The 109,174-nt window shown below is 45.0% G+C and overlaps 2 protein-coding genes across 3 annotated transcripts; one reads left to right on the forward strand and one right to left on the reverse strand.

Annotated features, from left to right (window-relative positions):
- The first annotated feature begins 560 nt into the window (after window positions 1–560).
- Window positions 561–46,353, forward strand: COLGALT2 (collagen beta(1-O)galactosyltransferase 2). Of its 2 annotated transcripts, none has more exons than XM_053985087.1 (12): window positions 561–772; window positions 28,867–28,977; window positions 30,808–30,925; window positions 32,099–32,233; window positions 34,863–35,067; window positions 39,293–39,412; window positions 39,881–39,957; window positions 41,304–41,410; window positions 42,582–42,714; window positions 43,554–43,681; window positions 44,180–44,386; window positions 44,765–46,353. In XM_053985087.1, exons 2-12 carry the CDS (start codon window positions 28,964–28,966, stop codon window positions 45,030–45,032), a joined length of 1,512 nt encoding a protein of 503 aa, XP_053841062.1. In that variant the 5' UTR covers window positions 561–772; window positions 28,867–28,963; the 3' UTR covers window positions 45,033–46,353. The 2 variants fall into 2 exon arrangements, with proteins under 2 accessions (XP_053841062.1, XP_053841064.1); XM_053985089.1 differs by having other exon boundaries at window positions 28,872–28,977.
- Window positions 46,354–47,666: 1,313 nt separating this feature from the next.
- On the reverse strand, window positions 47,667–101,034 carry RGL1 (ral guanine nucleotide dissociation stimulator like 1). The gene is made up of 18 exons (XM_053985086.1): window positions 100,936–101,034; window positions 100,074–100,184; window positions 81,644–81,852; window positions 76,139–76,216; window positions 66,295–66,479; window positions 63,026–63,150; window positions 62,187–62,402; window positions 58,923–59,026; window positions 57,764–57,848; window positions 55,854–55,943; window positions 54,601–54,687; window positions 54,344–54,376; window positions 53,535–53,656; window positions 53,096–53,185; window positions 51,686–51,869; window positions 50,664–51,029; window positions 49,504–49,618; window positions 47,667–48,982 (listed from the first exon to the last, which is right to left on the reverse strand). The coding sequence occupies exons 1-18, from the start codon at window positions 100,960–100,962 to the stop codon at window positions 48,885–48,887; spliced, it is 2,325 nt and encodes a 774-aa protein (XP_053841061.1). The 5' UTR covers window positions 100,963–101,034; the 3' UTR covers window positions 47,667–48,884.
- Window positions 101,035–109,174: the final 8,140 nt, after the last annotated feature.

The raw sequence follows: 109,174 nt of genomic DNA on the forward strand, positions 1-109,174 counted from the left end.
GAGCTGGAACAGCGCATCCCTCCTGCAGCGTGGGAGGGGTGTGGGGTGTGCGGCTGCTTCGTACGGACATCCCGCAGATCTTGCCAAAAACTTCCTGATATAAAAGCTCAAAGCTACTCTAATTCCCCACCTGTGTGAGAAGGATGAGGGCGAGATCTTCACGTAAGCCTGAAACAAAGGGACATCTCAGCGCTAGCAGCAACACTCCTAAAGCCTCTTTAAAGCCCCAAACTTTGGCGGAGAAATGCGGGGTTTGCAGCTTTCACCGCGGCGCTGAGCAGCTGCGCTGACCGCAGCCTGCCGGGGGTCGGGGGTTGGGGCGGGCGGCACCTGGAGCGGCGGCGGCAGCGCGGGCTGCGGCGGGGCCGGGGGGCGGCGAGCGGGGCTCGCAGGGCGGGCGGCGGCGCCGCTCGGCTCCTCCTTCCCTTCTCCCTCCCCCGTCCTCTCGCTGCCCCGCCTCCTCCCGCGTTCCCTGCGCTGGAGCCCGCTCTGCCTGCCGGCGGCTCCGCGGCTGCCCCTCGCCCATCATGGCTGCGAGCGCGCCGCTGCTGCTGCTGCTGCTGCCGCCGCTGCTGCGCGGCTGCGGGGCCGCCCCCGAGCCGCCCGAGCCGCCCGAGCCGCCGGGGCCCGAGCAGCCCGCGCTGCCCGAGTCGGCGCTGCTGCAGCCCACCGTGCTGCTCGCCATCATCGCCCGCAACGCCGCGCACACGCTGCCGCACGTCCTGGGCTGCATCGAGAGGCTCAGCTACCCCAAGAGCCGCATCGCGCTCTGGTAAGGGCCGGGGGCGGCGCGGGGAGAGGCGGCTCTGCGGGACCGGGGAGAGCGCTGCTCTCCGGGACGGGCAGCGCCCGCGGCCGCCCCAGGAGCCGGGACTGTGCTGCGGCGGCCGCGGAGAGCTCGCCCCCCGCTCCGCGGTCCCCCCGCGTGTGGGGAGCGCGGTGGCTCTGCCGGGAGCCGCAGGGAGATGAGTTATCCCAGCAAAGCTGGCCTGGAGCCTGGGAACATTCACCGCCGGAGCATGTGTCCAAATCCACAGGCACGGAGAACTCCGGCGGGGAGCGTGGGGCCGGCTCCCGGCTGGTAAATCCCGGGCTTTGTGGGAGCTGGTGGGGATGTTCCAGGGCTGGAGAGCGGGCGGGCTGGGTAGGTGCTGGTGGGCATTGAAAGGAGCATTGTTGCCAGGCTGGAGGCTGGAAGATGGATTAAAAGATGTATTCAGAAATCGCAGCATGGGGGCAGCTGCGGCGGTCAAACAGGGGTCGGGATGGAGGAATTAGAGCAGTTTGGGAACTGGTCAATCTGCCCTTGCGAGGAGACAAAGGAAAAAAATAATCTTTCAACCTGACATAAGTGTTGAGTGGAACAGGATTGCTTGGAAGAACCCCAAACAGAGTTTTTTTTTCCTCTGTAGAGCCTGATCCAAAGTTCGCTGAAGTCTATGGTGAGACTCCTGTTAAGTTAGAAACTCAGTAAAGTTTCGTTTTACTTTGAAGGGGCTGGGGAGGACCTGCCCCCCAGTCACATCACTGAAATGTCATTAAACAGATGTTTCTGTGTACTTCAGTAACATGGCTGTAATTTGTCTCCAAGTACAGGGCTCTGCAGAATGTCAGTGGATGGATCTTCTTTTTTTTTTTTTTTTTTTTTTTTTCCCTTCTTTTCGTGTTGCAGGTGTACAGAGCAAGTTGTGCTATCAGGCCAAATTCGGGGTGCCACACAAGTGTGTGGAATCACAAGCTGGTGTGTGGCAGTGGGTAAATTCACGTTCCTCACTGTGTAGATATGTGACTCCTCATTCATTTGTATCAGCAGGAATTTTGCCAGTTGAGATTTCGTCATAGCAGATGTGTATAAAAAAAGATATTATCAGACCCCACATGGCCTGTGATTCAGCTGAGCTTGGTGTTTATAAGAACATGTGGGAGCTGTAAGTGCAGTTCTGGTCACCAAAGCAGAGCACATCTCAAAATGCCTCTTGCTGTACAAGTGCAAAGTAAGTTTTGTGGGGAGAGTTTTAAGTCCTGCAGATAACTGGTTTGCTCAACAACTTTTTTCAGTACATTACTTGCATTATCCTCACTAGACTTAAGGTCTCTGCAATATTGTGAAAGTATTTGTGGGGACTTACTTTAACATAACTTAAAATACGGTAAGGTTCTTATAAGAAATCACTCCCTTTTTAAGAGGATTGCGCACAGACAGAAGGCATGGCTAAGCTAGAAAATCTGCTGATGAAAATGTCAAGATCTATAAAATGAGAATGGCTAAAAATTTCACAGCCTCTGGAAGAGGAGTTCTGAGGATGCTCTGAGTTGCCACAGAGAGTGAGAAGTGCCTGTGGGGTGGCAATGGTTCCTTGGAGAGGTTTAGTTGCTCCTCAATAAGACTTGAGCTTTTCCAGAGCTGGGAATGTTCAGGACACAAAGTACCCACTCAGAGCAAGCTCACATATGATATCTGTGAAGTCTCTTGAGAACAAGTGAAACCATTCAGTCCATTTCTGGAAGCATCTTGTGTTTCAGACAGAGTCCTTTCAACAGATGAATTCCAAGATTTACCTGTGTCCCTGTGTCACTGGGATAGCTTGGGGAGGAGGGCAGGGGAGTAGTGTTTGTCATGGACTTGCATTCTTCCATTGCCACTTGTATCCTACTTATATCCTAAGCATTTTCTTAAGTAAGTCAGCATTTTAAAATGCCCAACCATAGATCTTGAGAATGAAAACTAAAACCATAAATCATCTCTCAAGCTCCCATATGCTCTCTCTGCATAGCTGGAGGGCTGAAATTGAGCAGTGGATTTCTCTGACGGATTTCTAGGGGGAAAGCTTTATGAGTGACAGTGAAGATGGGTTAAGAGATAATGAATTTGAAGCAGGCATTGAATTTGCTTTGTGTAGTCTGTATCAATTAATCTCAAGCTTTGTTACCCTAATAGTGAGCAAAAGATGTGTGCCGGGCTGCTTTGTGTTCCCTTCTTACCTTTGGTCTTAATTATGACTTAATTCTGAAAGTGACTGTGAGCAGCTTGGAGGGACTTGCTGGCTCCTAATGAGCCGAGCAGGCCATTTGGTCTGGGGCCAGCTGGCACGGAGGAGCCGTGGCCCTGCAGTTAAACCCTTCCTTCCCTTCTTGCCGATTCCCTCCCGAGAATCAGGAAATGCACCCGAGCTGCCTCCTGGGCCGGTCCTGGCCTGCGTTAACCCCGGCTGTCCTTGCCTGGACAGCAGGCCAGGTCACCCCGGGACTGTGCTGGTGGCTTCACGCTGGGGATTTCTGGGGGACAGCTCAGGTTTCTGTCCTGGCCCTGCTGAGCTTCCCGGGATGGACTCGGCCATCGGCGGCCTGGGAGCCTTTGGAGCCAGCGCAGTGGGAATGGCAGTCTCCCCTCTTTGGCCACCGAACCCCGTCTGCGTCCCATGTCACCACGGAGGTGCAGTGCTGAAGGGAACAGCTGTCCCTTCTTGTGCAGGAGGAAGGGTCACAGCTGTCCCCTCCGAGCACCCAAATACCCAGTGCTGTGAGAAACGGGCTGGGGCCCACAACAGGAGAGAGCCTAAAAAAAAACCCTGGCTGTTGGACCCAAGTCCAGCTTTTTTATTGCCACAAAGGTTCTTCTGACGTACTGCTCGTGTGGCTGAGCTTCTCCCAGAGCTCCCTGTACTCCCAGCACTGGGAAACTTGCAGGGAAAGTGTGCAGCACTGTTTGCGCTGGGCTTGGAGAACTGCAAAGGGAGGGAAAGAGATCTTTATCTTGGACAAAAATGACCCAGAAGTTACACAGTCAGCGTGCCCCAGCCCTCTTTTTTTAGTGGGCGAGGCTGTGGGGTTTTGTTTTGAGCTTTATCAGTGCTGACTGTTCATTTGAGATTGGTCAGTTACGGGTACGGACTGTTTGCCTGTTAGGAAGGTTCATGTTGGCTGCCTAAAAGTGTGTGTATTCAGCAGTTTATCACATTGCCTTACACCTTCCTTAGTCTCAGATTAAGTGATGGTATAGCAAAGAAAGTTGCCTGTAATTTAATCTTTTGCTTTGTCCTAGTGGGTCATCTGCTCTCTCCTCTCAGTAACCTGGGGATGGAATGCCTGCATAAGTGGGTTGCTGCTTGGGAGCAGTAATTAGGTCCTTTTGTGCTTGAAAATCTGCTTTGGGGATCAGAGTATGCTTATATTTCAGAAATGATAATGTGAACAATAGTGAGACAGGTGGAAAGCTGGAATAAATCCCAGCTGAGAGATGAGTGGATGTACTGTAACACAGCTCCAGTGAGGGAATAGTTTCAACTTAAAAGAACTGGTTGAAGCTAAGAATAGAAGCTGATGAGATCAGTGTAATAATTGTATTTCATAATTATGTATTATTAGACTGGAACTAGCTGATGATATCTGAGCGTTTTCTTATTCTTTAGTGGTTTACTTTTCAAATGTGAAAAAATTCCACATAGAGGGCAAACTCCAGTGAGATGCAGGGATCATTTAAAACTTTAATGGCTGTTATTACTCTCAGGGAAGTGCTGGCTTTCAAACACCCTGTGTTTTCTGTCCCTGTCTCCATTTGAGCAGTGAGGTCACTTTAATCTTCATGGTCATTATTAGTCATTTAGGAATGCTGACATTCCAGTCTGCTGGCTTTGCCTCTCCTTCTTCTGTCCACTGGTGTTTTGCATCCATTTCAGGTGTGCCCACCTGTGCTGTGACTTCCATGTGGCATTATTAAAACATAGGTTTTACAAATTAACCGACTTTTCACTTGGCTCATCATTTAAATTTTAGTGGGTTTAGTTTCCCGTTTGTATTTGTAGATACTTTAAATTTATGATGTAGTTTTAATAACAGTCATAGACTAAGAGGGGGCAAGAGTGAGATGGGATTTGCACAGCTTTGGAATTGCCGTTCAGGTGACGTTCCTGTTGTGGAAGATGTTGCAGACAGCCTTTCTGCCAGAGAACTTGCATTTAGATGACTGCATCAACAGAAAGAATAGGAGTAATTCTTCCAGTTTCTAGCTGGGGAAATAGGGGCAGAAGGGTAAAGTAACCTACACGAGATTGTTGAATTTATCAAGACTGGAGATAGAAGAATCAAGAAATGTCAGTTGTGAATACTTTCTTGCTAAGGTCATTTTTACACCAACGTGCAGAAAAATTACATAAAAATGGAAAACGAGGGAAGGCTAAAGAACTGTTCCCATCCCAATATCCATAATCACTTTTTTTTATTTTTTTTTATTTTTTTTTTTGGTCCTTTGGGTTTCTCTCCCTCATCTCAGTCTTGGGAAACTGAAGCAAATGGCATAATGAAATTACTCAGTAGAAACATTTAAAGGGAAGTCAAAAATTGCTGCTGTGCCTTGCTGAGGTCTGCGTGGCAAGACACAAACCACTCTTCAGCTAAAAACTCTGCAATTCTGCAGAGAAGCCATAAAAGAGGCGTGAGCTGTGTGATGGTGGCAATGTGCAGGGTAGCAGGAGTTTGTTTTTCCCTGCTGTGGTCATAAATTGACAGATTCTGATACTTTTTTGATGACATTAAAGACCATCTTGTCCCACACTTTGTATTGGGGTCTATGAGACAGCTGTGTGAATATTGCCATAAAAGAAAAAAGGCAAAAATAATTCGTTATCACAATAAAATGAATAAATAACCCTCCAGAGGTACAGGGATAATACCATAAAACTGATGTCTTAAAATGTCTAGAAGTTCTGTGACACTAGTGAGCATAGTACATTGTGTGTGTTTGTTTAATAATTTTTTATATCTGAATTCTGGTCTATATCTCTGGAAATACAAGAATTTATTTTGTCTGCCATCTTTTGGCACCCACCTTTTGAGACAGGGATCTACCCTGTTATCTGTGTGTCTGTCCCTCGTGTCAGAGGCTGCCTGGTGCCTTGTAGTGCAGGTTGTGGGTTTGGAGACTGGAATCCAATAAAATAATCTATTGTCCAAAAGAAGCAGCGGGACAGAGTTCAGCAGCAGAGGCTGTTGCTTATGATAAGCCTTTGGATATTTTCAAAGGTCAGGAACATACAATTTTCAAGCTTTTTTGGTCTCTTTTCATATGTGCAAAGTAGGGATGAAAAGACCTCAAGGAGTCATCTAGTTCATTCCTGCCCAGGGCAGGATCCCACTTCAGCCCTTACTTGTCTTTCCCTCAGGGCTGGGATTCCTCATCCAGTCCAGGCTGCCCAGGCTGTGCACTGCACACCAGCTATTTCAGCTCCTAATTTCTGGTGAATCTGGGAGTAGGGATCAGTTAGGTCTGATCCATGGGGAACTTGCCCAGTTCCTGCTGTCATCTTCATTGCTGGGGGACTGTTATAGGGACAAAGCCTTCCCCAGTGCTTCTCCAGCTGAGCTCATGCATGGATCTCCTGGGATGGTTAGTGCTGGAATGCACCTCCAAAGGCTGGCTGCTCCCAAAGCCAGCTCTGGTGAAGGCAGAGCACTGTTGCAGTTCAGGTTTTTAATGTCTCCAGGGATGGAGGCTCTACAATCCCTGGGCAGCCTGTCACTGTCAAGGACTGTCTTGGAAATTCATGTGGGCTGAGGGTGGCAGACCTTTGGGATAAAGTGGTTCCAACCACTTTTTCTCCTTTTTCTTTCCTATTTTCTGTTAAATGGAACATGTCATCTTTTCAGAAAGCTGCCTGGTCACTGCCCATCAGATTCCTGAGGAAGGGACCCCAGGTGTCTGAATGCAGCTGGAGAGGGGTCAGTCCCTGGGAGGTTTGGCAGGGCCCTTCCTGAGGAGACCAAAACAGGGATTTGTGCAGATGGAAGGGCTTTTTTGATCTCTTACATAAATTATCACATACCTGCACTTATTTATCTGAGTCCCCTGGGACTAAAAGTCTTCATGCACTGGGTCAAGATTCTCTAAGAACAGATCTGTGATGCACATGGTATGCAGAACATTGCCCAGCACTGCTGCCATGTCTCCTCCCAGGAGGCTCATCTGGGCTACAGGGTTGAGAGAGGACCAATGTGGGGTGCTGTCTGTCAGAACCTGGAATTTCCTTCCTGTGGGATGATGTCTCAGACTTGGTATTATTGCAGTCTATATCTGTGCATCTCATTTCCTTTATTCTGGTCAAGCATTGTGCATGTTGATGGTGCTTATGGCCAAGGGTGGATTACAGCTAAATGGGACCCACATGCACCAAAATTTCAGGGTAAAGAAAGATAGGAATAAAAAAAAAATTGGTGTTTTCTGTGAAGTGGATTTTTTGCCCTCTTCTGTAGAATGCTCAGCTCCTTCATACAGCATGTGGCACTGATAATAAATTCATCAACTAAGAAAAGCACGATTCTTTTTTCCTTTTTTTGTGTACCATATGCCTCATACAGTGCCTGAATACAGATTTTAAGCATGAAATGATTAGTTTTGGTTGTGTGTGCAGGCACATGCATTTGTCTGTATATTTATATCTGGTGTCCTTGGGCCAGAGCACTTTTGTTGCTGTAAAATGATGCCAGTTTTCTTTCTGGAAAAGTTGACAGGGAGACTAATAACAAGATGTTGATTTTAAACTTCTTCCATGGATCTGGTATAAACTTTCAAATGGAGTTCAGTCATTAAAGTTTTATGTGAACCACTTAGGTTGTGGTAAAGTTTTGCAACATAACACATTGTTCCTTGTCTTGACATGATGTGGCACTGCTAAAAAAAGGCTAAATTTTGTACTAGACACTGAATTCACTGTAGAGGACTGAAATTATACTAATGGCCTATAAAGCAGAATTTCTTATATTTCTTTGGGAGAAGTGGTTTCTTATTTGAGGTAGCTGTTAGACATTTTGGGAAGTGAAACCTTACTCAGAAGTGAAGGCTGCTTTCATTATGACCAACAATTTAAGTAGTCAGTGGTTTTTTTTCCCCTTTCTAACATATAACTAACTGTAGAATCAGGTAAAACTGAGCATGAAAGCTGATAGTGTTGTTTTGGGAATATGCCTTCACCAAAGTGTCTGTCCTTGCTCTTTTGCCAGGGATTTATTAAAACATAAAAGTTGATGAGATCTTTGTATCATCTGTGGTGCCTGAGTGGCTGTAATACATGGAAAAAATAGATTTCCAGCTATTTACCTTTCATTCTGTTTGGATGGACTGATATGAATGACATAGAACACCTGTTATAAAGATAAGCAGATCTTGAGCTGGAGCAGGATTTTGAGGCTGTCCCCCTGGAGCTCATGAATTCATGCTGAAGCAGATGATAGTGGGAGTCCATGTGGCACTACAGTGCCATGGTAGGGCTCATTTAAGCTTTTTCATATTAGTTTTGTAAGGCTTCAGCTCCAAAAGGGAATTGTTTGTTGGTGGTTTTTTTTTGTTGTTGTTGTTGTGTTTTTTGGGGTTTTTTTGTGTTTTTTTTTTTTTTCTTTTTTTTTCTTTTTTAAAGATTTGTTTTCCTGTAAGGAAGAAAAATATTATTTATAATTATGCTTTTTTTCTCCTTTCCTCACACAGAATACAGGCTTCCCTTGATTCTAAAAGGATTGTTTGCTTAGTTTTGCACTTTGATCTCTCTGCAGAGGGAAGGTTATATGCGGCTGCAGCCTGGTTTGAATTTTGCCCAGTGGCAACAGTGAGGTTGTATTACCTGTGAAGGGTTAGTTTATATCCTGAAGCTGATAGCAGGTGCTTATCTCTTCAGTAGCAGGTCAGAACCTTCAGTTAGCAGCTCAACATCTGCTCTTAAAATGGGTGCTGTGTTGTGCCTGTGGGGCTAGAATGAGAATTTAAGGTTGTTATTTCCTCAGTACTTTCAGTCGTTTTTGTAAGGTACTTGGGAAAATTCAAGGTTGGTTGGATGGGGCTCTGAGCAACCTGGTCTGGTTGAAGATGCTCTCTTCATTGCAGAGGTTGGACTGGGTGACATTTAAAGGATCCTTCTCACCCAAACCATTTCAGGATTGGAGGAAAAGGCTGTTTTCCAGCATTTCTCCTTTGAACTGCTTATTGTGACAAGGAAGGTAAATATTAAAACTCTGACAAATGCAAGCCCTTTTTGTTGATTGGTTGATTTTTTCCTCTGGTTTTTAGCTCAGACATGTGAATTATTCCCTACCAGACTTCAACCAAATGAACTTAAGTCCTATAGCTGGACTGCTGTATCATTGAATAACCAAAAGCCTGCTTCAGGCAAGTCATAAAAAGATGTGAGCTAGGATGTGTGATTTTGGACAGAAGAAGCTGCGAGAGATCTGTTCTGTCCCCACAGTTTATGTCTAGGGGCCAAAGAGGAACATGACCTGTAAAGCTTTGCAGCAAGACTCTTCTCTCTCCATTAATCACCAGCACTCCCCAGTTCATGTGAGGAAGCAGGCATGTTAGATCCTCTTTTCATCAAAAAGAGAACCAGAAAAACAAAGTGTGCGAGTGAGATTGAAACGTGTTTCCGTTGTGCTGCAGGAGCAGAGCAGGTGCTGAGCTCTGGGCTTGGCTGCACTGCTCCAGGGAGCAGTTTTGCCTTTTCTTTGGGGTGTCCCAGAGTGTGTCCTTGGCCACTGCACCTTAATGCTCAATGAACTTTGTGGTTCACTGAGCATTAATGAATTATTATATATATATATAATTAATTCCAATGCTGGAAAACAGCCTTTTCCTTCATTTTAACCTTGTGGTTCATTGAGGATGTGCTTTTACTCTTGCAAATTCTTCTTCTTAAATGAAGACAACAAATACATTCCTGTAGTCTAACCAGAACTTGTAATTAACACCTTAACTCATAAAGACAATGACAAAAATATTTACAGTTCAGTGAAAAGCACAGCAGTTACATGCAAAAGTCACTACACGAGACTAACAAAAATCCTAATTTGAAAAAAGACTTTGAAATATATGTCAGTGTAAGAATTGCATGATTAGGGTGAAGATTTATGTTTTCATTTTGGAAAAACAGTAAAAGGCAAGTTCTTTCTCTTTTCTGTAAACTGAAGGATTAAAAAGAGTTCTAGTGTCTTCAGGAACTGCTGGCCTGCATTTTATTTCTCCTTAATTCTTGGCTACAATTGGCTAGAATTACCAGTGGGAGAAACAGCTGGAATAGCTTTCAGATTTGGAAATCTAAATATTCAAGGATCTGTTTTACTGATGGGTTGTACAGGCTTAAGAAGTCAGGAGGAGAAGTGGTGTCAGTAGGGAGCAAGGTTGGATAATGTCTGCGTTATGGACAGGATCCCTTGCTGCCCGAGGGATTAAAGTGAAGTTAGGTCTTGGGAGTGGGAAGACTTTGAGAGCTCCGGTTACTTTGCAGATCCTACAGATGGAGGAAAGAGCTGATGATAGTGGAGTGCCTGTTACGACCTTGTGATGCCCCTGGATTGAACTGGGGTTCCTTAGAGGGTTGTGGTGAGGAGAAAGATTTGGAGATGTTAATTTTCTGGTGGATTCTGTGTGCTGGCAGAGTTGGGAAGCAGATTGGTGTTGACTTGGCTGGATGGCATTTTTCTCTCAGCATGTGCAGAGGGATTTCTGGAAGTCCTTGAGCTAGAGTTCCATACTTTTAGTGCCTGGAACTCCATAGCTTCTCTAGGTTGGCTTGGCTCCCAACTCCTTCAGCACTTTCAGACGGGAGTGGGATGTTGTTAGAGGTGAATAATTTCTGTTCACTTTTGCTACACAGCTTAGGTGAGGTTTGGGACTGGGAGTTCCAAGCTGCTGTAAACTGAGATATGACAGGTTATTCAGGCCCAGGAGGTTTAGAAAAGCCAGCTGCTGGTAGGGACTGCGTGTGCTCTGTGCCATTTGTATCTGGTTTAGCACAACCAGTTCCTGCAACAACAGAGCAGTAGCCCAGTACTGTGCTCATTTTTCCCAGTCTTACTCCCTTAGCACTACTTGACTCACTCCCATAAATCAGTCTCTGGTTGCTGCTGGTGTTTGCTCCAGATGATATGTGCTCCTTCAGTACGAAGCTCTGGATGGAGTTTCCATTTATTTGTCTCTGAGATGGGCTCCATGGTTTTGGAGGAGCCTACCCAGATTCTTCTAAATTGGTTGGTAGAGAATAATAATTGCATTTGGGTCTTTTGCCTCCTCAAATATTTTCTTCTTCCGGCTCTGGCTGTCAGAGACTATGGTTGCACTCATTTTTCAAAACACCAGTCTGAAATAGGTTCAGTGTGTGTGACTGGAATATGAAAATGTCACTGGTGCTAAATACTGTCTCTTAATTTATGTTTTCTTTTAAATTCTTTTTTTTTTTACTTGAAACAGGATTTAAATGGCAATTATCATATGTAATTTTAAATGGATATTAAGTTACTGTGTTTGTGGTACGTGTTTTATTGCTCCTAACATACACTCACTCCCCCTCCTCCCTTTATTTCTCACACAAACAAGTTATTGCTTCCACAAAAACTCTTGTCAATGAGATGTTTTTTCAGACTAGTGAGCTCATGGCCGTCTGCTGGCAGAACTCTGCTCTGACTTAATACAAGCGAAGGCTGCTGCCAGGATTTTTTGGCTAATACCTGAGCCTTGAAGGAAGCTCTGTTTCACAGAGCAAGAATGGAGCTGCTGTCAGTGGTGCTTCCAGCCTACAAACTTCCCATCTGGATTTTTGGATGAGCCAGTCTTTGTATATGTGGTGCAGATTTAAGGGGGGAGGAGTATGTGTTCAGGAATATGCTAGGCTGGGCCCAAGCAGGAGTTTCTTTTCTACACTCACCAATTCATTGTGCAGTGATGTTGGCTGATTCTGCCTGTGGAGAGCTTCAGTCACCTCCAGGTTTGCTCTGTTGCTGTTGCAAGGTGCAGAACTTGTTGTTGCTCGTGGAGCACAACAAGAATGCCACGTGACAGCCAGAATAAAGTCAGTGTCCCACAGAGATCTGCTGAGGAGAGATGTGCCTCAGGTCTTTTACTCCTCCAGTAGAGTGAGATCTCCAAGGAGAAGTGATGGTGTGTTACATCTCCCAGCAGTAATTGCCCAGCTGGCAAAGCTGAGCAGGCTCCCGTAGCTCCTGCAGATGTGTGGCTTGCTGGGTACTACAAGGACACCTTTGGGATAACCCCGAGGTTAAGGAAAACATCTGGTTCTAATAGTTGGGACACATAGCTGGACCAAACCTCCAGCCTTTCCTCAGGAGAATGTATTTATTCCAGGTCTACTGACCCAACAAAGGTTTATTTCTTCCAGTTCTGTGCTGGCATAGAAGTTAAGAATTTAACTTGGAAGAAACCAAAATAAAGAGCCCAAACCCCTAGATTTCAGCTAATTAGGTCTTGTATTGGGTTACACGATCTGAAGAGGTTCATGAAACTCTTTAAAACAAGAGTTCTACCCAACTGCGGCCACTGATAAACTGGCAGACGTTTAAGAGCAGAATGATTTCTCAAAGGAGAAGAACCAGCCTCTCCGTTTCTCCATGAACTATTTTTATTTCATGTATTTAAGAAATCCCTCTAGTGGTCTGGTACTTCTATGATATATCAGCTGTTCCCTTGCAAGCTGATGCTGCACATCAGTTGCTGCTGTTGTATGGATTTGAGATGGAGCTATTGAGGGATTATTTGAAAGGCTTTAGAAGAAGGATCTGAGATTGTTTCAGATGAATATAATTTTTTTTTTAAAGTACTGGGGTTTTGGTTTTTTGGCTTTTTTTTGTTTGTTTGGGTTGGGGTATGGTGGAGTACTATGGGTTTTTGGTTTGGGTTGTTTTTTGGGTTTTTTTTGTGAGTTTTTTGCTTTGATTTTTTGTTTGTTTGTTTTTGTTTGTTTGTTTTTGTTTTTGTTTTGAGTCAAGCAGGTGATGCTAAATCTTTGAATTCCATATAGGGCCATTAGCTGATGCTTTGTCTGCACTGTGCAGTAGATCATATTAAATGATCTATTGAACACCTTTGAACATAACTCCCAATAAAATTAATAGCTTCAGCAAATAAAGCAAGCCATTAAGGTTTCAATTTATCTGCTGATACATCACATCTCTGTGTAAACCCCAAAGTCTTCAAAGACAGTCATGTTATTTTGTATGTGGGTGCATGTTTTGTAGTATGTAAGAAGTTGTGGCATATGATCTGCTATTCCCTGTGAAGTGCTGGGATTGGGGTTAGGATGGTGTTTACCCCTGGCAAAGGGAGAGTTTGGGACTGGATTCCTGCACGCTCAGCAGAGGAACTGTGGGTTCCTTGAAGCTGGACATTCTCTGCTCTTTCATTCCTCCCACAGCAATGTTTTGTGCTGAGGTATTGCAAAAATTCAGCTTTCCAGCCTTGGAAATTGCCTCAGAGCCCCAGGGAGCTGAAATGTCCAGGCCTGGGAATGCTGCTGGACAAGTGCTGTGATGCATGTGAGGGCTCCTGGGCTGACATGTCCCTGACATGTCCCTGTGCCCTGGGGGAACAGACAAGTCCAACACCTGCAGGTGTGCTGGGGTTGGAACGCACTTTATCTGTGCACTTCATCCCCTGGGATGGAGCTAGCTAAGATGGGAATCTTTCTCATTGGAAAACAGCTTGGTTAGGAACCACGCTCTGCAGAATAAAGGCACATGTGCATTTTCAAGGGCTTCCAGTTTCCTAGGAATTTCCTTGCAACTGGCTACTGAAAGACCTAAGTGCCCATTTCCTCTCTTTATTGACATCCAGGCAGTGATGGGAGAAAAAACTACCTATGCTCAAACTGTGCATTTGTGGTCAGGATGAAACCTTTAAGAGGTGAATTGTGCGTTTGCATTCTTCTCCACACCATAGTTGCCGATGCAGCCTTCAGTGCTTGGCTCTCCCAGAGGTTTGCCTGTCTTCAGTGGGTGCTCCCTGGGATTTGTCCCTCTCCAGTGCTTGCTCCCTGAAATCCACACAAAGAGAACAGACCAGCAGAAGGGAGAATTGTGATCTTGTGTCGTGCAGAGGAAGCAATCCCATCCACCAAGTGTCCCTCTGTTTTCATGACCAGATTTCCTTAGCTGGGGCTTACAAGATTAGAGACTTCACTGCTTTTCTTTGTCTTCTCTTTAGCATTAAGTCAGCCACCAGCACAGCACCAGTTTCCCATCACTTTGAGTCCAGTCAGTCTTTTCCAAGGGAGAATGTGTTCTGAGCCTGGCAGCTGTAGTATGTCCCGTGTGCTGACCCCACAGCAGCCATGTGTGCAGCACATGTGTGTCCATAGGAGAAGCCCTGTGTCCCTGAGTGAAGCCTGAGATCACTAACTGAAGAGATTCAGATCCAGAAATTTTAGCTAGCCCAAAGTATTTGGAATTTAAAGTAGAAATACTTTGCTTTTAATTTTTTTTCCTTCTCTCCAATACTAGTACTTCACTGCTTTAAAACTCTAAACCCTAAAAATCAGGAACCCCATATCCAAAAACCAGAGTGGGTTTTTTTCAGTGCTGGAGGCAAAATATTTGGATGAGACGAGAGATTTTTGTCTGTGAGTTTGTGAGAGTTTCTTAAAAGCAACACAGAGGAAAAGCTGTTCTTGATATTGGCCACAAATTTATCACTAGTCTGGCAAGTACTCTGTGAATGCACTAATAAGTAAACTGCTCTACAAAAGCTGAATATCTGTAGTTTATTTCAGTGTGTATTTTGGAAGGAATGTTAGGTTATTTTATCATTCCCAGCCCTGACACCCACTCCTTTTTTGTGACTTGTGAAAATCTTTTAGGTTTTGTTTCTCTCTCTGTAAAGTGAAGCTATAGTGCTGCCTCAGTGCAAGGTTGAGAGCCTTGCTGTGGGTTTTGGGGGCCTCTGGGCATGGCCTCTGACCCCTGTGATTCACATCACCTCATTCCCAGAGATACATTGCAGATGAGCACACTTAGCCATTCAAACCAACAACACTATAAAATCTATCAGGCAAAACTTCAGAAGATTTTGATAGATAAATTCGTTATTTCATCCTAGCAGAGTGGTGTTTGTTGTGTTTTCCCTTTCCCCTTATTTGGAATTCTGTCAGCATATGAGGTTGTCAGCTTTTCAGCTGTTTCTTCATTGGAAATGGGATGGACAAAATTACATCCAGGAAAACTCTCTATTTCATCTCTAAAGGTTGAATATATTTTTCCCTGCTTGGCTGCAGTAGTTGTTTTTCTATTCTCTTAATTACATATAAAACATTTTCAGCCATTTGCCAGCAAATATGATGTAATCTATTTATTTTCAAGCAGTGAACCATTCCATGCAATTCAGAGAACCTCTGAATTTTCCAGGGTAACTGGCTACTTGAGGAAAATTAGGCCAAAATTATGAAGTCTCGAGTTCCATGCTGGCTTCAGCAAAGTCTAACTCTAAAATAACTCACTGATGACTGTAAGTGTTAGTTTAGTGTTGGTGAAAGCAAAGTTTGGCATAAATTCCTTTATGCCAACGGAAGCCTGTGCCAGGAAGAGAGTAATGAAACCTGCTGTGTTTGTGTGCTGTGAATTTGCAGTGGAGCAGGGGAAATGTCTGGTCTGATGTTGTTAAATACTCTGTACTGTAGGTGTGTCCTGTAGGTTCACAGGGATGATGTTTTGGTTGGGTTATTAAACTGCTGATTCTGAGAGGGAAGAGCTGGTCAGATCTCCAGTGTTGACACTTCAGTTTTGCTTTTTTGTTGCTGATTCCTTGATCCCAGGATATGGGAGGTTAAATGAGTTTTGTATTTCTGTCTGGGTTACTTTTCATGGGTCTTCTCTGAAGCTCTGATGATCCTTGAAAAGACAAAAATCTGATATTCCTGGGTCTGTGACTAACTCGGATGTTTTATCCTCTGGCTGTGCCACTTTGTGGAGTGTGAGTGGAACAAACTTCACTCTGGGCATCACCCTGGCTGGTGCCTCGCACAACCTCTGTGTGCTTGGGTGGTGGGGGGCACCATGCTTCGTGTAGGTGGTGAAGAGGAGGGTCTGCAAATTCCTTGGAAGATGGACACAGAGGGAAGGTCAGGCCCCAAACATCAAACTCAGTTTGACAGTGCAGTGAAGATACGATGGGGTGAGGAGCCTGAACTTCCTGGAGGCGATGAAGTGCTTGGAAATTGAGTCTGAATTAATTAAGTCCTTGAAGGGGGCATGAGTAAGTCCCTAAAGCCTGGGTGGTGAGTGCAGTGTTATGCAAGATCACAGAAAGTGACTGTAGAGCTCATCCAGTCCCACCCCCTGCCACAGACGGGGACACTTTCCACTAGCCCAGGTTTCTCCAAGGCCTCTCCAGCCTGGCCTTGGACACTTCCAGGGATCCAGGGGCAGCCACAGCTTCTCTGGGCACTCTGTGCCAGGGCCTGCCCACCCTCACAGGGAACAATTCCTTCCCAATATCCCATCTAACCCTGCCCTGTGGCAGTGGGAAGCCATTCCCTGTGTCCTGTTGCTCCAGGCCCTTGTCCCGAGTTGTTCCCCAGCTCTTCTGCAGGTGTGCTCCATTACATTGACAGCCCTGCTCCCAAAGTGTCTCCTCCTGTGGTTATCCTGTGGATTGGGAAGCCTCTTCCCTGCTGTAGAGGTGAAAGCTCTGCGGCTATTTGCCATTTTATCATTCAGAGGCAGTGACAAACCAGTTGGAACCATGCTGAGCATTTGATTTATTTATTTTTACTTTTCTTGCAGTACCTTTTCTGTACAGTTCTTTTTAATATTAATGCAAACTGAAAAGTTGGTGCATGTGCCTTGACTTGAAGACAGATTGTCCTGACCTGCACTCATAATCTCCTTTCATTTCCTGACCATATGGGCAGCAGCAGCATCCTGGGATATGTGTTTTGTGGACAATATTAGCTTCTTTCAGGCGGCTTCCACCAGCAGCAGCACTTTGAACATCTTTGGATGAACTTGGAGAGAGTGTGGGTGGAGTTCATGCCTCTATTTCCAGGAGCATCTGCTATATGGCTAACTTTTGCTGCTGTGTTTTGAAGTTTCTTTACCTGTTTTTGATACTGTGGGCCAGTATTGAAAAGTGGTTTTAAAGCAGAAATTCTTCTCCTTTGCTGGAGAGAGGTGATAGCCCTGTGAATTCTTGAAAGGCCAGGTTGGATGGGGCTTGGAGCAAGCTGGGCTCTAGTGGAAGGTGTCCTTCCACAGAATGGAATTGCAGAATGCCTTGAGTTGGAAGAGACCCATAAGGGTCATGGAATCCCACTCCTTGCTCCTCACAGCGTTACCTAAAACTAAACTGTGTGTCAAAGACCTTCCCTGAGAACCTCCTTGAACTCAGGGTTGGTGACATGACTTCCTGGGGAGCCTGTTCCAGTGACACCCCCTCTCAGTGAACTTTTTTCTGATAGTCCAAGCTGACCTTCCCCTGGTGCAGCTTCACTCTATTTTCTTATGACCTATCACTGGTCACTAGAGAAAGGAGTCTCCATCCCTGGAAACATTCAAAAGCCATCTAGACATGATTCTGGGCAGCCTGGTCTTGGTGGCCCTGCTAGAGGAAGGGGGGCACGATGACCTCCAGAGGTTCTTTTGGTGTTTCTTGTCTTGTGGTGCTGAATTACCAGCCCAGAGGGTCATGTTAGAAAGCTCCTGTGCAGCAGTGGGGTTGGCTGCCCCTTGGGACAGCCCCAGGGCTTGGAAGAGGAGGCTCCAGCAGCAGGAGGAGGGCCAGCCTGCCTGCAGGCCTGCTGTGATCTAGGGCAGTGCCTGGGTCCCTTGTGAGATACAAGATGTAAAACATGGCAGCTCTTCTACTCATGAAGAATTTGCTACAGATCCATGGTTGACTTTTCTTGCTGTACCTCCTGACTGTATTTTGAAAGCAGATTCTGTGCTAAAGTTTTTCATCCCAAAGGTAACTGGCTTGCTTGTACAGAGGCTGTAGAAGAAGCAGTCAAGAAATTTAGTTCTGTTTCTATTCCTCTGTGTCTGTACTACATGTTATAAACACCTGGGATTTTATCATCCTTATGTTGCCCAGTTTTCCTGCAAGCAGCCAGTAATTCACAGCCGGCTGGGGAGAGCAGGAGTGTTTATGATGTGCCTGTGCCAGCCTTGGCCCTGTTATCTCGCTCTGTAAGAATGAACTGAAGTTATTCTTAGTGTCTAAAGCTCCATGAGTTTCTGGGTGCACAGACAGCTCATTGTGCTGCCTGCTGAGACAGTGCTGGGGATCACACAGTGAGGTTTTAGCGGGCGGTCTTGGTCCTGGGGAGGATTTTGGCTCTGACCCTTCCAGCAGCACTGAAAGGGGAATGGTATTCCATCGGCTGAGCGTAAACCCAACGTGTTTTTCCTGTGCAGCATAGCAAACTTTGACTTGGGTATGATAGATTTTTTTTTTATTACTTTTCACAAGCAAACTAGAAATAGTTCACAGACATCTGCTGATCACAGTTTGAAAACTACTGTTCTCAAGCTACCCTGAGGTTGAATTCCTTTGGAAAAAGTCTCGCTGACTTTGTCTGCTTCTGTAATCACAGAATCACAGAAGGGTTTGGGTTGACCTTTAAGCCCATCCAATCCCACCCCCTGCCATGGGCAGGGACACTTTCCACTGTCCCAGGTTGCTCCAAGCCCCATCCAGTCTGGCCTTGGACACTTTCAGGGATGGGGCAGCCACAGCTCTGGGCAACATTGGTAAGTAAGATAGCTGGTACAACAGACCATGAGGGTAATCAGCTCTAGGGGCAGGGATAGAATTACCCTCACTTACTGGGCTTGGGTTGGTCTGTGTTCTGTATTATCTGTTCCTGGTGGGAGCACTGCAGATCCTTTGGGTGGAAAGAGTTTCCCTGCATAAGCAGTGGAAAAAAAAAAAAACCTGAAATTGTTGTAAATGCTTTTGCCTGTGCAAGGCAAGCCTGGAGCTCTCTCTCGGGGTCCAAACCTTTAAATTTGGCATGGCTCCCTGTGTGAAAGCAGAGCAGAAAGAGCTGTTGGATTGACAACAGCCGTGTGCGTGCTGACGGCAGCGCTGGGATTTCTCCACGTGTCTGTAACAATCCGTTCATCTGGCGCATGCTCCTGCTGCAGCCCTCTCCGTGCCCAGACAGTGAGCCCTTTCATGGAGAAATGCAGAGTCATATTTCTGAGTGCAAATTAGCCAGGGGACTGTTAGTAGTGTGGGCTTGGCCAAGCTCATTTCTGTGAGCAGCTCTGGCGCTGGAGCAGGGGAGGTGTGGGCAGACACCCCGTGTGTGCCCTGCCAGCAGACGGGGGAGCCCAGGGCTGGCACCCTGCTCTCTTGGGGGCAGCTTACACACAGGGCCAAGCAAGAGTCCTTCGGCCAAATATCCTCCAATCTGACTTGCTGTCTCTAGCAATTAGACTTTTCCATAGGGTGGTGCATCAGGAATATGATGCTTCGCACTGGGCTCATTGTCCTGCGTGTCCCAGGAGTGCTCAGGAACTGTCCCAGCCTGCTGGGAGTTGCTGGGATGTTCCTGGGATGCATTGCTGGTATTGCACTGGGTGACTTTGTGGTGAGGCTGCTGCACTAGGGCAGTCCTGAGCTTGGGAGCCTGTCTGAGTCCAGACTTTCTTCCTGCCTCTAACACCCCTTTTTCAGGCCTTTGTGAGCAAGGGCAGATTGTTGTTCTGGTGGAATGGACGTGTACCGGTGGGGCACATGTGAGCCTCCACTTTCTCTGACTGTACAGCTCACAAGGGGCAGGGGAGGAGCAAGTTATGATCTCTTCACTCTCTGTGACCAGTGGCAGGAGTTGGGGAAATGGCTGGGGCTGGACCAGGGCAGGGAGTGGCTGGAGCTCAGGGAAAGGTTCTTCCCCAGAGGGTGCTGGGCACTGCCCAGGCTCCCCAGGGAATGGGCACGGCCCCGAGGCTGCCAGAGCTCCAGGAGGGTTTGGACAACGCTCCCAGGGATGCACAGGGTGGGATTGTTGGGGTGTCTGGGCAGGGAAAAGGTTGGACTGGATGATCCTGAGGGTCCCTTCAAACTCAGCACATTCTGTGTTGATCAAAGGAGCCTTCTCAGAGGTGGCACAGAAAAGCACGAGGTGCCACAGTCTGCTCTGCAGGTCTGGTCTGGACTCCTGCAACGTGACTGCAAAGCCTGCAAAGGTGGCATTTTTCAAGCTGTCATTTAGTGAGTGTATCCCTGGATGCACACATCCAGCCCTGCTGAGCTGGAAGGTGTCTTCCAGCTTTTGTGCCACATTTTTTCAGGAATCATCACGCATACACCGAATGCTTTGCTGTCGAGGTTTTCTTCAGGATGTCTCTGTGCACCTGAGTATGCAGGCGGGTAGCAGCCTGCTGGAGACAGCTCTGGAGGGCTTGCTGCTCTTGTGCTGTTGACAGTCCTTTTCAGCCTGCAGCAACAACAAAGGGATTCCTGGTCCACTGGAGAGGCACAGAGTGTGGATGGAGATCAGCCCTGAGTTCAGAGCTGACCTCAAACAGACCTATTGGGGTGGCAATCCTGTTGCAGGGTCTGCACAGGGGGATTGTTGAAAGCTTTCTAAAAGAATTGTAAATTACTGAGTGAAGGGCTTCCCTCAGCCCTTCTGGTGACCTGGAGGCTGTGAGCTGTGTTCTGAAGAGAGCTGCAGGGGAAGAAAATCTGTGTTTCAGTGACCTTTGCATCAAGCTGTGGATAAAGTTTGAAAGTTCCAGGGAGTGAATGTGAAAATATGGAGTAGTGTTGGTCTTCATTAACTGTTTAACTTTGAGCATCTCCTACCCTTCTAAACATAGCCATTTTTCTCCAGAGGCAAAATCCTTTTGGATAGCCAAGCATCCTTTGCCACTTCGTTTGTAAAAAGAGCGGTTTATGGCCTATTCTTACATTTCTCTACTCCAAATGCTTTTGGACCTCTTCTCCAAATGCTAAATTTGGGGTTAATCTCAGAGAACACTGTTGCTAGCACTCATTTAGCTCTTCTTCTTGTTCTCTTATTCTGTTATTTTAGGTTTGTGATGGCCTCAAAAAAAAGCTGTGTGACAACTTTTGTGAAGAATGGCTTTATTGTTGCCTATCAGCAAAATGAAAGGGTCAGTTAGTGTGTAAAGCTCTCCAGTACAAAACATCCTGCCAGTTTCCAGATCACAGAGCAGATTCTCAATTGGTAAAAGTTGTTGTCCTTTGGTCCAGAATTAGTTTCGGATTTGGGTCTGTGTTTCCCTCCCTGCTGGGTGTCAGGTGGTCCATGGTGTGAGTGTTCTCACCAGGGGTGAGGCAGGCTCTGGGACCTTGGCACTGCTCTATCTGCAGGCTTGGTGCAGAGGCCAGAGCTTTTCAGGTGTTTCTGTTTTGGAAGAGCCTTGGCAATGTGTTACAGGCTCATATTCAGTGTGACCATTGAAAAATCAGAGGTGCTGAGCACCTAAATATGAAACCCATCCATTTTTTTGTTAGCAGACACAAGAATATTTCTAAATCCCAGTGTTCCTTCCCAGTGGCTTACACACTTGCATTAATCTCGAACAGCTGCATCAGCTTTTGTCTGAGTTAGTTGCTGGGATTAAGCTATCCTTTCAGAAATTACACAACTGTTGCAATTAATTCCTCCTTTGAACAATTGATTTCAGAGGCCAGTCACCACCCTGATCCTGCATGTATGGGATTTCCTGGGCTTCCTTCAGGGGCCTTGTTGCCTTGAAGCCAAGTCTTCTTGGAAATACTCACAAGATGCAGCTGGCTTTTTCTTTCTTAAAAGCTTAGCAGCTTTAAAGCATGGGGTGAGCATGGGGAGAACTAAAGACAGAGAGAGGACTTGGGATTGAAGCAGCAGGAACCTCTTTTGCATTGCAAGAGAATTCCCATTGCATGGATGCCAGGGAGCAGTTGACTTCTGGCATGAGGGAGCCATAAGGCTCGATTTAGATTAGATACAAGGAAGAAGTTTTTCACAATGAGGGTGGTGAGGCCCTGGCACAGGGTGCCCAGAGAAGCTGTGGCTGCCCCACCCTGGCAGTGTCCAAGGCCTGGCTGGACAGGGCTTTGAGCACCTTGGGATCATGGAAGGTGTCCCTGCCCATCACAGGAGGCAGAATGGGATGGGCTTTAAGGTCCCTTCCAACCCAAATCATTCTGGGATTCCATGATTCTATTGTGGGGAGTGAGGGGCAGGAAAGTGAGTGATTTCTTGAGGTAGCATGGAAAGAGCACAGATCCTGGTGTGTACAGAAGTCTGTACACACATACATCTGTGAGTCATTCACTTGGACTTGGAAGACCACTGAAGGTTTTAAAATCAGTGCTGCTGCCAGCAAAATCCATTATCCACAGCTGCTGAAGGGCACGGGGAAAGAGTTAGAGGGGAGCCCTGTGTGCTGCATTCCTGTGCTGTGAGGTCCTGTTCTTGTACAGCTGCCCAGCCTGGGGAGCAGCGCTGCTCCTGTTGCTGGTTCCACGCTCCCACGCAGCTCCCTGCCACCCATCTGGGCCCAGGTGGCCTGGGGACCAAGTTAAAATAAAAAAATAAAAGAAGGTATTTCCAAAAGTCTGTCCTTAATTAAGGAAACCCTGGAACAAATGCCAAGTCCCTACAAAGCCAAAAAGTCTTATACATACGTTAGAATTTTGGCAACTTATTTAAATGCTTAAGCAGTTCTTTGAACTTGGGCTGAATGTTCAGGCCCTGTTTATGAAGTGTGTGAGCATAATTGTGCTAAAATAAGCGATTTAGATGGTTTGGATCTATCCAGAGTCTCTGGACTACATTGTTAGTGTGTTATCCCTGAGCCCATGGGTACCTGGGAGATCTGAGATACCCAGTTTCAAATTCACAGATGTGAGGTAGGGCTGGCAGACTTGAAAATCATCTATTACCTGAGTCTCATCTCTGCTGGATGAGCAGGAGCCGTATCTGCCTGTCTCTGGGGGAGTGTTTGGAAGGATACAGGGAGCCCTGCTTGGTTTGCTGCTTTTTTGAGATGGTCCTGGGCAGGAGAACACAGAATAGTTGACAGTAACTCCATTTAAAATCATACAATAGACTAATCACATGTTTTAGGTTAGAAGGGACCTTAAAGCTCATCCCACCCCCGTCATGGCAGAGACACCTTCCACTAGACCAGGCTGCTCCAAGCCCCATCCAGCCTGATCTTGGACATTTCCAGGGACTTAATCTATGGTAAAAACAGACATTTTCACAGCTGAAATTAAATGTCTCTTACTGTGCTTCAGAAGTGTTTTGCTTCTGTCTTGTTTTGAGTTTTTTTCCTTCCTCTTTAGAATCCATCCCTTCTCTTCCAGTCTCTTCTAGTGCACTGCTCCTGGTCAAGGTAATTCATCCCTGGCTCACGGTGGAAATTGCCACTTCAGTGAGGGGGTTATATTCTGACTTGGTTTTCTAAGCCTGGCAGCTTTCAGAAAAAAAGAGCAGGGAGAAATGACTCGTCTGTTACTTTATTTACCACTTGTTTTGGGAAAACTAAATCCAAATTTATGTTTGACTCATATTAGGGCTCTGTGGCTGGACTCTGCTTTTTCAGTTATTTTTGGCCGGGCTGATCTCACACCCAGCATGAGCAGGGCAGCCTGGGTGACAGGAGCTCAGCTCCACTCAGACCAGGAGCTCTTGGGGCTGCCTCAAGGGACTGAAAGCCAAAGGCTTTTATGCAGGATCTAAATTCAGAGGTTAAAACTCCCATCCTGTGCTCTGTTCATTGTGTGTTGTGGCAGAAAGCAAGGGGCTGCTGGAGTAAATTATTAATAGTGGCAGGGGCTGGATGAAGTGGTGTGGATTTTTCCAATGCTCTGGGGTCCGAAATCCCTGGAGTGTCCCCAGAGCACTGGGGGAACCCCTCATGCAGTGCCTGTTGCTGCTGGCTCAGCTCAGAAGGTGCTCAGGAAGATGCTGAGTCCTGCTCTGAGGGCTGAGCTTTGTCCTAGAATATTTGAGCACCTCTGTTAGCACAAGTTGTGGAACGGAGCACACAGAAATGTGCTTCCTCCATCACTTTGGTGTGAGCTGTAACCTCTCTCTAAATGTTTTATTGCTGCTCAGCTCTCAGGAAAAGGGCCAAGGGGAGGTACTGGTGTTTTGTCCCCAGTTTCTGTGTTACAGTTGTTAGGAATGATCTCCTAACAGGCTTTCCATTGACTTTGGGCTCTGCTTTGGAGGAGACCCTGTGGGTTTAGGGCACATGGTCATCCTATGGCTCTTGCTTCAGTGGAACTCCATATGGGACCACATCCCATAGCAGGCCTCGTGGGTGAATTGAACCCCTGGCTGCAGGCAGAGAGGAACCAAGGGAGAAGTTAAAGTGGATATCCCTGGGCCTTCCTGGAATTTGGTTGCATTTGGAACTTAGTTCTGCAAGCAGCAGGAGCCCTGGAAAACCAAGTGCATCCTCCTCCTGTGAACCATTTTCAGTGCAACCCCAGCATCAGCAGCCTCCTGACCACTGTCATCCTCTGTGTGTTCTCAGCAGGGCTGTGGGAAGGGCCCACTGGAACCTACCTGCGCAGATTTGGCTCTCACAGCCATAAAGGGTGAGCCCAAAACTCCCCTCAAGCCCAGCAGTCTTCAAAACACTGACAGAAAGGGAAAGGAAGAAGGAGCAAAAGCTCCTTACAGCTTTTGGTTTTGAAAGCTGTCTGCCTGCAGCCAGTCCTCACTCAGCTCTGCACTGCTTAAAAGTGAAGCCCTGACCCCTGTTTGAAGCTGTCCTTCCCACCCTGTTTGCTGAAGGGAGAAGGTGGAAATGTTAAATTCAGTAGGAAAATTACTGCATGGCCCTGGCTGTGCAGTTTGCCTCAGCTTGTGTCTCAGCATAACCCCATACTCTGACAAGCCAGCAGCACACAGGATGCATTTTGTCCTCTAGTATTTTTCCTATACAGATGGTGAAGGTGAAAATCTTCTCCTCTGACCCAGTGCCTGAGGTAATTGAACTAAATAGCCTGGAAGAACAGGCCAGAGTGTGAAGAAGTGAAAAAGGGGGGATTGTTATTTTCAATTCCCTTTTTGGGGAGGAAAAGAGGAGAACAACCATCAAAGCCTAAATTAACTCCCGCTCACAAACATAATTTGAGGAGACATTATCAAGCTAAAAATATGAGCAGTTTGTAAAAGGAGCTGTTTTCTGCATGTGCTGCTACTCACATTACTTAATTAAAACAGAGGTGCTTAACATGGTGCTTTGATTTTCCACTGTGCATGATCCATGAGTTTTTTTGGGAGGGGGTACTTTGCTGAGCATGAACAATGAGGGCTTGTGTCCATGGTACAAGTCCTGGTTAAAGCCAAAGTAAATATTGAAGTGGTCGTAGTTCTGTCGACATAAGCCCCTGTATGAACATTCTCACTCAAACTTTTCAAAAATGTAACTTCTGTTTATTGGAAATGGGTTTAAATCTGAGTGGAAAAAGCTGCCATGTTACTGGAATAGAGGTGTGTTCTGGTCTATTTATTAAAATTTCTTTTCTGAAAAGAGTGGGACGAATCAGAGTTCTTTTCTTCCAATTTTTTCCTAGTTGTGTTGCACAGGCTTTAGGTTGTAAATCTTGTAGGAGACCTTTTTTTCTTTAATTAAATCCTAGATATATTTAATCAGCTCTCGAAAATGGTGTTGCTGATTCACTCAGAAAAGAGGATTTGAACCTGGTGCCAGCTCAACAACATTGCTGATAGACTCCCACACAGATAATAGTGCTGTGCTTACCAACTTGCTTTCAGAAAATAAACCCAAAAATCCAGGCACTGCCTTAGTCTAAGGGCCATGTGGACAAGCCATGCTCCTGGTGAGCTGAGTGGAGCTGGGTTATGGTGATCCACTCTCTTCATCCTGTCAGGCGCAGATCACGGACCAGTAAGGATAAGAGGATGGAGTAAAAACACTTTTCCAGGACAGACAAGTGGGCAGAGGTGATAGCATCTCTTGTGTGACGTGTTCTCACCACTAAACTGAAGTCTTAGCTGTGGACTTGGCTTCTTGAAATGCTACAGAGTGCTACAGAAGAAGTGTTTATAACATGGAGTGTCCTGATGTGCCTCTCGGGGCATGAGGAGCTCTTGCTCCCAGTGAGAAGTCCTGCTCACATTTTAATTAGCTTGTTTTTCTTGTGCAGGGGTTGCCATTAAAAAAAAGAAAAAAAAAAGAGGGAAAAATAAAGTATGTGCCTGTTTTTCCACACTGTGCTATTGCAAACACCAGAGCTGCTATTTTTTTTCGAGGGGAAAGGTGGACTGGTTCAGGTACTACAAAAAGAGTCAGTGCTGATACTGTTTGATCTTAAATTAATTATTCTGTAACAAATAGTGATAATTGCTTTTGTAATGGCTTGGGTTGTTTTGGGAGGAGGTTGGTTTGGTTTGGATCTTTTTTTGTTGGGTTTTTTGAGCTCAAAACTGGAAGAGCAAAGGTTTGCCAAACTGCTAGTCATAGGGCGTGTTTCATCCAGGGTGGAACAGACTTTATTGCCTTTGAGGACTTTTGGGCTTAGAAATGCTGCTGAGTGGATAGTCCTGGAGAGAGCTGTCCCTCCTTTGTGCCAGAGCCTTGGCTGATCCATGCCTTTGAGAGGTCTAGTGGGATGTGGATTTACCTGCCATGTATTTACCTGGATTTACCTTCCTTCCATGTGGATTTACCTTCCGTGACAGCCCGGGCACTAAAGTCATAGAACCAAGGAATGGTTTGGGTTGGAAAATGCCATTTTCTTCCAGCAGATTCCTTGTGGGTGGATCTAGAGATCCCTTCAGCTCCCATTTGTTCATCTTGCCTCTGGCTGGAGGATGTTGGCTGATAGTGTCATCCAGGGTGAATTCTGTCGAGGGCCTGCTGCCCTACCAGGAGCAGGATGGAGTACTCCAGGTGTGATTGGAAGAGCATCCTTCATACCCCTTGTTGTGCTTACAGAGGGAGAGGTCTTCCTCTAACTCTGCCAGTCGCTGTCATTCAACTTCAGGGTTTCTTCTGCTAGTCAGAGATTTGGGCTTTGTGTAGCAACTCTGAGGAAACAGCTTTCCATCATGGTAATCCTTTTCTCTGAAGCTGGATGACTCTATGATTTCATGTTGTCATGGAAATTTGTATTTCATTTGAGAGCTTTGGGTTTCTATTGCACAGCCCTGCAAGCAGCTCCCCATCTGAAACATTTTGGGCTTGTGTGTGCACAAAGTTGAATGGAGAAGGATCTCCAGGCTGAGATGGGAGCAGCCAGCATAAAACTGAGATTAGATTGACATGTATGCAGCTGGAGCTTCCCCTTTCCCTGCCCAGACTGCAGCAAATCCCTTCACATGTCCCCACTGATACTACGTGAGGTTAGAAGGACTGGGGTGAGGCTTGCTGAGGCAAAGAGGCACATGGACCTGACTCTTTGAGAGCTGTGTTCTTACTTTAAAGGGTTTCCATGGTCCTTAAGGCTGGTCTGGACCTGGAAAAGAGGATGTTGTGGGATGAGCTGCAACATTCCCCAGGGTGGCCACTGTCCTCTTGGCCTTGTCTGTGTGATGTCCAGTTGCATTGTGGCCTCAGTGACACCTTCTTGGTGCCCCTGCAGCTCCAGTGATGACCATGAACATGAAGCCATTGCCCCAGGTCTCTGGTATTTTAGGAATTCTGGAGCTGTTTGCTGACTGTGCAGCTGGAACGTGGGAGGAAAGCAGAGTGAGACCTGTGAAACGCCTCGGTGGCTGTGAGAGCCCAAGGAGGTGTGTGAAAATGGGCTCCAGGGGATGAGCTTCATCCATAAAACACATGGAGCAAGTTGGACTTGCACCAAGTTGGCACTGAGACTTCTCTAGTCCAGTTTGAACATCATTGCAAAGTAGATCTGCAGTGCAGCATGAGCCAGGGTCTTGGACCAAAGCAAACCCTGAAGCCATGACTACGTCCAGCCTTGCTCTGTCACAGGAGAGCAGTTAATGACACAGGAGCCAGCCTCTTACACTTGCTGAACTTTCACTATCTGTTGTTTCAGCAGACATGAATAAATATTCAACAAATAAGCCTCCTGGCCTTAAGTGATTGTGGTGTTATGACTATAAATAAACTGAAAATCCAAGTTCTCAGTTCTTTTTTACTTTAAAGCAGGCTAGACCCCATGGGAATGGTATGTTCCTCTTGCACAAAGTGAAAAGGGTTCATGTCCTGGTTTTCATCTGTAGGGTCATATGGTGACTTGGAATGGAGGTATTTTCCTGAAATAGCTTTGGAGTAGCTGTAGGGTTTGGGATGTGGCTCCTTTCTGCATGTCCTCCCCTGGCTACAGGGAGCTCTGGCTTTGAGTAAGGTGGAGAATGTTCTGGGAAGTGCCTTTGGGTCTGTGGAGCTGGAGGATAAAACAAGAAATGTGTAGCAGTTGAGGGGAGCTTCCAGCAACCTCCCTCAGTGATGTTTCACACTGGCTTTGCTGTCTGCACCAAACCTTGTGGGACTTTATACTCCCAGAGGAATATGAAGGGATTATGAATTCCCAGTGGAGCTTGCTGAGCTGTGCCCTGCCACAGGACTGTGCTTTCCTGCCCATTCCAGCTAGGAAAAATGAGCAGCCCTTTCAGTGGCAGGAGTTTGTGGTGGGATCTGACACAGCCCCACGCTGGGGGTGCAAAGCCCTGGTCCCAGGGAAGGCAGCTGGGGAGGAGCAGCTGGGATGGGACTTGGCTCACTCATCCTGTGAAGCCTTGAGCATCCCAGGCAGAGAGCAGTGTGTGGCCCCTGTGGGAGCATTTCCGTGGGATTGCTCTCAGGGATGTGAATCTGTACTCCTGTTCCCAGTCTGTTTAGCTCAACCTTGAGGGAAAAAAGCCATTCTTCAGCGAGCTCTGTGTCCCTCCCCTCCACTAAAGGTACATTTTAGTCATTTGTTTCAGTTATTACATGGTTCTTTTGTCAGCCCACAGGCTTTGTGCCCTTCCCCTTTCCACAGTGATGGTCTCAGTTGCCAGCTGGGATTAAACCTCGACTGTGACTTGTCTTTTTTGGTGGCTGGACTGGACAGAGGGCCCCATGGTAAAGCAGGGCTTTGGGCAAAGTCACAAACCTCGTGCTAACGTGCTTCCTTTGCTCTTGCTTTGCCAGGGCAGCCACTGACCACAACATTGACAACACCACAGCAATCCTCAGGGAGTGGCTGAAGAACGTGCAGCACCTGTACCATGATGTGGAGTGGAGGCCCATGGAGGAACCCCCGTGAGTACCTGGGAGGGCTCTTGGCTGCACAGCCCAAATTCCTGAGGTTTTCTGTTTCCAATCCAGGAGTTGGTACTAAATGTGCAAGCGTTAAAATGTGGATTATTTACTTTCTGGAGTCTGTCCCATTAAAATTGTATTCTTAGGGAAAAAGGTGAGGTAAGGTTTCTGTAGCAAGGTCTCTGACTTCAGTGAAGCACCTCATGCAGAATTTTGTGGAAGAAACTATTTTCCATTCAGTTATTTAGCATCTGTCACTGCTCTCTTTGTACAGTAAACAAATTACATCAAGAGCTACAGGGAATAAAAATTTTCATTCTTTATTTGCAAGGAAGCAGAGAAATTATAGCCCATTCCATAGTATCTGTGAAAGCTCTGACACATCAAATATTCAGTAAGTGCTGAGCCAGAGAACTAGATTTAATTGCACATATTATGCCTTTACATGATTTGCAGGACCGTTGCTTTGAAAAATGGTGTGTTGGGTTTTTATTACTTTAATTTTTATTTATTTTTAAGATCAGCTGTTCCTGGGTTTGTTCTGCTTTCTTCCATCAAGGAAAATTACATAAGTTTCCCCTTCCTTTAGGCTTGATTTTATATTCGAGTTCCTCACTGCAGTGATGGGGAGTTTGTGGTACAAACCCCCAGGGAGTGCTGGTTTTATTGACATTTTTAATCCTTTCATTTGATTTGAGTTTCCTTCATCCTGCCAAGCTTTGCTTAAGTACTGCAAAAAGCTTTTGAAATTCTTAGCTCCTTCCCTGACTTATGCTGGCACTGTTTCAAAGTCCTGGATTTTTATTCCTCATTGGGATCTGCCCCTGAGTTCCCTTCCATCTTTGTTAAAAAGCCATTGCTTTTGGAGCTGATCCTGAAGGCAGAGCCGTGCATGTGACTTTGCTGCCGTGCTGGGGCTTGTGGGGCCGGGTATTGGGGGATTTAGGGGCTGCTCCTGGGATGTGTTAGCAGTTCCTAATAATGCCCAGAGCCCCAGGGGAGGCCAGGCTGCCTTCATCTTCACATCCCAGCCCTGCTGGTTCTGCTGGGCCGAGGGGAGCAGGATTTGCAGCCTGGCAGAGGGCAGATGAGTTTGTACCCCAGGTCAGGCAGGGTCAGGGAGCTGCAGGTGGGTTTGGAGGGTCCCCTCTCCACTGCCACAGCAGCTCCTGCGCTGGGTGGTGTGCTCAGAAAACTGCACTGCTTTTTCTCTGGGGCCTTCTGTGCTCATGCCAGCACAGAACTTGGAATTATTATTCTCCTTTAAAACCTCTCTAATGCTGTTTTGCTTTCATAATGAAGCATCTTTCCCTCTCCCTTCCCTCCTCTTTCCCTCTTATTTCTTTCTTCTTTCCTTCCTTCTTCTTTCCTTCCTTCTTCTTTCCTTCCTTCTTCTTTCCTTCCTTCTTCTTTCCTTCTTCTTCTTCTTTCCTTCCTTCTTTCCTTCCTTCTTCTTTCCTTCCTTCTTCTTTCCTTCCTTCTTCTTTCCTTCTTCTTCTTCTTTCCTTCCTTCTTTCCTTCCTTCTTCTTTCCTTCCTTCTTCTTTCCTTCCTTCTTCTTTCCTTCCTTCTTCTTTCCTTCCTTCTTCTTTCCTTCCTTCTTCTTTCCTTCTTCTTCTTTACTTCCTTCTTTCTTTCCTTCTTTCCTTCTTTCTTTCTTTCTTCTTTCCTTCCTTCCTTCCTTCTTCTTTCCTTCCTTCTTCCTTCTTCCTTCTTTCCGTCTTCTTTCCATCTTCTTCCCGTCTTCTTTCCTTTTTCTTTTTTTTTCTTTTTTTTTTCAGTGTAATAAAGCCCAGACATGGATTACAGTCACTTTTTATTTCTTTCCTAGGTCTTACCCAGAAGAAATTGGGCCAAAGCATTGGCCAAGCTCTCGATTCACTCATGTGATGAAGCTGCGACAGGCTGCCCTGCGCACTGCTCGGGAGAAGTGGTCAGACTATATCCTGGTAAGCATGAGGTTTGATTTATTCCCTGGCCTCAGGCAAAAGCTTACCAGGTGCTCACTTGGGTACTGGGGGCTGTCAAAAAGTTTTCTCTCCAACTTAAGACAAGTTGAGATGTCATGGGTCATTTCTTGGTCTGGTGAGCCAGAGACTTTGCAGTGAAGGAGGCGAGTCCTGGCTTAGTTTGGAGCTTTCTCCACAGGCATCAGGACTGAACACAGTCCTGGTGGTGAAAGATACCTGCAAGGGTCCCCCAGATTGAACCCCCACCTGGTGAAGTGGGAAGATGCTGACTTTGGTCACTCTGGGGGTGGTGTTCCCAAAGCCTCCAAGCAGGGTGAGGTGTGAGGGCAGTTGAGTTGTTCTTGATGCTTTTCACAGAATGAACTCATCCTGAATTTCCAGTGATGTTATTTTCCCTGGCAGCTCCCTGGTCCCTGTGCTGGCATGAGGTTGTATGGAGTCAGGGAAGCTCTCTGCCCATCTCTTTGCTGTGCCCAGGAGCAGCTGCCCCCAGGTTTCCCTGTGACAGCCCTGTGCCCTAGGGAGTCGAACCCACCAGCTCACTGCTTTTAGGGTGGTTTTTTTTCTGACTCATGGAATAATAAAGTTGTTAAGGCTGGAGAAGGCCTGAGATCTCTGAGTCTGGTTGTTGACCTGCCATGTTCACCATTAAGCCGCATTCCCAGGTGCCAGAAGCACACATTTTTCAAACACTTCCAGGAATGGTGACTCCACCCCTGCCCTGGACAGCCTATCTCAGTGCCTGGCCATTCTTTTAGAAAGAAATTTTGCTAATACCCAATCTAAACTTCCCATGGTGCAGAGCCCAACCCCCCTGGCTGTCCCCTCATGCCAGGAAGTTGTGCAGAGCCAGAAGGTCCCCCCTGAGCCTCCTTTTCTCCAGGCTGAGCCCCTTTCCAGCTCCCTCAGCCACTCCTGGGGCTCCAGCCCCTTCCCCAGCTCTGTTCCCTTCCCTGGACATGCTCCAGCCCCTCATTGTGAAGAGCCAGAGGTGCCCTGGCAGTGGCAGCACAGGGGACGGGCACTGCCCTGGGCCTGTGGCCACACCAGGGCTGCTCATGTGCCTCTGGCTGCCTCATTCCCAAGGAAGTATCAGGGCAATCATATTGTTTCATCTGTTAACAGGTTTTTTTTCCCCTCTTCCTTCTCTAGTTTACTGATGCAGATAATTTACTGACCAACCCAGAGACCCTGAACCTGCTGATAGCAGAAAACAAGACCCTGGTGGCACCGATGCTCGAGTCCCGCTCCCTCTACTCCAACTTCTGGTGTGGCATCACTCCCCAGGCAGGTGACCTCCTGAAGGGTGCTGGGGGGCTGTGTGAGTGGTGTCCTCCCGGGGCTCCTGCCCCTGTCTCTGGAGCAGCAGGCATCCTTCCTGTTCTCTGGGCTTTCCCATCTGCTGCTGTAGCCTTCTTCTGAACAGAAGCTGCTGTAGCTCTGAGGTGGTGTTAACATGTGGTATGATCCCACACAAACCATCCTGATAAACAGATCAGAATTTTTTTTAAGGTGGTTCTGTGTTTCTGTAATGGCCTTAAAACCCTTGATGCATAATTTTAGGCCAGTTTTTTTGTATAGTGATGCTATTCCAAGAGAAATTTGCTTTTCTTTCCACAGATCTCCATTGTGTCTAAGTTATCTTTCTCATCTATGAACAAGATTTTTGAAGTGAGGCAACATCCTTTGCCTTGTAGGGAGTGTGTGTGCTGAAGTATGCATGTAACAAGTACTGGTGCTGAGCCTAAAATTAGAGTTTCATGTTACCTTTCCAATGTTACCTTTTCATGTTGCTTCTGATCCACATAACAACTGCACTGGGTCAGAGCACAGGTTCATCTGCAGATGTCTAGGGAATAGTATAAGGATAGGGCAAAAAAGTGAGTGTTACTTCCCCAAAATACTTTTCTTTCCTCTGGCAATCCCCTTCCAGGTTTTTGAGGAATATATTTGTCTTTAAAGCTCCCAGTGATTTTTTTTTTTTTTAATTCTACAGAAATCCCTGTCTGAATCTATTTTTTGGCACCTACACCATCTTCTGGCAAGGAGTTCCACAGTTCAGACTGAGTAATTGGATAAAAAATAGCAGGAAAAGGTCCCGAACTTTACAAATTCTTGGGAAGTAAATAGCAAGATAAGAAAGGGGGTGTGACAAGGTGTGTTTACTTGGTTCACTTGGGTTTGTTTGCTTTGTTTGAAAATGGAGATAAAAACTTCATAGCAAAGGTATTGATTGTGCTTTAAGTTTTTAAGGCTAAGTCAGCCAGGTTTTCCACTGGGGTGCATCAGCCCTGCTTCCCAGGCTGAAGTGGATCTCTGCCCATGTGCACCAGCCCCAGCCCTACCTCTCCAGCAGGAAGTTTCCACCATTACCAGCACTAACTGAGAAAAGGGGAGAGGAACACCAGCAAAGGCATCTTGCAAAATTTGGTAAAAAAAAAAAACAAAAAACAAAAAAAACAACCCTGCTGGAGTGAACAGGAAAGTTCTGCCTTTATTTTTCTTTTTCTCTTGTTTCTGCATGCAGTTCCAGGGTTTCGTGTGCTCAGCCTTGCTCTCCCAGGGGACTTGGGGAGGGAATCACAGCTGGAGCACATCCTGAAACACAGCCTCCCCCCAGCCCAGAGCCACAGTGAGCCAAGCCCAGCCCCAGACAGGCTGACATTTATCTGTCACGGAGCAAACTTTGGGAGAGGCAGCAGGGTGGGGGAGTTGGAGCCCTCCTTGCCTACACTTGATTTATGAGCAGGGGACAGGCCCAAAAACCCAGGGTGAGCCACTGGAGGAGGAAAGATGAGTGTCCAGCATCTTCACTTGTGGGCATTCTCAGGTGTCTGTTAAAGGGTGGGTGTGTTAACCCTTCCTTTGGTGGGAATGCCAGTCACATCTCTTCCCACCTGCTCCTTCCTGTGGCAGTCAGGATGGCTGTGTTTGGGATATCCCATCCTCACAGTATGGTCACAGTGTACCCAAACGGCAGAGGGAGGTGGCAGATCCATAACCAGGCACATTGCACCACGCTCTGGCCCCACACAGCCCAGGGCAGAGCAGTTCTGCTGGCTTTTGCTCAGCCAGTGCCTGAATGCTCATGGAAAATAGAACATAAATGGAGCTTTAACTTTTTTTAGTGACTCATTGTTTCTGTAAAGCCCAGAATCTGCTCTGGATTCAACCATCCAGAAGTCAATTTGATGCTCTAGCGTTTTCTTCCTGGAGGAATTCAGTGTATTTATTTCCACATGAGCCACACACTGTGGGTGTTGCACCCAGAGTGCTGGAAGTCTGGCAGAGCTCCTGGGTACAGGGAATTACCCAGGAGCTGACTGAAATGCCTCCCTGCACAGAGTCAGGAGTGAGTATCAAACCTGCTTGCCCCAGGATGGAGGAAGCAGGGATTCTTACACAGCTGATGGAGACTGAGATGTTGCCTTCACTGCAGTGACAACAAATGATTCTTTTTAAAGATATGGATAGGATAGAATTTATGGATAGAATTAATGTGCAGATCCTGCTCTCTGAGATACTAAATGGACTTGGTGCTTGTTGAACATGGAGGATGTCATGGATGCTCAGCAGCTTCCAGGATCAGGCTGGAGAGTCTAAGCACAAAAAGGGTTTTGAAGAACCAGGAGAAAGTAGTCTGTGGTTTGAAGCTCCATTGCAGGGGAATTTTGCAATGGAAAAGTTGGGCTCCCCAGGAGCTCCTATAAAGTACGGGAGAAGGTCAATCTAACTTTTGGGATGAAGACTGTTTCTAAATACTTGGCTAAGCCATTTCCAAATGGGAGCCACTGAAAAAGCTGAGAGTTGAGCCCTGGTGAACCTCTGCTGGAGAGCTCAGAGTGTGAGCTTTTGCTAAGGAACAGCTTTGAAACAGGAATCTCTTGTGACAACAGCCCCCTCTTTGTGGTTTCAGGGCTACTACAAGAGGACCTTGGAGTATCCCCTGATTCGGGAATGGAAGAGGATGGGCTGTTTTGCTGTCCCCATGATCCATTCCACGTTCCTCATTGACCTGAGGAAGGAGGCCTCTGCCAAGCTGGCGTTCTACCCCCCACACCAGGACTACACCTGGAGTTTCGATGATATCATGGTCTTTGCCTTCTCCAGTCGCCAAGCAGGTGTGTCCAGGGCCTCTGCTGGGGAGGGCTCACTCCTAGAGACACACAGACTTCCACTGCCCATTCACAGCCCAAAAGTTCTGGGTGGACTTCCATGTGGAGTTCAGACCCTGCTCCCTTTCCTCTCTGGGATCCGGTCAGGGATAACCAGCAGCAAGTGACTGGAAAGGCAGTTTTGGATTGCTGCTTGTTTCAGAGGATGTGGGGGCTGTTCTTGGGATGGGGCAATATTTCAGGGACAAAACGTGTGATTCCACCCTTGGTTTGTGTCACAGCAGGTGAACATAGGTGGGTGCTGGGAGAGTGGAAGGTGGTCTGGGGGTTAGGTATCTAAAGTTACCACTTCCAAAAGATCCATGAGGAAAGGGGTGAGGACAAGAGACTCTTAAACCACAGGATCCTAGAACAGTTCAGGTTAGGAGGCACCTTACAGCTCACCTCATTCCACACCCTGCCATAGGCACAGGCACCTTCCACTAGACCAGGTTGCTCCAAGCCTTATCCAGCCTGGCCTTGGGTACTTCCAGAGAGAGGAAATCTCTGGCTATTGATGTTTTAAGAGAGCTCCAGATGTTGCTGAGACATCGCTGTCTCTTAAGTGCCTTGTGCTGCTGCTGTCCATGCTTGTGGTGAGGATGTTTAGTCCCATTTATTTCTGGAGAGTGGCTCTTGGGAGTGTCCTGTCTCCAGCAGAGTCCAGGCTGCCAGACCTGTGTGTAGCAGTGTCAGAGCTGAAGGGGGCTCCCAGGACTGTAATGACCATCTGTGTTGTTCTTTGCCTGCTGTGTTGAAAAGTTTGGGGCATTATAAGGAAAAAGGGATTGGTGAAACCTCAGCAGCACCCATAAGTGCCTTTTGTTCAGAAGTGAGTGGGTTGGTGACTTGGTGGGGTGAATTATCAAGGAAAAGTTGTTCATGAATCCTCTGAATGATGTGCAGTTGGTGCTCCCTGTCCTCTGCAGAAGATGTAAGGTTAAGGAGAGCTGGAAGGGCTGCTCTTGGGAACGGGCAGGCAGGGAGAAAGCCAAGGGAAGAAGGGTTGCTGTTGTTCTGCAGGCTGAGCCTCCCTTCCCACTGATCCCAGAGCAGCACAGCAGCCACCAGCTGCCTGTAGCTTCCCTTTTAGTGGTGGCTCTGGTTGGCAGGTCTTGACAGCACCAAAAATGATGTTGTTGTCTTGGCAGACTGAGCAGGGCGTTCTCAAAATCAGCTGCGAGAGGATGAGGAGTGTCAGATAAGATGAATGATGGAGGAGAGGCAGCAAGAGCTGAAATTGGAACCCTTGGGAGGCAGAGGTGAGAAGTGAATTGCAGAGCAGCTTCAGGATCCTGACTTCCAGAGTCAGGACATGAGTGCAGAACCACAGAGTGAGACCCCCAAGGCCATTCAGTCCAGTGTTTCCCCAGCACTGCCACATCCCTGAACTTGGGGAACCCTGAACCATGTCCCCAAGTGCCATGTCTTGGCTCCAGAGGAGAGTTGAGGTTTAAGTTGGGAGAGCAAAGCAGGCTACTTGAAATCTACCCCTCCACTTCTTCCCTCTGACAGCTGTCCCAGAAGTGCAGCCTCCAGCCCATGTGCATTAGCTGCAGCTGCTTCAGAAATATTTCAGGGATTCAAACCCATCATTTTTTCCTTCTGTCCTAGAACACTATTTTTTTCCAGGACTGACCCATGACATGAAAGATTTTGCTCCAGCTGTCTGGCTTGCTGATCTACTCAGATTGTTGACTTGTGTCTTGAGCTCAGTTTTGTCACCCAGGATAAAAGGATAACATCCAAGTTCAGAAATGCAAAAAATGTGTGAGCTTCAGGGGAAACTTCTTTTTGGAGTAATTTCACTTACTTTCCCTTAAGTCAGAAATGATACTGGCTTTTGTCCAGGCCAAAAGCTATGCTTAACAAACCATCCATGTCCAACAGGGAATCTGCTGCTGGAAGCAGCTGTTCTGTGATGCTCCAAAGAGCATCCCACCTCTGAGAGAGAACGTGGCCTGTGTGGGAGTCCTGAATCTGAGCAGAACTCAGAGTGGGTGTGTTATTGCCAGCACTGGACTCTGCAGAGCCCCTTGCACTCACAGGAGAGCTTTTAGCCAGCCAGGTCAGCCTGGAGAAAAGGAGGCTCGGGTGAGAACTTAGAGCCCCTTCCAGTGCCTAAAGGGGCTCCAGGAGAGCTGGAGAGGGACTTGGGACAAGGGATGGAGGGACAGGACACAGGGAATGGCTTCCACTGCCACAGGGCAGAGTTAGAGCGGATATTGGGAAGGAATCCTTCCCTGTGAGGGTGGGCAGGCCCTGGCACAGGGTGCCCAGAGAAGCTGTGGCTGCCCCTGGATCCCTGGAAGTGTCTGAGGACAGGTTGGATGGTGCTTGGAGCAACCTGGGCTAGTGGAAGGTGTCCCTGCCCATGGCAGGGGTGGAAGACGGGCTTTAAGGTCCCTTCCAACCCAAACCATTCCATCATTCCATGATCTCCTGAGCTGCCTTTCACCCTGGGTCTCTGCAGCCCTTGAGCCAGCCAGCAGGAAGGTCTGGTCACAGGGAAGTGTGGACAATGTTGGTTCCTTAACTATAGCTGTGGTTTTAGGATATGACTGTAAATCCTGGACACTGCCTTTTAAGCCCATTAAGAATAATAATACAAATACCTGTAGTTTTTCTATCCCTTGTAGCAATCATTTAACTTTATTATAAAAACAGAGCTGGAGAGTGAGTCCCCCTCCCTATTCTACAGAAGCTTTACCATTTTCAAGTACATTTTATGCCAAACAGAGCAGGAACACTGGTGTGAATCTGTGCAGATTAAATATGTTCAAGGCAGCGGAAGATAAGAACAGAGATCAGTGAGGCAGATAAGATTAGTTGATAAGATCAGTGCCAAATCCATTAATGTCTGCAGGTAGTAGTTTTTTATTCTGCTATTTACCTAAATTGCAGCTGACAGCTGAATGTGTTTTGGCAAGTAGCATAGCCAGCAATTTACTTGTAGAACTTAAAATGAGAGAAACACCAGAGTCATTAGTGCCAACAGTTCCACTCTGCTAAAAATACCATGGATTAGGGGCACTAATAGATGAAAGCATCAGCACACCAGGTAGTGTCTGCTTTTCATTTATTTCCTCGAGGGAGGGGGCTGGTTAAGCTTGTTTCATTTTAAAAAAAACAAAAGACAAAGAAAGACAAAGGCAGGTTTTGGCCGGTTGCTTGGGTTCTAGCAGCTTTGATTTGAGTTAATAAAGGATCTTACCAGAACTCAATGAAAAACAACGGAAATACTTCCTTGGCTTCTCTGGATGTGGCTTTTGAGCGTGTTGCCTGATGTGAAAGGCAGAGTTACAGCCAGTGGTGAGCAAATCCTTGTCATCCCAGAGGGAAAAGCCTTCTGCTGATGCTGGGATGTTCCCACTGGGTGAGTCTGTGCCCTGCAAATGCATCTTCTCCAAGGACAGGCTTTGCACCTTCTCTCTGTTTCCCACCTTCAACAAGCAGTTGCAAAAGCTTTTGAGTGGAAGGGTGTTAATATTATCACATCTGTTCCCCTCACTGGTGTCTCACTCTGGGATTTTCCTTTAATCTTCAGGGCACAGTAAAAGTTAGCTCTGGAGAGGAAAGGACTGTGTTTGGTGGTGACTTGGCATTTCAAAGGTTGTTGTCATATGTATTCCTCAAAGTCCTTTGCCAGCACAGGTGAAAATGTATCACCTTAATTTCCTAGCCAAAGCAAAAGGAAGCAGTGATAAAGAATAGAATGGGTTGAGTTAGAAAAGACTTTAAAGATCATCTCGTTTCAGGGACACCTTCCACAAGCCCAGGTTGCTCCAAGCCTCATTCATCCTGGCCTTGGACATTCCAGGGATCCAGGGGCAGCCACAGCTTCTCTGGGCACCCTGTGCCAGGGCTCAGCACCTTCACAGGGAACAGTTCCTTCCCAATATTCAGTCTAAACCCAGTCTATTTCAGTGGGAAGCCATTCCCCTGTCAGCCCAGGCCCTTGAAGGGTTAGTTAGGCAGCCAGTAGGGATTGGTTTTATGAGAGAGGCCACTTGCTGCCAGCCAGGCAAAACAGAAAGTGGAACTGGAATGACTTTGATTTGTTTGCTTATGAAGCAGAACTTCTTGGGACTGAGGTCCTGGCACAAGTGTGTTTGTGGCTGTGTAGCCACAGAGCAGTGCAATGCCCTGGTAGCAGGCCTGATTGCAGTTTCTGCTTTTCTGTGATCCCCAGGAGTTCAGATGTTCGTCTGCAACCGTGAGCACTACGGCTTCCTGCCCATGCCCCTGAAGCCACAGCAGTCGCTGCAGGAGGAAGCTGAGAATTTTGTGCACACCCTGATCGAGGCCATGAGTGAGTAGCTGTGCCTTTGCCATGATGGACCCCCCAAGTTATTGCCTGCAGAGCTCTCCTGCCAGCAGCCCAGCTCTCATTCTCTTGGAAGTCTGCATCCCAACCTGTCTGCTCTAATCTTGTTTTGATACACAGTTTTCAAATTTTTCCACCACTTTTCTACCTAGGACTGTAATTGCTTTATGGCCAGGTCAACCCCATCCGCAAAATCCCTCAACTTCCTCAGATCAAATGCATCTTTCATGTGGAAAAGGGTGCTGCGTGTCCATGTTTTCTTCCTGATGTCTGTGTGGCACATGGCTGCTGGCTCTGGCTTTGCCGTGTGATGCTTCTGCTGTTCCCATGCTGCAGGGGCTGTTCAGCCCAGCTCCCGGGGAGCCCAGCCCGTGAGGGAGACACCTTCAGACACATCATGTCCACTGCAGGGTGTGCACGAGGGTGACGTTCGGGCTCTCTCCTCTCTTTCAGTCGATCGCCCTCCCGTGGAGCCCTCTCAGTACATCTCTGTCCCTCCGAAGCACCCTGACAAGATGGGGTTTGATGAAGTAAGGAGCCTGTTCTGCTGGTATTGTCTTGTCTTCTCACTCAGTCACCTAATCCTTAACGTCCCTTCCAACTTAAACCATGCCAGGATTCTGTTTTAATCCAGCCAGGAAGAGAAGGCAGAAGTGAGGCTGAAAAACAAGTTAACTCCCCTGTTCTTGAGCTGTTTGCTCTACATATGACTCTGCAGAGCAGCTTGGCCTCCCTTCCATCTGTGACAGAAATTGGGCCTTTGGTAAAGCTCTCCAGTGGCAGGAGGGAAGGATTTCTCTCACCTGAGAGAGACACTGGAGAGCTGACAGCAGGTGGGGGATCCAGGCTCACAGCTGGGTTCTGGCCCACCTTGGATACCCCCAGGGATGCAAACCATGCCTGGAGAGAAGACTGGAGAGGCTCTGATTGCCTGGTGTCTGTGTTATTCCCAGAGCCAGCAGCCCCTGTGTGTGCAGCTGCCAGGCTGGCTCTGGGACCGAGGGAGTTGTGGGGATCAGGGGAGCCTTTGTCTTCCTGGTGTGCTCTGCTCCGTCTGTTTGTGGGGCTCCTGAAGCTGAACCTGACCCAGCTGTGTCTGTGTTTAAGGCACAGCTGGTCCAGGTTTTCTCCAAATTGTCCTTTGTGGCTGTGCTTTATTTATCCAGTTTATTATTCTTTCGTTTGTACTGAGCTGAAATTCATTCCCCTTCTTACTGGGATGAGGATTTGCTCCATGGGCTACAAGGCTGTGCTTGTACCAGCCTGCCTGGGACTGAAAAATATCCCTGAGCCCCTGAGGGTTACCTGCAGTGAGGGCTTCAGTCCTCAGCCATCCACCAGTCTTCTCGAGGCTTTGGATAGAGCCCTGCCCAGACATCTCTGTTCTCAGCCTTGGCTCTCTGCTCTGGCAGGGATCACAGTGGATTTGCAGTGCCTGAAAGGATCACAAAAATCCTTTCTTTACCATGGCCTTGTACTTGGATGGTGGCCCTGCTGCTAATCCTAAATCCAGGCAGTGGCAGTGTTCCTCTAGGATTGATGCTGCAGATGGTCATGTTACTCTGTTTGATATAAACCTAAACATCCTCTGTCTTTGGAAATTACAGACTTGGCTCTAACTGGTCTCTCCTCACTTTTCTTCATCCTGAAAGAGCAAGTTTCCTCTGTGAAAAGTAGTTGTTAGAGAAAAAGCCTCTACACTTCTAACTCAAAACCAAGTTCAGCTTTTTGACAAATTCTAGACAACTTGGAACACACGTGGTATTTTCACAAGACCTGCTTTTCCAGTGGGGCTGCTGGAGAGGGGTGGATCAGGAATTCCCTTCTCCCTCCCAGGTGGGAGTCTGATATCCTGATGTCTTTCTCTTCCTCCCAGATTTTCATGATCAACCTGAAGCGTCGCAAGGACCGGCGGGATCGGATGCTGCGGACGCTCTACGAGCAGGAGATTGCAGTGAAGGTAGTGGAGGCTGTGGATGGAAAGTGAGTTTTGGTTGGGCTTGAGGGTGTTTTCAGAGGGGGATGTGCTTTACTGCTTCACAGCATCTCCTTGGATGCCCTGACCTACTTCCAGCAGGGCAGGGTTGGCTGTGTGGGGAGCTGAGCACCACTTGGATCTCCCTGCCCGTCTGTCTGGGGCAGTTCTGCTCTGTTTCTTTCCTCCTTTGCAATTAGTCAATCTCTGTGAGAGAACCAGGGTGCTGGGGTTCAGACTAGGGTCCAAATCACATTAAAATCACAGGTTTCTGTGAATGGAGCAGTTAACTCCTGGGAATATTGTTCATCCTAGTGCTACACAGCTGTGGTGCTGCAGTGTTAACCCTGCCACAGCCTTTTCCATGCTTACTCCAAGGTCTGGAGCATAAGTCTGTTGAGGAGCAGCTGGGGGTGCTCAGCCTGGAGAAAAGGAGGCTTGGAGGGACCTTCTGGCTCTGCACAACTCCCTGACAGGAGGGGGCAGCCAGGGAGGGGTCGGGGAACAAGGGAGAGGACGAGGAAATAGCCTCAAGCTGTGCAGGGAGTGTTCAGGCTGGAGAACTGGGAGAAATGTCTTCATGCCAAGGGTGGTCAGGCGTGGCACAGGCTGCCCAGGGCAGTGGGGCAGTGGTGGAGGCCCCATCCCTGGGAAAACTGCTGGGTTCATGCTTGGATTTGACAATATTAGAGGGCTTTTCCAGTCTTAATAATTCTATGATTCTAAGGTATGTTAAGACCTTTTTATAATGAGAAATCAAGGTAGAAATTTTGAGTCTGTAAGTTGCAAAAAGGCCTCAAGGAGACAGGAGCCCATGTACCATCTAGTGGTCTTGGAGACTTGGGATCCTGTCAAGGCCTCAGAAAATGAATCAAAGCCAAGCACCCGGCAAGTGGATGGTCCCACAGGAAGTTTTTGGCAGAGTTAAAGATAATTGATGGTCCCATGAGAAGTCTTTGGCAGAGTTAAGGATAGAATTTGTCAGCTTGATTTAGAGATATAAATCAAGAAGTTAATTTTCCTCGGTGTTTTTGAGCAAAACAAGTGTAGGAATTTCTCAAGATGTGGCTTTTTCCTGAACATTAGCAGCATTCCCCATGCTGTGCCTGTGTCTGGCTTGAATTTTTTTTTTTTTTTTTTTTTTTTTTGCACTGGTGATAAATACTCCGTGTTTCCCAGAGCACTGAACACGAGTCAGCTCAAAGCTCTGAGCATCGAAATGCTGCCAGGATACCGGGACCCCTATTCCTCCAGACCCCTGACCAGAGGAGAGATCGGCTGCTTCCTGAGCCATTACTACATCTGGAAGGAGGTGAGGATTTTGGGGCGCCTTGAGGCTCCTGCAGGAAGGTGCTGTGTCCTGGTGCACAGCCAGTCCTGGTGCAGAGCACTGGATCCAGCCCAGCTTTCTGGAAGCGTAGGAGAGAAGTGATTTCCTTGGATTGCAGGGGTTTTCTTGAATGCAATGTTCACCTCTCACACCTCCCCTTTCCTTTTCCAGTACATAAAGGGGCTCCAAGAGAGCTGGAGAGGCACTTGGGACAAAGGATGGAGGGACAGGACAAGGGAGAATGGCTTCCCACTGCCAGAGGGCAGGGGTAGATGGGATATTGGGAAGAAGTTCTTCCCTATGAGGGTGCTGAGGCCGTGGCACAGGTTGTCCAGAGAAGCTGTGGCCTGCCCCATCTGTGGAAGTGTCCAAGGCCAGGCTGGATGGGGCTTGGAGCAACCTGGGCTAGTCCCTACCCATGACAGGTATGGAAGGAGATGAGCTTTAAGATCCCTTCCAACCCAAACCATTCCATGATTCTGTGATTCATTTGCCCTCAGCTCCAAGTGATTTTTATCAGAACATTTTCATGACTCTTTCTGCAGTCCATTCAATATCCTGCTTGGGGCAAACTTGCTTAGAAGAAAGGCAAGAACGTTTTGAAAATCAAAATGGGGTTAAAGAAACACTCCTGTTTTTTTCCCTGTAATTCTCCATCTGAGCAGGAGCAAGTTCCAGTGGCTTGGCATATCATGTCACAGAGTGGTTCTCCAGCTCCCTGTCTGTGTGGTCTGGGAGGCAGTGCCGGGTCAGGGTGGCCCCAGTGACAGCAGGGCACCCCTGGAGGTCACTGTGCTCACGTTGGAGCCCTCGTGTTTCAGGTGGTGAGCAGGGGCCTGGAGAAGACACTCGTCATTGAGGACGACGTGCGCTTCGAGCACCAGTTCAAGAGGAAGCTCATGAAGCTGATGGACGACATCGAGCAAGCCCAGTTAGACTGGGAGCTGATGTAAGTTCGTGCTCCTCTGGGAGGTCCTGGGCACATGGGGAGGTCGGCAGCACTGCTGGGCGTGGCAGAGGTGCAGGTTGATGCTGCAGTGCAGGGGATGGTGGCACAGTCTTCTTGGTAGCTCTTCCCACCATGACACATCGGCCCTTTGGGGCAGCTGTTGCCAGGAGGCCCCGTGGGCACCATCCCTGCCCACGGCATGGACAATGCTGTTTGACCTCAGCTGTGCTGGAGATGCTGACAGAGGAACCAGCACAGCTCAGTCCTGAGCCTCAGACTGTGTCATCTTAGCTCCCTTAGGAAGCCTTTCACAGCTGTCCCACCCACTGGGTTAAGACTTGGATGTCTGGTAGTGGTGCAGGATAGAAATCTGTGAGCTGGGTCAGGGATTGCTTCTGGGATTGGTCCTTTGCTCTGGCCTGGCTGACACAAATAGTCTGGTCCTAATTGCTATGGATTCACTTTGATTCCCACCTCCTTGATCTTCTCACCCTGAAGCTACATTGGCCGGAAAAGGATGCAGGTGCAGGAGCCCGAGAGAGCCGTTCCCAATGTCCGGAACCTGGTGGAAGCTGATTACTCCTACTGGACCCTGGGCTACGCCATCTCCTTCCACGGGGCTCAGAAGCTCATCGGGGCTGAGCCCTTCAGCAAGATGCTGCCTGTGGATGAATTCCTGCCCATCATGTACAACAAGCACCCTGTGTAAGTCCCTCTGTTGCTCAGGGAGATATGGGCTGGGTCTCGCTGACTGATCTTAAACCAGATCTTGTTGGTAGCCGGGTTGGTGGGGACTCCTTGTGGTGCTTGGTTTTGTCCTCCCGGCACAGGTCAAAGGAGGTGACAGAGGGGAATGCCTGGGCAGGGCTGGTGGGCTGCTTGTCTGAGGCACGTGTCTGTCTCTGGGAGCAGGCTTTGGTTGTACAGGGGTGTGTGTGGTTGTAAGGACGTGGTTCTGGCTGTACCCCAGCACCTACCCCCACTCCCAGACCAGTCTGCTCCCTGGACTGGCCCTGTCTCCCAGGGACACGCTTGGCACCAGTGAAGGTTCTCTGTTGCTGACGGTGTTTCTCTCCTCCATAGCACAAAGTACATGGAGTACTACGAGTCCAGAGACTTGAAGGCCTTCTCAGCAGAGCCCCTCCTGGTTTACCCCACGCACTACACGGGGCAGCCGGGCTACCTCAGCGACACGGAGACCTCCACCATCTGGGACAACGAGACCGTGTCAACGGACTGGGACAGAACACACTCCTGGAAGTCCCGGCAGCAGGGCAAGATCCACAGCGACGCCCAGAACAAGGATGCCCTGCCCTCCCTGGACACGCCGTCATCCAGGGATGAGCTATGACTGCCCACCTCCCCGGGACTCTGTTGACAGCTGAACCTGCCTCACACTTTAGCTTTTCACCCTTGAAAGTTGTAGAGCAGCTCTTCATGTGGTCTCCTTCCCACCACTCCCAAGGGCCGTGCGCGGGATTGGGCCGGACACCTGCCCAGGCCGCCGAGGACAGGGTGGGACACCAAGGAGGAAGAAGAAGAAGCGTTCCAGATCCAAGCAAAAGCCCTGGCAAGCTTTTGTTAGAAGAAACCAGCCTGGAATTACGTCGTTCCACAGTTCCTCGTGTAGAACACTGTATTTATAAAGATTAATATATAGAGGTGTACAAATGTCAATGCCTTTCGGGATGGCTGTACCTGGGCTGCTCCCTTACTGTTACTCCTTGTAGGTCTGTAGGCTTTTACCACCCTGTTTGCTGAGCATCTGGGGGATTTGGGTTTGTTTTCCAAAGGGATCCCTATCAGAATCAAGATGTTTCCCCAAAATGTTCAATGCAGGAGAGCAGTGCTCCTCTGTCTTGTCTTCTCCCCATCACACTCCTGTACAAAACCAGTGCTGGCTTCCCATCAGCTCATTTTTAATCTTGCTGCATCCCATCTAAACAGGCCTCTGGATCCAGAATGGATGTCTTGGAATGTCTGAAGTCATGGAAGCCATGCAAGTGGAGGTAGCTGGATTTATTTGTCTCTGCACTGCCTGAAGGGAATGCAGGCAGAGTTGGTCTATGTCGCATCCTGCTTCACCCCTGCTTTCAACTTAGCCCTTCAGGAAAACAAAACCCCACAACCTATTGGCAGGCCTGTTTATTCAGGCCATAAAAGCAAGTGTAGGAGTTTTGGGAACTTAAAATGTAAGAAGTTAGGTTACAAACTCTCCTTCTAAAACCAAAAGAACCTACAGCAACGTTACTCTCAACAGCCCGATAGAATTGTGTGTTGCAGGACGGAAAGGCGACTTGCCTGGATATTTTTTCATGTGAGGAGCGAACTTTTCTGTGTTTTGGATGAGTTCTGATGTTTTTGCTGTTGGCTTACATGCCAGCAGGATATGGTGTTTATTTTTTTTTAAAAAAACCTTTCTCAGAGGCCAGGTGATCATGGACTATACTGGCACAGACCCTGAGCTTCTGGGCAGTGGGAGAATTCCCTCCTGGAATTGCCATCTGGGGGCTCACCTGCTGGCAGATCTGTGCATTATGTGTGGCTGGGGTTTTGGTTTTAATTTTTGTTTGTTTTGAATAATTACTGATCAATGTTGTGCTTTCTGCTGCAGAAGACATGTTATTACCTGTCAGCCGGTCTGATAATACATAGAACCTGGTGCAAGATGAGCAGCTCTGTGTGTTCTTCATTGTGTGGGAGAGTCCTGGAATGGTTTGTGTTGTGGAAGGCACCTCTAAAGGTCACCTAGTCCAACCCCCTGCCACGGGCAGGGACACCTTTCACTAGACCAGGTTGCTCCAAGCCCCCTCCAGCCTGACCCGGAATGTTAACTGGAGGTTAATGGAAGTCCAGCTCAAGGGATTCTTGGCTGTGTCCCTCTCCCATGGAGTCACTGGCTGTATAAAGGGGCCCATTCTGCAGTTCCCACCTGGAAGCCAAGTTCCTGCTGGTGTCCATGTGGGAGCAGGTGCCCACACAACCTGGTGAGTATGGAGGTTGCACCATAGGCCCACACACAGCCTGGGTCATTCCTTCCTCACAATCCCTCTTGCTTCCTCCGCAGGTCTCTGGCTTTATGAGCCCACGTGGCCTGTGTGAAAGACACTGGAAGTCCCAGAGGCGTTGGTGAGAAGCTCCTGCAGGAGCAGAGCTGTGTGACCAGGTGAACATCCAGCACTGTCGAGTGTCACTGCAGATATGAGAGCCACGTCTCTTCCACCCTCATGTTTTTTGTTCCATGACAGACCCACCTCAGTGCCTATGAGCAGCCTCTCCTTCCTTCCCCCTTGCTGTGGGGTTTCCCTGTGTGCTGACACGTATTTCCCTGCATCATCACGGGGTGCTCCTCACCAGCAAACAGAGCATGGATTTAAAAAGCATACAAGGTATTTGAGTTGTCCCTGTTTTGGTCTTTTAACTTCATTCAGATAATGGAAGATGGAAAAGGTCTTTGCATCACTTGAACAGTCTTGAACTGGAGCTTCTGGGCTCCTTGGCCTTGATGGTGGTTTCAGGGAGGGGAACACATGAAGGCTATAGGATTAAATGCCTGTGTCCATTTCAGAGTAGACAAGGACTCAGTCTGGCTGACTGGTCCTTTACCTTGTGTATGTGTGTGTGAGACAGTGGGAGAAATGGATACACTCAAAAGCACTTCTTATGTATTAACTGGCCTCAGAAGTCATTCAGTGACTCAAAAGAGAATAATTTCATGCAGAAGACATGAAATTGATGTGCAGTCTTAATTACACAGTTACAGAAATCTTTAAGCTAAAACCTCAAAAAATAGCACAAAATATGCCTATCTCTCAGAGGCTGTGTGCATGGCTGATGCATTGGAGGGCTTTGGCTTTGCTGTTGAGAAATTAAAACACTAGAAGTGGAGAGGCTGAAGAAAGTGACAGCAAGGGAAGTGTTGTGAGGTGTTTTTACACATCTGACATGCACTAATAAAAGGAAATTGACTGATTCCAGGCAAATATTAATGAAAAACAATTTATATACTTATCATATAAAGATTACAGGTAAGCAGTTAAAAACATAACATATATAAAAATTTGCAAAGTGTAATTTTAAAATCCAGAACATTTATGTTTCAGCTTAACGCTGCCATACACCCTCTGAGTGAGCAGTACTATATACATTAGGAGCTATGCTATGTACACAAGGAACTGCACTGTACAGACACCAAAAGCAGAGAAAACTGAACTTCTAGTTTTGCCCTAACTCTGGGCAAAGGTAAAGGCTCAGTAACAACCCCCCCACTCTGTCACCCTCTAAACAAACAACTGGAATTCATAAATTGTTCAGGCTATGACCTACACCAGGCTTGTGGGACCTGCCTGAGGTCTCTTGGATGTACAGTAGACCTACAGTCGGTCTGTTTTACCTACCTGTAAACAGAAGTGATAAATCCAAATGTAGTGTAAAACTTACCTGAGCCCTGTGTTGCAAATTAGTGCCAGAAAACTGGGGGTAAAAGGCCCAGGCATGGATAAAACTCTTTTAACTAATGATCCTTAAGAATCCTAAGCTATCTGTTTGGATAACAACTGCTAGATCTGTGCAGACATGCACAGTGCTACCAGCAGAACCAGAAATACTGTGTGTATTTCGTGTGTCTCAAATCAGGGCTGCTTACAATCCAGCGTCTTACTTATGGCTTTTAAAGAGGTTCACAGTTCTGGCAGAGGAATTGCACATTGGGAGGACGCCCATCCATCACATGGGAGTGCACACAAAAGGCATCAAGTTCTGGTCCATGGCTTAACCAAGTCCAAGGGAAATTACCCTGCTGTGACATTAAGACCTCCATCCAACACAAAGTAGTGTCTGTTTGTCCCATTCATGATGTTCATGCAAAGGCAAGTGCAGTTCATTCATTTTTAAGTTCTTTGGAAACAAGATCCAAAACGGGTCATTCTCTGGTGTGGAACAAGTGCAAAAAATTCTCAGCTGGTTCAGGCAGACATACTCAGAACTTGCTTCAGTTCTATAAAAATAAGTTCAGATGATCTTCTGTATAATACTGGCATGAAGGAGACCCTTTTCTCACAGAGGTGGCTCATGGGGTGTCCTCAAGACAAATGTAGCAGCCTGGAGCCTTTGCACCAGGGCTGCCCATTGCTCCAATTGCACATTTTCAACAGGGAATTCCGCCAGATTCCCCATAACCCGTGAGGGCAGCGCAGGTGCAGCCTCAGCCAAGGAGCTCTGCCTTCTTCCGCAGGATGAAATCGAAGTTCACGTGGCTGTTCATGCCATAGAACACGTTGGCATCGCGGGGGAACACCAGCTCTGCAGAACAGGGCCAGAGCAGCGTTAGTGGGGAGGGGGGCACAGCAGCAGGAAAGCTGAGAGAGGACAGGGAGCAGGACAATGCAGACAGGGCCATCTCCCTGTTCTGCCACAGCAGCATCGGGAGCAGCTTCCTGCAGGAAAGGGAGCAGGGCAGGAGGGGGAGGCCAGGCCCAGGAATGCTCAGCCTGGCAGAGGCCCTGGCAGACTCTCTCAGAGAAGGCTGATGATGGGTGGGATCCGAGGGCCTGGTCCCAGGGAGGCAGAACATCACCCCCACCCAAAATCCTGTGGTCACTCTACGGCTGCAAGGCACACATGAAAGCACACAGCCTGGCAGCCCAGGAGCTGGCTGTGCCTGTGGGAAGGGGGCTGTGCTGACAGAAACCACCCCTGAGCAGCCAGGGGGTTCTCAATGGCACCTGTGACCTGTCAAGAGCATTTCTAATGCTTCCAGTTTTACTCTTCCCTTTGAAATCCAACAGAACTTTCCAGGCAGCAGCAGAGTTCTGCTTCCCTACCTTTGTCCTCAGAGATGACCTGCACAAGCTCATAATCTTCAACTGCATCAGGCTCAAGGTTGTGCTTCAGCAAGGCTCGCTGGGTGACATCAGGGATCCTGTCTTGGTTGGTTATCTGGAAAGATAAGGTGCAATGAGAGATTCTTCTCATTCACTCTCGTGATTTAGCGATTTAGCGAAAACCTGACTGCTTGTTCTTGGAAGAGATGTCAGAGAACTGAAGAAACAGGTCAGTAACGAAGGGGCAGGTGCTGACAGATACTAAACTTAGCGGTTTTGACATTTGGAGGGGGTGGCTTTTTAGTTCAAGCTGACACAGATACAGTACTAGCAGAGACAGCAGTAGATCCCAGTGTCTGCTCCCTCTGAGAGACCTCACTCTCACCAGCCACAAAAGCCCCCGTGAAGAGCTGCCCCAGCTGCTGTTGCAGGCTCCTGCGCTAAGCGCTTCCTTGGACATCCTGCAAAGCTTTCTGGCCTTGTGGCTGGGTTTGCTGTGTGCTGTGCAAGTGCATCTGGAGCAGACACACGGCTCCTCCAGAGCCTCCTGCAGTCTCACCAGCAGCCAAATCCATCAGGCCCTTAAGGAACAACTTGCTGGATTTGGGGAAGTGAGACCGTTAAAATCAGGAACTAAAGATGCTGAGAAGTACCCCACATTTGTGTCCCCCCAGCTGAGCTAAGCCACATCACCCATGGTCCAGCACCAGTGGCATTACTGGGATATGTCTGTGGAATAAGCAGAGAGGGAAATGCCTGAATTCTGGGGCTGCTGGTCTGGCAAGAGGAGGGAGATTCTCCCTTCTTCACTGGGGAAGCTGTGGAATTAAAAGGCATGCCAGCTCCCTGTTTCCAGAAACCAGCTCCTGGGGAAAGCTGCTTAAGGGAAAACATACCATCTTATGTCAAAACCTCAGTGTGCTCACAGTGCTTCACCTGGAGCTTTTTCATAAAACTATTTCCAGACCAGAAACTTCCCTAAAGCTATTTTAAAACATCTCATTCCTACCAGGCTCCATTCTGCATGGCACCGTGTGCCATTTTCCCGTTTCAGCCAGGTTTGATGAGCCAGCTCAGTGAAGGGGTGCTCTCAAAGTGCAGTGATGGGTTCACTCACCCCCCATGGACACACCTGCTGAGCCCAGAGCTGTGCCACTCACCAGGATGCTCTTGTAGACGCTGGCGTGGAGCCCGTCCATGCTGACCCGGATGATGCAGGAGCCCTCGCTCTGTCGGTTGTACACGGGCAGCACTCTGGGGGCACTGCTTGGCACCGAGCCCGAGTCCCTGGAGATGATGGAGCCACTGTCCAAGCCTGAGCCAGCGTCGAAGACAGAGCCCTTGCTGGAGCCAGAGCCCTTGTCGGAGCTGATGGAGCCCTTGTCGGAGTCATAGCCCTTGTCGGAGCCCACGGAGCTCTTGTCGTCGTTGGAGGCCAGCAGGAATGAGGGTAAAGATGACACCCCTGAGGAAGGCGTGCTCATGGAAGAGTCAGGAGAACAGGAGGATAAGGAGTAGCCAGAGATCTGCACAACAGAAAGGAAAGTGCTGTCACAAAGGGGACATTTGGTGTGTTTGCCTGTGTCATTGAGGAATGGGAGAAAGCAGAAGGCACAGACAAAACCTCAGTCACCCACACTCCACCCAGCCTGCTGGCAGGGGGATTCCTGGCCTGAACTGAAAACTGAACTTCACTTGACTGATTACAGCATTTTAATGACAATTTCTGTCCTGCTGGGGATGCTCTGGCCTCGCAGTAAGAGCAGCCCAGGAGGTGGCAGCAGATCCAAGGAACAGCATGAGGCTGTAGGCAGCCAGCCAGGAACTGGGACCGGCTGGGAAGGAGCACAGGCTGTCACAGGCACTCCTGCTCCAGGTGAGAGCCTTTACACAAGTGGAAATACACACACCCCTCCTCTCTGCCATTCCCCTTGAAACTGCCCCCTTCCTTCCCCTGCTCAGCATTTGCCTTTCTCTCCCTCTGCATTGCTCAAAAGCTTCCTGACAGGAACAACCCCACTGTAAGGACAACACAGAACATTGTGCAAGAGCCCCGACTGGATTACTTCCATTTTTACACATTTCTCTCTCCATTTCACTAAAACCAATGCTTTAGTCAAGACCAAGAGCCTTGGGCAAGTATCTTGGGCCTGCCTGCAGCATGCAGAGGCCTCAGCTGTACCTTTTTCAGAGGGTCCTCAGGACTAGAGACGGGAGTCACACACACATCCTCAGTTTCAGAGTGATTAAACTCACACGACGAAACACTGGCTGAATCCGTGCTTTCCCCGGAGCTCCCTCCTACAGGAGAGCTCTTCAGGGGCTGTTCTTTGGGTGGGGTGAACACATCAGTGCCCAGAAAAAGTCTAGTATGGAAACAAAGAAAGCATAAAAGCCAGTAAGCGAGAACTGGGCTAAGCAAAGCTGTCCCTTGGTTCAGAACTCTCTCATTCTGGAGTTCTTTCCTCTCTGGAGTGGCCTGTTGTTGTCATTTCTTTTGTGGTGTTTATATAGTTTGTCCAGAGGCTTTGTTACAGGCTAACAGAACACCTTCCTGACCCAGAGTGCCCACAGCTGCAAGGCCACAACCAGCTCATGCCCCATTCTCCACTCCACTCCATCTCTTCACATTTTCAGGCTCATTTTACAGAAAAAAGGGCTTCAAAGAGCAAATTCATCCTGCTGCCAATTTCTGCCCTCTATCAGGGTGCCACAGGTACTGGGTTCTCTCTAGAAGGCTGGAGATACACACAATAAGGAGATCATAAAGGTGCTCCCTCTCCGAGCTCATTTCTAAATGCAGGTCAGGTGACTTGAAAGGCGTGTCAAAGGTAACAAAACAAGCTGGTCTGACCCACCAAGAGGAGGAGCAGGGAGCATCAGCATGCACTTACTGACTGAATACAGCTTAGAGAGGTGTCACTGACTGCTTTTCTACAGTATTCATTTGCAAAACACATTCAGAGTGCAGATATTTCTACTTCAGTCTTTGAGTTCTGCTTTATTCCATGCAGCTTTTCCTGCATTCCTGCTAGCCTCTTGTTTCCCATGTCCAGCTGCATGGCCCTGTCCTCTGCCCACCTCCTGTTTGAATCTCTGTGCTATTACACCAAATTGGACCATGTTCCCATGATGTTTTTTTCCTTCTCCAGCTGGTTGTTTCCACTATCAAATGCCTTTTTCCTAACCTTAGTTTTCATATTAAAATCCTGCAAGGAATTTTTGCATGTCTATAGCAATTTAGACTAATAATAGACCAGACTTTATCCACCTTTACTCTGTTTTCCTGCTGCATTCAGTGAAGTTATTACACAACAGGTACTGAATTCTAATCCAGCACTAAAATGGTTCCTTTTTTTGACACCATATGAAGGATTTTTTATTCTAGTCTCTTCTATCTTTAATAATCCTCATGTCTGCTGCTAGCAACACAAAGGGACAGCTTCAGCCACCAGGCTGCATTTCTCCTTAAAGCAATGCAGGGCCGTGGATCCCCAGCCAGGTTCTGCAGCTGATTAAATGAGCACTGCTTGTTTGAGTTATCCTGGTCCATATTCCCAGCCCAAAACCCCTCTGCCCCATCATAACTCACGTGCTGATCCTCTTCACCATGCTTTTCTGGGATTTTGGAGACAGGATGTTGGTATCAGCAGCTGCTTCAGCCTCACGTGAGAGTTTGTAACTGTAGGGCAGAGGCCAGCAGGTGAATATTTGCAAACAATGTTATTTAGTTATACAATGTCATTTAGTTGTACAGTTTATTTAGTTGTACACTGTTTGTCATTTAGTTGTACATCTCACATTCAAGAAATCCCAGAGTCCTTCAGTTGTTCTCACCTCAGAGAAGGTTGCAGCACCACAAAGAGGAACACTGCTCTGCTTGCATTTTACCAGGGCCAAGGGGATATTTCACCTCCTTATAATAGGTTTTTAAACTAGTGCTCTCCAGTGTTTGTATGTCCCTGCCCTGACCTGCCCAGGTGTGTGTGGGGGGTGAGAACAGAGGTTTGCCAGCTACACTGAGGACCTACCTCTCCTCCTCCGTTAAGTGTCGCTGCCTCCTGAACCACTGGATGAATTTTTGGTCTGGTATCAGGCAATAGCTGTTGCATGAAGATTGCAGGAGCTTGATTTGGGCAATGACTTCAAATTCCTAAGAAAATAAATAATCACATAGAAAGTCTAATTAGAAAACAAGATTATATTTATTCATACAAGGGATCCAGGACAAACTTAGCTTTATGTGAAGTTCAGTTTCAGTCAAGTAACTATTTCAAGAACCGGTTTTCTAACAATAAAGGTGGGCTTTTTTCCCTAGGATCCATAATGTGCACTCACACTTGCTCCAGAGGAATGTAAAATGCTACCCTTAAGGAATGTGACCAGAGTGTGCTGCTCTTCTGTAACTGCACTTGTACACACACTTTGCCAGAGTAATCCTGGATTGTTTAGGGCAGGTTATTGAGCACTTAAGGGGAGGAAATGGCTCCATCTCAGCCAAGTCTGCTTTCAAGCCCCAGGATGGAGACTTGGCCTGACTTCATTCAGCCCACAGTAACCCCAGCACCTTTACTCCTACAGGACATTACTTATCTCTGACCAACAAGGATCAGGCTGAAAGGAGAGACTGACAGCATTTATTTCTCAGTCCTCTCCACCTGGTTTGCCCTCTGCAGACTTTCACCTACAAAGGATTTCCTGCAGCAGAAGGAAGATATTTACTACTGTGTGTTCTGGAAAGCAAAGGTCTCCTGCCACCAGGTCTGGTCCAGCTGCTAAAGACAGATGCCCTTGCCCAGAGGGTATCACTAAACCAAAAATCACAGAACATTCAACTTACCCTTCGTCTCTTCTCAAAATTGATCAGGCCACCCTGTTGGAAGGAAAGAGAAGGGATCAGAGAAGAGCCAGATTTGTACCTTGAGATAAATACACAAAAATTCACACAAGCTACAGTTAATAACACTGCATATTGCTGCCCTTTTCTTTTTGTAAACAGATTTTAAGAGCTGCAGAAGGAGAGATACAGAAACAAGTAAACTCAGTTGGGAAGGCAGGGAGGATATTTTAGGGTTCCAAAAAATTGCCCCACGTTACCTCGACATAGTCCTGAAGGGCTGTGTCAAGCATGATGAGATCGGTCAGGAAGGTGCCAAGGTAAGGGACCGTGCCTTGCATCACTCCCTGCAAGTGAGCAGAGCAATGCTGGATTAACTGACTGAAAAATGAGAATAATTAGAATTCCAGAACACTCCTGTGTAAGAAAATGAAATGAAAGTAATCTGCTTAACTAAGCATCAGTCCTATAATTATGTTTTCTTTCATTACCTCATTTTCATTAAATAATCTAGAATATAAATCCAATTCCAGTGAGACCAGGATGCTCTCACAGGTATTACCCAGTGGTTTTGTATTACAGTATTGCCCATCATTGATTCCCAACAGTGGATCCCCAGGAAACCCTGCCTTTGGGAGAAGCACTGAGGACCAGGGACAGGTTCCCTCTGTCACCTGCTGCAAGAGGAGGAGCTAGGGTTGGTCCTGGCCAGCCTGTGTGAGCAGCTTCTGCTTCATCCCTGTGGGGTTTTACTTAATGATGTGTGATTATACCTTGGGATAGTGAAGTCAAATCAAGCCACCATTTATTTCTCTCAAAGAAGTGACCATCTTCCCCAGCCACCCACTGCATTTTAATGCTAATTATTGACACTTTGAACTTCTAGACTGTCAGCACTTGCAGAGTTCAGGCTGGCTCTACACTTGCGAAGGAAACACTTGTTTCTACCATCCAGAAGGAACTGTATTTTTTCCAGTCAAAGAACTACACAGACAAAAATCATGTTCAGCACTTTTGCCTCACTATTCCAGATTTCTCTCCCCCTGTCCTTTAAAATCTTTGCCAGCTTTGAGACAAACCATTTTCACCAGCACACTGGATCCCAGACACATTTTACAAAGCAATCTCTGTAAAAGCCTGTGCAATTCTCAAGCTGGTATGTCAGAAGCTGGTATGTCATCAGCTTCATCATATGTTTGAAAGTAAATGAGACTTCTGCTCTGCCAGAGTTAATTTCCTTTATCACAAGAATTCCAGTATTTACAGCAGCACATATTTTACTACATGGAAATTGTGTTTCTCTCTAAAGTGTAACAAGAGTAGATAATGGAACTCTTTCTTGTAGGACCAGAAAAAGAGAGCTGGAAGTGATGACCACATGTTTATATCCATCAGTCCCTCCTGCCCACTCACTCTGGTGAAGACCTTTCTAGATTTTGCTTCTTATAGAATTGACCAATTAGGGTTAATCATGTTACCAGTTCAAAAAGAGGAGGAAAACCCCCAAACACACCTTGTTTTTTTGAAGTTGCAGTCGCTTCTGTGACTTTTTCTGATTTTCTTTCTCACTGCTGTCCAGATTTGCAAATTTGGATGTTGCTTCCTGTGAGGTGATAAAGAATTAAAGGCAATTAATAAAGGATCCAAGTGGTAACTGGCAACTACATGCATGTAAAATAGTAAGTACATTTAACCAGACAAGCCAGCAAAAAATACTTGCTGTATATACACGTGTGCTGATTTCCTGGGACTCGGATGCTCATTGGGAATTTTGGACAAAAATCACCCAAGATGACTGTGAGGGAATTTTTCTGCAGAACGGCTCTGGCCAAAGCCAAGTGCTGCTGAAAATCTCTTGGGAGTTTAAATCAGAGAAGCCCAGACATACTTCAGGTGTCCAGATGCTCTATCCCAACATTCCTGACATCAGGATTTCTGGTTAATTCCCTAATCAGGCCTGCTACAAGTAAACATCTCCATCTTATGTAATGCTTTGTTGTTTTTCTTATGCTGCAACACCAAGATTCCACAGCCACAGTGACTGTGGCTTACTGACTAATCCAAAACCATGCAGGAAATTAAAGGAATGGGTTTCCATCCCCACAACTCCAGCTTTCCTATGAATGGATGAGATATTTCACCATAGTTCTTTAAACCTTTATTTCCCTGGATGCACAGGGGATGTTGGAGTTACATGTTTCTTGCAGTGGTTGCATAGATGTGTCACAAATCATTATCAATGTCTGTTCAGGAGAAGAGAACACTGCACCCTTTCCATGCCACCCAATCTGTTTCCAATTGCATTTTGTTTGCTCCACACTTGGATTTGCAGGATGGACAGGCAAGGTCCAACATGGCTTCCCTTACAGGGGCTATTTATAGTGAAGGAAAACTAAGCCTCTGATGATTCAGTGGATATTTATCCTCCAAATAGTCCAAGGTGAAAAGTAGGGGAGAGGTTCTAGCTACTCTGTGGGATTTTTCTCCTCTCACTACTTCCAAAATGTTTTTCAAATCTGCTTAGGACAGCTGGAGGGTGATTTACTGGAAGCCAGAGGTCTGGGCTCAGTCTGAGTTGTTTTGTCTTTTAATATTTAGTTAAATAGGCTGTTCTGAACACACATTTTCCCTCTATCCTTATTATGGTCTCACCTGCTTTAAGAATTACCTACAGATGCTGATAAATGGATGATAAACAAAACAGACTGACAGATGTGAATGTGTTCACCCACCATTCCTGAGCAAAACACAGTGTTTCAGATCCCCAGGCAAGGGGCTGAGGGACAAATGCCAGACTGGCTGGACAGAACTGCCAAAGAATGAACTGGTTAGTGAATTTATAGGAACTTTTTTATGTAGATGGAAAAAACCTGCCACAAACATTCCTTAGTTTCTGCAGAACATAACCTTTCCCTGCCATTCTTCCTCACCCCTTTGAGGCTCCTGAGCTTACTGGGGTTCACCCAGGAGAGTGCATAAGTCAAACTGCTCCACACAGAGGCCTCTTTGTTGTCCATCTGGCCACCCACAGAGTAGGAAGCCTGTTCCTTCAGAATTCCCAGCCCTGCTTCCTAGTTCTAAGAAAGGTACAGGATAATGGGACAAACATCTTGGATTGATTCCTCAGCTGAAGCTGTGGCATTGTTCCAGTGACCTCTGAGGGCCTGCAAGACCTGCTGTCCAGCCAGATCATGCTGCCAAAGCCTGCTGGTTGTGGCTATCCAGGCTAAAGCTACTGATTCTTCCAGGAACAAGGAAGTCAACTCTCACCCCAGCAAGAAGTTCAGGTTTTACAGCCTGCTCTTCCCTAAAGCACCACGAAAGGTCCTCGAGGAAGTGATGAACTTTGGCAGCTGGTTTCAAAAAGGGTTAAACCTCAGATTTCATTGAGATCACAAGTTTTGAACTCACACCAGTTCTCACCTTCATCAGCAGCTCCCTACTAGTCAGATAATTGTCATGGTCTGAGAAGATGTCAGACAGCTCTTCATACATCAGCAGGATGTCCCTGCACAGGAGAAGATAGTATCATTTATGTCATTAGCAAGCACTCTAAAATCCAATCAAGTTTCTGTTTCTTTCTCATCAGTCATTAACAGTTCTACTTATAAAAGATAACAGCACCAAAATGCACCCAGTGAGATGGTGCACATCTCCTGGGAGCCTTGGTGGGACTTTCTGGTGCTTCCAGTAAAGTTGGGCTTCATCTGACAGCAAAGGAACACCATTAGCAGCCCCTGGGCAGGCTTTGAACTGTCAGTGCAGTGTGAGAATGGGTCAGGGGTTATAAAGGAACAGAAAAACAGCTGAGAGGGAACCCAAGTGCTTGATTTTTGCCCTATTCCATGTGTTCTGGAAAGCTGGAAGCAAATACGTGTAGAGTAGTTTTTTGCCCAACACAGTAAACACAAGAGAGGCAATATTTAGATCAGAAACACAGGGCAGCAGAAGGAAAACCCCACCTCTGTGGAGAGGAAATACAGAAGGATGCTGCCTAGCAGAGTGGTATTTTAATTTATCAAAGGCAAAGAAATCTGGTATCCCCAAACTGAATGAGCAGAACACCCATTTTTTCTGGACAGCAACTTCTGGCATCTGTAGGGCAGGCAGCAAATATTATTTACACAACAAAGTGTTCCCCTGGAAGAAATATTATATTCAATACTGGATTTTGTAATTTGGGAATATATTTTATGTAAATATCAGCACCAGGAGAAGAGTTGGGAGGATTTGTAGCAAGCTGGATCTCCTCAAACTTCATGGGAGAGAAGACAACAAGCAGAGGTCGTGCTGCCCTGAAAGTGGTGAGCATGAGCTGGGTGAGAAGACAACAGCATGGTTTTTCTAGAGAGGTTGTGGAAGACCCAATATGCTAAAAGGGACAGAATGCAATATGCCCAAGGGCAGATTGTCCCTTCAAGAGGAAAGAGGAGCTCACAGGAGGGGTCTGAGCCTCCCAGGAATGGGAGGTTCTTCTGACAGGACCCATGTCAGTGAAGGAACAGAACAGGAGGAGTGAGGAGAGGATGAAAAGAAGGAACACTGAGCCCTGTGGCCCTTGGGAACTGAGGGAGAGGCTTACTTGGAAACACACATCCAGGTGGTCTTCAGCCGATAGATGGAGTTGGACTGCAGAGCTGAAATGATGGCCCTCAAGGAAGAGAAGTTCTTCAGGATCCTACATTCCTGTGAAAGGAGTGGTTGGAAACACAGGAGCATTAAATGTCAGCACTACACAGACCTTAGTGCTCCTCTCTCTGAGCCCTGTCAGGCCTGCTACACATTCTCACTGCTGAGCAGCAGCTGTGCAAATACTGAGCATCAAAAATATCACTCCCCGCTCCAGCCACCAAACACTTCACAAGCTTTGGCACTTAGAGCTTGTTTTCCTCACTTTCATGTATTTGTGGTGTCACAGCTTCCAGTTCTCCAAGTAAAAATAAAAGTGGAACTGAGTCCATGAAGCTATGGTGAAAGGCACAAAGGTTATACTTCTTAAAAAGCTCTTTATAGTTACCAATCCCTTTTATCCCTGAGGGAGAAAACCAGGTTTTGACTCTTTGCATGTGGTATTTAAAATGTAAGCCCTCAATCATCTCAGTGTCAATTAAAAATAAAGACATGCAAAGGAATAACCTGTTATTCAAGTATGTGCACACTGTTAAAGAGAAAAATCTTCCCAGCTTTTCCAGAGTTGGGATCAAATCTGAACAAAGACTACTTCATGGACATTTCTTTTGTAGCTACTCTGTGACAAAAGCTTGGGTGGAAAAGGATCATGAAAAACTCAGAAAGTAGCACAGATTGCTCATAAAGTGGAGGGAAGCATGAGGGAAAGTCTGGTCTGTGACTCCTGGAAATCTGTGGGTAGCTCAAAAACGAGAGCTTGGATACCACGAACTTCAGCACAGGTGTCTGTACATGCAAACCCAGCAGACAAAACATCTGCCAATTTGACTGCTGCATGGAGATAAGAATATTCAACCTCCAATTCTGCTTATCAACATTTTTATGAATCTTATTCTTACCCTGATAATGCTTATTATGTAAAGGATTCTTACAGTGAAAGCAGACGTGATTTATTTCCTTTGTAGGACTGAACAAATGTAAAGCAACCTCAGTATAAGCAGAAGTCAGACTTAATATATCAGCATCTCTGTTCATGAGCTGCATTAGAAGTGACTGAACAGCTAGGGAGAGTACCAGCTCTACCAGTTACTGACCCACAAAAAAACTGTGCTAATTAGGAGACTACATTTATCCAAGTGTGGCTTAAGCAGAGAGCCTGAGCTGACAGCACCTGAAGCAGGTGCTTGGGTCAGATAAAGACCAAGTTCAAGATCATGGGGCAGGACTCACTAGAACTGAAAGCTGTTTTTGCATGGCTTAGGGCCGAAAAAAAAAAGCCACATAACAGCTCTTCTCCAGAGACTGACATGTTAAAGAATGAGACCTTTCTTTATGTTCAACCTGAAATTTAGGTTGTGAAGAACACGAATTTAGAGGCACAAATTATCAGCTTTTCTTCTTTCTTCCCAGTACTACAGGAGTTTGAACTGGAAGATCCAATTTGGAACCATCTTGACTTAACTGCACGCTGTGTAATTTGGAGCACAGTAGGAATTCCATTTAATATTGGATTTAGTGTTCTCAGTGGTTCAACCGACTGCAGACTAAACTTGAGCAATCTTTCATTTGCATGTAAGAAGAATTTTTAAGACTGGTTTTAATAACTTTGTTTCATGCTGTGTCCTTCACAGAGGGAAATCCAGAAAGAATCCTGTGCAGAAACAGCTTTGATTTTAAAAAATTTAAGCATAACAGGACATTAATTATTTCATTTTTATTTTTATTTTTAAAGAAAATATTTTTTGAATGAAATTGGCTGCTCTTGCTCAGGAACCTTAGATCTAGATGGAGCAGAGGGCTGGCAGTAGAGAAAGTATCCAGTTTATCTTTTGAACCAAGAAAATGGATCCAAAAGTCATGAAGAGATAACAAACGCGGAACTCCATGCTGCTGTGTTTAGTTGTCAGTGAATAACTGTACTTTAATGAGTTCATTATGTATTAATTCAGGCACCTAACTATTCAAAACACTCATTTGCATGCACAAAGCAAGCAGCTTTCTTCAGAAGTGGGCAGCTAAGTATATGTGCACCCAGCTGCTGTACGTGTGCCATTATTCTGCAGAGTGTGCACATACATTTTTCATGTGTTTCATGCTACGACTGGAGCACTTAACGAATTAAGCAAAGGGAGAAGCACAGAAGGTATGAATTAAGTAAAGGGAGAAGAACAGAATCAGCAGGGGTGTAGAACAAAGTTCTCCATCCACAGAGTGAGAGGGATGAGGGCAGTGCCTTTCCTGACTTCCCCAGGCCTCCCTTCTGCCTTGGGATGGTGATGAAGTTCTGTCCAGCCTGACTCAGGAAGAAGGCCCTTTTAGCTGGTGCCCTCTGCCACCTGGATCTGCATGTAGAAAATGGAAATCAAACTTCCTAATCCCTTCACACAGACAATAAAACAGCCATCAGATGATGATAAAAACAAGCAGATGTAAGTGCCACAGGAGAGGTCCAAGACCTTCCCCCTACCAGCTTCCTGAACCATGCAGTTGCCAGAGCTCAGGTGCCAGGACTGAATGCTGCCTCTGGAAGCACAGAAGTTGCCAAGGTTGGAAAGCCTCTGGCTTCAGATTTTTCTGACTGTTCTCTACAGCTCAAGAAGAATCCATGTGATTCTTAGAAGTCAGCAGACATCCACATGGAAGTGCTTGAAATGGTCTCTTCCAGAGAGGTCTCGTTTATTGCCAGCTGCCCAGTGCTCAGAGGGAAATTAGGAAGGTTACTTTAAAATATTAAAACCTGGGAAATTAGCAAACTAGTTACACAAAGCAGGGATGGAAAAACCCTCTTCTTGCAAAGATTAGGAAAAACATGAAAAAAACATGGAATCTGCTACAAGATCCTCTTGGAAGCTCTGCTGAGGCACATGGAGGGCAGGGAGGTGATTCCACATGCTGGTGAAGTCCTGCCTACCCAGGCCAGTGGCCTCCCACGATGGAGTGATTCCATCAGTGGACAAGGGAAGAGCTACTGATATCAGCTATCTGGGCTTCTCTAAAGCTTAGGCATGGCCAAGAATCAACCCTATTTCCATAGAGGGGTAGAACTGAGGAGAGGAAGGGCAATATTCATTTGGTATCACAAAAAAATCCTTTAAAAATAGAAAGAATTAGAGCTAAGATGGCCTGGGACCAATGTGTACAACCCCATTCTCCTCTCCCAACTCCTTCACTCCAAGGCACCCACCCAAAAAAACATTAAACAGAATAAATGCTTTACATGTGCAATATGAATCCACTTCTCAATGATCTTGGCCCTCTGCTGGATTTTGAGCTCCCTGGTCCCCAGGATAGTGCTGATGACACATTTGGTGACTGCATTGAACTGAGTGATGGTGGCTCTGACAGTTGGAGCCAGGTTCTTGTTTTCCTTCTTATCCCTTTGAGACCAGATGGATCCCAAACAGTGGTAGGGCACAACTCTTCTGAAGAGCATCTAGAGTGAAACAGAGGTGTGGTAAGCCAGTAACTTTCCCCTAAATCTTTTATTTACAAGAAGAAATACAGATTTAGAGGACAAATTTGACCTAAATCTTATATGGTACTTAAAGGTAAGTAGTGGTTCTCTCTTAGTTTAAAATATACTTTGGCATACTCTTTATAGGCTTGATGCCCCAAAAGAACTATCAACTAAACAATACTGGGAAAATAAGGGACACTTTTCTATCAGCTGCATAACCAAGATAATTTTTTTTTTAATATAATGATATTTAGAAGGGTATTTATACAAACAAAGCAAAATTTGAGCATTACAGTCCAGAGTACCTAGACTTCTTTAAGCCAGGCAGAGTTATAGTTAAAACGTGCTATTTCTCAGTGCCAATAACTTTTGCAAAAGAGGCTACACATAAAAAACAAACAAAACAAAACAAAAAAAAACCCTTCAAAATGACAGAAGGAAAAAGCTCAATGACTGAAACAGCTGGGATAACCACAGAGCTGTGTTCTGTGTCCCAGCAGCAGTCCTGTTCTGGAACCCTACACTTAAAGCAATGTAACTTTAAAAAAAAAAAAAAGTCTTATTTTATAAAGTTATATTATATGCAATACTCTACATACCACATCCATGTACGTCAACTGTTCTGCCACAACATGGTCTTGAAAAGAGGAGAATTCTTCTGGATTGCTGATCTCCAGTTCCTCTCCATCAACCAAGTCACTGGAGGAAGTGCTACAAAACCCATCTGGCCAGAATAGAAAACAACACTCAGTGAATTTATACAGCAAACAATGAATCAAAGCAGGTGTTTATTTTGCAACATCACTGTATTACAGCAGAACACCCCACGGGCCCTGCCTGATGTAATGGCCCCACTGTGCCACTTGAGTGAGAAAAATGACCAGAAGATTAAACTGGCAAAGAAAAGATGGAATAAAAAGAAACAGAGCAAATCCTAGCAGAGAAGTGGCTTGACCCATTTGCTAACTATTCTTCTGAAAGAAAAAGCATCACCACCACCCCCCCAAAAAAAATCCTTACTGACATTGCACAGTTTTGTTAATCTATTTTTCAGGATTTATAATCTGAAAAAAAAAAAATCGAACTACAAAGGCATGAGACTGCAGTTATACTCCCAAACTACTGCATTAGGAATGATCTTCAATCCAGAAATAAAAGAAGATACCAGATTTCCTGGCACCCTTTGTGACCACATGGGCTATACTGAAGAGAATTTATTCCAGGCAGTCTTCACTTTTTCTCTCAAGGAATTTTTCCCAGGAAATGGAATACAGTGAGCACCTACAATATTCTGCTGAATAGTTCTTCTAAATCTGCACCGGGCAGCAGAGAGGAGGTGAGAGAGCAGAACTGCCCTCACTGAGGGACCTGAGCTGGTGCAGAAAGGAAAGGGTTCCACAGCTGCTGCCATGTCACCTTTTGGCTCCCAGAAGTTGGGAACAAAAAATTCAAACACCAAGAAATATGCCTTTGTTGCCCATGGTAGAGGAGGAAGAAACAGAAACTCCCTGAAAATAAATCCTAATTCCTTTTACTGTAAGGCACCAGTAACTCAATTAAGAGGGAGAAAAATATAGGGACTTGTTGAAGACTAACAACAAAAGTACTGAGTTTACTACTGGTGAGATTTCATTTACAAAAACAAAGAGTGTTATGCAAGACTTCATACCCAGTTAAAGCAGAGCATTAAAGCAACAACAGCAGATAATGTGACAGAGAATCATTGTTTTTCAAAATACTTCATTGTTCCTTCCTCCAGTAATTAACAGAACATAATCACCAATGTAAATTGCTACAGTTTTGATGTAACAAGTTGTGTCTACAGGCTGATTTCCATCTGTACATTTGAATTGCACAATTTATTGGCAGAACTCAGTGGGGAAAATGGAGACCTCTGTTCTAGCACTACTTCTCTGTGGCTGGTTTGTAGCAATTTGCATAATTAAATGGACTTGGATTGGACTGCTACAAGAATCTCACTCCTTTTGGCTTTGTAAAACCTCCTTTTCCTTTTGGCTCTTGAAATTCAACTGAAAATCCTCACCACTGAGCTGCAGCCCTACCCAAAACCTCACAGCATGCTTAAAACGAGGTCCTGAAGCACAGTGTAAATTTTCCTTTTCTTTTTTCACCCCTCTTTTTCTCCTTCACAGACGTGTAAGCAGTCTTTTCCCTACTCTCCAACAAGCTGGAATCCCCTTGAACTCAAGTATCTCATCATCTTAGGACCCTTCTGATCCACTCAGCCCTCTCAAAGTCTGGCTGCCTCTTGACTGCGGTGAGAGCAAGCACATGCTCCTCCTGACCCTGCAACCTCTGCCTCTCCTTGTTTTGCTTGTTCAACCTGCAAGAATTGAGGCCAGAAGCAGCTTTTATCTTCCTGTCTGGTACTGCAATCTAATCTATGGCATGGCTGATGGCAGCACAAAACAGAGGTTTGATTACCCAAATCAAGCTGTAAGATTAGAGCCCAAATGTCAAAACTCAGAACCCAGCAGGAATGCTTTGGGACAGTAATTATCAAGAAAGATTGCAGAAAATGTATCAGGAATTTTGAAAGAAAATGTACAAAGATGGAGCTCTGATAAAAGTAAGGCAACCCTAAAACTCTTTTTTTGCAAATCCCACAGCTTAATTTCATTGCCCTCCTCTAATTTTACTCTAATAACCAGCCTCCATTCTGCCACAACTTAGAAAACGTTACCATTCCTATTGGCCCACCTATGACTCAAAAAAGAATGTTTTCAGCTGTCACTTGAGGAAACAAATACAGAAGCAGGGCTGCTGGGAACTTCTGTTCACTCTGAAGAACAGATGAACCCAAACACAGTTCTCACGAGTTTCCTTTGTTTGACCTGGGGGAACCCAACCCAGGAAACGTCAGCACGAGCGACATCGGAGCCATCCTGTTCCCTTACCTGTGCTCAGTACAGGCCTAGGCTCTGGGCATTCCTCCTTTTTCTGTTCATGACTGAGTTATTTTGGCATTGCACAGTATTATATGCATTGACATGGTATTTCTGGAGCATCCGGCAGACGTGACTTTTATGGAATGAAAGTGGGGGTTTTTTTCCTGGCATTTCCTTTATCATTTATGGCATGAATTATTTCCTCTCACCCCTGTACCAAAGCTGGAAGTTGATTCCAGTTCTCATTCACACCCTATGTGAGCTCTCCCCACTCCCCAGCTCTGCCACAGGAAGTTTTCTGACCAGGATACGGGGACGTGTCAGGTTTGTGTGACTACAGTTCACTATTGTTCCAGCAGACTGTGACCCCCAATAACGTAAGATTTTCCTCTGTCCTTGGATACCAGCAGCCAGCCACTCCAATAGGAAAAAACACCCACAGGCACTTCCTTAGACAAGATGGTAACTAGGAAGAAAAGCTGCAGGACAAAGCTTGTGACTCAAGCTGTATTTTGTCACAGCTCTGTATTCTGGTTTTTGTTTCTTTGGGGTTTTCAGGGGACGGGGGGAGGTTAAAGTGAGAAGCCCAGCTAGAGAACAGCTGTGTGTTTTAACTCAGTGACATGGCAAGTGTGCTCACAATTAACCAGTTGGCTGCTGCAGCAATCTCAAAGCTTTGGCTAAATATTAGAGAAGTGCTGGATTTCCCAAGCCACCCCAGGATGAACAGACATAGGCACCTAACACTGTAACACTATTTCATCCCTCACAGAGCCCACAGCCTCACAGAGAGGTTAGATTTCCTTAAAAAAAAACCAAAAAAACTCAAAACAAAAGTCACTGGTGAGCTTCACAATATTACTGGTAAGCATGAGAGGTGATGAAATGTACTGCACATAAATGCCTGGGGCATCTCAGAGTCTGGGAGGACAGAAAGAGAGAAGGGAATGGTAACTCACCAACAGCTTCTACTTCTTGGTTCTGAAACTGCTTCAAGAGGTTCTGCACCCTACTCTCCATGTCAGAATTGGGCATATTGTTCTTCAGGTAATCCAGCAACTTCAGCAAACACATGTAGTCGGGGGGCTCCCTGAAATCCTCCGAGCACTGATCGAGCCAGGCCCGTAAGACTGATGCTATTTCACTGCAAGTAAACAGAGAGAACACACTGTTTGCATCAGATGGAACTGAGTGTACCTGTATCCACCAGAACAACAAACACATGAGACATTCACAGCCCACCTGACGTATCTGCTGAGCTGTACCACAGCCACGTTTAACAACCACCAGACATTACGCACACCATCAACAGCACAACAGAATTTCTTCATTCCGTCTTGGGCCACTGGGATAAGCTCAGTGTTTGCTCCATAACCACTCCCTGGGATGTTGTGGGAAAATAGCAGAGAGGAAACAAGGTATTCATGGCTCCTTCCCAGTGGAAATGCTAAATCAAATGCTTCCTCTGGAGCCTTTCATCAGCTGCAGAGGCTGGGGATCATACAGGAGCTGCATATCCCAACACATCGTGAATCCTCCTTATCTACAGTCTTGGTACAAAGCCTGCCTGCTCATGAAACTCTGGCTGTCATGGAGGAAAAAGGAGAAAATCACAGGCACACACAGTGAGTGGGATTGCCTCATCTGGGAAGATAAAACCCTCACTGCAGCACGAGCCTGCCCATGCCAGAGCCAGCCTGGGAGTGACAAGAGAGCTGAGCCTAGGAGACACAGTGGTCCTGCTAATCTTAGTGATGCAAAATGTATCAGCAGAGTCTTGATTTCATCTTCAGCACAAACCAAGGAGGGGCTGTCAAATTACAGCATGCAAAAAGGGTGTCCTGGATGCTTAAGGAGTTGTAGGACCACTGGCTCTTGTTCAGGGAGGTTATCCCAGACTTTGTTAGATACATGGAGCTAAAAGAACACCAACCCATGGACATTCCTTCTACAGAATGAGGGGGATGAGGGGAAAGCAGAGGTGATGACTCAACGTGGTTTCCACCCTGCCTGAAGCAGGGACGGTGGGGGGAAGTGATCTGTTTGTTTGCTTTTCCTGATTTATGTAGGCGTTCATCCACACCCATCTATTAGATTGGTACTTAGATACTGCACAATATATGTTTGTGGGAATGCCCTTATATCCATATTTGCAGGGATTTATCATCATTTCAACTTGATTTTATAAAAAAATAAGACAATTTAAACTATGGTTTTCCAGAAATAGTTTGCAATGTTGTTGACAATTTTCAGCTCAGTGTAGCAAAAATAGAAAATTACCACAAAAAATATCCACTTTTCAGAATAAAGGGCACAATAAACACCTAAACTTCCTGAGAAAAAGGCCCTGAGCTTTCCATGTCTCCAAAACCATTCCTATATCTCAAGTCTCTTCCAGCACAGGAAACTCTCTATTGGAGCAGCGTACAAACACTGGCACATTCCTGCTGCAAGCTGGGAAACCATAGCAGTCTCTGGTTAACTCAGCTGCTCAGCAGCATCCAAAATAAACCAATAGTTAAGAAACAGTAAAGAGAGTTTCTCCCACTCTCTGTGTCTCATATGAATTGTGTACATTTTCCTCAAAACTCAATTAACTTTTAATACCAGACAGATTTCATACAACTTGCATCCATTAAGTCTGTTGTTTCTTTTCCTTCTTGTTCTGATAACGTGGCAACTTTGAATTTTCAGTTAAAGTATTTGGAAATCTGTTGGTAATATTCTTTGGTTAGGCTTGCTGACAGGAGAAATGCCGGAATTACAATTTCAGAGCTACAGAAAGTATTTACAATCAAAAATTAACGTGCAAACACATTCTGGATTTCAGGTTTCACTGCAAGCTATGGCACAGCCAACAGTGCCACATCCCAAGGCCAGGAAACACCACAACAGGTAGATGTTCCTGGTGATGCTCACAGACTCTGTCACCACCCTTCCAGTTTCAGTTGTCCCCTCTAGCCCCACACACACCCAGAGTGCTGTCACAGCAGCACCAACAGTCACCAACACCACTGTCCTACACACCCACAGCATTTTCCTCTCATTCCCACCACAGGCAGGGAGCACTGTGCCTCACTCCATGCCCAAACAGTGCATTTCCTCCTGCTCCGTGCTCCTTTTCCCACCCACATCACAAACCGTCATGCCCCCCTGCTCCCAAAACCAAAAGCCAGCTAGGTATTCTGTTCCTACAACCACTGACAATTCAGCCATGATTTGGAAGGAGGAGCCTCTCGCCAGGGCAAGTTTTTGTACAGATACTGTTCACACACTCTCCACACTAAGTTCAGTTTCCAGAGGCTTGGTTGGTGGCCACTTTCTTAAGCCGAAAAATAAACAGAGTTTAAGACAGATACAGTCTCACAGAGCAGGGTGAAGAGTTCACAGCTGTTATAGACACTGAATTTGCCAGCAAACTCATTTCACTCGAGAGGGGAAATAGGAAAGAGAGAAGAGGTACACTGTGCCCTAGTGATCTCCTGCTGCCCAGCTGTCCTACTGGAGTGCCAGGGAATAAGGCAGCTTTCCAGAAATGGGCTGGACACTTGCCCAAATCTTGCAGTAGCTTTATATTTGCTGCCCTTGCAAAGAAACTCTCCGTACTCGACAGACTCAGATAGGAAGAGGGGCCTTCCAAGAGCTCAGTCAGGAAAGAAACACTACAGACTACATTTTTCATGGGTTGATTATGAGTTATAAATTCTTCCTTTCCTGCCTATACAAAAAACCCTCAATGCTTAACTCCTGTGCTGCTGGCCACAGACTCCAGGCTGTGCTAAGCACTGCTTTCAAGTTTCACACCTATCAGAAAGCCTTCTAATTTCCACACCAGCTTTGCTTGGAGCCCATCTCCAAAGGTTTGTCTCGAAAACCTACACAAGTAGTTGGGGAAGTGTATCTGAGCCTGTTGGGACCAAGAACTCACCCACACCCCTCTGCTCATGAGCTGCACACAAGGTGACAGGACTGTGGCAGCTCCAGGTCCAACAGCTCTGTCAGCTCAGCAGGGCACAGTGGAGGTGGGAAATGAGACCCTCCCACCACAAGGGAATTCTCCATGGCCTTGTCTCTATGAGAAGACAACTCTAACAGCCCTGACAGGATCTGATAGGAATTAAAGGAAGTGTTTCACAGAATCACAGAATTAATACCTTTGAAATCATCAAATCCAACCTATGACCTAACACCTCCTCATCAACTAAACCATGGCACTGAGTGCCACATCCAGTCTTTTTTTAAACACCACCACCCTGGGCAGATGATTCCAGAGCCCAAAGAATTTTTTCCTAATGCCTAACTTCCCCTGGCATAGCTTAAGACTGTGTCCCCTCGTTCTGTCAGTGGTTACCTGGGAGAAGAGAGTGACCCCCACCTGATCACAGCCACCTTTCAGGGAGTTGTAGAGAGTGATAAGGTCACCTCTGAGTCTCCTTTTCTCCAGGCTGAACACCCCCAGCTCCCTCAGTCTCTCCTCACAGGAATTGTGTTCCAAGCCCCTCATCAGCCTCGTTGCCTCCTCTGGACGCGCTCGAGCGTCTCAACGTCCTTCCCAAACTGAGGGCCCAGAACTGGGCACAGCACTCCAGGTGTGGCCTCACCAGTGCCGAGTACAGGGGAATAATGATGTTCTGCTCCTGCTGGCCGCACTGTTCCTGATCCAGGCCAGGTGCCATTGGCCTGCTTGGCCACCAGGGCACACTGCTGGCTCATGTTCAGCCGGCTGTTGAGCAGTGCCCCCAGGTCCCTTTCTGCCTGGGCACTGTCCAGCCACACCGTCCCCAGCCTGTAGTGCTGCAGGGGCTTGCTGTGGCCCAAGAGCAGGACCTGGCACTTGGACTCGTTAAACCTCAATTTCTGACCAAAAAAGCAAAAGCGGTGTTTTCTTCTCGCCACAATTATTTCTAAAGAATGAGAAGGGAATCTCAACACTTAAGGAGAATAAGGGGAAACTCAGTTGCAAAAAGAGGTTAAATTATTAATTTCTTATGAAATTCTATAAGAATGTGCACAAAACTAGCTAGAATTTGCCAAATGCATACTTAAGTCCATCGAGAAAATACCCATTACAGATGGCTATTCCCTTTCCTCCACTGTCCAGGCATTAACTCTCAGGTTTGCTCACACAGACTAAATTAAGTCACCCATATTTTCTCAGTTTTGCTTGTTAAATCAGGGGTAAAATGTAAGTAAACCACAAGAAAAGGCTGGCCCAAGGGTGGCTTCTCACATCCAGTTTGTTTATAAATACCATCCTGATGACCTCCAGCAGATTATCAGTTCTGTCTGATTTGGAAAAACCTTTTTCAGTAACATATGGGAGACTTTTCCTGGGACACGCGTGAAGCTGCTAAGGGAAGAGCTCTGCTTGCTGTTCTTTGTTTTAATTGAGATGCCAATCATTATTTCTCTTTCTAATTATTATTTTCTGCTTGGTTCTGGTTGTTTTCATAACTCTCCCACTCTTCCACTGCCCTGTGTTTGACTCTGCTTCTCATGTAACCACACTGGTTTCTGATGTTGTTTGAACTTAATTTGCTTTATTGGAATGAATGATTGCTGCTCTCCCAAATGCATCTTAACTGCTCCCCACCACGGACTTCCCAGGCATCAGAAGCTTCCAGTCAATTTTCTTCTATTTGTCTCACATTCCTTTGGTGTCTCTTGTCCTGCAGTACAATGTTTCGGGCCATTTTACTTCTGCAGCGCTATAACTGTGCACTTTGGTTTCCAGTGGGGCTGTTTGGTTCAGAAGGAACCAAAAGACACAGGGTTTTGGTCAGGAAGATCTGAATGCACAAAAGGCCATGGGAGAATGTCTGCTTGTCACTATGAAAAACTCCAAATGTTGTGGTACTACACTGAAGGTTTTGGGTATTTGCTATTTTAATGCAGAAGAAGAGAAGTGAACATGCAAGACATGCCATGTGGTCACTGAATAATTCCTTAATTTTCTCTGTTTGAACTATTTCCCCCAAATGCTGTGGAATGAAACAAGGTTTCAGTTTAGCTTCAAGGTGCTTTGTCTGTAGTTTTCAATTGTGCCACTTTCCAAGTTTTAATAACAAATAAATTCCACATTTTGATAATAAAGCAGATGCAACTATGAGCTGACATTCAAGACAAGCAAAAAAGCCTCAAGTATTTTGATTAATTTCTGTGGCCTGTCATCCATCTGAGGGAAAGCACCACCAATGGGCTCCAAACCAGCAAACCAAAGCCAGTAACAGAAGGAAACCACAGCCTTGTAGTTCAAGAGGAGGCTTGAAAGGACTTTTTGCTGTTACTCAAGGATTCAAAAGCCATGGCAGTACTAATATTAGACCTCTGGAAAGCAAACAAATAAATAATCATGGTCCAAGTCCACAGACCAACATGGCAACATGTCTGCCTCTTGAAAAACCTTTCCTGCAGCTATTTCCAGGTTTGTACTCCTGTATTTTTGAGTAAGGTCTCCAAGGAACTAGATTCAGTTAACATTACACAAAGCTTCTCAAATGCAAACATCACAGGCAAGCCTGGACTGCCAGCCTGGATAGCTTTTTGTGTGTCTGGACAGGAATGAATCCCTTCTGGGAACTGCACAGACACAAATCTTTAAAATGGTGTCAGCCAGCTCAGCACCTCTCGTTGATGTACTGCCTCAGCTCCCCAGCTGTCACAGGCTTGTCACAGCAAGGTGACACAGCAAGGATTCCAGTGCCATGGCCTGGCTTGGGACCCTCACACTACCCAGAGACATCTCAGGATCCTGCAGAGCCACTGAATCCCAGAAGGTACAAGCAGCTACAGTATTTTAGGTTGGGAAGGCTTTATGTTCCTTTCTCAGTTCCAGTCCTCAGCCTGGTCTTCAGTGTCAGCCTTTGGAGAAAGCAGTGTCTGCTCTTTTAACACATCACCTCTTTAAATTCATGGAGCCTGTGCTTTGGGAGCAGCTATCTGTCAGAAGTGGACTGATTGCCCAGAAATCAAAATCCCAGAAATTAAAATGAACACTGTCCTTCACAAGAGGAAGAAAACAGCACAAGCTGTTCCACAGATCACCTTGCACAGAAAACCCAACCTTTTAGCAGAGTTAACTGAGGAACTGGTCTGCCCCAAGAGAGATCAGGTGATAGGTCCTATCACCAAAAGCATTATTTCTATCTCCTGGGCAGTACTCTTGGCCATTTGGGGAGGACTGAAGGCTCCAGACTGCATCAGTTGCTTGGCTTGCTGACACCCTTTCCAGAATAGATCAAGGTGCTAAAGATCTCAAGGAGCTGATTATCCCATTCAGGTTTTCCATGACTCTGCCTGATAAGATGCAAAGAGCCTTCTACACATCAGACATGAGTAAGAGAAAGAACTACTTTTTGCTTTACTTTCTTTCTTCATTTGCTTTTCATGAGGTGACATGTACCAAACAACAAATTTGAACTACACAACCTCATTTAAAAGGCAAGAACATAACTGAATTATTGTAGAAATTTTATGAACTTCTCTTTAAATCTTAATTCATCATGCTGATAATTTGTTTGTGCTTGATGTATATATGGTTTTATTCTGAACTGTCACACACCTTGGTGTGTTACAAATTTTTCTGAGTGTGAACAGAAGTCCTAAGCTAAAAGCCATGAAACCATGCAGAGAACACAGAAGACTCCAAAAACAGCAACAACCTACAACAAGAAGGGAAGTCTGTCACCCCTTGACACAAAAACATGCACCATGAGACACAGCACAAGGCAATCTTGTTGGTAGGATAACATGAAGAACAAAAAAATTACTTACAGGAGGTAGAGGGTCAAACAACCTACTCCCTTCAACTCTCTTATCAGACAATTAAGAGACACAGCATCACATTTCTGGAAACAGAGGCTGAAGTCCATCTTACTAAGATGCTTAGCTGGTATACATGACCTTTTCTGAACTGTATTCTTCAGTTACTTGTGATCATGAACTGTCTGAGTGAGTGAAAGTAGTGAGAAGTGTGGAAAGCAAATTACTGAACACGAAAAGCTAAGGTGGGTCCTGATAGGGAACAAAAAAGGCAGGCTGTTTGAAGCTTACAAAATTTTTGATGGTTTTGATGGATTTACTCACAACTCTGTGATCCAAGGTATTTTGGAAAGTACAGTACCTTTGTTTAAACCACATATCAGATGTAATTAAGTCAGACGTCTGTTGAAAAATCCAATTTTTTGACCAGTCCAGCAGCCCAAGAAATGACAGGAATGATATTCAAATGAAGAGGAGAAAATCCCCTTGGCAGAAGGGGTCCTAGGTAGGCATGTTTCTGAGCACAGCTGAAGCGATCTCGGGTCAGTAACAACTACACATCACTGCAGCAGTCTGGAATCGCTGCAGGATATGGGAACAGAAGGGCAGGCTTAAAGCTCCCACAAGCCCCTCTAACAAGGCTGTGCCAAAAATGTGCTCAAGCCCTACTTTAGCATCTGCAGGTTCTGAACACTGAAGCAGGTACATAAACACTGTGTGGAATATTCACATAATTAAAAAAAAAAAAAGATCCTTTACATCAGGCATTCTCCTCAAAGTACATCACAGCTCTATACTACAAGTGCAAAAAGAACAGAGAATTTCCATGTAGAAAGCAGCAACCCGTGGGCTTACAGTGCACCACACAGGACAATGTTCCTTCCACACATACCCTCAGTTTTTGCTACCCCTCCTTCTTTCAGGTTCCATGAGGTACTTAAGGAGTCATAAACTCTCATTCTTGTTGTTCTTAACTCCTGCAGCATTTTTTTTTTGGTGTCAAACCAGTGGAAATGCTTTAAAATGAATCCCACTTCTAATGGCCCAACTGGCTTTTTAAAGCCTCTGAGCTGCCAGAACAGGAGTCTGATGCATGCAGAAGGTCTCTGGCCACAGACCACAGGCTTCCCCATGAGATATTTTTCCTCTGAGAAATACAGATTTAATGGCAAGAAATAACAAGGCTCTACTGCTGCTTCCTCCTATTTCTCCAAGTCATATAAAACCAAGAGCACAATTATATCATGCTTCTGTTCTATGAGAAAAGAGGGTAAATGCAATTATAGTGGAATTATCCCAGACAAGAGAAAACCTGAACTACCAGAAGTACACGTTTCACAACAGGACTACAAAGCCAAACACTTTCCAGATACCACTAATCCTACCTAAGAGACAAGAAGCCAGAGCAACTGAAAGCAATGGAAATTTTCAAGGAAGGAAAGTGAATTCATATTTATATGGGATCTGTTTAAACATGTTTATATACCTAATAAATAACTTTATGACTTCATTGTTGAACCTTTTATAGACACGGATTTGAGTAAAGATATCAAATTCACACATAAAAGGTATCTTATGAAGGCCAAAGGATCAAAATCAGCTGTTCTGAACTACATTGATGACAAATCTGTCAGAAAATTCATCAGAAGTTGAGCTACCACAGTAAGAGGACCACAGGCTTTATCCATTTGTCTGTCCCTGGCTGTGCAAAGGTGTTATGTGCCAAGAGGGAAGAAAGCATAGATGCAGCAGGAAGCAACTGACAAGGCTGGTAAACTGTATGTCAGGAGGAAAATACTTCCACTAAAAACAAACCAAAATAAACGCTCTCCTACTAAATGTTATTTGCTTGCACACTCACCTGCAGGTGTAACTAAAAAACTGATGCATTTTGCCCAAAGCCCAAGTGACAGAGGTAACATCAAGATTACTTTCACCCCTTTTGTCTCCATCTCATCATCAAAGTCCTCTGGGTCAACAAAAAGGCAGCTGGGGGATTAATCCCACCATGGTTTTTACCGGTGCAATTAATTCCTCACCCCCAGTATAAATCCTTCAGCTATTCTGCAGGAAGGGTACAGCCTTAGCTCATGTTTTATGACTGAGATCAGGGAATGTCAAATGGTTTGCCCAAAGCTGGAAGAGCTCAGTCTGGATGGAAGTGTGGGAACCACTGACTGACTGTTATTGCTTCTACCCATGACATAATGCTGCCTCCTTGGTGCCTGTAACCAAGTTTTAACTACCAGCTGTTCTTTGAGGAGTTCTCATGGCAAAATGGAAGCAAAATATTTTACCAGTCAGGAGAGACTGAGGGTTGAGCTCCTATATCAAGTCCCATGGGGCAAGAGGAAGAGAAAACCAGTAATGCTGACTAGAATCAAGCATCTTCATTCTGTAATCAAATATAACCACTCATGCCACAGTGCATGCAAACCACAGATGTCAAAGTACAAATGCTGATGACCTAAGGCACATTTTACACCCAATGTCTAAAGATAAAACCCTAGGAGGACAGCCAAACCGCCTTTTTCTCATTTAAACTGCAGTTCAAAACTGCAGTTTTGCTATTTCTTTTGCAAATGAGGATGACCTCAGAATTTAAATTTCACTCTAAAAGCAGCACTGTAAATCACAAGGCACTAATGGAAAAGATCCATGCACACACGTTGCCTGAGTCACCCTCAGCTTTGCTCTGCAGGCATTGCTGTAATGAAAAAAAAATCACTCATAAGCAAGAACCACTTACTGCCACAGATAAGGCAGAGGAAACAAACACTCTTTGTTTGTTTAATCAGCAAAATGTTTGCCTAGATGTGTTCATCTCATGTTTAATTCTGAAACAATTTCCCTGCAAAAGATGCCTGGATTGTATTACTGGATGTGTTACAAGACAGTTGGCATTTAGCCTTTCCACCAGCTTGTTTAAGCATGCAAACAGTGCTGTGAATTTTCAACAGAAACAACAGCTCTGCTGCTCGCATCCTCCTCCAAGAGCAAACCCTGTCTGGGGCTTGCTCCACAGTGCAAAGCCATACTTACGCCCTGAGTACCATCTCAGATTCCAAGGAATTCAGGTTTGCCACTTCTCCATGGCTTGAGGTCTCCAGGTTTCCAAACCTGAAAAAGGAGATGGATGTTTAGAAGAAACTCCAGTGAATAAAAGCAAAATCCCAAATAGCATCATTCATATACAATTACCATAAACAACTCCAAAGCACTTCCAGCTCAAACTACAAGGAGTCTTAACAGGTATGCAGAATTAAGGACCTTGAAGATTATTTCATTTAGGAGGGAAAAAGTCCTAAAGAAACAGCCAGTTCCAACCTAATTTCTTAATCTTCCAACCTAATTTGTTAATTTATTTGAAGCAGCCTGCACACAGGAGGAATCAACCAAAACTGTGTCTTTGCTCACAGCTCCAAGACCCTCCTGTCTGTTTTCACTCCATCCTTTCCCAGGGCAATATTCCAGTGTGCAAGGAGACTGTAACACAACCAATACAGCTTCTGTGTCTCTAGCACCTGCCATTCCTAACAGTTCCAAGTGTCACTTCAAGGTTTCCTAGGTGGCAAGTGCTCACTTTGTGCCCAAACTCGCAGTATCAGTGAGAAAAGCCCACGATGCTGTGAAAACACCACTGGGAAAGAGGGAACCGTGGGCACAACTCCAACAGTGCCAAAGGGAAATCTCTTACCTACAAGGCACAATGCTGTGCCTTGCAGGCAGGATCATCCACTTCATTTTCAGCAGGAGTGCCCATTGTTTCAGATATACAGCTCCATAATTATCCATGAAGAATTCCATGGCTCCCTACAGGCAGGTTTCATGAAGGTGAACGATTACTCACTGTCCAGAATAAGACAAGCTGATTTTATCCATTTAGGTTTATACATCTTAAATAATCTGAAGAGTTTAAACAAGAGCATCCTTAAGTGCTTGTGCTACAACGGCCTGGTAACATCAGACAGAGAGAACACAGTGACCTGTTTCTGCCCTGAAGGTTTGTGTCAGAACTGTCACAAACTCATCCGAAAACATTTCAATGGATGGAAGTGGTGGTAGTTTTATGCTCCCCTCAAGTATTGGTCTAAGACTTTGTATATAAAGGCACTGCTAGGGAATTTTTTTAAATAAAAATTCAAACCACCTTATTTTTCCTGAGGATCTGGCCTTCCAAATTGCTTGTTTCAATGCTTACAAGCTTATTTAGGATTTTGTTTGGGGCCATTGCAGAGACCACCTTTCCTTATTATTTCTGAGTTACTCAGAGTATTTCCTCCCTCCCTCTTAAAAGACATGCAGGGATGCATTTTCCACTGCTTTCCAGTATTTTTATATTCAGTTTTCAAAACTTCCAGTTAATTTTTTGAGGAAAACTCATTGAGATGAGTCCCAACATCATTGTCCTACTACTGAGTGAAGTATTAAATATGTATTTGCAGAACATCAGGCACTTGTGTTTAAATCCCACTAGAGACACAAGCTGAAAGAGAGAAATCCCTAAGGCGTCAATAAAGAGCAGGCAGTTTTCTGTGCAAAACTGGAGAAGGATATAACTCTTCCTCATGTTGCCAGATGTAAATCTCTGCCTATCTCTCATCTCTCCATGTACAACAGGTCATTAAATACGGGTTAGGAGGAGTTAACAATACAAGTGATGTGAAGAACAGCCTTTCTGCAGCCTTCCAGCACTCTGTTCTCACCAGCTCCCGGACAAAGAGCCTTTCACTGCCCAGCCTTGTAGGAATGCTTTGCATACAAAAAGAGACACGAGAAACAAAAGGATCCTGTAGCTCTCAGAACTTTTCAGCCTTGCTTGGCATTTGGGAAGTTACAGACTGCACTCAAAGGGACTGACTAAGCAAATGAGACTAGAATGTAATGGGTAATACTGAATGTTTAAATACTGGAAAACAGTGGAAAATGCATCCCTGCATGTCTGTTAAGAGGGAGGGACGAAAATACTCTAAATAACTCAGAAATAATAAGGAAAGGTGGTCTCTGCAATGGCCCCAACCAAAATGCTAAATAAGCTTGTAAGCATTGAAACAAGCAATTTAGAAGGCCAGATTCTCAGGGAAAATAAGGTGGCTTGAATCCTACACACATGGAGTCATGGAAGTGAAATCACTTCTGTAGCTGAGTAGACAAGCCACCTGCTATAAAGGAAAAGGAGATGAAATAATAGATGCCACAGGAACAGCAGTGACTCAAACACCACAAAGCTGCTGTCCCAAAACGTGTGGCTCTGCTACTGCAGGACCCCTGCCTTCAATACTCCCCCTCTGCCTCCCATCCTCTCCATCTACCCTACAGCAAACCATCCTCCTGCAAAAGGAATGAATGGGAAACATAAATCTAACTTGTTCTTTGCAGTCATTCCCCAGCTCCAGCTCTCCCACCAAACAATCTCAATTCCCTCTGTTAGCTGCTCCAGACAGGGACTGGTTGCTACTTTCTCTGTGCCTGGGCCAAGCACTGGACAGTTCTGAGGAACACAGTTATCAGGGCAAAATACATAATGGAAGAAAGGAATTTGGCCTCCTTCTAACCTCATCTAGACAGCTAACCACCTCTGGCTTCCATCACACTTTGGAATACCCCCCTGGGAATAGCAGAGGAACCACACTGCATTCCCACATCCAGGGCCAGGAGGAGCAGCTCTCCTTCCCTCCAGGAACTTCCATGGAAGGCTTCTACATCAAAATGCCACCAGATCTTTTTCATTTCACTCTCCCTGCCCTCTTGTACCAAACCACTAGAAAATATCAGAACATACAGTGTTAAAAGCTTGGCAGACTTCCAAAGCTGTCTGCTCCACTTAGATGCCAAACTCTCATGAATGCTGAAGGGATGTGGATGTTCAGTTACTTTGGAAACACCAGTCATCCCACTCACTTCTCAACATACCAGTCTAAGCTCAAGATTTTGTCTAGTGAATTCTAATCTATCTTAAAAGAAAACATTTATAGGCTGAATTTGGCTAAAAAAAATAATAGTGCTTCTGTCTCAAATTTAATCAAAAGCAAAAGCATAATGTGAAGTCCTGGAGGAAAGAAAATAAAAAATGTAACAACCAGGTTTCTAAAACTGTTTCTAAAACGAAAGTTTCTCTTCAGCACTGCAACCATTTTTTATTTGCTTCCCTGACTCAGGGAAGAGCACCTCACCTGCTTTTGGACACCATAAATGCTTCCTGCCCCAAATTCAGTCAGCACTACTGCTTGGACAGGATACTCTGCAGACAGCATCAAATGACCAACAGGTTTCCCCACACACTTAGGGTACAGGATATGCACATTTCCCAGCACGTTTTCCCAAGAGTCCCAGGACTTTTAGTGTAAGCTGGGTTTGTGTAAGGCTAACATATTCATCAGACAATTCTGCAGCACTGTATCCACAGCAAATCCAGCAGAAACTGAATGCCCTGGGCTCGAGGGTGATCCAGCTTCCACAAATACATTGTGGAGGAGGTTTTTCAGTGAGTATGTCCCTACAATATAAAATATCCTGCAAAAGATATGGATGCTGTTCCCTCCTCCTCTCTCCCAAGGAGCTGTTCACCTGTAAAAAGCTGGAAGGGCCTTTTTTGATCTGGTTACATCACTGTTTTCCCCTGGACCAAACAAGAAGAGCTCAGCATTTCTAATTGGTCCCTTACTCCACAACCCTGCTCTATCCCCAAGAATAAGAGACAGGGCTCAAGCTCTTCAGATGAAACTAACACTGACAACAAATGCCAAAACTGTGCTGCCTTTTTTTGTTTTTAAAGAGATTCCCGTTTTCATTATTTCTTCACTGGCACACAAAACAAAACACATATTATGCACTGACACCCACTTTAGTCTCTGTACTCTTGATTATAAAAAAGTGTCACTAAAAACAAAGTTGCAAAAATGCAGGCTCTGGGCTACTTATTCTCAACTAATCTAGAGATGAAAATCAAGCTGGTTAAAATCAATTACTATCCATCTTTTTTTTTTCAGTTTTTTTCCTTATAACATCTGCTTTTCTTCACAAGTCCATACTCCTCAGCTACATGTATATCATTCTAACTTTTATAGCTTAAAATTAATCTGTTTTTTCTCCCAAGCCATAAAATTCTAGACTATCCATGATACACAAAAAGCCAAGAGAAACATCCACGGATTCTTAAGCACTACACTCCTATGATTTGTGAGAAGGGAAGGAAGTGGTAACCTCCTAGGATTTCCTGTGGATCCTGTCATGTATTAAAAAAGGCTGGGGATGATGCTGACAAGATCAGGCAGCCTATTCCTCTGAAGGGGATATTGCAACTTGCTCAGAGAGGTACACAAGCCAGCAAGATCAAAACTGGGCTCAGGAAAGAGAGTTCTGTTCTATGGAGAACTGTTCTATGGAACTGTTCTACAGTTCTCCTGGGCTTTCCTGCCCTCTCCAGACATTTTCACCTCTTTAAATCAGTGTGAGAGGAGGACGGCAGGACCAACTTCCTTAGAGCCTCAATGTTTTTATATTCTTGTAGGTACCCACTGTCAATTTTTATAATCTCTCACATTCTGAATCAGAATTGGGATGGACTGAGAGACAAAGCACAGAACAGTCAATGTAACTGTAACCAAGTCTACTCTCCAGGATGGCAGCTCTTTTCTCAGCTGACTGCTTAGCTGACTGTCAGGTTATTATTATTATTATTATTATCTTTACTAATTGAGCCAGACAGCATTCCTACAAAACAGCCAGGATTATCCTTTTCAGATAGAAAAACACAGATAATTTATCCATGCCTTGTTTCCTTATCTACCTAGTGGAAGAGCCAAAATCAAACCCTAGGGGTTCTTATGCTACTTCTCTGTCCTAGTTACTTCATGCCAGATCAACCATTTCTGTGAATCACAGATTTTGAAAGTGCAACAAATACGACACTCCCAAAATAAGAGCACCCCTGACCCAGCCATGTTTCAGTTAGGATTTAGGGTGAGAAACTAATGCTGTGTGTTCCAAGCATTTATGCAGACACAGCAGCCATAATTTAAAGTCTGACCATAAAAGCTGTTCTTATAACATTTAGCAGTTCTTGGGCTATCTGCAAAAATTTTTGGCTGCATATTCATGTGACATAACAGAACGGGAGAGCAAATTCTTTTTTGTGTTTGTACAATCCCTGCTCTGAATAAGCAGCCCCCAAACAGAAGAGCTAGGTCTAAAAACACTGGTATCCAACAAAATTTTGGAACCTATTCTAGCTATGACTTTGCAGCCCATGCATTCTGTTGGGTTTTTTGGAGAAAACTTGAATTAATTTTGCTGTGTTGGTCCAGCTGGGTTCTTTAGCAGCCAGACATGGCACACTTTCCTTACCTATGCTTTGGTGAGTGTTGGGATGTGAGCAGCAATGCATTTAGAGACTGGATCTTTATGCAGAGATTCTGGATTTTGCAGTATTCTTGACAACAGGTTATTAAATCCATGCCCACTAAAAGCAAGGGAAGAAGTTCCTGACAGCTTTCCCCTGTGGTGTAAAGGATGGGTGCACTTCCACTGCACAGCAGTGGCTCTCACCTGTCCAGAAGAAGCTCCAGCACTGCCCTGGGAGAAGCAAAGGCCCTGTATGTTGCAAGGAAGATGCTGATGTAGGAAAAATCCGCATCTCCAAAAGCTGTGAGAAGGTTCTCCACCAGTTTCTCCAAAGTTCCAGCTTTTATCGCCCTGATCTTGGATGTTTCATACTGTCTGACAGTGTGCTCTGGGGGTAACTGGTCTCCTTCACCCTACAAAAGGAAATAAAAAGCACAAAAATCAGGCAGGAGACAGACCCCTGACACAGATTAAATCCTATCTTTGCATAGGAATTGGCCATCACCCATTAATAAATGATTTTGTTGATTTTTGGTGCTCTCCAAGCACCAAATGCTGTATAAAATAATGGCTTTTTTAAGTAACTTTATTTTAAAATATTTTTCTGACATGCTCAAAAAACCATTTTACAGTGTGACCACTATCAAGTTAAGTCATCATTCCACCATATATTAGTATCTAAAAGACAATCCATTATCCCACAAAGTGTAACATTACCGAAGGGAATAAAAGTGATAATTCAGTGTTTCATTTAACTTCTGAATAAACATGAAAACTGACCATAACTTAAGCACTGGCACTTGTGATTCCCTTGCTGAAAATACCAACTTTGAGGTGTCACACAGGACCCAAGGTCAGAACACATTTGGTGCAAAAACATTTCAAGATACTTTTTGCAAGGAGGGTGTCAAACTCATCTTGCAAACAAGGCATTCTAACATTCTAATTTTCTCTTAGAGTTTCCACTTGGCATAATATTTGTCCATAAATTTAGGGTTTGGAATTTTGTGTGGGTATGTTTTTTAAACAGCATTTGTTTTAAATGCTTACAGCCTGCTTCGAGTCTGAAAGAACATTTCCTTAAATGATGTCATTATTTAGAGGGCAGTTCAAAAAAGTATTTTCATGACTCTATTTTGTAAAATATGTGGGGAAAATGGGATTGTAAATTAAAAATGTCCATTATTTGCTCAAACACCTTGATACTGAGGGCACAAAGACAGCTTGTTAATGACAGTCACTACCAACCCTGGCTCGGGATACTGGCGAAACACAAAGGAAAAAAATAATCTATTAATAAGATAATTTAGAGAGATACTCCACCTACTTCCTATTTACATCACTACCCTCCACTGCTTTGGAATTGTTTCTAATAGACATCCTTTTCAGTTTTAAACAATATAGATGTCTTTAACATCATTCTAAAGTTCTGTCGCTAATATTATTTACAAAGCTCTGCTATCTCATTTCCCAGCTTCATGAGAGCCAACAAACCCTTGCTGCAACATTAAAATACAACATTACTGTCTGTATTTAAAAAAACACACTAGGCAGGGAAATATTTTGCTACATTTTGTTCCATGGATCTTTAAAAGGTGTATAACCTGTAATGTATCTGACTTAAAGGTGCATCTGGAAATATATGAATTATGAAAATGAACTAAAAGTGTATCTGGAATTACATATGACACTGTCATTACGGAAAAATTATTAACAGGATATGTTGTTACCACTATGTAACTCTCTTACATTCAAATTTTCCTTAAGCAAAACTTGGTTGCATAAAAAAAAACCTTGCAATTTTCTCGCTAACTCTTCATCTTACAATTGTGATACACTTTTGAAAATAACTAGTTACATAATACAACCACTTTCAGACAGGGAAGAAAGTCTGCACCACTGTATTTAACTCTTAATTTTTGATCCAGCAGATTGCCCCACTCACAGTGCAATGGTTTACGGGCATATTCACTCAGGGCTCATAAAACCCTCTCAATTCTCTCATGTGAGTACATTCAAAACAAGGGCACAATCTGCTTCCAAGACTGATACACGCACAAAATTTTCCATTAATTGCAACACTACAACTTCCCCAAGACATCATGTTGGGAGAATGTTAAAAATAAACAACCCCCCCCCCCAAAAAATCCCACCAAAGCAAAACAAAACCAACCCCATTTCTGAAAAAATCTAAAACTTTGTCAGCAAAATATCAGACTGTTAGAAATCATTGTGAGAGTTCTCGGATTGCTTGTATTTGTATTATTTTAGCAATTCTGCCTGTAAGTTTAAAAGGAAAAGGGACTTGGCAGACAAGCTCAATAACAGGCTTTGAGAACAAGACCTTGTGGGCTGAGTTTCATGCTAACAGGAAACTGCTCAGTCTGGATTTAATCAAGAGGGCATCTCTTCACTGACACAACCAGGCTACCCAAAGGCAAAGGAGTTTTCATGTTTGCTTTAGAGCTCTCTGCTCAGAGGAACATTCTACTCACTGCCATGAAAAAACGCTCCTAAAGCTCTCTGCAATTTCGGACAGGGGTGCATGGTGACCACTGTTAGTGGTACCAAGAAATGACACCAGTTTTGCACTGTTTTGTGCACACAAAGAACAAAAAAAAAAGCTCTCCAGCTCCCCTTTGTCTCCTTCAGCACTATGTCCAGTGGTCTAACAGAGACCTCAACATTTCAGGGCTTCGGTAACATTTTCTTGGTCCTCTAAAACAAACAGATATGGGATTTTATAATCTGATTTATGTCTTTTAAAATCTCATTTTGATTTTTCAAGCAACAGATTGTAACCTTGATAATCTGCAAGTGTAAGTGATGAGCAAGTAGCTTCCTACAAGACAGACAGCATCTTTCAAAAGCAAACGTAGAAAGATTAAGCGGAGCTATATCCTTGCAAATCTCTATTTTCTGAGGTTGTGTGTGTACTGATGTAGGGTAATTGCAACAACTTTACTAACCCTTGGCAATGCTGTACCTTCAGAGGGGCCCACTGTCTTTAAGGTGATCATCTTACAGCTCTACAGCACTGAACATTACCTATGTATAAAGTTCTAGCTGAAACAAGAGAGCTCCGTGCACACACCAAAACACATCCAGGCTGAAAAGCTTCCTCCAAACACTACCTGTTGAGCTCCAGTGGGAATATAAACTAACTATAAACACCACCAGTGCCTAAATAAATGCTACAGCCTAGCCAGAGGGATTAGAGACTCAAGGAAAAAAAGGAAAGTTAAAACTCTGATCAGTACAGAACCAGGCTGCTACCCTAACAGACATACAGAACTGTAGTCATTGTGTTAGAAATATCACTGGAAAGAATTGCTTTCACCCAAAAAACCCCACTGCTCTGCACAGGTTTTTTCCAATGCAAATATTATCTGTTGAGTTTCTGGAAGTGAGAATCGTGGGGTGAAGTCAATCTAATTGTTTTTCATTACGCAGACTGGAAAAAATACTAAAACTGGGATGAACAATAAGAAAAGGAGGTAGCAAATTTCTTCAGGCTCAGTCATTTGAAACATTACCACTCCACTACAGATTTGTTTTATCAGAAATTCTGCAGTTTTTTTCAGGAGCATCTAACTAGCACTTTAAATGCATTTTTACCAATTTTGACAGGTTCTTAAATGCTTTTCACTTTCCTTGAAACTTATAGCTTTTCCAGATGGAGAGTTTTCCACTCTGTTTTTATTAACTTACTGGACAGACACCCTATGTTGGAATAAAAGTGCCTGAAGTGCAGTAACTTGAACATTAACTCAAAATAAAGCACTCTAATCAAGATTCCCACTGTTTGTCTAAATATGAGCCTACTTTAACCTTCTGAAAATAGAAATTAGATGCTTTTTGTGATTTTAACCTTATTTTTTTTACATTGCTTCCTTACACGCATGTTCCACAACATGTATCTTTAATATTTACACTTATCCTTGGGGGAAATAAAAAAAAAAAAAAAAGGAAAAATCAAATCATGGAATTTGAAAAGCTGACTTATGGTACTCAAAAAGCTCCAGATGTATACACATCCATAATGTCAGCCTAAGATAAGAAAAACCTCAAATATCCTTTATTCAACATGCAGACACACATCACTAAAGAAAACAGCAAGACAGATGAAGCAGAAGTTGTTTAGCTGTCTTAGTCAAGTATTTTGGTAAAGAACAACTGCAAAGACATTGAGAACTTTTGTGACAAAGCGTTTCCTTCCACCAAAGCCCTCGATGGAGTTTTTAGCTGAGCGGAGGAAGCGGCAGACAGACCCACAGCAGCTGACATTCATCCGCACCGACCCCCAGCTCCACCGCATGACTGCGGAACAAAAAAACCCTCTGAGAAGTGGCGATTTCGCCCAAACAATGCCACAGAGCAGTGCCTGGGCTAATCTTATCAATCAGAGTCACAAGTATTTCAAGTGGTTTTGGGCCAGGCCGCTCCCATCCCCGCCCTCAGCTCTGTGGGCCCGGCAGAGTCAGGGCCCTGCAGATCCCGCACTGCTCCGTGCCCAGCTGCCAGCACAGAAAACAGTCTGCAGGGGCAAAACTGCGAATTTGGGGCAGAATTTCCAGCTTAGGAAACCTCCGTGCCCAGCTGCCAGCACAGAAAACAGTCTGCAGGGGCAAAACTGCGAATTTGGGGCAGAATTTCCAGCCTAGGAAAGCGTGGCTGGCAGTGCAGTGCTTGGGTGGCCAGCGGCGGATGTCCTGCAGACAAAGGCAGATGCTTTTATCCTACAGTGCACTTGGAAATGAAATGAAATAAAATTACGCCAGAGCTCTCCACAGAACTCTCTCCACTTCAATAACTCTCATTTCCTCGTTTTGGATACTGTTAAAAACAAACAATAAAAAACCAAACCAAACAAACAAATACAAACCAAACCAAACAAAAAATCCAACAAAAATAACCACAAAAAAAACCCAGACAAAACCATACTGACTGCACCAAACTCAAAAGCCAAAGTAAGTTTATGAACTCTTTCCTAAACGCCGAAAATGAGGGGGATTCCTGGATTTCCAAAGCTCCGCCCTTTTCCTTTCCTTTCTTGCCACATAAATACCCATTCTTGGCAGCGACCCAGAGTTTCCAGGACCAATTAATTCCATGATCATGACACAAAAGGCATTCTTGTTTTCTCCTCCGAGCTCACAGCCTGGCTGGTATCTGTCTGAAGCACTGGCAAACAGTCACAAAAGCTGTGGGGCAGATTTAGTGGGGAAAAAGAGAAAAGGGAAAAAGCCTCTTGCACAAATGCTGCTGCTCAGTTTGAACCTTTTCACTTGGACACCTTGCAGCTACTGAAAGCCACTCTGGGGAAAATAAGAAATAAGTTCCGTGGTGCTGAGCTGTGCATTCTCACACCTTCTGAAGCGATGCAAATTTTGGCTCATTTGGATATCGGTGAGTTTTGTGGGACCAGCTCTACACGAATCAAAGCACAAATAAAGAAGCCTAATTCACAAATCACCTCTCCCTCCATGCATCTAAAGGAGTTTTAGCAAGTGCATTACTAAACTGAATCTTCAAAGAGGTCTAGGTTAAAATGGCTTTGTGCAGGTCTTACAAATGTTGGAGCTTATCCAGCCATGGGAACATAGAAATTCCTGGTCTGCATTTACCCACCCAGAAGCATCTGTGCAGCAAAGGAACGTAGCTATATTATTCACTGAGAATCAAGTCACCCAGGAGGTTCACTGTGCAGCACACAAGGTTTTTAAAGGAAAAAAATAAAAATCGCCTGAATAGCTCCAGATATCCATCTCTACCTTGTACAATTTATGCACTTACCTTCTTGTCACTTCCTACCTACAAAAAGCTCCCTCTCACCTCTCTTGCTAGAAAGACTTTTACCAAAACCAATACAAAGCCTCTCACCCCCTTCTCTCATCAGACTTGGTGTTGTCATTGTGTTAACTGAACCTGAATCATCAGATTATTGATGTTTCTTTTTTGTTTGTCATGTTTCACAGATCTGCAGTTCACCACAATCCTGTTCCCTCTTAGGCATGCCAGGGATGTATTATTTTCATAGCTTGTATTATGAAATATTCCTTGTGGTGGTTTTGATTGGACACTGAAGCTTAGCAAGTTCCTAATTTGAAACTGAAAAGCAAGAAAAAGAAACCAGTAAGTCAGGTAAGACTCTTAGTCATGTGCATCTTACATTGTTGGGGGTAAATCTGTCATCAAATTACATTTTGCTACAGACACTCTTATAATCCAGTAAATAAATGTGTCCTGTACTACGTATCTTCCCAAAGCCCTTCTCTATTAGAAGAAAATTATTTGTATAACTCAGTATCCTCCTCTCTTCACTGCCCAGAAACACCAAAATGTCCAATCTCCAAACCAAGCAGTAAATAAATATTCAGAATAATAAACAGCTAAGTGAGCAGAGCACTAGGATGAAGGCAAGGAAATGGGTTTTAGTGCCCATTTTGGCAGTACAATCAGCTCATTTTCTAAGATATTTTGACTTCTGGAGCCAAAGGAAGTGTTACACAGTGTCTCCCTGAGAGAAGAGCTCTACAAAGTCTCCTGGGACTTGCGTAAAGCAAGCAGTGATTATCTGTGAAAACTACTAAGAGCTTTTCCAGGTATGGATTACAGAAGGTCCTCAAGGAGGTAAAGGCAGTTGAGGCAGCTCCCCTTTGCCCCAGAAAGAGCAATTACTGCTTCTGTTCACAGCCTTTATCTGAACTCCTCTTCCTCCTTCCCCACACTCTCACAGCTTCCAGTCTGCCCTGGAAATCTGGAGGTGCCAAAGCACCCAGGAACCTTTACTGGGAACCATAAGAGAGAGGTGCTGAGCAAAGAAAACAAGTGTAAAAGGTGGCAGACAACTCAAACACTTCACTGAGTCGGAAACAGCTTCTTGTGGCTCTGATTATAGAGTACAGGGATAGGTACAGTGCACCTGCCATCTGACAGCACAGCAAATTCTGTATTTATATACAATATTTCTAAGCTGTCTTGATGTTAAAACTGACAACTCTATGCCTACCCTAAAAAATGCCAGAGGAAAGCTGTTATTTAAATGTTGTTTGTGCAACAATAGTCAGGAAAGCCCTTTGCCATGTTTCTTTCATGGAAAATGCTGAAATACGCTGTCATTTTTTAATAAATACCAAGTGTAGCAAAAAGAGGGGATGATTGATATTACCACTAACACAGTCAGACAGATTTCATCTGGTATCATGATCTTTGACTACCAACAGAATACTTGTCCTGTGTCAAGTCACACTATTTTTTATCCGCTTCCAGAAGTGTAATTTAAATTAATTGTTAAGCTCATCATCACTTTCTGCTCAGTCAGTAGAAACAAAGAAGGTCCTGTATGAGGCAGCAGGCAACAGTGCTAAATTCAAAATGGATTTAAGGATGCCACAAGTAATAATTCTGTTGCATAATAGTAGCACAAATGCATATTACATAACCCAAAATGCTTTTATTCATCCTAATTGTATTGTTGGCTCTCCTTTCACATTGTAAAGCTTGCTCAAGCAGTACACAGAAATTAAATTTATACTGAGTCAGGAAATCAGTGTAAACTGCCATTGTATCCAGCATAAACAACAAGGCAAGAGTGATAAATTACTAATAGTATGAACAGCTGGAAATTAAATTGTAGGTGAGGGGAGATGAAATGCCTTCTGACAGAGAAGAAAATACTGAGCAGAAGACTGATGCATATTTTCAAGTAAACTGAACTTGGAACAAGGTATTTTTGTGGAACAACAAATACCCAAGAAATGCTGTTACATGTCTCCTAATAATTACTGTGAGCAATCTCTAACACCAAATTTTTCTAAGATTTTAAGAAGAAATGGGTTAGTATTCAGCAACCACTTGTATGACCATAGCATGGAAACACACCTAAACTGCCTTTTAAACTTCATTCCCATGGCTGTGCTTTTTACTTTGTTTTGAAACTAAGAGGCCTCTTCAGGGTGGGGTCTGAGTAGAAAAAGCAGTAATAGGAAGCTAATGTTTCCTAATATTAAGTGTTACCAGCTTGAATATTTATTTATGTGCTGAAAGAGTCCAAAAATATTAACTCAGTCATTAGTCCAGGCCAAACTGCATTTTTACTATATTATCTAGGCATCTCAAGGGATGAAGTATGGTATCTCCTGGTGTTCTTCTCTTGCACACACACCCCCTACAGAGCCACGGAGTGACTGTGTTTGGCTACATGTGTGTCTGCAAGCCATGGCTACATCCTTGTCCCAGTTGTACAGGTACTTTCTCCATGAGAAATTCTGTATTTCACCAACAGAAACATGGACCAACAGAGATGTGTGACAACTGAACCACCACACACCTACACAAATTAGTGCACTCTCCCAACTACAGCACCAGTGGTGAACACTCCTCTTCTGCCCCAGCACAAGCAGTGTGAGCTCGCCCTGAACCCTCTGCAGATACTTGTGTTTTGGTTTAAGAATGCTGCTTGCACTTGGACTGAAATCCTTAGGCAATGGACATAAATCAAAACACATAATTATGTGGAAGTATTGAGTCAGAATGCAAAGTAAGCATAGCTTGCAAGTAAGGGGAAAAAAAAGAAAGAAAAAATGCCAGATAAAAAAGTTGTCCACATTGGTTTGATTTTTCTTCTTTTTTGAGAGGGTTGTTGTTTAACTACCCACCAGGAGTTAATAGCATACCTCTGCTCTTCCCTGTCCTGTTCTCCCTGACCACCTGATGTTTTCCTGAACAAAGTGCCTGTTTTTGCAGGAAGAATGCAAGCCTCATGCTTTAAGTAAGTGTGCAAGAGTTCATTCACATTTTCTCTGCTCCAGAGAGCCAGGAGTCTGGAGCACAGCCAGAATCAATCCAAAGCACTCCATGGAAGGAATGCAAAGGCCTAAGATCTGCCTTCCAAGTGAAACACGCTGTTGTTACTCGTGGGGCATTTCCAACAGCAGCACAATGGGCTGCCATCTCCAAACCAAAGACACCGGCCCTGCCCTAAAGGGTTTCTACTCTAAGAAACACAAAATGCATCAGAAGTACAGCCAGAGATTACTACAAACCAAGCAAACAAAAGCAAAGGTATATCTTCATAATAATTTTCTTGCTGGGTTTGCATGGAATATTAAAGGTAGGTTTCAAATGCACTTCAGGAGCATTCAGTTAATTAATTTATTTTGCACTGAAGACAACAGCTAATCCAGATGAGTGCACTGACTTGTTTGCATCCCAACACCAACACATCTCTGAAATGTTATGAACCTCATCTGACAAGTTCTATCCACAGGAATCCTCTAAACAACTGAAGGACATTCTGCACTCAAATTGAGTCAAAACAAAAACTCCATTTACTCAATACATTCAAGCTTGCATGAGGCATGAACTATATTTAGGAGGGCATAAAACCCTAGCTAGCTCTAATGTGATGGTCTATTTCTGCTTTAGGATTTGTAGACACTAACACGGAGCCACTGGGATCTGGCAGTCTAATGAGATCTACCACAAGTCTCCAGTTTGAAGCCCAAGGGCTATCTCAAAGTATTTAGTCATTCCATACTGTTCAGTCATTCTGAGATCTTTCAATGGAAAATGCCACTTAGTAATAAAAACATGTTGTTTTACTTGCACAGAGAGCCCATGCACTCCCCAGAAAGGAAGAAACAGCTACTGACTGGAAGAAAGGTTGAGTCCCTGTAGGGAGAAAGGCAGTACAAAGCAGGCGAGGGGGTGGGAGGGGAAGAAAATAATCCTTTAAACTGCTTTCAAACCAAAAAAGGTGGAAGAATAGAAGAGAAAAAATAGATGAAATACACTGTAAGAACAGGATTACTCGACAAAAGCACTTGAAATGCCTACATCTCCTTAATGCCATTGTGGCCCGGGGGCAGCACTGGAGGCTGCTGTCACAGCCATGTGCAGGACAGCCATGGAGGTGGCACAGAGGAAAAAGTCAGAACTCCATCAGTCTGCAACCCAGAAAAGCAAAAGGTTAGTGAATGTCACCATGCAAAGTGGCACAAAGCTTCACACCTGAGGTGGAGCTGCCAAAATCTCTTTTTGATTGCCAAGGCTGCTGAAGGCAAGCTACACTCTGATGTGCAACAGATGGCTTATGCAACTAAACAGAGATAAATGTGAGAGGCCAGAAAAAAAGTCTGCTGAAAGTCCTACCCTCAGAGGTCCCATGGTGGCACACAGATCTGAGAAAATACCTGAAAGGTTACAGTAGGTAGAACATTACATATTTCAGCACAGTGCTTGAAAGTGACAACAAAAAGCAAACAAAAAATGTCTGAGGAGCCCACATGTAGAGTACCCTGCTCTGTTCAAGCTGGCTCATTTTTAAAGCAGCTATTGTGAAGCTGAATGGGGGAAAGCAAAGGGCAACCCACACAATTCCTACTTTTGCACAGTCTAAAACTGCACAGACACAAACTTTTGCTTTACACACATAAAAAAGAGCAAGATCTGAACACCCAGAGTTTTCCTTAACCAGGAGGAGGTTGCAGGGCTGCTGGAAAATCAGCCCACATCAAACTCCTGTACCATATGGCAATATGGCCCTGACACCTCCTGGGCATTGAAGTCCTCATGATTCTTTTGATAAGTACCTGTGTTCAATCTTACTCTCCCTCATTAAACATTTGCTGCAAACAAATTGAAACCAGAACTTGATAAACAGCTACACATAATAATTGTCATTTTTAAACTGAACTAGAGGTTTTCCCTCCTCTAAACAGATGCTATAGAGGAAGGTGAAGAAATAACATGCATAACATTCAGAATAACAAGTCTGAAGGAAAAGACTCTTCTCAGCTGCAGGACATGTTTGTTTTATCCCTAAATCACAACAATTAATGTCTTATGTTTTGAATCTCATGCATTTTTTCTCATTATTTATATAAATGTTCAATCCTTTCTGAATCCTCCTGGACTTGATTGGACTCGATTACTTCTGCCAGCAGCAAGTCCCTTTGGGTTAATTACACACAATGTAAAATCACAAATTTCTTCCCCCCCTTGCTTTCAAAACCACCCTGGAGGTAACATGTCCCTTCTCCACTCACTGTTCTGAAGGCTTTTCCTATATCCTCCTATTCATTGCCAGAATGGAGCCTCAGTCCTGTGAGGATTTTTTGTTAAACTTGCACATCAACCCCAGTTGCACCAAGACACCAATGTAACAGTCCTCACCTCTTTGGTGTCTCCAAACCCCTTTCCACCTGTGGATGCCCTTTCTAGTTCTCCTACCTTTGAGATGAGGGAACAAGCACCAGGAACGAGTGAGGAGTTACTGTCATCTCCCTAACAGTATTTTCTAAGCTTCACTCCCCCCCTTCCCTGCTGTAACTGAATATTTGAGCTTCCTTTCACAACTGCTGTAGCATGGGGGGCAAATGCTTCCACAGAACTCTGGATTCTCAGAAGTCCAGGTCTTCTTTCCAGGTGGTTTTAATTAATTCACTTCTGGTCCTAAATTGTTTCCATGTGCTGCTGTGCCTTGCTAAGCAGCTGCTCCTTGCTGCATGTGCCACATGTGAAGAAGATATCCATGTGATAACAGTGTGAAGCCACTAAATAAATATTACCATGCAGTTCTGACAGCTAATCCATCTCCCACGACTTTTTTTAATGGTTCAAACCCTTCAGCAGCCTCAAAACCCCAGCCTTTTTGAAGTCACATTGTCCCAGAAACACTTTTTCCCCATCTCTTTTCCACTTCCCGATGAAAGGGGAATCTCCCAAACCCAGGCCACAGCACTGAGGCTGCATTTCAATCCCTACTCAAATCCTACTCTTGTGCTGTGTTACATTACAACACCCAACACAGTCAACCTGAAGAAAACCTGCAGCCATGCTTTGAAAGTTATTTGGGTGAAAGGTGCTGTAAGAATGCAAGACCATTATCACTTGGATGTTTCTGCTTTCCTTGCAGTCCCTAAATTGTCCCCTGTTGGTGGCATGGTGCTAAACTGAAGTATAGTATTCAGACATTAGCATGAGTTCAGTTTGGTCCAAGGTAAAAGGATTTCCATAAACAGTAAATGGATTTCCATATCCAAAACACAGAATTCCTCACTATGGCTTTTAAGCTTCCTTTAAATATTAAAAAAAAAAAATTAAAATGAAACACATATTCTCATAGTCAATAAAATGCTTATTTCATAAGGTGTAAAAACTTAACACAGACTCTATAGTTGAGCCCTACATGCTAGTGTACCACCCAGGAAGAATTACAAGTCACTTCTGAAGAGCTTGTATGGCCACTGAACATAGTGCTTTTTGGGGTGAATCAAGGGCAAAAGTACTTTTGGGAGACTGCAGGAGCAAACCGTGACACCTTCCCAGAGACAACTGCTGGTGAGCAGGAATGAGGTTCCAATTCCTTTTAGGAATCATCTTTCACAATCTCTGATACTATCTTAATGTGGTATTAACACTAAGACATCACACACCTTTTGCCCCTGCTTTACAAGCCACTATACAGTGACTACACAAAGGCACGGAAGAGCAGGATCCACACCAAGTTGGCATTTATTTACCCCTGTTACACAAAATAACTCTGTTTTCTCCAAGGGGCTAAGCCATGATCTGACTACTTTGTGCTGGCTTATTCATGCAGGTGCACCCCTTTACAGTGCTGGCTAAAGGAAATTATATATTTAAAGAACAGCAGTAGCAGAAGATGCAAGTTCAAAGCATGCATTTAGACACATTTTTAATTAGCTTTACCAAGGTTAAATTTAAATCCAAGTGTGACTAACATACTTGAAATGCTTCAGCCTGTTCCTTAAATGAAGGCATCAAAACCCAAACAGTGAAACTAATGGTTTCTCCAGGGCTGTTCTCTGTACAACACCTCAGTCCAGTTCATGTGCTGCATCTCACAGGCTTTCCGATGACACATAGCCACATTCCTTGCCAACTCTTCCTTAACCCAACAAGTGACCTACATCTAGCATTCAGAAAGAAAGTGCCAGTTCCTTTGCAGAGCAAGCAAAATTTGGGGCTTATTCCTTTCACTTACAGCTTCTTAAAAAAGCAAGCAAGATAACACTCAGTGATGTCAGCAGCAAGACAGTTAAGGCACTGGAATTTAGGGAGAACCTGCAGCATCCAAATAGCAGAGTTTAAAAAAACAGTCATCCTGGCTGTCAGAGGAATTCCCAGGGGAAAGCAATTACAGCACAGGATGTCATTCTAACCCTGCATGTCACAGGTAAATGCCAAGGGCAAGTTTTGTCCATGAACAGGCTGGTTGGGAGATATCCAAAATGCAGATACACACAACGAGTGCAGCAACAGAACAGTCTCCAGCAGCTTTACTCAAGAGGCTCCCTTAACCCCTGTTATTCCACTTAATATGAGAATCCTTAGCAAGAGGTGCCCCTGCACAGCCCCAGCACGGGAGGCTGCTCCTGTCTGTCCCCAGTTCCTCATGGCTGTGCCAGGATATCCCAGCCCTAACTCAGCCTTCGTAACACCACAGGATTAAAGCACTGTCACGCTTTGGCAGCTTGGAGTGGGAGGTTTTACACTCAACTGAGAGCATAACACTGTGCTACAAAGCCAGTCACCCTTCTAATTATGCACTGTGGATTTGGAACTGGCAAAGTAATGGACAGTAATCTTTCAGGCTTCCTTTTTAGAACTCTTAATGGGCTCAGTTTCCATTTTTGAGTGCCTGTTGCACACACAGCCTCTGTTAACCAGCTGATGACTGTATCCAAGACTGCTACTGAGGATATCCCTGGAACCTAAACCAGGAAGCAAGGAGAAAAATATTCCATGAGAAGTTATTAATAAGGGCTATGAATGGTACCATGGTACTAGTATGCCCACAAGTGAAGGAAGGACAGGAGGAAAGAGCCTACTCCAAACCAAAACACAAGCTGAGTGAGATGCCAAAGCTTTCTTTTGGATAACTGAGTACCTGTCTATAGGTAAAATCATTCCATTCCCTCAGAATACGCTACTTTGTGGGTCTGCAGCACCCAACAGGCATCTTCTCCCAAGCAAAACCACTATGAGCACACCCCATCTTTCTTCCTTCTCCAAGGCAGCTCCTCGGAGACTGGAGTGGTCAATAGCACAGCTCAGTTTCTGCAGGAAGCCTGTCAGCTCCTTGGGAGCTGCTTTTCTGCTTCTGCCAAATATATGGCCAGAACTACACCCTGGCCTTGGTCTGGGCAGTCAGGACAGGCTGAGGGAACCTGATTTAGCAGAGGGAGTCTGCTTTAGCCAAAAGCGACCAACACATGCTCTAAATCAAGAGACAAAACAGCAAGCTGCAGCAAGGACAGCGATCAGCCAAGCCTGCTGCTTCCAAAGGAAACTGCACTTGACCAGAACATCTGGGATCGAAGGGTAAGATGAAAAAGAAAGAGCTGGCTCAGAAGGGCACATGGGAGGGCAGGAGCAGGTTCAGAGAAAATGTGAGGTTTTACTTCTTCCTAAATGTTGATGATTCCAGGCACCACGTAAATCTCAACCCACAGTTAGGAGGTCTGTGCTGGAAAGAAAGAAATCCAGACTAAAGTTTCTTTTCTGACATATTGATCAAGTCAGAGAGATGGTTGTGTCCCAGGTCCCAACTGGGATACATATTAGTTAGCCACAAGTTTTTGGTTTTTGCAATGTTTTTCTGTCTGAACTCTCCAGCACAAGCTTCCTGCCAATGTATGTGACTGTGGATGTGTTTAGAAGCCAAACTTGTGGTCACATGCAGTTTTCAGTGCAAGGCAATCACTCACACTAAAAAAAAAAAAATAAAAAAAATTAAAAAAAAAAAAAAAAATTAAAAAATCAAAATGTCTTTCTAAAACACCACAAAATTTCCCAAAAAGGTAATTATCAAACAATAGCAGTGCTAAGAATACACACAAATATTAAGTGATAGATTTGCTACTTTTCAACTCTTCCCTCTTTTAGCATTTTAAGGTTCTGAAAAGCACCCTTCTAACAGCAGTTCATTGACACTTTTGGAAGAACATGTTCTGCTATACACCCAGCATTATAATATTAAAGACACTTTAAGACAAGTTATGTTTTGCAACCATCTCTGCCTGAACAAACCCCAGAGCGAGAAGTTCAGCTGTAGCCAAAAAGAGAAAGCAAAAAGTGAAAACCAAGTTTCTAAAATCTCCTCTAGATGTGTAATTTGCTTTTGTTTTAGTAATCTTGCCCACCTGCCCACACCACACCCATGCCTCTGTTCTTCCTGCACCACTCTCCCCCCCATCTCTCCATGTACTTGACCCTCTGCTTTTTTCCCTTCTCTTCAGCTGTTTACTGTTTCCCATAGACCACCGGCTGGAGTTCACCTCCCCTTGCCATTCACACCGTCAGCACGTTGCTCCTGGCCACAGAAATTCAGGTATGTAGCAGCTAATCTACTCTTACATCCACTCTTTGGCTGTCCTTACCCAGTTCTGGCTACAGCATGACCCAGCTCGTCTCTGTGTACCTGGCTGTCAGTTCAAGACCAAAGCTCCCCCCAAACATTTGTCTCTTATGCTTTGGTGCCTGTTCTTCACGGACAACAGCACCATCCTCTTGGACATCCAGCCTCAGAGGGAAGCTGAATCCCATTTTTCAGGTTCTTTCTGAAAATACCGTTTTAAAACACAATATTGTCTTTCTAACCACATCATTCAAATACCTTGCTGCGCTCCCAAACCTTCGCTTCCACTTACCAATATGCCTTTTTTCTAGCCTGATATAATGCCATTCAAATTGATGATTGTCCACCCCACCTTAGAAGAGGTCTTCCCCTCTTCTAAGTGTGTGCCATCCATATGTATAAATCTCTACTTCTCCATCCTTTTCTCTCACAAAGATGTCAGGCCATGTACCTCAGCTTCCATGGCTTTTGTAGCTTGTTCCTCTCTCTCTCTCTCCAGGATCCTGGAGACACCAAAACCCACTCTTTTCAAAAAAACTGCGTTCCTGCTTTCTCTGGTTGGATCCATTGTGTTTGGGAAGGATTCTCACTCAGTATTTCTAGAAAGTACACAACTTTTGAAGCTGTGATACCAATCATCAGCTAAGATGTATGTACAGACAATCCTCTCTAAATATCACGTCTGCACGTTCTTTTAAGTCAAAACAGTGCTTTTGTGCAGCATCTCTCACAATACTGAGCTCCCACTACAGTATTTAATATTCCCTAATGCTCTAGTGCTCAAAGTCTTAAGCTTCACTAAATATTTAGTGACTAAGTATGTGGTGACAAAAGCAGTGGCTATTATTGGCATCCCTTGATGTCCAATATTAAATTTAAAGCTGAGAAATTCAGTGATTATCCAAAAGCTTCACACTTCTGAAAGTTTCGGAACTGCTGATGCCTGCTTAAGTCACAGCCTGTTTCTCTTTTACTTTTGTTAGTTGTAGAAGTTTGAAACACAAGGAAGGCATTTCTGTATTTCAATAGGCAAGTGTTTATAGTGCTTTAGTTGGAATCTTATAATTGGCCTTTAAACAATCCATTCTCTCATTTAGTGACCCTGGATGGGTTCTTGGGATGGAGAATTTTAAGGAAGATTTATTAGACTTGACCTGCCACAAGAAGCTCAGTGCTTCAGAAGGGGTCATATTGCTAAGTGGACTTTTACAGGGCACAAACTGACACTGAGAAAACATTTTTTAAAAAGTAAATCCAGGCATGCATATGATCAATAAGTGAGTTATTATGTTTGTTAGTGTGAAGGCTCAATACTTGCTGATGTACAAATAGGTTTTGACCTTGAGTCTTCAACCTAAACCTGACTTAGAGCACCATCAAAAGAATTAAGACAAACATTGGTAAATCCAACACCTTGTTAATTTAGTGCTAATGAGTTTCAAAGCATAGAAAAAAAATCATAAACCCTTATAAACTCCAGATTAAAAAAAAAAAAAGGTCACCTGATGAGAGTTCTAAAAGAGACAATTTGGCTCTTCAAAGCCAAACTGCTGGGGGCAGGGGTGGCTGTTCATAAATAATGCTCTGAGTTAGAGGCTATTTATTGATTTCAGGACCACAAAAAAAGCCATTAATAAAACAAGATCACAAAAAGAGCTTAAAATACTTTATGTTCTGAAGACCTTAAGGGAAAAAAACAGCCCATATGTTCCAAAATATTTTAAAATAATATACCTAAGATTTGGGGTTTTTTTTCTCATGAAAGAGGCCAGACTGAAAGTCAAAGTCTCAGATTTATGCCCGGAACAGGTGTGGATTTCTGACACATTGTCTCCTTCCCCACAAACATTCTGACCTCAAAAAACCAACAGCAGCCCCAGGAACCTGACAGTCACTGCCCTGACCTTGCAGTCCCTGGTCCTCCTGTTGGGATGGGCAGCATCAGCTGTGGGGCTGACCACAGGAATATTCATGCTCTCTTCCTCTGAGAACAGGACCAAGGCCTGGCAAACCCCTTCTATTACAAGGAACAACACAGCTCAAGCAGCAAACAAAATTCTACTTTTCTAAACTATGTTTATGGGCCACAGACACACTCTAAATTATTTTCACCTCTTACACAAAACCAGCTGGGAAAGTTGCAGGAGCTCAAATATACTTGGTAGTATTTTTCCGGGTAAAAACAGGAGGCAGAAATAGGAAATCTGCCACTCAAAGGAAGTAGATTCGAAATTATCTGTTCTGATTAGCACTCTGTGTACTTCTTGGAAACAGGGGAAGGGGAGACTCTAAGCACTATCTGTATGCAGGACAGAATTTGCTTATTTCTCCTGACTGGTTTCAGCTCTGCTGTATTGCTTCATGTCACAGGAGCTTCTCAGGAAAATGACTGGATATAAATCTCAGGGCAGCTTTAAAAGCCTTTAAAATACCAACATGGATACTACATCAAGCCAACTTCTTATATTACTGCCTTTGATCCCAAAGGAAAAAAAGAAAAAAAACATAACAAAATACTATGAAAGTTACAGGCATCTCCTGCAGACCTGGCCCCAGCTGCACTGATTCCAATGAAGTGAGGACATTTTTTATCAGCTGGGGACTTGGCTTGATAAAGGTGAAGGCACTCAGCAGCATGTCAAATCAACTGTGTCCATTTAAGCTCATTTTACTTACCATTAAAGCCTCCATGCTTTGAGAAACAGTAGAGAGCTGTAATTCTTGCAGAAATGCAATTAATTTCTCATCTGGCTAAGAAAGCAATACAGAAATAAGACCCAAACCAATATTCCCTTAAGTTCAAAGGAAGTTCTGCTGACTTTGAGGGACCTTCACCAGTCAAAACAACATAACTATTTGTTTGGAGACCTGAGATAGGTTCCTAACAGCAGAAATGAGCCATAGTCCAGTCTGAAATAACTGTTAAATGTTCAGCTTCTCGGGCCATAAACTAAGATCCTTATTTCTGCACTAAGAATCACCTGATACAGGGCAACAGCTGGTCAAATTGTTTTTACAGGTCAAAAAAGAGGAAGAGTCAACACAAGGAGAGTGTTATTTCAGATGACCCAGGCAGACTAGTTCAATGTTTGGTTTGTTGTTTTTTGTTCTTTTTCTTTTTAATAATGAGAGCAGTCACTGCTGGAAGTTAATATTGTAACAATTCCTGTGGAATTCAGCTCCCTGGAGACGGCTCCGAAGTCCATGAGCAGCCCCCTCCAACACCTCCCTGCTAACCTCACTTACCCCCAGCCACCTTGCTCCTTTGTTGGCAGCCTGCTGAATCTGCACTTTTTTAAGGGTGACATTGTAGACAGCTCCGTCTTCTACCTCTTCACCCCCATCCTGAAATGTGGTCTGCCAGGAAAAGGAGAAAGAAAAACAAGATGAAAAGGAACGTTTTCCCCCTTCTGCTGACCACAATCAGTCCCAGGTGCTCTGCTGCTCCAGGCAGAGCAGAGGAGATGGGCAGCACAAAGTAAACACAACAATCAGAGCAATCCAGGATACCCTTAGGTTGAGGGAACACTAGAGATATTCTTGGCAAGCTGTCCTTTCCTGTGGTATCGAGGTACCCTGACTTTCCATTTAACTGTTTTTCCCAGACTAGCACATATTTTAAATAGCTGCAAAAAGTCTTCTAAGGAAAGAGTTTGGTTTTGATTAGCAGTCGTCTCTTTCCTCCCTCCTTTTCTACAGCAATTAATCTCTTTGGCCTTTCATTTGGGGAAGAATTCGCACTTTTAAAACTGCTGAATTACTTCGGCAGACAGCCTTGAGCCTTTGAAGCTACAGAGCATTTAAAACACAGAGACATTTTCATTCTCTTGAGAAGGAGGGATCTGAAGCGCTTGCGATTTGCTCTTCCAAAAACCTATTATTTCAAGAACAAGAAAAAAAACCAAGCAGCTTTAGAGCCGGGGGAGAGCGGAGGGAGGGGGCACAGCATATCGCGGTACCAGGCACAGCATCGGCGGCATCGGACACGACACCCCTGGCGCAGCATCGCCGGCACCGGGCACGGCACCGCTGGCACTGAGCATCGCCGGGCAGCGGGACCCGCGGCAGGGCACGGCAGGGCAGGGCAGGGGACGGCACGGCCGGTTACCATTTTCGCTCTCCACAGCAGTTTCATCCTCGGTGCCTTGCCGGGCGCCTGGCCGGACGCGCCGCGCTGCGCTTCGCCCGCGGGCCGGGCCGAGCCGAGCCGAGCCGAGCCGAGCGGCCCCTGCGCTGCGCGGGAGGGCCGGGCCGGGCCGGGGGAGGGACGGACGGACGGACGGACAGGGGGAGGCGGCCGCTCCTGGCGCCGCCTCGGCCCGGCCCGCGGAGGGTTTCCTGTTGATGGCCCCGCTCGGAGCGGCCGGCCCGGCCGTGCCCGCGCTGCCCCGGCAGTCCCCGCTCCGCTCCGCGGGCGGCGGGCGCGTCCTGCCCGGCTCCCAGGGAAGCGCCTCCTCCTCATCTCCCTTCTCTTCCCCTCCTTCCCTTCCCTCCCCTCTCTCCTCTGCCGGTGCCGGGGCAGGGCGCAGGGGAGCAGGGGCGACCGCGGGTCAGGTGTCCGGGCTGCCGTAAGGAAGGAATTTAAAGCTATGCTTAACTTTAAAAACTTACTTCTGCCACTTGGGAAGTAAGGAAATTAAAGGTTTTAGTAAGCCCTGCCCGGCAATCGCCGACACTGTCCTCACTTTTACTCTATATCGCTCACAAAGAAGCACCATGAGCTCCTCTGTGGATGCTCTAGCTGTAGGCACCTGCGTGCTGACACGACGATCTCAAGACACCCTAAAAACCACACAAACTTCGTTGCCTCCTGAGCTGTCTTTAATTACCTGCTTTTTGGGACTTAAAATAGGGATGATTCAAGTGCACAAATTCCCGTGCAAGGCAACGAAAGTTCCAAGATTTGAAACAGAGCTCAGACTTCCCAAAGCCCCACACTAACCTCCAGCGTGTTCCTGGTTTTATTTCCACCAGTGTTAGAACCTGAGGAGCATCACAGGCTTGGGGGTTGTCAGCACTTCTACCTCTTTAACACGAGAAACCATACGGAAGCCAGGAACATTATTTTCAGCTATGAAACCAAGAGTGAGCTGCGTGGTCACAGGTGCCCTGATCTGGTCGCTTGCCAGGCTGTGCTTTTAGTTTACATGTGTGAACGTGAAGTGGTCAGGAATAAACAGACATCAATAACCTGACTCACATGTACTGCACCTACAAAGTGAAGTGTGGATTTCCCAGAGTTCTGTGGCTTCTCCTGTAAAACTGCAGAGAGCATCCTGAATGCTTTAGATTTTGCAAACTGCTCTTCCACATTGTAATTTTAATGTGCAGAAAGCAGAGTGTGCATTGAACCCCACGTGGCCAGCCCAGCAGGTGTGTGAGTACCTGCAGAGCAAATTGCCATTGAACAGGACTAGCATACCAGCATATGCAAATGCATATCTAGCCACAAGAAATACAACTCCAAAGCCAAAAAATTACTCTGAAATAAAAGCTTTTTTGTGCAATGGTGTCCTGGTGCCACAGTACATGCATTACCATCACTTTGAGTGGCAGTCACAAAGCAATGGCACTTACTCTGTTTCTTTACAAAAAAGAAAATGGCAGTGAGTTAATACAATGGGAAGGGGCTCCTATATTTGGTTCAATTTAGCTTCTCTTGAATCACATGTTTTGGACTGGATCCCTACAGAACACTTTTTGGACAGACAAGCTCAGAACTGTCCATTCAAGGCAGAGCACAAGCCCTCTCAGAAATGATGTTCCTGAATCCTCTTGGCCACTGACAAGTGACAAAGAGAACCTCCATCAGGAAGAAGCAGCAGATGACATACAGTTTAGCAAGCAGCAGAAAGCTACCATATTTATTCATAGGATTTGCCACTAGTCTTGCACAGAGTTAGATTTTCTTCGCAGATTATTTTTTGGGAGATACAGTGCCCAGACTTTAGAAGCATTGAATTGTTTAGATTGGAAACGATCTCTAATATCACTGAGTCAAATCATGTCACAGTGAAAGGTTACAGAAGGGGCAGTAATCAAACATTCTATTGATAACTGTCTGCCTTGGGAAAAGGATATTTCAAGGCCCCTAAAAATCTGCCTTATATATGCAAAAACAGATTCTTTAATACTGGAAAAGAGAAAAAGCATATGTAACACTTAAAGTACATTATATAGTGTACAACCACTTATTTGAGACCAAGAGACAGAGTCTGAATGCACAGGAAAACATGCACAGGAAGACCAACCAGGCTCTGATTAATCTAAAAGATGTTCTGTAAAGATTTCAAGGACAGAAGGAAGACTGAAAATGAGGAGGAAGAGTCTACAACTCAGTTTAGTAGAACTGCTGGTTTGCTCTTTTAGCAGACTTTAATCACAAAACTGATCTACACCAATGAACCATGCGGTCAACACCGTGTTAAACATTTGGTTCCTTCCAAGTCATGTTCACATGCAATAACTACATTCCTGCTATAATCAAGCCCTGTGCCTGCCCTTTTTACCGAAGCAGAATTATTTCTCTAATACATCTGAGCACGCATTCCCTCCCACTCGCAACCAGAGAGAAGCACAAATCCACTTGTGAATGCAACTTTACACTTCTCACAGTGAAACATTATATAAGAAAATACTTTGAGGTCTGGAAAGCTCTCATTCTGCAGATCATTGACCACTTACAGCCCAACAAGAACTGGCCAACTGTCTACAGAGAAATAAGGTAGTGGCAGAGTGATGATTTTCCCCGGGTTTCAGCTGTTGCTACAGCTGGCACACAGATGCCTGCATGGGAAGACAAAGCACAAGATCTATAAAGCAGCTGGAAGTAAAGAACAGCTCTGACTGCCCCTGCTCAGGGCCTGACAGGAGGAGAGGAGGAAACAGAAGTCAGAGATACCCGAATATGGAAAATATTTGGGAGAGCAAAGGAAAAGAAGAAAGCAACAAGGTGATGTAAGAATGTTCCCTGATAGCTTCTCCAGGAGAGAAAGAAATCACACAGCCTAAAAGGACAAAGCCATGTATCTGAGGTGTGCATGCAGCTCACTTCACTGAGCAAGGATGTTCCCTGGGAGATGGGAAAAAAGCCACAGCACTGTCTCTTTTTTAAGTTAAGCCATAGTTTCAAGAAGGTCTTTTCAATGGCAGTGCCAGCTCAAGCTGTTCCCCCTCCTTGGTGCTTGAGTTGGCCAGGAGCCAGAACTGGTTATGTGTTGGTTATACAAGACACTTCCTAGTAACCATGCCTCTGTAGTCAACATCTTTGTAGTTTTACATTTTTCTCCAAAGAAATGCCACCTTAAGGGCATTACCTAATTCTTAATTGAAAAAGAAAGTTCCATGAGATACTGTTCATTCCATAGGAGATACAAGAATCCATCATAAAGTCTGTCCAAAGAGACACCCATGCAATGGATGTTGCCTTTGAAGTGAGTGCCTACAAAAGAAAATAAATACTGTTTCTATTAAGATTATCTCATTAATTGTTATTTATCTGGTTTCTTTAAACCATATTTAGTTCTTAGTTCTTGCTTTCGGTTTATGGAACATACTCTCAATTTGATAACTAACAGGTGCTGTGGCCTACAGTTCTGGAGATTGAAACAACAACAAAAAATCATATGCAGGTGAACCACAAAAACTAGATAATGCAGATACTATAGAAATTGAAACACCAATCAGTTTTATATTGTGTTTCTTTGACAGCCCACTCTGACATGTAGCTGGGCAGCAGAGAGCTCTCCACCATGGACACTACAGAAACTTCACTTGGGAGTGTTCCTTTACATTGTGCACACCCAAGCTCCAGCTTCCCACTCCATTACACAGTTAGTTTGTCATGGGCTGCTTTAGAGCTGCTTAATATTCAGTGCACTGCAGTCTCCTGAAGGTCCCTTATGGCACAAAGCACCTCACAGGCACATATCTTACATTTCCATCAGCACGGGCAATGCTCTGCACGTGCTGCAAGCTGATGTAGAAGGGAGCAGAGGTGAGCCAGGTCTTCCATCTGCCTCATCTGGGATTAATAAATTTGGTTATATATATTCTTTAAATGACTGAGATGCACTATGATTACACATCAGCTGGGCAGAAAAGTTGTTAGAATCAAACATTGAATTTCAGTTACAAACTACTAACTAATCAAAGTGAACAAAATGCTACATTACACACTGTATGTCTGCTTTTTGACTGTCTGCAACCTTTGCAAGCCTCACTCCTATGCAAAAGGGAAAACACTGCTCCCCTTTCACTCTGAAAGATGTGACAATGCAGTTGCAGCTCAGTAAAGAACCAGACACACAAGACCATCATAATCTGTCTTCCTGGACACCAGAACTAAACAGAAGCCTTCAAGTAATTGCAAATATTAACCAGCTTCATTGTAAAACGCCAGAGGAAATGCATCAGAGCTCCCATACATAAAACTAAAGTAATGTTTCATAAGGCTGCATAATTAACTATGCTAAGTCAAAAAATTATGTAGTTAAGGAAGCACATCCAGCCATCCCTGACCCTCTGATTTCACATGTGATTGCAATTAGATAGGCATGCACTGTTTCACAGGCTGTGCTGTCCAAAGAGACATAATCTCAGATCTGGGGGGCATATCTCCTGCAGGAACAGCGAGTCCCTGGACTCCCATTGGGAAAGCCTTCAAAGCAATCCTGTGTGTAACAGCAGGGGCACATCTCTGGGCAAGTGCACCCCTGCTGTGTGGTGGGGAGGAACAGCAGTGTGCTGTACTCCCTGAGCCTCTGCCTCCAGAGGAGTGCAAGCAGTGCCTGTGTGCCTCAGAGTCTGGGCTTAGCCCTATCTATCCCCACTCACCCACACCTTATCCCTACTCACTCTCTGGGCTCCTTAGAAATGATTTTTGAAGTCATTTAAAGTCACCCGAGGCTGCAGGTCCTAGAACTCTACTTTCAGTTCCACGGACCACAAAACACCCAGAAACTTTTTGTAAACCATAGTGCTTTGAGAGGTCTCTTGTTCCCATTCTATACCCATGTGACCCTGCAGTGCAGAGCAATATCTTTCTCTAATTTTGTGCTGCAGTGCTCCTCAGTTGCTCACAGTAAAACCTCTCTGCACATTTCTGCAGCTTTGAAGGAAGAAACAACACCCTGGAGTGCATGCTGAGAACATTGTTTTCTGAGGCTCACAACTCAGTCAAATCAAAGCCAAAACTAAGGCACTTCATAGTTATGGCTATTTCAATGCCAAATTTTAGCCCACAGGCCTCAGCTACTCACACTGTAGAGCTGTTCAAAAGAAGGCAGCAAAAAGTCTTTATGGAGGGGAAAATTAGTTTTCCACTCTCCTCATATTCACAAATGGATGAAATGTTTTCACTCAAACTTTCCAAAAAGTTCACTTTTGAGCAGAGGCCAAGGGCTTTATTTGAACAATTTTAAAACTCTCTGCAAATAATAAATACTGAATCATATAAAAATGCACTGCTCAATTACAAATTTGACTGTGGGTAACTCTCCTGACATCAATTCCATTGTCATGGGACCTGAATCAATCTCAGTGCTTATGCAGAACTAATAAAAATTATCCCTGCCTTCTCCAACAAAAAGTTATGGAAGGCTGAGAACAGAAGGCTAATATATCCAGCAATCATTTCATCTGTACAAGAACACAACAGTGCCATAACAGAACATACCAAAATGCCTAAGCCAAAATCTTCTTGTCATATATAAAATACATCAAATGGCTCTCATATTTTTACTCAAAAGATTGTCTTCACTTTCAGATCTGATTGTTTCAGATCTCTTTTTTTTGCACTTAAGTCAGGTTTAATAATTAAATTGGCCATTGCACAAACATGTATTGGGTTGATTTAGCACAATGCTGATTTTCCCTCATTGCTCTCTTAGGCTGATCCTCTACATAGGCTGATTCTCCATAAAAAGCTTCATACTTTCAATACATTTACAAATTTATCATTTATATTATTGGCTAGTTAGTACTCAATCCTCCCCCTCATTCCCAAATTACTTGCCATGGTTCCTATTCTTTTTGAGCAAGCTTCAGTTTCCAGAAAAAGAAATTTAACTATTTGATTAAATGTGTTCTCAAAACTTCCCTTCTGTTTCATTTTGCTTTGATTACTGATATACTGCTCATATGCCTTTTATGGCCCTGTTAGAGTATGTTTAAACAGGATAAATCTCTGTTGGCCATAAGGATCTTCATCTCCTAATTCTGGCACAGAGTCTTTTTCATTTTTCCCCTTAAAAGAGAAATATTTTCTCCTCTAGAAGCCTGTATCACTCTGGTATCCTTTAGTCCAAGCACTCTCCAGAAGACTCTGGGCTTATTAATTCTATTGGAGTGTCTGCTATTTGGGATACTGGGAGTACTTCCCCTTCTGTCTGGGGCCCCCTGTCCCTCTGAGCAGACCTTTGCCAGTGAGCTCTGCATTTATATCTAACTAGTTCAAAGCCCAAGGACTTAGTCCCTCCCACCCATTGGGTTATAATCAGATGGCAGCATGTCTTAGGTTTGACTCACTCCCTTCATGCACACACTTAGTTTCCACAACAGGTAAATGAAGAGTTTGAATTTCAGTGCTGTTCCTACAAAAAATCCTAGTGCTTGCCTTTTCTTGACCTCTAAGATTAAAATAACAGGGATAAATTAATAATAAATCCTTATAATAGTTTATGTTATTTGTTTTTTTAGTCTAAATGATCCATATTAAATTTAAGAATTATGTCCCCTCTTTATTGTGGGACAGGTTTCAGGATACTCAGAAGTTCCTAGACCCCCATTTAAGGAGCCTGCTGAATGCCTGTCATATCAGAGAGATCTTCTGGATGCTGGAGATGGTTGCACACCATGGACAATTTTCTCAGCCAGATCTAAAACAACGTCTCGTAAGCTTTTTACTGACTCAAATTTTTTCCCAGCACTCAGGCAACAGTAAGCTAGAGTTGTCATCATGTTTTCTCCTCTTCACTGGGCTAAAAGGGAAATAATTGAAGGGAAGCATCACTTCATCTTATCTACAGGTCTCTTGGTTTTTTTAATGCTACATTCAGTCTATCTGACTTCACCAAATCCTACAAAGATTGCATAGCCCTTCTATAGAGCCCAGGAGGCCCTATTAAATCAGACTCCTATTAAATCAGAAAGCTTCTCCACAGCTTTCTTTTGAGCAGGGAGGAGCCACAAACAAGAGAATTGTAAACAAATATGTAACAGATAACTTTAGAAATAGATATAGTGGTCCCTCTGCAACCACATAATGATTTTTAATCATACATGCTCCTCAAACAATTAAAATTTACTAACTACAGCAGCCTTGAACCCTGGAATCTCTAAATTAGAAATTGTATCTTTTGAGTGCAGCACAATAAAATCCAGATTTCGGGAGACTGGGGCTTGGGGGTTTTAAGTTACTTTTTTCTTTGATTGGTTTTACCTCCTCCATCTCTAAAATATCCTACAGTCACATAAAACAGTCTGTACAACATCGACTTGCCTTCTTCAGCTTCCATGAATCTTCCTCAGGGGAGTTGTTCTTTCATCATCTAAAAACTTCCAGCAAGTTCCACCCTTGGAGAAGAAATTCTGTAACTGTTTGAAAACAAGACAAAGGCAGTTTTTAACTGCAGACAGCAACACATTTACTTCTCATGTCCATTATGTTCTTTCTCTCGTGAAACACAGCAGTTGAGTAAAGTCACAACACAGATAAGGAAGAGCCTCAGTCGTGTCCATCAGATGCTGTGAAACATACAATGGCACTCTGGTTTAATGAGTGAGTGCTAAACATGTTTCTGGAAGTAGCCTATTTTGCCTGGGGAGGCAAAAATGCCTTTATCAGCATAAGTCAACTCCCATTTTTTCCCTTTCTGCTGCTGTGACTCTTGTCTTCTACCTACTGCAGACTCTGAGCTTTCCAAAGCTCACAATCCTACCCACCAGGTCAGTAAAAATGCAGCATTAAGAATTTCTTTTTCATTCACTTATTTAATATCACTTTTAAGATCCCTCAAAATTCAATCTCACTTTTTTACTCTCCTTATTTTCATTTTAGAAGCTTTTCATCTCTACTGGTGCTTCTTCTCACAGATCAGTGCCTACCAGAAGCTCTCCAAGGATAAAGGCTTTGTCTTTTATATACTAACACTATACCCTTGGTAACCCATTTCAAAATGATACACCCAGCTTTGAGGTGCACCTTTATCCTGATGCCAGAAATGCAACTATGGGACAGAAGCAATATTTCCTTTACTAACAGATGTTTAAAAAATGCACAGCCCTTTTTGAGGCATATACTAGTGATTTATAAATACTTGCTTTTGTTGGTATTTACCTTCACACTT

This window comes from Vidua macroura, chromosome 9 (genome assembly GCF_024509145.1).
Source record: "Vidua macroura isolate BioBank_ID:100142 chromosome 9, ASM2450914v1, whole genome shotgun sequence".
In the NCBI taxonomy this organism is placed as follows: domain Eukaryota; kingdom Metazoa; phylum Chordata; class Aves; order Passeriformes; family Viduidae; genus Vidua; species Vidua macroura.

Bases quoted from the DNA above. Each gene is read 5' to 3' on its own strand.
- RGL1 (XM_053985086.1), bottom strand. From the start codon at position 100,962: ATGAAACTGCTGTGGAGAGCGAAAATG. The intron at 57,849-58,922 runs GTAAGCCTCTCC...TCTCCTGTGCAG, and splicing joins ACCTGGATGTGTGTTTCCAA to GGACATCCTGCTGATGTATG. The intron at 54,688-55,853 runs GTGTGTTTGGGG...GCTCACTTGCAG, and splicing joins TGCAACTTCAAAAAAACAAG to GGAGTGATGCAAGGCACGGT.
- COLGALT2 (XM_053985087.1), top strand. The intron at 32,234-34,862 runs GCAGGTGACCTC...TTGTGGTTTCAG, and splicing joins GGTGTGGCATCACTCCCCAG to GGCTACTACAAGAGGACCTT. The intron at 35,068-39,292 runs GTGTGTCCAGGG...TGTGATCCCCAG, and splicing joins CTTCTCCAGTCGCCAAGCAG to GAGTTCAGATGTTCGTCTGC.